The sequence below is a fragment of the Oncorhynchus mykiss genome, chromosome 17 (assembly GCF_057628025.1).
Source record: "Oncorhynchus mykiss isolate SJ-2025 chromosome 17, ASM5762802v1, whole genome shotgun sequence".
NCBI classification, from domain to species: Eukaryota; Metazoa; Chordata; class Actinopteri; order Salmoniformes; family Salmonidae; genus Oncorhynchus; species Oncorhynchus mykiss.
The window spans coordinates 65317936-65462114 of NC_143038.1; the positions used below are offsets into that span (position 1 = coordinate 65317936).

At 42.1% G+C, this 144179-nt stretch overlaps 5 protein-coding genes and 1 long non-coding RNA gene across 14 annotated transcripts; 3 read left to right on the plus strand and 3 right to left on the minus strand.

Annotated features, from left to right (window-relative positions):
* Positions 1-17371: 17371 nt before the first annotated feature.
* slc5a8l (solute carrier family 5 member 8, like) lies at positions 17372-32935 on the minus strand. Of its 2 annotated transcripts, none has more exons than XM_021569991.3 (15): positions 31656-32935; positions 30255-30320; positions 29945-29996; positions 28826-28893; positions 25166-25320; positions 24925-25065; positions 24688-24817; positions 24399-24487; positions 23966-24078; positions 23701-23768; positions 23519-23605; positions 23104-23297; positions 18892-19001; positions 18404-18489; positions 17372-18260 (listed from the first exon to the last, which is right to left on the minus strand). In XM_021569991.3, exons 1-15 carry the CDS (start codon positions 32010-32012, stop codon positions 18135-18137), a joined length of 1842 nt encoding a protein of 613 aa, XP_021425666.1. In that variant the 5' UTR covers positions 32013-32935; the 3' UTR covers positions 17372-18134. The 2 variants fall into 2 exon arrangements, with proteins under 2 accessions (XP_021425666.1, XP_090062440.1); XM_090206314.1 differs by lacking the exon at positions 31656-32935 and adding an exon at positions 31597-31619.
* Positions 32936-35718: 2783 nt separating this feature from the next.
* Positions 35719-37751, plus strand: LOC110494700 (thyrotropin subunit beta-like). The gene is made up of 2 exons (XM_090206315.1): positions 35719-36426; positions 36828-37751. The coding sequence occupies exons 1-2, from the start codon at positions 36265-36267 to the stop codon at positions 37107-37109; spliced, it is 444 nt and encodes a 147-aa protein (XP_090062441.1). The 5' UTR covers positions 35719-36264; the 3' UTR covers positions 37110-37751.
* A 12054-nt stretch (positions 37752-49805) lies between these two features.
* On the plus strand, positions 49806-56876 carry slc25a55a (solute carrier family 25 member 55a). 6 transcript variants are annotated; one of them, XM_090206318.1, is made up of 11 exons: positions 49810-49939; positions 51287-51420; positions 51648-51773; positions 52712-52767; positions 53377-53433; positions 54148-54238; positions 54388-54506; positions 54613-54805; positions 54886-55040; positions 55153-55228; positions 55365-56876. In XM_090206318.1, the coding sequence occupies exons 7-11, from the start codon at positions 54413-54415 to the stop codon at positions 55522-55524; spliced, it is 678 nt and encodes a 225-aa protein (XP_090062444.1). In that variant the 5' UTR covers positions 49810-49939; positions 51287-51420; positions 51648-51773; positions 52712-52767; positions 53377-53433; positions 54148-54238; positions 54388-54412; the 3' UTR covers positions 55525-56876. The 6 variants fall into 6 exon arrangements, with proteins under 6 accessions (XP_021425669.1, XP_090062444.1, XP_090062447.1 ...); XM_090206321.1 differs by having other exon boundaries at positions 49828-49939; positions 53377-53448; XM_021569994.3 differs by lacking the exon at positions 53377-53433 and having other exon boundaries at positions 49806-49939.
* On the minus strand, positions 56545-71692 carry LOC110494702 (CD9 antigen). The gene is made up of 8 exons (XM_021569995.3): positions 71122-71692; positions 66644-66746; positions 62197-62294; positions 61480-61554; positions 61278-61373; positions 61079-61144; positions 60643-60726; positions 56545-60491 (listed from the first exon to the last, which is right to left on the minus strand). Exons 1-8 carry the CDS (start codon positions 71188-71190, stop codon positions 60426-60428), a joined length of 657 nt encoding a protein of 218 aa, XP_021425670.1. The 5' UTR covers positions 71191-71692; the 3' UTR covers positions 56545-60425.
* Positions 71693-71813: 121 nt separating this feature from the next.
* LOC110495197 (uncharacterized) lies at positions 71814-75949 on the plus strand. Of its 3 annotated transcripts, XR_016488147.1 has the most exons (4): positions 71814-71990; positions 72384-72434; positions 72553-72628; positions 72715-75949. It is a non-coding gene; the product is annotated as an uncharacterized LOC110495197 (long non-coding RNA). The 3 variants fall into 3 exon arrangements; XR_002469402.3 differs by having other exon boundaries at positions 71814-72434; XR_016488146.1 differs by having other exon boundaries at positions 71814-72628.
* A 7044-nt stretch (positions 75950-82993) lies between these two features.
* ngfb (nerve growth factor b (beta polypeptide)) lies at positions 82994-117919 on the minus strand. Its single transcript, XM_036950752.2, has 3 exons — positions 117467-117919; positions 93251-93393; positions 82994-83764 (listed from the first exon to the last, which is right to left on the minus strand). Exon 3 carries the CDS (start codon positions 83752-83754, stop codon positions 83143-83145), a length of 612 nt encoding a protein of 203 aa, XP_036806647.1. The 5' UTR covers positions 83755-83764; positions 93251-93393; positions 117467-117919; the 3' UTR covers positions 82994-83142.
* Between the last annotated feature and the right edge of the window lie 26260 nt (positions 117920-144179).

Sequence of the window (144179 nt, forward strand, 5' to 3'; positions counted from 1 at the left end):
GCTACCATGTTGTTGTTATGTTGTGATCCTACCATTCTGTGTTGTAATGTGTTGCTGCGTTGCTATGTTGTTGTCTCAGGTTTCTCTTTATGTAGTGTTGTGTTGACTCTCTTTTTGTGATGTGTGTTTTTTGTCCTATATTTATATTGTATTTTAACAAGAAATTTGTGGAATGGTTGAAAAACTTGTTTTAATGACTCTAACCTAAGTGTATGTAAACTTTAGACTTCAACTGTAGATTTGGCCGTATTTTGTCGTTGTCTGAAAAACAGTTTGAAACAGTTGATTTGCTTAAACTTTTTCCAGGTTTCTTCTGCAGATTCTCAGTGTCTTCACCTTGCTCTTCAACTTTGTCATTTTAGGATTTCAAATCCTCTCTCTGGGAAAGAAAAGGTGAATGATTTTGAGAACAAATGTATCTTGCTGCATTGCAATTCTTATTTAGAATGACGGCCTACCAAAAGGAAAATGGCCTTTTTAAAAAAACTATAGTTTTGGCAAGTTGGTTAGGACATCTAAAATTACTTTGTGCATGACACAAGTAATTTTTTCAACAATTGTTTACAGACAGATTATTTCACTTATAATTCACTTTATCACAATTCCAGTGGTTCAGAAGTTCACATACACTAAGTTGACTGTGCCTTTAAACAGCTTGGTGTCACGTTCGTCTTATGAAGGAGACCCAAGCGCAGCGTGGTTATTATAAGAATGAACTCTGAACAAACTAACCGAAATAACAAAACGACACGTGAAGCTATACAAGTGAGTGCTGACAGGCAACTACACATAGACAAGAACCCACAAACACCAAAGGGAAATGGCTACCTAAATATGATCCCCAATCAGAGACAACGATAAACAGCTGCCTCTGATTGGGAACCATATCAGGTCACCATAAACATACAAATACCTAGACCTGCAAAACCCTAGACATACAAAAACCCTAGACAACTCAAAACCCCTAGACAATACAAAACCCCTAGACAATACAAAAACTAGCATATCCACCCTAGTCACACCCTGACCTAACCAAAATATAAAGAAAATAGAGATATCTCAGGTCAGAGTGTGACAGTACCCCCCAAAAGGTGCGGACTCCCGGCCGCAAACCTGAACCTATAGGGGAGGGTCTGGGTGGACATATTCCCTTGATGGCGGCTCTGGTTCTGGATGCCCCTTTACGCTGATCCCTCCGCTTTTGTAGAACCGGACCGTGGATCATGGACTGGGAACTGTCTCTGGAGACCCCGGACTGGGGACCGTTGCTGGAGACCCCGGACTGGGGACCGTCGCTCCAGACCCCGGACTGGGGACCGTCGCTGGAGGGGGGATCTTCGCTGGAGACCCCGGACTGGGGATTGTTGTGGGGGGCTCCGGACTGTGGATCGTCTCTGGAGGCTCCGGACTGTGGACCGTCGTTGGAGATTCCGGACTGTGGCCCGTCATTGGAGGTTCCGGACTGTGGTCCGTCGTTGGAGGTTCCGGACTGTGGCCCGACATTGGAGGTTCCGGACTGTGGCCCGTCGTTGGAGGTTCCGGACTGTGGCCCGTCGTTGGAGGTTCCGGACTGTGGTCCGTCATTGGAGGTTCCGGACTGTGGCCCGTCGTTGGATTTTCCGGACTGGGAACTGTCGCCAGAAGCTCTGGACTGGGAACTGTCGCCAGAAGCTCTGGACTGGGAACTGTCGCCGGAAGCTCTGGACTGTGGATGCGCCCTGGAGACCTCATGGCGAGTGCAGGGAGTAGGCACAGGACGTACTGGACTCCGGAGGTGCACTGGAGGCTTGGTGCGTGGGACCAGTACAGGTGGCACCGGGCTGAAGACATGCACCTCATGGCAAGTGCGGGGAGGAGGCACAGGATGTACTGGACTGTGGGGGCGCACTGGAGATCTGGAGCGTAGAGCTGGCACAATGCGTTCTGGCTGGATGCTCACTTGAGCCCGACAAGTGCGGAGCGCTAGAACAGGATGCACTGGGCTGTGCAGACGCACCGGAGACACAGTACACAGAGCCGCCGCAGGATATCCTGGTCCAAGGAGGTGTACATGGAGACGGCACCATCCGTCCTATCTGGATGCCCATTCTAGACCGGCAATTGCGAGGAGCTGGAAAAGAGCACACCGGGCTATGACACAACTACACATAGACAAGAACCCACAAACACCAAAGGGAAATGGCTACCTAAATATGATCCCCAATCAGAGACAATGATAAACAGCTGCCTCTGATTGGGAACCATATCAGGCCACCATAAAAATACAAATACCTAGACTTGCAAAACTCTAGACATACAAAAACCCTAGACAATGGAAAAACCCTGAGACATACAAAACCCCTAGACAATACAAAACCTAGCGTATCCACCCTAGTCACACCTTGACCTAACTATAATATAGAAAACAGAGATATCTCAGGTCAGGGCGTGACACTTGGAAAATTCCAGAAAATAATGTCATGGCTTTAGAAGCTTCTGATAGGCTAATTTATATAATTGAGTCAATTGGAGGTGTACCTGTGGATATATTTCAAGGCCTACAGACTTGAAAAATGGGAATATCAAGAGAAATCAGAAAAAAATTGTAGACCTCCACAAGTCTGGTTCATCCTTGGGAGCAATTTCAAAATGCCTAAAGGTACCATGTCCATCTGTACAAACAATAGTACGCAAGTATAAACACCATGGGACCACACAGCTGCCATACCGCTCAGGAAGGAGACGCGTTCTGTCTCCTAGAGATGAACATACTTTGGTGTGAAAAGTGCAAAGCAATCCCAGAACAACAGCAAAGGACCTTGTGAAGATGCTGGAGGAAGCAGGTACAAAGTATCTATATTCACAGTAAAACGAGTCCTATATCGACATAACCTGAAAGGCCGCTCAGCAAGGAAGAAGCCACTGCTCCAAAACAGACATAAAAAAGCCAAACTACAGTTTGCAACTGCACATGGGGACAAATATTGTACTTTTTGGAGAAATGTCCTCTGGTCTAATGAAACAAAAATAGAAATGTTTGGCCATAATAACCATCTTTATGTTTGGAGGAGAAAGAGGGAAGCTTGCGAGCCGAAGAACACCATCCCAACCGTGAAGCACGGAGGTGGCAGCATCATGTTGTGGGGTGCTTTGCTGCAGGAGGGACTGGTGCACTTCACAAAATAGATGGCATCATGAGGTAGGAAAATTTTGTGGATATATTGAAGCAACATCTCAAGACATAAGTCAGGAAGTTAAAGCTTGGCCGCAAATGGGTCTTCCAAATGGACAATGACTCCAAGCATACTTCCAAAGTTGTGGCAATATGGCTTAAGGACAACAAAGTCAAGGTATTGGAGTAGCCATCACAAAGCCCTGACCTCAATCCCATAGAAAACTTGTGGGAAGAACTGAAAAAGCGTGTGCGAGCAAACCGGACTCAGTTACAGCAGCTCTGTCAGGAGGAGTAGGCCAGAATTCACCCAACTTATTGTGGGAAGCTTGTGGGAGGCTACCTGAAATGTTTGACCCAAGTTAAACCACTTAAAGTTAATGCAAGCAAATACTAATTGAGTGTATGTAAACTTCTGATCCACTGGGAATGTGATGACTTGTGGAGGTCTACATTTTTTTTCTGAGGTCTTGGCTGATTTCTTTTGATTTTCCCATGATGTCAAGCAAAGATACACTGAGTTTGAAGGTAGACCCACTGGAATTGTGATACAGTGAATTATAAGTGAAATAATCTGTCTGTAACCAAATTGTTGGAAAAATTACTTCTGTCATGCACAAAGTAGATGTCCTAACCGACTTGCCAAAACTATAGTTTGTTAACAAGAAATTTGTGGAGTGGTTGAAACAACAGTTTTAATGACTCCAACCTAAGTGTATGTTAACTTCTGACTTCGACTGTAACCTGATCCCTGCAGGTACCGAAGCTACAGCTTTGAGCTACAGAGGCCGTCAAGAGTAAGGAAGATGCTGAAGTCAAACGTCAGAACAAGACAGCAGACATGGTTGCCGTGACGGAAAGCACAAGGTTAAGTTCTCTGTTGGCATCAGAACCACTATGACAAAATGGTTGACGAGAAAGATGCAGAACTTGATGATAAGAAGAGAAAAGACATGGAGGCAGCTGCTAATAGAACATCACTGGTATGATACATGATAGTACATTAATAAAAATGTCATTGTATTAACTGGGAGTATTTCAGTAGAGTGTTATATATCTGCTTCTTTTCTGATTTTTCCTCAGGAATTGGATCTGTCACAGCAGAACATGGAAAATGACCATTTGAAGGAACAACTGGAGAAAGAAATGAAGGAGAGGGTAAGTCCCCTGCCATCCACCATGCTGACAAAGCTGTGTCAAGTGACAAATGTTGTAAATTGACTCAGTCGTGATGTCATGTTGTGTTGTAGGAAAGCTGACTACAGGAGATTACAGTCCTGGAAAAAGAGACGGCATGTCAGAAAATGAGCAGACAACTGCAGACACAGGATAAACAGGTACATATTCAGATATCAGAGCATTACAACAACACTTAGTGTTGTTAAAAAGTGTCTGACAAAAACTATTGTTTTTCCCCAACAACAAAAACATTTGCAAATGAGCTAGCTGCCTTAGCCAAAGTCTGAAAGTTCTGAAACACTCAGCCACGATGCCTGAGGACAGTCACACAAAGCCTCTGTAACCCAATCCCAAACTCAGACAGAAGAGATGCTGTGAATCCAAACATTAATGTTATTGATCATTAACTGATATATTTTTGATGAGTTAAAGGAAATGGAAAGTAAAGCCCCAAGAACTCCATCTTGGAGCTCCATAACAACAGTGAGAGCAACACCGCAAATTAAGGTATTGGAATCGGTTGATTATTTTGTGTGGTGTTTTTATAATGTAGGCTATTCCATCATCAATGGATGTGGTGTTGGTATGTTGTATGATCACTGTAGAATGTATCAGATTAACTGGAGTGGTATGTTTGATGTGTCAAAGGAAAGCAAAGCTCTCAAACTCCATCTTGGTGTTCCCCCAGTACAGCTGGCGCAACACCACGGATTAAGGTGGGGATAGATTTTTATGTGTAATATTCACTGTGTTTTATTTGTTGACCGTGACACGTGTACCATTCCCCCAGAGGATTCTCTCCATCCTATTTCTATGTGATTGAGTGATTTTCTCCACAGTCTTACAGAAGCAGAACTCCTCCGTCCGTTGGGAAGTCTGTGCCCTGGGGGAAGAGCACACTGGTGCTTGACCTGGAGGAAGAGCACACTGGAGCTTGACCTGGGGGAAGAGCACACTGGAGCTTGACCTGGAGGAAGAGCACCCTGGAGCTTGACCTGGGGGAGGAGCACCCTGGAGCTTGACCTGGAGGAAGAGCACCCTGGAGCTTGACCTGGGGGAGGAGCACACTGGAGCTTGACCTGGAGGAAGAGCACCCTGGAGCTTGACCTGGAGGAAGAGCACCCTGGAGCTTGACCTGGGGGAGGAGCACACTGGAGCTGAGTAGTCTGTGCTGCATAACAAAGGAAACAAATAACATGTATCAAATCAAATTCCTAATCAAAGATCAAATCGTAACAATCATTCATTATTTACATAATTTGGTAATTCAGAAATTCAGTTCAATAAGAAGTCAATAGGAATCATCCTTGAGTCATTGCACCATTCTGAGATTAGGGGTCTCAGCGGTCCCCTCCAAGTTAAGATGACAGGCGGCAGTTGGGAGAATTATTGTTCTTTCAGACCCATCATCTAGAACTGTGAATGTATCCATGCTCCTCCCTTCACTTTGCAGAGTGACCTTTACGACCTTCAACATGACCCTCAGAGACCGGTTCTGCTGGTCAAGGTAGGGCTCCTTTGCAGCTCCTACCATGAGCATACTCTGCTCCTTCTGTGCTTTGGGAATTAGATCATGCAACACTGAGATGGACTTCCTTACAGCAATTGCAGGGTTTCCTCAATGTGCAGGTTTCCGCCTTATGGCTACGGGCACACTTGTAGCATCGCTCGCCTGAAGATATCCAGGCCTTCAAATGAGGTTGAGTGAGCTGTTTTTACCCTGGAGCATGAGCCAAGGAAGTGCCCCTTACTATTGCAATAGGGGCAGTAAGGCTGGAATTTGATGGTCTTGCTCTTGAGAGAGGTCTTCTTCCCGGGTTCCAGCCCGGCTTCACTATTTAAGTACATGGTAGTAGGATGTGGACTTTTATGTCCCTCCTGGCGTTCAAACTCCTTCCTTACCCCGGAGGCTGTGGCTGAAATTGTGGCCTGGTGAGCGATGCTCTTTGCCTTCGCCTTCACCTGCGACCATGCGGCCAGGTCTCTAAGGGCATAGGTGCCTCTCGAGCCCTCTTTCAGGATCCCTGTTAAAAAAATGTTCAATGAAACTCTGAGTTGTGCTGGAAGCTTGCTAAGAAGCCTGTCCACGTGGGAGCCACGTTTCAGCTCGTTCCCGTCTTCTCCTTCAACGGATTGGAGCATCAAGGTCAGGGATTGGACAGCGAGGGAGAACTCTTGGAAGACAGTGTCACAGTATAGCTTCAGTCCCTCTCCTCGCCACTACCTGGGCTCGAACCAGGGACCCTCTGCCCAGATCAACAACAGACACCCACAAAGCATCGGCTCGAAGGACCACTGAAAGATTAGTGGAATCTGTGTGGGTAGCTGGACAGGTAGGATGACTGACAGTGAAGATGAGCAGGAGGTCACGGGTCAGGAGGCAGAGGAATGGATGAGACTGAGGCAGGAATTCCTTTAACTTCTCTGGGATATGTGGGATGCTAGCGCCAGTGAAATTGCAGGGCGCCAAATAAAAATTCCTGAAACATAGAAGTATTATACACCATTTTAAAGATAAACCTCTCATTAATCCAGCCACAGTGTCTGATTTCAAAAAGGCTTTACGGCGAAAGCACACCTTGCGTTTATGTTAGGTCAGCGCCAAGTCACAGAAAAACATACAGCCATTTTCCAAAGAAGGAGAGGTGTCACAAAACTCAGAAATAGCTTTAAAATCAATCACTAACCTTTGATGATCTTAACCGGATGGCACTCCCAGGATTCCATGTTCGACAATAAATGTGTGTTTTGTTCGATAAAGTTCATCTTTATGTCCAAAAACCTAATTTGAAAATGGTGTGTTATGTTCAGAAATGCATTGTCTCAAACAAACATCCGGTGAAAGTGTAGCGAGCCACATCAAATTACAGAAATACTCATCATAAAAATTGATAAAAGATACAAGTGTTAATGCAACCGCTGTGTCAGATTTCAAAAAGGCTTTACGGCGAAAGCACACCTTGCGATTATGTTTGGTCAGCGCCAAGTCACAGAAAAACATACAGCCACTTTCCAAAGATTCACTTACCTTTGATGATCTTCATCGGAATGCACTCCCAGGAATCCCACTTCCACAATAAATGTTTGTTTTGTTCGATAAAGTCTATCATTTATGTCCAAATACCTCCTTTTTGTTCGCGCGTTTAGCCCAGTAATCCAAATGCTCAATTACAAAAGTCCAAAAAGTTATATTGCAGTTCGTAGAAACATGTCAAATGATGTATAGAATCAATCTTTAGGATGCTTTTATCCTAAATCTTCAATAATGTTTCAACCAAACAATTCCTTTGTCTGTAGAAATTAAAATGAACGTAGCTAACTCTCACGGCCACGCGCCTGACTGAGGTCCTGGCATTCTGCCAGACCCCTGACTCAAACAGCTCTTATTCGCTCCCCCTTCACAGTAGAAGCCTTAAACAAGGTTCTAAAGACTGTTGACATCTAGTGGAAGCCTTAGGAAGTACATTATGACCCCATAGACACTGTATATTGGACAGGCAATGACTTGAAAAACTACAAACCTCAGATTTCCCACTTCCTGGTTGGATTTTTTCTCAGGTTTTTGCCTGCCATATGTGTTCTGTTATACTCAGACATCATTCAAACAGTTTTAGAAACTTCAGAGTGTTTTCCATCCAAATTGACTAATTATATGCATATTCTAGCTTCTAGGCCTGAGTAGCAGGCATTTTACTCTGGGCACCTTATTCATCCAAGCTACTCAATACTGCCCCCCAGTCCCAAATACGTTTTAACCATAAAGTGTTATATTTACTGGGTAGTCTGTGCTGCATAGCAAAGTAAACAGAATAACATGTATCCGATCAAATTCATAACAAAGGAAACAGAATAACATGTATCCAATCAAATTCATAATCAAAGATCAAATCATAACAATCATTCATTATTTACTTTTTTTTCACCTTTATTTAACCAGGTAGGCTAGTTGAGAACAAGTTCTCATTTGCAACTGCGACCTGGCCAAGATAAACGCGTAGCAATTCGACACATACAACAACACAGAGTTACACATGGAATAAACAAAACAGACAGTCAATAATACAGTAGAACAAAATAAAATAAAAAATCTATATACAGTGAGTGCAAATGAGGTAAGTTAAGGAAATAAATAGGCCATGGTGGCGAAGTAATTACAATGTAGCAATTAAACACTGGAATTGTAGATCGGCAGAAGATGAATGTGCAGGTAGAGATACTGGGGTGCAAAGGAGCAAAATAAATAAATAAATACCAGTATGGGGATGAGGTAGGTAGATACATGGGCTGTTTACAGATGGGCTATGTACAGGTGCAGTGATCTGTAAGCTGCTCTGTCAGCTGGTGCTTAAAGCTATTGAGGGAGATGTGAGTCCCCAGCTTCAGAGATTTTTGCAATTCGTTCCAGTCATGGGCAGCAGAGAACTGGAAGGAAAGATGACCAAAGGAGGAATTGGCTTTGGGGGTGACCAGTGATATATACCTGCTGGAGCGTGTGCTACGAGTGGGTGCTGCTATGGTCATAATTAGGTCATTCAGAAATTCAGTTCAATAAGAAGTCAATAGGAATCATCCTTGAGTCATTTAGGCTCGTAACTATTCATCATAATCATGAGAAGAATAATACAAATAATTCAATCAGTGATAGGTTATTCAATCTATAATCCCCATTAATTTCATTCCATATTAACCATATAACGATGGCATAATTGTCCTGTGATGATCTGTAGGGCCGTGATAATTGACCATTTACAGTACATAATAGGTTTGAAGCGTGAGCTCCAAGCCGCGCTCTGCGGTAATAACTATAAACAATAACTGATGGCCCGCTCTCCCGATCACAACAGATAGTTCAGATGAAAGGTAACAGATTCGGTGGATTTACGTGGATTCATGGACACACAGAACTTCTGGATTAGACGGAGTTAATTAAGGAAGAGAAAGCAGCGAGATTGGGCGATGCCGATTTTCTCCTTTAAATGAGTTAAAATCTGTCGGACATTCCATCTGACCTGATTAAAGCGCCTCTGGCCCAGCTGAGCAAGTGTACATGAATGGGCCTTTTCTACAAGGCCCTTTTCCCTCAATTACTTTATTTGGCCAGGCTGCCAGCTCTACAAGGTCTTGGTGGTTCCAAACTTCTTCCATTTAAGGATGTTGGAGGCCACTGTGTTCTTCGAGACCTTCAATGTTGCTGCATTTTTTTGGTACCCTTCCCCAGATCAGTTCCTCGAAACAATCCTGTCTCGGAGCTCTAAGGACAATTCCTTTAACCTCGTGGCTTGTTTTTTTTCTCTGACATGCTGTCAAATGTGGGACCTAATGCAGACAAGTGTGTGCCTTTCCAAATCATGTACAATCAATTTAATTTACCACAAGTGGACTCCAAGTTGTAGAAAAATCTAGAGGATGATCAATGGAAACAGGATGCACCTGAGCTCAATTTCGAGTCTCATAACAAAGGTTCTGAATACTTACTTAGATAAGGTCATTGTGTTTTTTTATAAACGAGTGAAAAAATGCAAAAACCTGTTTTCACTTTGTCATTATGGCTGCCACGTTCGTTGTGCGGAGGAGACCAAGGCGCAGCGTGATATGAATACATGATTTTAATGAAGACGAAGAACACTTAATTAACAAACTATACAAAAACAACAAACCGAACGTGAAGCTATATAATACTAGTGCAACTAGACATAGAAATAGATAATAACCCACAAAATACCCAAAGCAGATGGCTGCCTAAATATGGTTCCATATCAGAGACAACGATAACCAGCTGCCTCTAATTGAGAACCAATCTAGGCAACCATAGACATACATAAACACCTAGATGGTAAACACCCCCATAAAAATACAAAACCCCTAGACAGTACAAAAACACATACATCACCCATGTCACACCCTGACCTAACCAAAATAATAAAGAAAACAAAGAATACTAAGGTCAGGGCGTGACAGTACCTCTAATTGAGAACCAATCTAGGCAACCATAGACATACATAAACACCTAGATGGTAAACACCCCCATACAAATACAAAACCCCTAGACAGTACAAAAACACATACATCACCCATGTCACACCCTGACCTAACCAAAATAATAAAGAAAACAAAGAATACTAAGGTCAGGGCGTGACAGTACCCCCCCCCCCCCCCCCCGCACACCTAAACATATATGGGAGGGTGTGGGTGGGCATGACTCCGAGGTGGCGGTTCTGGCTCGGGAAGTGGACCCCGCTCCACTTCACACTTACATAATGTCTCTGGAGCGGGAACCCTCACCGCCAACCACGGACTAGAGGACACCACTGGACTGATGGTCGAGTCTGGAGTGAGTGGCGCCTCTGGATTGGAGGGAGACTCTGGGGGATCCGGACTGGAGGCAGACTCTGGCGGATCCGGACTGGATGGAGACTCTGGCGAATCCGGACTGTGAACCGTCATGGTAGGTTCCTGACTGTGACCCGTTGAGGTAGGTTCCGGACTGCAACCCGTCGTAGGAGGTTCCGGTCTGCGGCCCGTCGTAGGAGGTTCCGGTCTGTAGACTGTTGCCGGACGCTCTGGACTGGGTACTGTTGCCGGACGCTCTGGACTGGGTACTGTAGCCAGACGCTCTGGACTGGGTACTGTTGCCGGACGCTCTGGGCTGTGTACTGTAGCCGGACACTCTGGACTGGGTACTGTTGCCGGGCGCTCTGGACTGGGTACTGTTGCCGGACGCTCTGGACTGGCGAGGATCACTGTAGGCCTGGTGCGTGGTGCCAGCACTGGTGGTACCAGGCTGGGGACACGCACCTCAGGGCGAGTGCGAGGAGCAGGAACAGGGAGTACTGGACCCTGGAGGCGCACTGGTGGCCTGGTGCGTGTTGCCGGCACTGGTGGTCCCGGGCTGGAGACACCCACCTCAGGGCGAATGCGGGGAGGAGGAACAGGGCGTACTGGGCTGTGGAGGCGTATTGGAGGTCTGGAGTGTAAAGCTGACACAACCCGTCCTGGCTGGATGCTCATTCTAGCCAGGCCAATCCAAGGAGCTGGAATATAGCGCACCGGGCTAGAAATGTGCACTGGAGACACCGTGCGCATCTCTGCATAACACGGTGCCTGACCAATTACACGCTCCCCACGGTAAGCACGAGGAGTTGGCTCAGGTCTCCTACCTGACTTAGCCAATCTCCTCGTGTGCCCCCCCAAAAAAAAATATTGGGGCTGCCTCTCGGGCTACCATGCTAGCCATGTACCCTTATATCTTTGTCGGTCCTCCATTCTCCTGTATCCCTCCTCGCACTGTTCCAAAGAATCCCATGCAGGCTCTGGCACTCTCCCTGGAACGATCGACCAACTCTCAATCTCCTCCCAGGTTGTTACCCATTCGTCCTTCTCCCGGGTCCATTTCTCCATTAAGCACTGTTCCTCCCAATCACGCTGCTTGGTCCTTTTATGGTGGGTTATTCTGTCACGTTCGTTGTACTGAGGAGACCACGGAGCAGTGTGATATGAATACATGATTTTAATGAAGACGAAGAACACTTAACAAACTATACAAAAACAACAAACCGAACGTGAAGCTATATAATATTAGTGCAGACACAGGCAACTATACATAGAAATAGATAATAACCCACAAAATACCCAAAGAAGATGGCTGCCTAAATATGGTTCCCAATCAGAGACAACGATAACCAGCTGCCTCTAATTGAGAACCAATCTAGGCAACCATAGGCATACATAAACACCTAGATCACATATGTCAGAGTCAAGGCCCGCGGGCCACATCCGGCCCGCAAGAAGGTTTTTTACGGCCCCTGGGATGATCTTGATTTATTATTAGAACCGGCCCGCAGCAAGCCGGCAGCCCGCAGATCTTTTACACGCACCAATACTACATTTCCCACAATGCAAAGGTGACGCACCGAGCAGTAGGCTGCTTCATTTCAATATTTATTGGCACAGCAGTCGTCAGCATCACAGTAAAATTAACTTTCAGATACCCATCAAAAATGGCAAAACGGAAGGTGGATACTGAGAACCGGGGGTTTCAAACAAGGTGGGAGTCGGAGTATATGTTCACGAAGGTAGCTGGAAAACCTGTGTGTCTTCTGTGTGGAGAAAGTGTGGCGGTACTGAAAGAGTATAATCTGAGACGACATTATGAAACGAAACACGCGGACAAAAACAAGAATATGGACATGGAACAAAGGCTACAAAAGGCAGAGGAATTAAAACGAGGCCTCAAATCTCGACAGGCTCTGTTCAAAAAAGCCAAATCACAAGGCCAGGCTGCTGTCAAGGCCAGTTTTATTTTGGCAGAAGAGATCGCTAAATCAGCCCGGCCATTTACGGAGGGGGATTTCATCAAAAACTGCATGATTAAAGTTTGTGACGAAGTTTGCCCAGAAAAAAGGCAACTCTTTTTAAATGTGAGTCTGAGCAGAAACACCATTGCCGAGAGATTAGACCAGTTGTCCATCAATCTAAAAGAGCAGCTTGTGAAAAAGGGAAAAGATTTTATTGCATATTCCTTGGCTGTGGATGAGAGCACCGACATTTCTGACATTGCCCAGTTGTCAATTTTCATCCGCGGAGTGGACTCCAACCTAAGCGTGACAGAGGAGTTTTTGGCTTTACGTCCTATGCATGGCACAACTACGGGGCATGATTTGTATGAAGAGGTGTCAAGATGTGTAAATGAGATGGAGCTGCCTTGGGAAAAACTCGTGGGTTTGACAACCGACGGAGCACCTGCGATGTGTGGACACAGGAGCGGACTGGTGGCGAAGATACGGGAAAAGATGCAAGAGGAAAACGCGACAGGTGAGCTGACAGCTTATCATTGTATCATACACCAGGAAGCGTTGTGCGGTAAAGCCTTGAAAATGGAGCATGTAATGAGCATCATCACGCGCACAGTTAACTTTATCAGAGCCAAAGGTTTGAATCACCGCCAGTTCAAGGCATTTCTGACGGAGTTAGAAACGGAGCATGGTGATTTGCCTTATCACACAGAGGTGCGATGGCTAAGCCAGGGAAAGGTGCTTCAAAGATGTTTCGAGCTTCGTGAGGAGATTTGTCTGTTCTTGGACAGCAAAGGGAAAGACACAACACAACTCCGAGACGAAATGTTTCTGTGTGAAATGGCTTTTCTGTGTGACATTACGAGTCATCTGAATGCAATAAACTTGCAGCTGCAGGGTCGGGATCGTGTCATCTCTGATATGTACAGTACAGTGAAGGCATTTAAAACCAAACTGACTCTGTGGGAGACGCAGATGCGGAAAGAAAATTTGAGCCACTTTCCCAGCTGCCAGACCATGAAAGAGAAGCTCTCTACCAGTGCGTTCCCGAGCACACAGTTGGCTGATAAAATAGGTATGCTTGCCGCTGACTTTCGACGCCGATTTGCTGACTTTGAAGCACAAAAAAGCAGGTTGGAACTGCTCGGTAACCCATTTGCTGTTGACGTGGAAAGCTCACCACCAAACCTCCAAATGGAGTTGATTGACCTCCAATGCAATGATGCACTGAGGGCAAAATATGCGGCAGTGGGTGCTGCGGAGTTCGCCCGTTTCCTCCCCGGCACAATGCCCCAGCTGCGCATCCAGGCTGCTCAAACGTTGTCTATGTTTGGCAGCACATACCTGTGTGAACAACTGTTTTCTTTGATGAACCTGAACAAAACATCACACAGAAGTCAACTTACTGCTGAACACCTCCACTCAATTCTGAGGATTTCTTCAGCTCAGAGCCTTACCCCGAACATTGATGAACTTGTGGAAAAGATGGGACACCACCAAGTATCACCCTCAACCTCAAACAAGTGAACATTACTGTGCAATCACATATTTAGAGTTTTTACTCAGTTCAAGTTTAAAAGTTAAAATTTAATATTTGTTTTCACTGCATGTTACTTCTCCTTAAACAAAGTGTTGTTTTTGATTAATAGATTTTTGCACTTTATTTTTTTGTATTTCAATCCAATTATATTTTAAAAATATTTCAGTTGAGTGGATGATAGAAAATTGCTATTATTGTTTTTTCTTTGAAGTAAATTTAGCCCACTTTTGCTAAAATAGAAAATATAGTCTACTGATGGTGCCTTGAATACCGGTTTCTTTCATTTAATGTTCATGTTATGGGGATATTTATATAAAGGAAATTTGTCTTTTGTGTCTGTTGAAAATTAAAGATTACTGACAGAGCCATAAGAAAATATTGCTTTATTTATCTGATCATATTGTAATATATTTGTTAGGTTTTCAGTAGGTTCAATTAGGTTCACTAGACTATATGCGTCATTTAAAAAATTTTCAATGAACATTCGAACAGTCCGGCCCTCGTCTTGTAGCTGATTTTTTTATTTGGCCCTCCGTCCATTTGACTTTGACACCCCTGACCTAGATGGTAAACACCCCCATAAACATCCTAGACAGTACAAAAACACATACAACACCCATGTCACACATAATAAAGAAAACAAAGAATACTAAGGTCAGGGCGTGACAATGGGGTATTGTGTGTAGATTGTAGATATTTACTTAATCCATTTTATAATAAGGTTGTAACGTGATAAAATGTGGAAAAAGTCAAGGGATCTGAAATCTTTCCGAATGCACTGAATGTTGACTATGATGTTACTTTAGCTGATATGGTGACAACAATGTAGGCTGTGTGTAGCGGTTATGATATTGGAAAGGTTTTTTGCCTGGTCACATACAGCTGATGTGTTGTGCATTGAAGTCCACAAGCGACGGAAAAATGTGAGATGAGGAGAGTGCAAAGATGCAAGAAGGAATACAGCGTGGCTGCTATGAAAGTGAACTGTGTTTTTGCGTGATTATGGGTGTATTCATTCCGCGATTCTGTTAAACAAAATTTTTTTTTAAATGGAAGCAAACGGAACAAAGCGTAGAATAAACATACCTGAATTTGTCCAATAGAAGCTCTCATTTGCAACTGTTGTACTAATGATTACACCCTAGAACAGCTAGATACAGGCAAGAGTGTGCAAGGCAATATTGATTGTGTCACTGTCTGTCCATGTGTCACTCACTGTCCCCTCAACATTTTCTCTCGACCAGTGTGAACCTACGTTGTAAACTTTCATTCATAGGTTAGGTTGTAGCAACCTCGTGGTGGCATAGGGAAAATTTGAGTATCATGTAGTAGCCAAACCTATCGCTGTTATATTGAACTGGTGAATGGAATATGAATGACAGTCATCCAATATGCTGTAATAGAAATAAGGCCATGCTCTCAAAACAAAATCGTCCTTTCTCATCTCAAATGGCACCGACCGCCGTTGATTCCCTACCATTTCATTTTCACAGTCAACATTCAGAAAATACATTTAACTCACCTCACACAGCCGGCACCCCTGAGAGTAAAACCAGGAACTTGGTCTATTGCTTTAGCAGTCATTTATTTTCCCATCCCATAGATCAAACTTCTTACTCTGTTCTCCACTCACTACCAGGGCCGGCTCCAGGCATAAACAACATAATCAATTGCTTAGGGCCCCAGGTCGCTAGGGGGCCCCTGACCCCAACCCCTCTCCCATTTTTTATTATATATTTTTTTCTTTACTCAGTAAGGTTCTCAACTTACTGTTGACAGTTAAAATAGTAGAATAAACAAGCTGTAACTTCAAAATTTGGTTGTGCACCAACATTGTTCTGTTATGTCAGTCTCTGACAGTCATCCCCTGACCTCCAAGGGGCCCCCATTGATTTTGTGAGTCACTCTCACTCGGATGTCATTAACATGGCAATAGTAACGGCAAATTGTGTGTGTAGAATTGCAGGATATTTGCTTTAAAAGTGATTAAAAAATGATCTCCACCCCATGGCAAAATTGGTAGAATTGCAAGAAATTAGCTGGAACAACAACAAAATCTCTGCCCCATGGCAAAATTTGTAGAATTAAATCAAATGTGTTATAAAATTGCAACATTTTCTCTCTGGCCCATGGCAAAAATGTGTAGAACTGCAGAAAACTTGCTTTAAAACTGAAACACTTTCTTTCACCCCATGGCAAAATGTGTAGAATTGCAGGAAATTGTTCTACGCCATCAAGTGGGGGGCCCCAAGCGAGATTTGGTTGGGGGCCTTGCTCCCTACAGAACACAGAGAGCAGTGAAGTGGGCGATCCTCTTCTGTGTTCACTTCCATAATTGTCTGTTGGTTGACAAGGAAACAAATGCTGCACAATTCAGCTGCTTACTCAAACCGTTTCAATACCGCATGCCTCTTTCCTGTGAACCGGAATTTGTTTCTGGCCCACCGGGTTATCAACTTTGTTGTGTTGTCATCAGACTCTATGGTCAAATAGACACTCTTTTTAGATAAAAGTCTGTCTACATAAATCGGGTTTAAAAGGATTAGCTGTCTTACGCATGTTAGGCCTAACGTTGAGTAATTAGATGCTCTCGTTGGACTTCGGCTGCATACTTTCCGCCATTTTCTTCCAATCTGTCCACTACTGTCAACTACTTTTATACTTTTTGGCGAATGTAGTACAACTTCCAGAAACTTTTGGCATACTAAATATATCCATACTATGCTTCAATTTACATCACAAATAGTACAGTTATTGAGGTTAGTATTCAAACACAGCTATGGTCATTGGTCAGATTAATTTAACTCTCTGTGTAGGCTTACAGTCAGCAAATCAGAACTTTTTGCAGAGCAGTTAAGTTATTATTTAAAATAACTGGTGAAATAACTGGTGGTTGGGAGAGGGGGGAAAAGATGTCTCTTTTTCTCTATGTTTTTTGGATGTTTGCGTATGGTAGGCTGAACCTGCATGTCCAAGTCAGCTGCCAACAAATGCCAGTAATACATGGTTGACCTAATTAATATTGTCACCTTTGTAAAGATGCATGTGAAGCATGCAAGATACAGTTGCATAACTGTTTCCCTCCAAACCCGTCTAGAAATAAGTGTGCACTTGCCTTGTCTAGCTCATTGCCTTGTTTATGAAAACTTGACAATATAAAAAAAAATCCCAAAAGAACAATAACAGATAAATCAAGCAAGCAAACAGGTACGCATTTCAGCACAATCTTTATATCCACAAAATTAATATTACATGCTGTAAAATGTCTCATATCAGCCTAAAGTGCTGTAAACACAAAATAAATATGATTACATATGAACTGCATATGCTTATTTCTACTGACAATTAAGTTAGATTTACATTGTTATATATTGTTTTATCTTAACATATGGTTGAAAAGTCCTACCTTACAACATGTGCTGTATACATTCAAATATTGCTTTACATTGCAGTACCCTTCCATGGCCTAGGTCAGGGATGCTCAACTACTATTTGAGAAGGTCTGGTCACACACATTTCCTAGGTGGCTGGATGGATGTGGTAATTTATTGGGATAGTAACAAACCACCTCACAACACATGGGATCCTAAACTATTCACACCACTCTTGTTGGTTTAGAGAACATTTTACAGTTTTAAAGCTCATTTCCTGCAATTCTACACATTTTGCCATGTCTTATGTGTGTTCATATGATACTTTAATGACTCTACAAAATCAATGGAGGCCCCCTGGGGGTCGAGGCACCTGGGCAAGTAATCTGGCTATGATAACTATAAGATTTAGATAGCTAGTTAGCCTAACATACATGAGCTAGCTAGTTGATCAACTGTATCAACCTACATTATTACACACTTGGGGTTCCTTCTCTTAGTAATGAATTTCATTACAATAAAAGTAGAATGGAAAGGTAAGAGGAAAAATTGTTCTCTTGGAGAACTCCAGTTGACAGAGTGCATTTAGCTTGGTGGCAGCATCACATTTTAGTGACCTTCTCCACATCCTTCTCCACAATGTTAAACTGAGTGTCTTGGAATCCAGCATTGTTTGATCCCTTCTTCAGCTCTGACCCAGCCTTTTCATTTATCTCAGGTTCTGATGCCTGCAGAAGACACACAAAGACCACACCAGGAGCCAGTTAACACAGGCACAAAACATTTAATACAGCTGTAGGCCTACGGTATGAGAGAGAGAGAGAGAGGTGGGGTGAGGTGAGGTGAAGTGGGGTGGGGGAAGAAGCTTTACCTCTGAGTCCTTGCCACAGCCAGCACAGAATAGATCACTTCTCCTTACAAAGAGATCTGAGCTTAGCTTTTCCTGCTTGCAGCCACCTGGACAGACAACACAGGGAGACGTCACGTTTAACTAACTGCATAAAATATCAATTTGAACCAGCCAAAGTCATTATGCCTAGTGCCAGGAATTTTCCCTTTAACAGCCCTGACCAGGAACAACTAGCCCCAGAGTTAAGAGCGTAGTGGTTAAGAGCTTTGGGCCAGTAACCAAAAGTTTGCTGGTTTGAATCCCGAGCTGACTAGGTGAAAAATCTATCTTTGCCCTTGAGCAAGGCACTTAACACGAATAGGTCATGTAAGTGGCTCTGGATAAGAGTGTTTGCTAAATGACGTAAATGTCAAATGTAAAGTTTGTCCTGGTCAGGTCATGCAGTCAAAAAAAAAAAATCATATCATGCACTATGCTGTTAGGGTTGGATCTAAAGGAGGTAGCCTCACCTGTGATAGCGCTTACCACCAAGCCCACGATCACAGTCACCAAAGTGCCCAGAAGACAGAAGTACAAGTAGGACAGGGAGTACCAAGAGTCTGCCAGAGCTGGACGGTCACTGTAACAATAAGATGAAGAGTCATACCTGAGCCCACACTAACACAGTAGCCTTGCGCTAACACATTAGCTTTGTTAAATCAAATCAAATCTTATTTGTCACTTACACGTTTAGCAGATGTTATTGCGGGTGTAGCAAAATGCTTGTGTTTCTAGCTCAAGGACTAAATAAATATTAGGATGAGCAATGTCAGAGTGGCAAAGACTAAAATACAGTAGAATAGAGTATACAGTATATAGATATGAGATGAGTAAAGCAAAAATATGTAAACATTATTAGAGTGACTAGTGTTCCATTATTAAAGAGGCCAGTGATTTCAAGTCTATGTATATAGGACAGCAGCGTCTAAGGTGCAGGGTTACGTAACCGGGTGGAAGACGCCTAGTGATGGCTAATTTAACAGTCTGATGGCTTTGAGATAGAAGCTGATTTTCAGTCTCTCGGTCCCAGCTTTGATGCACCTTTACTGACCTCGACTTCTGGATGAGAGCAGGGTTAACAGGCAGCGGCTTGGGTGGTTGTTGTCCTTGATTATCTTTTTGGCCTTCCTGTGACATCGGGTGCTGTAGGTATACTGGAGGGTAGGTAGTTGATAGGTAGTTAGTAGTCCACGGTGATGCATTGGGAAGACCGCACCCCCCTCTGGAGAGTCCTGCGGTTTCAGGTGGTGCAGTTGCCATACCAGGCGGTGATACAGCCGAACAGGATGCTCTCAATTGTGTATCTGTAAAAGTTTGTGAGGGTTTTAGGTGCCATGCAAAATGTCTTCAGCCTCCTGAGGATGAAGAGGCACTGTTGTGCCTTCTTCACCACACTGTCTGTGTGGGTGGACCATTTCAGATCGTCAGTGATGTGTACGCCGAGGGACTTGAAGCTTTTCACTTGCTCCACTGCAGTCCTGTTGATTTGTATAGGGGCGTGGCTCCCTCTGCTTTTTCCTGAAGTCCATGATCAGCTCCTTTGTTTTGTCAACCTTGAGTGAGAGGTTATTTTCCTGGTAATCAGGCCTACTATGGTTGTGTCGTCTGCAAACTTGATGATTGTGGCCACACAGTCATGGGTGAACAGGGAATACAGGAGGATGCTGTGCACGCACCCGTGTGGGGCCCCTGTGTAGAGGATCAGCGAAGAGGTGTCGTTTCCTACCTTCACCACCTGTGGGCGGCCCATCAGGAAGTCCAGGACCCAGTTGCAGAGTGTGGGGTTCAGACCCAGGGCCCCAAGCTTAATGATGAGCTTGGAGGGTACTATGGTGTTGAATGCTGAGATATAGTCAATGAACAGCATTCTTTCATAGGTATTTCTCTTGTCCAGATGGGATAGGGCAGTGTGCAGTGCAATGGCGATTGCATCATCTGTGGATCTATTGGGGTGATAAGCAAATTGAAGTGGGTCTACGGTGTCAGGTAAGGTAGAGGTGATATGATCCTTAACTAGCCTCTCAAAGCACTTCATGATGAGAGAAGTGAGTGCTACGGGGAGAAAGTCATTTATTTCAGTTACCTTAGCTTTTTTGGGAACAGGAACAATGGTGGACATCTTGAAGCAAGTGGGGACAGCAGACTGGGATAGGGAGAGATTAAATATGTCCTCAAACACTCAAGCCAGCTGGTCTAGGCTGGCAGCCTTGCAAAGGCTAACGCATAAATCTCTTACTCACTTCGGCCACAGAGAAGGAGAGCCCACAGTCCTTGATAGCAGTCCGTGTCGGTGGCACTGTGTTATCCTCAAAGCGGGCGAAGAAGGTGTTTAGCTTGTCCGGAAGCAAGACATCGGTGTCTGTGACGTGGCTGGTTTTCCCTTTGTAGTCTGTGGTTGTCTGTAGACCCTGCCACAGCCGTCTCATGTCTGAGCGCTTTCAGTTTAACTGCCATCTATGCACGGTTAATGTAGGTTGTAATAGTCACAGTGGGTACAACATCTCCTATTTACTTCCTGATAAACTAAGTCACCATATCAGTATATTCGTCAATGTTATTCTCAGAGGCTACCCGGAACATATCCCAGTCCAGGTGATCAAAGCAATCTTGAAACGTGGATTCCGATTTGTCAGACCAGTATTGAATAATCCTTAGCACGGATACTTCCTGTTTGAGTTTCTGCTGATAGGAAGGGAGGAGAAAAATGGAGTCGTGGTCAGAATTGCAGAAGGGAGGGCAGGGGAGGTCTTGTAGGCATCCCGGAAGTTGTAATAGCAGTGGCCGAGTACTACAGTCAATGTGTTGATAGAACTTCGGTAGTGTTTTCCTCAAATTTGCTTTGTTAAAATCCCCAGCTACAATAAATGCGGCCTCAGGTTATGTGGTTTCCAGTTTGCTTAAAGTCCAGTGTAGTTCTTTGAGGGCCGTCGTGGTATCAGCTTGAGGGGGAATATACACGGCTGTGACTATAACTGAAGAGAATTCTCTTGGGAGGTATTACGGTCGGCATTTGATTGTGAGGTATCCTAGGTTGGGTGAACGAAAGGACTTGAGTTTCTGTATGTTATCACAATCACACCATTAGTGGTTAATCATGAAACATACACCCCAGCCTTTCTTCTTCCCGGAGAGTTCTTTAATCCTGTCGATGCTATATACTGAGAACCCAGCTAGCTGAGAACCCTGAGCTCGTCTAATTTATTGTCCAGAGACTGAACATTAGCGAATAATATACTTGGATGCGGTGGATGGTGTGCGCCTCCTGAGTCGGACTAGAAGTCCACTCCGAATACCTCTTCTCGTCCAGCCTCTGGAATCCAATTCGGTAAAGTCGTATTCCCGGTCAAAATGCTGGTGAGTTACCGCCACTCTGATATTAAAAAGTTATTTCTGGGTGTATGTAATAACACAAAACATTTCCTGGAATAATAATGTAAGAAATAACTAACAAAAAAATGTATACTACAAAGTTGCTTTGTAGCTAGAAGTAAAGCTGCCCTATCTGTCGGCGCCATCTTGTGAAACCAGACTGACCGCTGCATTTGTCACGCCCTGACCTTAGAGAGCCTTTTTATGTCTCTATTTGGATGGGTCAGGGTGTGATTTGGGTGGGCATTCTATGTGTTGTATTTCTTTGTGTTTGGCCGAGTGTGGTTCCCAATCAGAGGCAGCTGTCTATCGTTGTCTCTGATTGGGAATCATACTTAGGTAGCCTTTTTTCCCACCTATGTTGTGGGATCTTGTTCTTGTATTGTTGCTGTTGAGCCCTACAAGGCTGTATGTTTCGTTGGTTCTCGCTTTCTTGTTTTTCCTGGTTATCATTAAAGAATATGAGTCCGGCGACGGTCGCCAGTCCGGAGCCTCCGGCGACGGTCGCCAGTCCGGAGCCTCCGGCGACGGTCCCCAGTCCGGAGCCTCCAGGGACGGTCCCCAGTCCGGGGCCTGCAGTGAGCGTCAACAGTCTGGGGCCTGCAGCGAAGGTCCCCAGCCCTGGGCCTACCACGAGGGTCCCCAGTCCGGGGTCTGCAAAGAGGGTCGCCAGTCCGGGGTTGGTGACGAGGGTCCCGCACCAGAGTCACCACCGAGGATAGATGCCCACCCGGATCCTCCCCTATAGGTTCAGGTTTTGCGGCCGGAGTCCGCAACTTTGGGGGGGTACTGTCATGCCCTGACCTTAGAGAGCCTTTTTATGTCTCTATTTGGTTTGGTCAGGGTGTGATTTGGGTGGGCATTCTATGTGTTGTATTTATTTGTGTTTGGCCGAGTGTGGTTCCCAATCAGACAGCTGTCTATCGTTGTCTCTGATTGGGAATCATACTTAGGTAGCCTTTTTCTCCACCTATGTTATAGGATCTTGTTCTTGTATTGTTGCTGTTGAGCCCTATAAGGCTGTACGTTTCGTTGGTTCTCTCTTTCTTGTTTTTCCTGGTTATCATTAAAGAATATGAGTAACCTACCTCATGCTGCATCTTCGGCTAATTCCACCAACAACGATCATCACAGCATTGACGTTTTCATTCAGTGAAACAGAATGTGAGCTCACAAGATCAGCCTGTTTCAACAAGGCTGCTAACCCATAGTTAGCTATAAGCAACATAGGACTCTGGAATAAAATTGTGCACTATATGTGGAATAGGGTGACTTTGAAGACAGTGATTATAGAGTGACCGTGAGTAACTCACTCAGGCAGAGGGGTCATTGTTACTGCACTGGTCCATGGGGCCAGGGTGGTGTAGTTCAGGTCCTGTGTGCGGTTACAGCCTGCCACACTGATTGGCAGGGGGTTGGTTTTATCAGCTAAGGGTGGGTATATCTGAGCTCCAATCCCCACCCACAGGGTAATAACAAGGCCCATAATCAGCCCTGTGAGTCCCCCCTGCAATGCACAAGGAAGCCGTCTCAGTCTCACCCATAAAGATATAATACATTTCTATGTCATTATATTGTCTAACATTGTTTTGTATTCAACAACCAAAATATTTGCATGTCAGAACATTTATAGTGTTACTGGTTAGTAATATATCTTTGAGTAAATTAGTATATCATTCTTTAAGTATGAATAATGAAAGTGATATGAATAAGATGTGGGATACCTACTGTTGAGTTTGCTGTGCGCCAGAACATGCCTAAGAGGTAAAGCCCAAGAAGAGGGCCACTGATCATTCCAAATATGGACAGGGCTGCCTGAAAAGAGACAACGTTAGAGACATAAAGTAGAAGTGACAACTACGAAACAGCAGGTGGCGATACGGAGTCACTTCTGATTATAGTTTTCCTACCTGCAGAATGCTCCCCATCAGTGAAGCTATTGCAGCCATCCCAATGCACAAAAATCCGAAGAAAACACCTGGAATAGGTGCAAAGGTAATTAAATATTCCATACACATTTCATGATTATAAATATATTTCAATGCAAAGTATTTTTCCATGCAAAGTATTGACATATAATGTACATACCTCGGCAAATGTCAAACTGACCTTTATTTGTGTGACATTACTATTTGAATGAACCCACATATACACAGTGTTTTGTGTGAAACTCACTGAGGCCCATGTTCATCCAGGTCACCTGTTTATCTGTCAGGTTTTTGTACATTGGCCTAATGAAGTCCTCCACAGTGACAGCCACCAGCGCATTGATGCTGGAGGACACAGTACTGAAACAGACGCAATGACAATAGATGAGGCAAAGAGAAAAAGGAGGAATTGCCCTTTGTCTGCAGGGAACTCATGGTTAAACACATTCATTGGTAGGTTAGTTGTAAAAGTAGTGGAAGTTTGCATGCATTTGTTAGTGTATACCTGCTATACACAATAGGCGGACCGCGGTCTGGTTCCAGATCCAGAACGGGGAGGGGTTGCGAGGTAGGGGTTTGTTACTATGCTGATAAGTGACTATATCTATCCAGATCTTTGCCACCTGGAAGATTTGTGTCAGCGGACCTTGTCTATTTGGGTTCCCCTGGAGAATACTCACCTCAGTGTACCACTGTATGCTGCCGCAACAAACAACCCAGGGACTCCAGGATAGGCTGCCAGGATGTCCATTACCAGGTATGGAAGCAGCTTGTTTACACACACACACAACACACACTATTAATCCCACACACAGTCCTGTCCAATTCACACATACATAATAATACACACGCGTGCATGTGTGAAATAGGACAAATATAAGCACCCACCCACTAGCTTTCAATAACACTGCCATAGTGCAGCACTGTCCATGCCTGTGTAAGAGCCATAGCTGTCTTACATTTACTGACCTGATCAAGTGCCCCTACATCACCATTGGTGAGTGGATCACAGTTCTTGTAAATGGAGTACATGGTGAGGCCGGAGAACACTGCTAAGCTCACAGTCACCCAGAGACCAATCATATTCACATACAGTGACCTGAGGGTTTAAAAAAAAGCCAACATGGAACAAACACTCATATTGCTATTCTTCATTCACAGCTGTTCCTGTATGTTATGACTGTGGAAGGTAGGAGTGCCACTCACAGTTTGGCTTGAGTTAGGGTTTTGCAGGAGATGTAACGCTGGACCTGTGACTGGTTGATGGAGTAGATGGACGCCCACATCACACTGCCACCAACCACGATCGTCCAGAACGTGTGACGCTTCAAAGGGTCTGGATCAAAACTGCATTAGAAGGTATTAAAGTCACAATTCTCAGATAACTATAGGGAGTCATACTGTGGTGGTAATTAAGCCCTGCATGACGTGTGGCTATTTTACTTACTCAAAAAGGTTGAGCCTGCCTCCTTGGTAACAGTCATCCCAGATCTTCCCCAGACCTCCCTGGATGACAGCCCCCCTGGCGATGACGGCCACGAAGCCTGCTAACATGATCACCATCTGGAACACGTCTGTCCATATGACCGCCTTCAGCCCTCCCTGAAAACCACAATGCAACATGGAGTCAGGGGAAGGAAGGTATGCTGCAACCTCATGTGCACCAAAGAGGTTTGTTCATGTGTAGGTTTAAGTGTGTTCCCTGACCCTGTGACCTGACCAGGAAAAAACTGGACCCTACAGTAGTAATTGCCCATAACTGGGGCTGAGACTTTTCCCTGCATGAACATGTCATGGGTTCAGGAAAAACATCTGGCCCTGGACAAAGATTCTTTCTGTAATGAGTCCGAAGCGAAGGATATACTGCTTTGTTGAGACAAGGCCCAAACACCTGTCATCTGCGTGAAGTAAAGACAGAGAAAATGGGGGGAGGAGGGCGGTTGCTTGTAAGAATTAGCCAACGAGTAGGTAAACCACCACTACCACCACTACCCTCCAAGTTATTGGCCAACGTGCAATCATTGGAAAACAAACTGGACGATCTACGATTAAGACTATCTTACCAACGGGACAATAAAAACCGTAATATCTTATGTTTCACAGAGACGTGGTTAAACGACGAAAAGGTTAATATAGAGTTGGCTGGCTTCTCCCTGTGTCACGTCTGCTCCTGCTCCTCCCCTCCGGCGTATGACGTCGCCAGAGTACTAACCACTGGTCCTGGGATTCATCATTACGCACAGCTGACATTCATTATTACGAACACCTATGAATCATTACACCCTGCATCAGCCGGACAGAGCAGATATGTCTGGTAAGACGCGGGGCGAGGGTGTGTGTCTATTTGTCAATAACTGCTGGTGCGCGATTTCTAATATTAAAGAAGTCTCGGGGTATTGTTCGCCTGAGGTAGAGTATCTCATGATAAACTGTAAACCACACTATCTACCAAGAGAGTTCTCATCTATATTATTCATAGCCGTCTATTTACCACAAACCGATGCTGGCACTAAGACCACGATCCGTATAAGGCCATAAGCAAACAAGAAAATGCTCATCCAGAAGTGGCGCTCCTAGTGGCAGGGGACTTTAATGCATGCAAACTAAAATCCGTTTTACCTCATTTTTACCAGCATGTCACATGTGATAGCATAGACTGGAAAATGTTCCAGGATTCATCCAATGACATTGAGGAGTATACCACCTCAGCTTCATCAATAAGTGCATCGACAACGTCGACCCCACAGTGACCGTACGTACATATCCCAACCAGAAGCCATGGATTACAGACAACATTCGCACAAAGCTAAAGGCTAGAGCTGCCACTTTCAAGGAGCGGGACACTAATCCGGATGCTTATAAGAAATCCTGCTATGCCCTCACACGAAAAATCTAACAGGCAAAGTGTCAATTCAGGACTAAGATTGAATCCTACTACACCGGCTCTGACGCTAGTAGGATGTGTCGAGGCTTGCAAACTATTACGGACTACAAAGGGAAACCCAGACGTGAGCTGCCCAGTGATGCGAGCCTACCAGATGAGATAAATGCCTTGTATGCTCGCTTCGAGGCATGCAACACTGAAGCATGTAAGAGAGCACCAGCTGTTCCGGACGACTGTGTGATCACACTCTCCGTAGCCAATGTGAGTAAGATCTTTAAACAGGTCAACATTCACAAAGCCATGGGGCCAGACGGATTACCAGGACAGGTACTCAAAGCATGTGCGGACCAACTGGCAAGTGTCTTCACTGACATTTTCAACCTCTCCCTGACCGAGTCTGTAACATCTACATGTTTCAAACAGACCACCATAGTCCCTGTTCACAAGATAGAGAAGCTAACCTGCCTAAATTATTACTGCCCCGTAGCACTCACGTTGGTAGCCATGAAGTGCTTTGAAAGGCTGGTCATGGCTCACATCAACACCCTAGACCCACTCCAAACAGATCCACATATGACGCAATCCCAATCACACTCCACACTGCCCTTCCCCATCTGGACAAAAGGACCACCTATGTGAGAATGCTGTTCCTTGACTACAGCTCAGTGTTCAACACCATCGTACCCTCAAAGCTCATCACTAAGCTAAGAACTCTGTTACTAAACACCTCCCTCTACAACTGGATCCTGGACTTCCTAACGGGCCACCCCCAGGTGGTAAGGGTAGACAACAGCACATCTGTCACACTGATCCTCAACACTGGGGTCCCTCAGGGTGCCTGCTTAGTCCCCTCCTGTACTCCCTGATCACCCACGACTGCGTGGACAAGCGCGACTCCAACACCATCATTAAGTTTGTTGACAACACAACAGTGGTAGGCCTGTTCACCGACAATGACGAGACAGCCTATTGGGAAGAGGTCAAAGACCTGGCATTGTGGTGCCAGGAAAACAACTTCTCCCTCAATGTGAGCAAGACAGAGGAGCTAATCGTGGACTATAGGAAAAGGAGGGCCAAACAGGCCCGCATTAACATCAATGGGGCTGTAATGTAGGGGGTTGAGCATTTCAAGTTCCTTGGTGTCCACATCAACAACAAACTTTCATGGTCCAAAGACACCTTTTCTCCCTCAGCACACTGAAATGATTTTGCATGGTTCCCCATATCCTGCACCATCGAGAGCATCCTGACCGGCTGCATCACCGCCTGGTATGGCCAAGCTTCCTGACGTCCGGGACCTATATACTATATATACTGTACCTATATACTAGGCGGTGTCAGAGGAAGGCCCAAAAAATTGTCAAGACTCCAGTCACCCAAGTCATAGACTGTTTTTTCTGCTACTGCACGGCAAACGGTACCAGAGCGCCAAGTCTAGGACCAAAGGCTCCTTAACAGCTTCTACCCCCAAGCCATAAGACTGCTAAACAATTAATCAAATGGCCACCTGGAATATTTACCCCTCCCTTTGTTTTTACACTGATGCTATTCACTGTTCATTATCTATGCATTATCTATGTCACTTTACAAATTACCTCGAATAACCTGTACCCCCGCGTATTGACTCGGTACCCCCTGTATACTGTATAGCCTCATTATTGTTATGAAATTTTATTTTGTTCCTTCTGGATTTATTTTTATATTTTTTACTTTAGTTTATTTAGTAGATATTTCTTAACTCTATTTCTTATTGGTTAAGGGCTTGTAAGTAAGCATAAGGTTGTATTCGGCGCATGTGACAATATAATTTGACAACCTTGGGTTGTGCCGTGGCGGAGATCTTTGTTGGCTATACTCGGCCTTGTCTCAGAATGGTAAGTTGGTGGTTGAAGATATCCCTCTAGTGGTGTGGGGGCTGTGCTTTGGCAAAGTGGGTGGGGTTATATCCTTCCTGTTTGGCCCTGTCCGAGTGTATCATCGGATGTGGCCACAGTGTCTCCTGACCCCTCCTGTCTCAGCCTACAGTATTTATGCTGCAGTAGTTGTGTCGTGTCGGGGGGCTAGAGTCAGTTTGTTATATCTGGAGTACTTCTCCTGTCCTATCAGGACATTATTGTGTCAGCTAATTGGGATCCTAATAAATATTCAATATTAAAATATGTATTGTCATAGTGTGAAGGAGTTGATTGCTGATTGGTGAGTGAGATCTGATGAACCACTGACCAGGGTGCAGTAGATGATGCACACCACCCCAGTGGCCACCAGCACTCCCCAGAGGTCCAGCCCTGTGACTGAAACACACACAAGTACAGACCCATTTACACAGCTTTTCCAAATAATACTAATAATACTGTTTCCATGACCTGAAACAAATAGATAAACGTAACATGTAAAGTCTTGGTCAGATCTTTCATGAGCTGAGATAAAAGCTCCCAAAAATGTTCAATATGCACGAAAAGCACTCCACAAATTAGTTTCCATCCCTGTTAGTGAGCATTTCTTCTTTTCCAAGATAATCCATATACCTGACAGGTGTAGCATATCAAGAAGCTGATTAAACAGCATGTTCCTTATACAGGTGCACCTTGTGCTCTGGACAATAAGATGCAGTTTTGTCACACAACACAATGCCACAGATCAGGGAGTGTGCAATTGGTATGGTGGCTGCAGGAATGTCCACCAGAGCTGTTGCCAGATAATTTTATGTTAATTTCTCTACCATAAGCCACCTTCAACATCATTTTAGCGAATTTGGCTTTACATCCAACCGGCCTCACAACCACAGACCACGTGTGTTGCGTTGTGTGGGCGAGCGGTTCGCTATTGTCAACATCATGAACAGTGTGCCACATGGTGGTGGGGTTATGGTATGGGCAGTCATAAGCTACGGACAACGAACACAATTGCATTTTATCGATGGGAGGCCCACTCTTTTTAAGGTATCTGTGACCAACAGATGCATATCAGTATTCTCAGTCATGTCAAATCAACAGATTAGGGCCTAATGAATTTATTTCAATTGACTGTTTTCCTTATGAACTGTAACTCAGTAAAATCTTTGAAATTGTTGCATGTTGCGTTTATATTTTTGTTCAGTATAGACACATTTGAATTCCCTGTGATATTATCACTTAGCCTATCGACATCTGCATATCCTCTTTCGTGCTGCATCAATTGGTAAGCAACTAGACAATACCTTTATTGGCAGGTCACAGTCCAATTTAATTAGATAAAGATGTATCATCAGTTTGGTCCAGAGATTGATCTTCTGTCAACAGTCAGATAATAATATTATTTTGATTCATTAAAGGACATTACAGAGATACTTTGCATATGACTTACTTTGATTGAGAGCAAGAGCTGGGGCGTAGATGACCATACCAGTGTACAGGGCCTGAAACAAAATCAGCCAATAGTTGATGGATGTAAACATATGCTTGATGCACATTCATAAAGCAGAATGTTTACCTTAGATGCCCAGATTCTCTTCCTGAAATCAGGCAATGGAAAAAAAGGACAAGGACAAATGTTGCCATTTTCTGTAGTTAATGCATTATTGAGATTTTTGTTTCCACCATATCCTTTGGAAAACATTAGCTTCATTAAGATCTACCCTTTTGCCCCATTTTCGTGATGTTAACTGAATGTTTACCGTTTGTATGATGTACATGGTGGTCCCGATCACCCGAATCAACTTGTTGAAACGCATCTCCAGATACTAGAGAAAAAATAAACATTTCAGTCAAACCTGGCCTGATTTCATTGGCTTTTTACACTTATAAATCTTTTTTCCTAGTCAGGAAGTGATGATGAAGAAAGATTCATAGACTTTTCAGTAGTCTGACTATCTGCAGGTCTACATCTGTTTTGTTCAAGTCATAAATGGGTGCAGGTTGATGTTTATTGGGATGAATCTGGTCCTGGAGGCAGATCTGAGCGATTTCCACTGGATGTGCCAGCTGCAGCCAAAATTGGCTATATATATTGTAAAAAATTCTGAAAACAAACATTTGCTTTTTTTCAAATATTAATTTAAGGTTAGCATTAGGCATAAGGTTAGCAGTGTGGTAAAGGTTATTTTTAGGTTTAAAATCTGATTTTATGACTTTGTGTCAATGCCAGCCAGTGATTACCCTGCAGAGCTGCCTCCAGTACATGACTCATCCCAATAAATGCCAACCTGCTAAATGGTTGCTTGGTGCACAAAACTAATTAAATACCTGTAATTACTTTTATAGCAACTAGTCACATATTTTTAGTAGGTAAAGTCCCCAGATGCTGAATGTAACAGATGTAACATCTTGGCACCCCTCCTGGATTAGATTGTTTTCACGGATCACTGATTAATTATTAGTTACATTACAACTGCTGGCGCAGCGGTCTAAGGCTGCATTACTACAGATCCTGGTTCGATACCGGGCTGTGTCGCAGCCGGCCGTGCCCGGGAGACCCATGAGGCGACACACAATTGCCCCAGTGTCGTCCGGGTTAAGGGAGGGTTTGGCTGGCCGGGATGTCCTTGTCCCATCGCGCTCTAGCGACTCTAGCGACTCCTGTGGCAGGCTGGACGCATGGACGCTGACACAGTCACCAGGTGTACGGTGTTTCCTCCGACACATTGGTGCGGCTGGCTTCCGGGTTAAGTATGCATTGTGTCAAGAAACAGCGGGGCTTGGCGGGGTTGTGTTTCGGAGGACGCACAGCTCTCGACCTTCGTCTCTGCCGAATCCGTATGGATGTTGCAGCGATGGGACAAGACCGTAACAACCAAATGGGGAGAAAAAGGGGTAAAATATTTTAGAGCAAACCCTCTCATCTTCACCCCCCTTGCTATCATCTTAATTCATACCCCTATAACTTTATCTCAATCCACCTTGCTTACACCGATAGGAATCATCAAGCTATTTCCACCTCAAATGTTGTAATGTATTTGACATACTGTGTATGTATTTGACCCAGGTGGGTCTGACCCAGCCTGGTATATCTTACAGTACCTCGTAGGTGCTGGTGATGCCCAGGCGGGTCTGACCCAGCTTGGTATATCTTACAGTACCTCGTAGGTGCTGGTGATGCCCAGGCGGTAGAAGAGAGGGACGAAGATTTCAGCGGTGATGATGGACATGATGGCATAGGAGATGCCAAATATCCAGAAGGCCGCCCCAAACCGATAGGCCTCTGCTGGAGTGCCGATCACGGTGATGCCAGACATGAAGCTGGCAGTGAGGGACATGGCGACGGGCACCGCTGTCATCTGACGACCCCCCAGCAGAAACTCATCGCTGCTGGTGTTCTTGCGGCCCCGGATGGCTTGGAACAGGCCGATGCCGGCCGCCCCCAGTACTGTCCCCACAAACACCACATAGTCCCACACAGAGAACGAGGCCACTGGGCCCCCTGTACCCGTCGTCATGGTTAATGAGTACAGAAGAGATCCCTCCGGCAGAGACCAACACTTATCTAATCTTCACTATCTAACCACTTTCACCCACTGGTCGCCACTTAGATCTTAGAGGTTGAATGTTAGGCAATGTTGCTAATGTTTAATTTCCTTTCTTTCCAATGCACACTATTTTTCCTATTTACAATTTAATCAGATAAATGGTATGTTAATTACAGAACAGGTGTAGCATTGATATTTAACGTTCACTAAGTAGAAAAGGAATGTTTGATTTGATCAAGAATGTCAAATAAATCAATTTTGTTCAAATTGAGTCCAACCTTTTTTCAGTATTCCAAGAAAACAAAACAATAGCAAATAAATTCTCAGTCAACTAGATAAGCACCTCAGAAATGTATTAATGCAGATAACATGTTTGGATTATTGCAGTTCTTTGACACTTACAATAGACATCCACAATTGAAAGAAACATCCTTATACAAACGTCTGAGAATTCCAAGAACAAATGTCCAATATTCCTATTTGTTAAGTCTTCCGTACTTGTTGAGGTTGAATAAAGTTGAGAATTACTAGAAATGCATCCTCCTGTTTAGCAAGACTTCCTTGTGTGGTCCCCTTATCCTAACAAAAGCATGGAAGAACACACTCTTGGTGTCGGCTAACCATAAACACACCTTTAGTTAATCATCACCCAAGGACAAAATATACAGAATTCACTGCACTGCCTACCAAGATTCTAAAACGGAATGATCATTATATCTGACTTGATGAAGTGTGTTTGGCCCGCCTTCCGATCTACCATTAAATAGAACGGTTGGTATAGTTCTAGAACACCATGTATGGTCAGCCTGACACAGTTGTGACTTTCAAAGCATGAAAGGGGTTCTGCAACAAGAAATCCTCCAGTACTTATGGACTCCAAGACCAGATTGCTCAACATTTGACTGATTAGATGTTCCAGAGAAGCAAAGTCAGCTTTGAGAAAAATGATGCAGTCATAAATCAGCCATAAAACATAGTCACAGATCAGCCATAAATAAGTCATTCCATTCCATTGCACGAGTCAGTAGGTTGGAAAAACAATTCTAGTACATGTAATACAATTATAATAGATATAAGCACTTGTAGAAAGAGAAGATAATGTCCAGTTTTTAGGAACATATGGATACTGAATCACTCAAGGACTCAAACTGTAACGCTCCAATCCACAGATTGCATTCATTTCAGTAACATTTGTTTTAGTGTGAAATGTTGGATAGGACACCATCAAAAAAAAGTCCTCTCAGTTATAACCTTACACAAATATGAGAGAGAGGGATAATCCTGTCTACAATCATTAACTTCAAATGAAAACACTTGGAGATAAGGGAGCATCCAGGATTGGTGTAAAACTGTTGGACGGATGGATATGTTCCCATCGATGCAGTAGATCATCACATGTTCTGGAAGGCAGCATAGAGGCCTTACTACATGCCAATCAAGCATGTAGATTTTACAGTTGGGTTACGTTTATTTAAGATTGTGTAAAAAGAAAACAAGGCGAAAGCCAACATGGCATTTGGACATTGGGACAGACAAGAAGACTTGGTATAATATGAAAGATTTCAGATGAAAATAAGCCTGATAGAACAGGGAGACTTGACATCTCAAAGCTACCCGCTGGGCAGATGTCAGTTCAACTTCAACTCTCTTAGAACCCTTTTGGAACGTTTTTTTCTTTGGCTGTCCCCATAGGATAACCATTTTTGTTCCAGGAAGAACCATTTTGGGTTCCATGTAGAACCCTCTGTGAAAAGGGTTCTACCTTGAACCAAAAGAGTTCTACCTGGAAACAAAAAGGGTTCTCCAAAGTTTTCTCCTCTGGAGACAGACGAATAACCCTTTTAGGTTCTAGATAGTGTCGTTTTGATTTACATTTGGTTGAGTTGTCAACTAACGTGAATTCAATGTGAAATCAACCAAAAATGTCACCCTGTCATTGGATTTAGGTTAAAGATTCATAGTTTTCCACATTGATTTGGTCGAAATGAGGTGGAAACAACATTGATTCAACCAGTTTTTGCCCAGTGGGTACTTCTGGCTACAAGATTTACTTTATTCAGTCATGACCAGGTGTTTTCAGATTAAGTTAGGAACAGAACATTCATTGGCTTTGAGTCTACTCCTGAGGAACACTGAACAATTTCTTCCATTTATTGTTTAATTGCCACTAGTCTTATAGTGTTTCAATTTGTTGAATGTCACGTTGCCTTTGTGCTCCCAGTCAGGCTGTGATAGCTCTACATGGTCTATATACACCATTCAAGCATCATGTAGACAAAGTAGGCACAAGTCAATACAGGATTTACAACACTATTTTACCAAAAAAGGCTGACTTTTCAGTTTCTACGTGGGCTGGCACCTGTGTCTCACTGGGACATGGCTCTGGCGGCAGTGTGGTTAAGGTTAGGTTTCAATTCAGATTTTATGACTTTGTGGCTGTACCAGCTAGTAACCACAATGCAGAGCTTCCTCCAGAACAAGATTCATTATGAAAACTTCCTAAATTTGAGTCTACACCAGACTTCATAACATATCATCACAGTTCATAGAACTTTACAAACGAAACGCTACCATTTTATCTCAACTTAGCAGGCCTACTAGTCTTAGGCTGAAGAAGCTGTTCGTTCCAGCACACATGGAGCAGTCCAAATGAAAAACATTGAAGGAATTGACAGTAGACTCTAAAATGGAAATAAATCAATCTAAACATCTTGCTCAAGTGTAGCATGTCTGTAGGCTCTGCAAAGAACTCAGAATGAGAACGGTAGCTAATTAAAATGTAGCATAATGAACCGAATTACCATAAGCAAACGTTCTAGATGAGGATAACGGGAAATGACATGATGAACGTTAAATTCACTACTGTGATATATTTATCTGGGAATTTACACAAATTTAACAAACAAAGGGCAAATAATTAACATAATGAAACAATGAATGTGCCCGAATTGGCAGGAAGCAGAAAGCACATGCATGGTAAGAGGAGCATAGCACTGCATGTGCTTTCTGCTTCATGCCAATTCGGACACATTCATTGTTTCATTATGTTAATTATTTGCCCTTTGTTTGGAGGAGAGGAAGAGGCGAAGCGAGAGGGTCATGGCTAGAAAGGAACAAGCGTCAGTTAACATGAACTTTATTGTCACGAATACCACCGAAGGTGGCTCCCCTTCCTGTTCGGGTGGCGCTCGGTGGTCGTCGTCGCCGGTCTACTAGCTGCCACCGATCCCTTTTTCCTTTTCGTTTGTTTTTGTCTAATTGTTTTCACCTGTTCCTTGTTGAGGTTTTGGGATGGGTGTTATTTAAGTTTGTTTAGCCCGCTGGTGTTTGTGCGGGCTTGTGGTTATTTTACATTCGTGGTGTTTTCAGTCATTTAGCAGACGCTCTTACCTAGGAGTTGGGTTTGGAGTTGTTTCTGGACCGGGCCAATCGGACTTCGCCACTTCGTTTTCTATTGTCACATACTGCAGTACAGTATGTGACTGCAAAAAATGTTTAACTTATTATGAGGTTATTACAGGTTAAACCCTCACCCCACACATTACTGTACTGGAAGTTTGTAGTTACGGAGGGTGCCTATTATATAAATATTTTTAAGTAGCCTTTTGTGAACTAACTTAACCCCCCCCCCCTTACCATCCCTGACTTTGCTGATATCTACTTTATTGAGGAAAATTGTACTTATTATGACTGTGATATGTGGTATCTTCAGATAGCTATCTTCAGATGAATGCACTAACTGTAAGTCGCTCTGGATAAGAACGTCTGTTAAATGACTCAAATGTAATTATGTATGTCAACCTGATAATGGACCTGGAGACTCCTGCTTCCACTCGGTCAGAGATTGGAGATAATGGTCCAGTAGGATCAAGGTGGATTAGAATGCCTGTATAAAGAGCATCAGGCAGCATCATCAGGCCTGCAGGTGCCCAGCTCTACCAGGTGAGTGAGCAGAGCTGATCTGACAGGAACACTGGTTTAGCTTCTTTTGTCCAGCTATTGGTGCAGCCTTGCTGAAGGACCAAATTTAGTTTTATTTACAGGGCTTATCATATGTACAAACATCCATTTTTTTGGATAGATTTACTAACTAATATATATATATATTTATATATTTGTTCATATTTCCGACTATAAAAATGTTCATATTTTTTTCTTGACTTTGACTTTAATTCCATGCAGGTTCTTGGTTGTATGACAGAAAGTTGTCGCTGCTTGCCAAATGGAATCGTCTGTGGCCATGTGTGGTCTCCTTTGCCTGCTGTTCAGCCAAGCTGTCCCCATGTGTGTGCCCACGGACTACACTCTGTATGAGGAGAGACATGAATGTGACTTCTGCGTGGCCATCAATACTACCATTTGCATGGGTTTCTGCTACTCAAGGGTAAGGACAAGCTGAACCTGACATTCTAAGTTTTCAACAAGAAAAAATCTGTAAAATCCACTCAGTTTAAAACGTTTATCCTCCCACAAAAACATATTTTGTTTTCCCTTTATTTGATCAGCATAGTCTCATTGAGATTAAGCATACTCTTTTACAAGACAGACCTGGCCATAATGGCAGGACACTAGTAGTTACAGACAAGGTCAATTATACAACATACCATGTGTGAATTATATCCTGTCACATGTTGTGGATTGGAGAAGCGATGATAAAATATATGTATTGAAACTTGAACTATGTAAGATTCCACTTGGCAGGCTTGACCGTGAGGCATATTTGACCTACATCGCATGCATTTAATGTATATATGTTTAGCATGTGTCTGTGTGTGTGATAATCAGGACAGTAATATGAAGGAGCTGGCCGGACCACGATTCCTGGTCCAGAGAGGCTGTACCTATGACCAGGTGGAGTACCGTACAGTGATACTGCCTGGTTGCCCGCTCCATGCCAACCCTCTCTTCACCTATCCCGTAGCCCTCAGCTGCCACTGTGGCACTTGCAACACAGACAGTGATGAGTGTGCCCACAAGGCCAGCAGTGGTGACGGCCCCAGATGTACCAAGCCACTCAGACACATCTACCCATACCCTGGCCTGAACAACTACATCCACCCCAACTAAATCCTCTCCCTTCCGTGGACAGATGTAGGATCTTAATTTGAGCCGTTTTCTACAGCAGGAAAATAATTATTTAACAACAGGAAATGCAAATTATTACATGGATTATAGTTCATGGTAATTTTTTGTAGGGTTGATACATTTTTCGTTAGGCTAAATCATGCCTGACATTTTAAAGTGGAAATTACAAACTTTAGAAGTCTTTTTGCTGAGCAGGAAAATGTTCAGCAACAAGAGTGATCAAATTAAGACCCTGCATCTGTACGATGGCTGTAATGACCATACTACCAACAGGGGAGGTAATGAGAATGATCAGTTCAAATAAAGTTTATGGTCAATAGCCTACTCATTATCAAAATAGAACATCATTGTGCTTAGCATTGTGTTTATGTGTTTGTGGTGGATACATACCAGTAGCTACAGGGTGGTGAACCCCATGTATTGTGATATGTATACTGTCTGTTTTGTATCTGGATGTGCTTTTTAGTTTATTGCTATACTTACAATGGAGGCTGACCCTGGTATTTTCGTCTGCTTCCTGGGTTTGTCCTTCTCTGTCTGTCCTGTCCATTGACTCACTGAGCTATTTTGTTTACGTTGAACCAATACCATGAATGCAACTAGATTAAAGCTGAAGTCTGTAAATAGTTGTCGGTAATCTTAATTAATCACATCCTGTGTAGGAACACAGCTTGCTGTCACACTCAAAACACAACACAGACACACTGACAGCAACAACATAGTGATTAACAAGACCTTGGCAATGACTCCCCGACTTTCCCTCCGTTGGCTTGATAATCTGATTGGAAATTATTTCTGTGTGAAATAATCATAGAGATATTAGCCGGTGCACTATTAAATTAAAAAAACATTCTAAATTCTAAAATGATTTAGTAGTAGTTTTGTCCAAAAAAATGAACACAAAATAGTATAATGAATTACTGTTTTATTTCACCAAGTGCACTTGCTGAACAGACATTACTAACACACATCATTGAATGGGATTTCATACATTATCCTATCCATTCCTATCCAAAGTGCATCTGGTTATAACTTTAGTCTCGTGGGAGTGTATCACAGGGGGCACGCGTGGTCAGAAATAAACAAAGGACATTTGGGGAGACAGCTGGTGGTCTATATATAAGTCACCAGCTCAGAGGGGGACATGTTATGTGCCTGTCATTTGGACTCCCTTTATCTCAATCAATGCTTAATCTGATATTATGAATTTGCCATACTTTATGTTGTAATCCAGTCAGTGTCAATGTGACAAGGGTCATGACATGATGATGACTCAAAGAGGGAAACCACAGGGCAGGGAGAGGTAAGGAGGCTTAGATGGAAATGCTGAGCGATTTGTGCTTTTGAGGTTAGTTCGGTTTGATTATCAAAACATGTACTGAGGTCATCGATTTCTGTTTCGATAAAACATGTTTTACATTAAATGCATTGTGCATTTTGTGGGTTGAATGCTAACACAGAATAAAAAAATGAATATAAGTCCCATGATTTATTCACATTACTTTAATAAAATACTTTAGTTGTGCATATTACATTTATTTTATTTGATGACTTTGTTATTTCATTCACAGTCATCATCTCTATAGAGCTGCTGCCTATGCTGTCTGACAAAAATCACTATTTTGTAGTTCTTCAAAGTAAATAAGGAATAAGTTTATGACTAGAGGTCGACCGGTTAATCCGAATGGCCGATTTCAAGTTGTCATAACAATCGTAATCCGCATTTTTAGACGCCGATTACATTGCAATCCACGAGGAGACTGCGTGGCAGGCTGACCACCTGTAACGTGAGTGCAGGCAGCAAGGAACCAAGGTAAGTTGCTAGCTAGCGTTAAACTTATCTTATAAAAACAATTCATCTTAACATAATTACTACTTAACTACACATGGTTGATGTTGTTACTAGTTTAACTAGCTTGTCCTGCGTTGCATATAATCAATGTGGTGCCTGAAATTGTGTCACTTCTCTTGCATTCAGTGTAAGCAGAGTCAGGGTATATGCAGCAGTTTGTGTCGCCTGGCTCGTTGCGAACTGTGTGAAGAATATTTCTTCCTAACAAAGACCGTAATTAATTTGCCAGAATTTTACATAATTATGACATAACATTAAAGGTTGTGCAATGTAACAGCAATATTTAGACTTAGGGTTGCCACCCATTTGATAAAATAGGGAACGGTTCCATATTTCACTGAAAGAAGAAATGTTTTGTTTTCGAAATGATAGTTTCCCGGATATGACCATATTATTGAGCTAAGGCTCATATTTCTGTGTGTTTATTATATTATAATTAAGTCTATGATTTGATAGAGCAGTCTGACTGAGCGGTGGTAGGCAGCAGCACGCTCGTAAGCATTCATTCAAACCGCACTTTCCTCCACAATGCTTGAAGCACAGCACTGTTTATGACTTCCAGCCTATCAACTCCCGAGATTAGGCTGGCAATACTATAGTGCCTATAAGAACATCTAATAGTCAAAGGTCTATGAAATACAAATGGTATAGAGAGAAATAGTCCTATAATAACCACAACTTAAAACTTCTTAACTGTGAATATTGAAGACTCATGTTAAAAGGAACCACCAAGGAACTTAAACGTTAGCTTTTTTACATGGTACATATTGCACTTTTACTTTCTTCTCCAACACTGTGTTTTTGCATTATTTAACCAAGTTGAACATGTTTCATTATTTATTTGAGACTAAATTGATTTTCTGTATTATATTAAGTTAAAATAAAAGTGTTCATTGTTCATTCAGTATTGTTGTAATTATAAATATTTATAAAAAGAGGCAGATTAATCTGTATCTGCTTTTTTTGGTCCTCCAATAATCGGCATCGGTGTTGAAAAACCATAATCGGTCGACCTCTATTTAAGACTGCTGAATACCAAATAATATTTCAACTTTATTTAACTAGGTAGGCTAGTTGAGAACAAGTTCTCATTTGCAACTGCGACCAGGCCAAGATAAACCATAGCAATTCGACACATACAACAACATGGAATAAACAATATATACAAGGGACACGACAGGACAAAAGACAAAGACGTCTGACTGCTACGCCATCTTGGAAGATCATGTAATATCAGGTAGAGAGATACCTTGGGAAGCAACAGCTGGTTTCTATTTGAGGGGTTCTTAAACATTTTCAGCCTGGGACCCAAATTAAGAAATTCTGTTTTAATGGGTTGCTTATAAAAACATGTAAATATGTGTACATTACATTGTCCTAATGCCTAAAACAAATGCAATATAGACAAAAACAAATAACAATTAAATGAAAACCATATAAATAGCTATCCATGTGTATTGTTCCCTATTAAAAACACTTTCATATCTGTCTAGGTTGGAACTGTTGCTGTTAAAATACAAGACATCACTTTCATTCTGAACTGGAATAAACAACAATAATTTATACAGTAAGATGTACAGTAGACTTGATTATTTTTCATCTGTACTGTTACTTAGGGTTGCAGTATCAGTAGCTAGCTAGCTTGCTTTGCCTAACGTTTACGTAAGCTAGCTAACTATTAGCTGTGTACAATGTTGTTTTTTAAGAGAAACTCACATCGACTACTATGAGAGATAGTAATCCCTTATTTCTGCTAACAGTGTCATCATTAACTGTTATAAAATTACAATAATGCCTTGCTAGCTGATTTACTCCACCACTGTCAAAGCACTGTTTCCTATAGTATTCTGCCCTGTTCTGAAAAAAGTCCCACGGTTTACCGTCATGCTGTGGATGTTTGGTCAGGACGTGTCGTTCTTTTGTTCGTTTTGAGACTCATTACTGAGCACTTCCCTTCACAAAATACATTGTGGCGCTCCTCGTTATTTCTCATAGTTTGCATGAAACCAAGAGAGAGAAACTCATAGCTGTATTGCATTTCATGACGATTGAGTTCAGTCAGACCTTGAGGCAAACTTGAGTCAATTAGATAACAGCGGTGAGTGACGGCAAGGGGAACGACAAGTCAGTGGCTGACAGCGCTTCATCTGCTGCAGAATGACAGCGCCGCAGCGTGTGTCGCGGAGTGATCTTCAAGAAAACTGCCAGAAAAAGATCAGGTATACCACGAGGCACACGCACGTGTTACTCTCACTCGCGCATCTGCCAAACTGAGCAGAGGCAACGCTGCTAAGCAGAGCGCACTGAACAGTGGGCGCAGCTGCACGTGGCCAAATCAATTGTTGTAATTCATGAAATAATTATACATTTACTCTGACACGTCGCGACCCACAATTACACGGAACCCAAACCGGTTGCGCGCGTGCGCTATCATGCATACATTTATTTTGCCTCCCCACACCAAACACGATCATGACACGCAGGTTAAAATATCAAAACAAACTCTGAACCAATGACATTAATTTGCAGACAGGTCGAAAAGCATTAAACAGGTATGGCGATTTAGATAGTTAGCTTGCACTTGCTAGCTAACGTTAATTTGTCATATTTAGCTAGTTTGCTGTTGCTAGCTAATTTGTCCTGGGATATAAACATTGAGTTGTTATTTTACCTGAAATGCACAAGGACCTCTACTCTAAAAATCAATCCACACATAAAACGGCCAACCGAATTGTTTCTAGTCATCTCTCGTCCTTCCAGGCTTTTTCCTCGTTTAATTTATATGGTGATCCATCTAAACTTTCATTGTATTACCATGACTACCAGCAAAACAGTTCGTCTTTCAATCACCCAAGTGGGTATAACCAATGAGGAGATGCACGTGGGTACCTGCTTCTATAAACCAATGAGGAGATGGGAGAGGTAGGACTTTCAGCGCGATCTGCGTCAGAAATAGGAATGCATTATATTTTTGCCCTTGGCGTCGCAGACGCTCGTTGGCGCGCGCGAGCAGTGTGGGTGCAATAATTGAATAACATGGATTTCTAAATGTATTTTGCGACGCTCGCGCACGCGACGTGTCCGGTCTGGTCAGCATGTTAACAGGTCCGCGACCCGAGGAAGTGTGCGATGTGCGCATTGAGCTCACAGAAAGAAAACAAACGAAATGGAATTAAAATAATTGAACCGACGTCGGCTAATTCATTAGTTGTTTAAAAACAAAAAATAACCGAAATGTTGGTTAATCGCTGAGTACTAATAGATGGAAAATGAACATATGTCAGATAGCATTCATCAGAATGATTTCAACATCACAAAATTGCTTATCGAGCATGGTTCACTCGGCCCCCCAATATACATTATTGTTATATTGTCCCCACACCCCAACTTTCTTGTCAATACTACATAACTAGAATTGACCTCATGAAAGACTCACTGCTTTAATCAGATTGGACAGTGATTATAAGTCTGTTGCTTTTCCATTTGTTTTAAATGCAATTGGTTAAAAATGAATAAACTACTGTTGGCCTGAATTTACTCTGAAACAATCAGACTAATCACATGACAATGGTGTGAATTGTCCAGCTGACATACCACATCAAGCTGTGTTTTGAAGAGAAAAGCCCTGATACTCTGATGAATAAAACAATCATCCAAACAGAATTTGACTCCTCAGCATTCTTTTACACAGAATTGAATTAGCTACTGTCTGTAGGGCACATGCCATTCACAGTTCCATTCAAACAAATCTGTGTAGTTTTGTTTTTGTTGTGTTCCCCTTTTTCAAATGGTAGGAAACAAATCACAACAGAGGATTACTTGTCTGAACATGAGGGGCCATATCACCAACATTAAGTTCAATGACTCTGTGTTGGAAATTATTTTTCCAACTAACCATTTGTCCTACGAACCATGGCAGAGTTAGTTAGTGCCTACAAAAGGACAGCATTACTATTTCTCTCTATTGGGCTCCTTGATAAAAATGGAGCAATGTTTGAATGCTACAGGATATCTGAACATCATTGCCAATCAAGTGCATCCCTTCATGGCATCAAATCAAATCACATTTTATTGGTCACATACACATGGTTAGAAGATGTTATTGCGAGTGTAGCGAAATGCTTGTGCTTCTAGTTCAGACAGTGCAGCAATATCTAACAAGTATTCTAACAATTCCACAACAACTACCTGATACACACTCATATAAGTAAAGGAATGGAATAAGAATATATACATATAAATATATGGATGAGCAATGACCGAGCGGCATAGGCAAGATGCAATAGATGGTATAAAATACAGTTCATACATATGAGATGAGTATTGCAAGATATGTTAACATTATTTAAGTGGCATTACTAAAGTGACTAGTGATCCATTTAATAACTTGGCCAATGATTTCAAGTCTGTATGTAGGCTACTGCCTCACTGTGTTAGTGATGGCTGTTTAACAGTCTGATGGCCTTGAGATAAGAGCTATTTTTCAGTCTCTCGGTCCCAGCTTTCCTGAGGTTGAAGCAGCGCATGCTATTGCGCCTTCTTCACCACACTGCCTGTGTGGGTGGACTATTTCAGTTTGTCGGTGATGTGTACGACGAGGAACTTAAAACTTTCCACCTTCTTCACTGCTGTCCCATCCATGTGGATAGGGGGATGCTCACTTTGCTGTTTCCTGAAGTCTGGTTTCCTTTGTTTGGTTGACGTTCAGTGAGAGGTTGTTTTCCTGACACCACACTCCAAGTGTCCTCCCCTCCTCCATATAGGCTGTCTCATCGGTGTTGGTACTCAAGCCTATTACTGTTGTGTCGTCTGCAAACTTGACGATTGAGTTGGAGGCGTGTGTGGCTACGCAGTCATGGGTGAACAGGGAGTACAGGAGGGGGCTGAGCATGTACCCTTGTGGGACACCCAGTGTTGAGGATCAGCAAAGTGGAGATGTTGTTTCCTACCTTCACCATCTGGGGGCTGCCCATCAGGAAGTCCAGGACCCAATTGCACAGGGCGGGGTTGAGACCCAGTACCTCAAACTTAATGATGAGCTTGGAAGGTACTATGGGGCGATAGTCATTTAGTTCAGTTACCTTTGCCTTTTTGGGTACAGGAACAATGGTGGCCATCTTGAATTATGTGGGGATAGCAGACTGGGACAGGGAGAGATTTAATATGTCCATCAACACACCAGCCAGCTGGTCTGCGCATGCTCTGAGGATGCGGCTAGGGATGTTGTTTGGGCCAGCAGCCTAGCGAGAATTAACACGTTTAAATGTCTTACTCACATCGGCCACGGAGAAGGAGAGCCCACAGTCCTTGGTAGCGGGCCACCACGGTGGCACTGTATTATCCTCAAAGTGGGAAAATAATGTGTTTAGTTTGTCTGGAAGCAAGACGTTGCTGTCCGTGACGTGGCTGGTTTTCTTTTTGTAGCCCGTGATTGTCTGGAGACCCTGATACACATGTCTCATGTCTGAGCCGTTGAATTGTGACTCCAATTTGTCTCTATACTGACATTTTGCTTGTTTGATTGCCTTGGGGAGGGAATATCTACACTGTTTGTATTCGGCCATATTCCCAGTCAACTGTCCATGGTTAAATGCAGTGGTTCACGCTTTCAGTTTTGTGCGAATGCTGCCATCTATCCACGGCTTCTGGTTAGGGTAGGTTTTAATAGTCACAGTGGGTACAACATCTCCTTCACACTTCCTTATAAACTCACTCACCGAATCAGCGTATAAAACAATATTATTCTCTGAGGCCACGGGTACGTCCTGATTGAGTTTATGCCTATAGGAAGGGAGGAGCAAAATGGAGTCGTGGTCAGATTTTCCAAAGGGAGGGCGGGTGAGGGCCTTGCAAGCATTGCGGAAGTTAGAGTAGCAGTGATCCAGTTTTGCCAGCATGAGTGCTACAATTAATATGCTGATAGAATTTAGGTAGCCTTCTTCTCAAATTTGCTTTGTTAAAATCCCCAGCTACAATAAATGCAGCCTCAGGATATGTGGTTTCCAGTTTACACAAAGTCCAGTGAGGTTCCTTGAGGGCCGTCGTGGTGTCGGCTTGAGGGGGGATATACACAGCTGTAACAATAACCAACGAGAATTCTCTTGGTAGACATTACGGTCGGCATTTGATTGTGAGGAATTCTACGTAAGGTGAACAAAAGGACTTGAGTTACTGTATGTTGTAACAATTACACCATGAGTCGTTAATCATGAAACATAAACCCCAGCCCTTCTTCTTTCCAGAGAGATGTTATTGATGATATGTTATTTCTGTCGGCGCAATCCTCTGTATCCATCTGCAATTTTTTTTTTTTTTTCAGCAGGATAATGCTCCATGCAACAAGGCTAGGATTGTCCAGGAATGGTTTCACAAACATGACAGTGAATTCAGCTTTCTGCAGTGGCCTGCCCAGTCATCAGATCTCAATCCAATTGAGCATCTTTGGGATGAGATGGAATGAGCTATTTGGATTAGAGATCCACTACCAGCCAACTTGACAACTGTGGGAAGCACTGGAGTGAACATGGGCCAGCAGCCCTGTGGAACGCTTTCGAAACCCTGTAGAGTTCATGCCCAGACGAAGTGAGACTGTTCTGATAGGTACAACTCAGTATTAGGTACAAAAATAGGTACAACTCAGTATTAGGAAGGTGTTCTTAATGTCATATACACTCAGTGTATATGCCATTTAGCAGCCATTTTTGTCCAAATCGAGTCATGACTTACAGTGGTGTGTGCATTCATTTGACATAACATCATGTTTTTATTGTGGAGAAAGAAACAATAAAACATTTTCAAACTTATTTGACATCTCATTGGTTTAAAGCAACATATTTATTTTTTTATTTACCTTTATTTAACTAGGAAAGTCAGCTAAGAACAAATTCTTATTTACAATGACAGCCTACACCGGCCAAACCCTAACCCGGACGACACTGTGCCAATTGTGCGCCACCCTATGGGACTCCCAATCACAGCCGGTTGTGATACAGCCCAGGGTCTGTAATGACGCCTCTGGCACTGAGATGCAGTGCCTTAGACTGCTGCGTCACTCAGAGCGCCCAAATATGACTGAAACCCATGACTGATTGTTTAGATATGTTAATAATGTAAACACATGTAACCTTGATGGGATGTTCATGTGACTTGCCTGAGATTCCTTCCATATACATTGCCTTGCGAAAGTATTCCGCCCCCTTGAACTTTGCGACCTTTTGCCACATTTCAGGCTTCAAACATAAAGATATAAAACTGTATTTTTTTGTGAAGAATCAACAACAAGTGGGACACAATCATGAAGTGGAACGACATTTATTGGATATTTCAAACTTTTTTAACAAATCAAAAACTGAAAAATTGGGCGTGCAAAATTATTCAGCCCCTTTACTTTCAGTGCAGCAAACTCTCTCCAGAAGTTCAGTGAGGATCTCTGAATGATCCAATGTTGACCTAAATGACTAATGATGATAAATACAATCCACCTGTGTGTAATCAAGTCTCCGTATAAATGCACTTGCACTGTAATAGTCTCAGAGGTCCGTTAAAAGCACAGAGGGCATCATGAAGAACAAGGAACACACCAGGCAGGTCCGAGATACTGTTGTGAAGAAGTTTAAAGCCGGATTTGGATACAAAAAGATTTCCCAAGCTTTAAACATCCCAAGGAGCACTGTGCAAGCGATAATATTGAAATGGAAGGAGTATCAGACCACTGCAAATCTACCAAGACCTGGCCGTCCCTCTAAACTTTCAGCTCATACAAGGAGAAGACTGATCAGAGATGCAGCCAAGAGGCCCATGATCACTCTGGATGAACTGCAGAGATCTACAGCTGAGGTGGGAGACTCTGTCCATAGGGCAACAATCAGTCGTATATTGCACAAATCTGGCCTTTATGGAAGAGTGGCAAGAAGAAAGCCATTTCTTAAAGATATCCACAAAAAGTGTTGGTTAAAGTTTGCCACAAGCCACCTGGGAGACACACCAAACATGTGGAAGAAGGTGCTCTGGTCAGATGAAACCAAAATTGAACTTTTTTGGCAACAATGCAAAATGTTATGTTTGGCGTAAAAGCAACACCCTGAACACACCATCCCCACCGTCAAACATGGTGGTGGCAGCATCATGGTTTGGGCCTGCTTTTCTTCAGCAGGGACAGGGAAGATGGTTAAAATTGATGGGAAGATGGATGGAGCCAAATACAGGACCATTCTGGAAGAAAACCTGATGGAGTCTGCAAAAGACCTGAGACTGGGATGGAGATTTGTCTTCCAACAAGACAATGATCCAAAACATAAAGCAAAATCTACAATGGAATGGTTCAAAAATAAACATATCCAGGTGTTAGAATGGCCAAGTCAAAGTCCAGACCTGAATCCAATCGAGAATCTGTGGAAAGAACTGAAAACTGCTGTTCACAAATGCTCTCCATCCAACCTCACTGAGCTCGAGCTGTTTTGCAAGGAGGAATGGGAAAAAATTTCAGTCTCTCGATGTGCAAAACTGATAGAGACATACCCCAAGCGACTTACAGCTGTAATCGCAGCAAAAGGTGGCGCTACAAAGTATTAACTTAAAGGGGCTGAATAATTTTGCACGACCAATTTTTCAGTTTTTGCTTTGTTAAAAAAGTTTGAAATATCCAATAAATGTCGTTCCACTTCATGATTGTGTCCCACTTGTTGTTGATTCTTCACAAAAAAATACAGTTTTATATCTTTATGTTTGAAGCCTGAAATGTGGCAAAAGGTCGCAAAGTTCAAGGGGGCCGAATACTTTCGCAAGGCACTGTATGTATTTCAGAGAACATGCAATGAATCTCACTTACAGCAGTGATACTAAATAAAATATTTGATTCAATATTTATCTTTTAAAGATGTTTTGTGATTTATGGACTTTATGACTTGTTTTAAAAATAAAAAGCATTAGTAATTGAACATTATACATCTATTATAACATCCCTTACTTACCCAGCTCATCTTTGACCCTTGACCCTGTGTGTTGGCTCCTGTACTGTGGTGGCTAATGATTGGAATATAAATTCATGAACAGTTAAGCATTATTGTCTGTGTTTGCTTTCCCATGTTAAGAATTATACATTGACATTATGTTAGGGATTATAGCACTGCAAACATCCAACTCTCTGTAATTGTTTTATTTGGCACAAGGACATTCAGAAAATTCAAGTCTCATTCACTCTCATTCACTCAGTTATGGTTAGCATTATTTTGGATAGCTTAATGTAAACCATTTTATATAATCCCCCTTTCATGCTTTTGTAAAAAAATCCCTACATGCAGTGCAGTTCAATTTCAATGAACCTGTCCTAGTTAATGTGTAGGCCTATTAAAAAGCAGTTGAAGAGTCTACCCATAGTAATGAATAAGATAAGGATCTCTGTGATCCTACCCATCTGATATATTTGACTCCTCATGCCATGTAGGATTTGGCCTTTGTCTATGTAGCCGATGTGAAATGGCTAGCTAATTAGCGGGGGTGCGCGCTAATGGCGTTTCAATCGGTGACATCACTTGCTCTGGGACCTTGAAGTAGTGGTTCCCCTTGCTCTGCAAGGGCTGTGGCTTTTGTGGAGCGATGGGTAACGATGCTTCGAGGGTGACTGTTGACGTGTGCAGAGTGTCCCTGGTTCGCGCCCAGGTCGGGGCGAGGGGACGGGCCTAAAGTCTATACTGTTACATCTATATTAAGAACACTACTATACCAATAACACACTAAGTTTAACGTTTTATTAGTCCTATCTTATGTGGAGAAAGTCTGTGCAATGTCCAATCATAGGTCTCTACCCAGTGGTGTAAAGTACTTAAGTAAAAATGCTCAGTATTTTTTACTTTTACTCCTCTACATTCATCAAGAAAATAATGTCGTTTTTACTCCATACATTTTCCCGGACACCAAAAAGTATTCGTTCTGTTTTGAAAGCTTAGCATGACAGGAAAATGGTCAATTTATCAAGAGAATATCCCTGGTCATCCCTACTGCCTCACAGACTCACAAAACATACATACTTCATTTGTAAATTATGTCTGAGTGTTGGAGTGGGCCTCTGGTTATCGCTGAATTTAAAAAAAACAAGAAAATGGTACCTTCTGGTTTGCTTAATTTGAAATAATTCATACATTTACTTTTGATACTTAAGTATATTTTAGCAATTACATTTACTTTTAATACTTAAGTATATATGAAACCAAAAACATTTTGTACTCAAGTAGTTTTCTATCTGGGTGACTTTCACTTTTACTTGAGTCCTTTTAAGTTATCTTTACATTTATGCAAGTATGACACTTTGGTACTTTTTTAACCACTGCCTATACCAAAGATACTTTTAACTAACCCTCTGTGCATCTACTCTCTGGCTCTGGGAAGATGTAAGTAGGAACTGATCTTGGATGAATAATCTTGTTGATGTTACCATCCCCAAATCTTCACGAAAATTCCAAACTGACCTTAGATCAGCACCGAGGGACAACTTCAGCCTTTAATCCCAGCCACTTCTTACAATTTCAATTTAATACGGGGATTTATTGGCATGGGCCAAAGCACGTGAAATAGTTCATGAACAAAAGTGAAATAAACAATAACAAATGTACAGTAAACATTACACTCACAAAAGTTTCTGAAAAATAAAGACATTTCAAATGTCATATTAGGTCGATATAAAGTGTTGTAAGGATGTGCAAATAGTTAAAGTACAAAAGGGAAAATAAATAAACATTGGTTGTATTTACAACTAACGAAATAAAAGGACAAATGAACCGTCAATATGTACATTTGAAAACGACGATTGGATAAATTTGAACTCTCGTTGCGACTAGTTGGCCCCGCCTTCATATTTAATCAAGTAATGGAATTTTCCAGTATGTCATTCAGCAAGTTTCACAACTAACGACAAGACAGACGATACTTTTACGTACTAGAACGACATATCTCATCTCAATTTCAGGTGAGTGTCTTTCGCGTTATCAAATATAACTATTGGCTAATGTATCACTGGATTGACACTTTCTATGTCATCGTTGCTCAATTTCTTATAATGCATTATTGAAAGAGGAACTGCCGCGGCTAGCTAGTTAAAGTTAGGTAGCAAGTTAACACTAGCTTGCTCTGAGTGCAATTAAACAACCTATTCGAATTTTAAGTATTATTATTATTATGTTTATACATAGAGAAACTTGATTAATAATTTTACAGCAACGTTATATATCTACGGAAGATACTGAATTAACTAACGTTGGCAAACGCCATTTCCGCATAAATAACAGCTAACTAATTTAGCTAGATTTCGTAACTTAATTAGCTAAGTAAATAAGGCGCAATCGTAATGAAACATATTCTTGCTATTATTGAATAAGATTACGTAGGGAAAATTATAATATAATAGTAGCTAGTTAGTTAAGTTAATGGATGGGGCCGGCAAAAATGTAGCTAACTAAAGCTAACCACTAATTTGACATTTTATGCATTTAGCGGACACTCTTATCCAGAGCTATTTACAGTAGTGAGTGCATTCATTTTTATACTTGTTCTTAATGGTCCCCCGTGGGAATCAAACCCACAACCCTGGCTTTGCAAGGTCCATGCTCTACTAAATGATCTAGTATGTGGTGCAATGATTCACCATACGCTATAGTTTAAACCATGTTTTGAGGCTATACTGTGCAGCGTTGCTTAATATTTAAGTTCTTTGCAAACATTAGAGTAAAACAAGCTTATATTTTGGATTCTGATGGGGTATGACAATTGAACTAAGCTCATAAGTAATATTCTTCAACAACCAATGGCGATGTGTGTGTGAATATATATTGTGTAGTGAATATAGTGTATGTGTGTCTGAAAATTAATGTAGCAAATAAGGATTCTAGCTTTAAATGAAAGCGAAATAGCTAACTAAAGTTCATTATTAAACTGGTTTGGGGTGTAGTAAAGTTACAAGTTAGACTCAAGTTGAATCTTGTTCACGTCCTGACCTGGAATGTCTTTTACCCTAGCAACTGTGCCAAAGATACTGGAGTTGATGCCTCAGGGTCATGCAAACTGATGCCCAAATATAGACTTCCTGTTACTGAGCGTGTATTGAGATTCACTTTTCACTTCCAGTAAGAGGCAGGTTGTAAACCCTCGTGATCCTTTGAGGTGTGAGTGGGTGGAGATTATCCAAGGGGCATGTTGCTGTTTGTGTGTGGGATAGGCTTTGTGTGTATTAGGTTTAATTTTGCGTGTGTGTACTCGCGCTCAGGACTCTGACAGGCTTGTCTATATATAAATAATCTCCCTGGCTCTTCCTCTCCAGAACTCTAGCAGCAGCTCATCAGCACTTGATCTACTGACCACTACGATCGACTTACGACTAGCTAAGATATCACGGTTCCGTTCTACATCTGTTACCTATCTGAAAGTTACCATGGCTCACCAGCAGCAGATCAGGTACTGTAACTGTGGCTTTCTCTCATCTGTCTTGAGCGTCTTTCACTTTTTTACTCAATATATGTAATATCTAGAGAGTTGCTTAGTTTTTTTTCAGTGTTAGTAACCCAGGAAAATGTTTTCATAAATGTATCCTTCCTTTATGTTTTATCTATTTCAAGTGCCTTGAAGGTGTGTGTGTGTAATGCCAATCTGAACCTAATCTCAAACGGTTTTATTTTTTCCAGCCTTCCCGCTAAACTGATCAATGGTGGTATTGCTGGCATTGTTGGGGTCACCTGTGTGTTTCCCATCGACCTTGTAAAGACCAGGTTACAGAACCAGAGGCAAGGTCATCAGATCTACAAGAACATGTGAGTCTGTCCTCCCTTTTCATGTCATGCTGTGTGGCTGATGAAAATAAAACCTAATATAACTCAAACGGAAAGCATTTGCATTTTTGCGCAGTCCAGGCAGTGCTGAGAGGGATAGTTTGGTCTGCTATTTGTTCTGGTTCTGCATAGCTAAATCTTGATAGTTACATTCATTTGACCGTTTTTAAAAACACCACAAAGGACATGGAATTACACTAATATAGGATGGGATATCTTGATGTGCGGCTGCTGTCGTGAGAGCATATACTTGTGCCCGGCTTTGGGTCCCATGTCTGTGACGACCGACTGCCGTCATTGGCTCATTCTTCCTGTTGAGTAATCCTGAGGAATGTGTGAGGGGAGTGGAAATTTCCCTTTGCTCTGTGCACCCATTTAGTTGGCATCTCCACCCTAAACCCATTGATGTTACTTAGTTCTGACTGTCTGTTTTATCTATAGATAGGCCTGGTGCAGTTATTGTATAATTGTGTAACTACCGATTATGGATTGTCCATCATGAAAAATAGTTGACAATTTACCTGATAGCAGCAAATGGATATAAGCCTGGTTTACATCAAACAGCTTATATAAGCAGAGACGAGGGGAGGCAAAACTAGGCAGTTCTAGAATTTTGTGGAACAGACATCTGACTGAAGGCGGGACGTCTAGGCATTAAAAAAGATTGACACTTGTGGTCGAGTCCGCTTCCGCCATAACATGGACTCTTTACAACGTGATGAGACTTTTGTTGCTATTGTAACAGTTCTAAACGGTGACTGTAGTCCTTTGCCTGACAAATAACCTTCACCAAAAATTCCATTACCGTCACAGCCCCACCTACACGAACGAGTAGGTGGATCTGCTCCCTCGTGAGCCCGAAGGAAGAAGACGTTGTGATAAATTTCCCTCATTCTGACATGTTGTGTTTTCTCTCTTAGGCTGGACTGCCTCGTTAAGACTGTTCGATCAGAAGGATACTTTGGCATGTATAGAGGTAAGTCATTACATGTTTTGTCCTAGTTTTATAGTACGGGTTCTATATTTAGTCAACAAGGGGGTTATTAGTGAAATTGTGACCAATTTGTAAGAAAATTATTTTAAGCTATAACTGATCTGGATTTAATTATTTGCTTAAAGTGAAAGCAGTCAAGTTGCTGTTCAATCACAATCAATGCAGTAGTTTCTCATGATTGATATCCGTAATTATATTCTGATGTGATCTCAAAAGTTGATTAATTGTCACTGCATTGTACTTATGTAGTAATGTTTAAATGCATCATTAGAAATTGGCTTGTTTCTTTCTACTCATTTATTTAGATTTGAATGAATGACAAATGGTAGAATATTCTCCAAACCTTTTAAAAGCGAACGGTCTAATTTTCAATTGATGACATGATTGATGCAATGTTCACAGTGAAATGCATTACTTTAGCAGTACTAAAACTACATACTGTATGAAACACATTTGTGTTGGGCAACATCATGTACATAGATAGCCTAGTGTCTTTTGTGGACAGGCAGTTGGAGTTAATTTTATGGGACTCCATTTGTGTGAGGAATGCTATTTTTTTTTTTTTTTGCATCTGTTTTCTCCATGTTACAGACCTGGGTCCCCCTGGGAAATTGAACGGCTAGCCGATATGGCACAGCCACACTGAAGGCAAATCATTTAATGGTTCTTACAATAATACTTTATTTCAACGAGGCAACCATTTCCCATTTGTTCAAAATTTTGCTCCTTCATGTGTTCATATCAGTGAACCTGTTCTTTCTGCTTTCGACTCCTTTCGCTTACTGACTTTTCACCAACACTTGTGACCATTGCCAAACAATGCTCTTGTGAAAATGTATGTCGTAGTAATGGCGGCTAAGGTGACTTTCATTCTCGTCTATCCATTTCCCACTGGCATGTAGGCTAGCCTATGTCTTTATGTAAAGTCTTCTTCCCACATTTCTTTTCTAAAGAGAAGTTGGTCTTCCGGTAGATTAGCCTAAGCTTTTTTCATTTTCTCCGGGAACTTACTGTCTTCTTTGCATCCCCTTCTCTAGTGTTGTCTGATCTCTGTTCGCATTCCTGTTCTGCTTGCTTCTCATCATGTTTCTCATGTTTTAATGTAACTCATTAGGTTGACTTATCCATTGAAATAATCCCCCTCCATGATCATGCCAGAGCAGCCATCCTGTGTGCTTCTTGTCTATTTAATTTAGAAACGTGTGTATTAGTTTGAAAGCTATTACTGTACAGTCAATGGCATTGCATACTTAAATGGATCGATGGTGGCGGGGAATGTTTTTATTTGTAACATTTCCTTGTAAACACATTTTGATGTATGATTTTTAAGGTTTGACTAATGTTCAATTGTTTTGTCTTCAGGTGCTGCTGTGAATCTGACCTTGGTCACTCCTGAGAAGGCCATCAAACTAGCTGCAAATGACTTCTTCCGCCAGCATCTTAGCAAAAATGGGTAAATTACAGTTTGCATTTTGGACAGTGAAGACGGTAGATTTAAGAGTACAGTGTAGTTAATAGATATATAATGAAGTGTCCAACTAGTCATTGAAGAGACCAATCCTATCCCGTGGATGCTTTCTAACCTCTGACTCCTTGTTGCAGGAAAGGCTTGACGGTGTTTAAGGAGATGTTGGCAGGTTGTGGTGCAGGCATATGCCAAGTTGTCATTACGACTCCTATGGAAATGCTTAAGATTCAACTTCAGGACGCAGGGAGGCTAGGTAAGCAAGTACACCGTATTGATTGATGGTAGTTATGTTAAATGTGATTCCAACAGCGGTAAATATATTTTGTGCAAGTATATTCATGTCTTTTTGTTCCTCCCAGCGGCTCAGCAGAGAATGCCAGCCATGATGTCTCCTACTAAGCTGGCTGCCACTAACACAGTGCTGAGCAGGTCCTACAACGTGGGGCCCAGTCCTGCAGCCAGGGCAGTGTCTGCTACCCAGATTGCCCGGGACCTTCTGCACACACAAGGCATCCAGGGCCTCTACAAAGGCCTCGGGGCCACCCTCATGAGGTAAGGGCTAAGTCAAAGAAAAATTGAAATAGCTTTAGAAAACAGATTTACAAACCAGTAAAATACTTATTGTCTTTCAGAGATGTTCCCTTCTCCATGGTCTACTTCCCACTGTTTGCCCACCTTAACCGGCTGGGCCAGCCATCTCGAGATGAATCCGCACCCTTCTACTGGGCTTTCTTGTCTGGCTGTCTGGCTGGCTCCACTGCAGCTGTGGCAGTCAATCCTTGTGATGGTGAGTCTGGAATCTCTCCATTTGTGACCCACTTCTATTAAGCTAGCGGATGGGTATTTTTTTTTTTTCTTCTTTTTTTTCTGGTCTAACAAGTTTCCGCTCTTTCTTTCAGTTGTAAAAACGAGATTGCAGTCTCTGAGCAAAGGGGCCAACGAGGAGAGCTACAACGGTGTGGTTGACTGCGTCAGGTAGAGAGTCACTCTTTAATCATTCTATTCCCTGACTTTGAACTCGTTGCAACTTTACAACCAGTGTGCTCTAAAAATGTATTTACCCACATTCCTGAAATTCAAGCAGTGTTTTATTTCCTTTCTCTCCCTGCAGTAAGATCATGCGTAAGGAGGGTCCCTTTGCCTTTCTGAAGGGAGCAGGATGCAGGGCGCTGGTCATCGCTCCTCTCTTCGGCATTGCACAGGTCATGTACTTTATTGGCATCGGAGAGTTCATCTTGGACCAGTCACCTTTCAACTACTTGTCTGCATGAGACAAGACCAGCTTTACCTGGCTGTGCATGGGACTAAAAATACTGGCAGCTATATTCCATCAGTATTTGGTACAGAAAAAATAAACTACGTAAGACTGAGGTGTCTGTCAGAGCTTTGGATCCTAGAAAAGAGAAAATAAAAAAAACATTCTATAGTACTTGACTTCCTGTATGGTCTAACAGCTATACTGCACTTCCTCCAAATATTTTCCTGGCTTATTTAATGGGCTGTGAACAACGATTGCACTTGAAGGTGTCAGTTTGCTGAACTGCGGACCATGAAGTGCAGCAGTGGCACTGGCTGGGGAGTCTCCCTGGTTCCTCTCCCTCTGTGAGGGGCCATTTCAACACAAACAACAACTGAAAGTTTTTTTCATTGTTTTTTGTTTTCTTTATCCATTGTTTATGTAAAAAATATTTGATAATTTATTCCACTTTTGTGCTGTTGGTTGAATGCCATAGTGTGGTGTAAAGATTTGTATAGGTCACAGGAGGTTGGTGGCACCTTAATTGGGGAGGACGGGCTCGTGGTAATGGCTGGAGTGGTGTCAAATACACACTTGGTTTCCATGTGTTTAATTCCATTTGTTCCATTCCAGACATTATGAGCCGTCCTCCCCTCAGCCTCCATTTGTGAAGGTATTTCATAGCCTCTGTCATGTTTTTGCAGTCATGTGATTTCAAGCTATCAATCTGATTGACACATTTGAATTGTTAATTTAACTGTGGTCGATTTGAGAAGGCTAAAGAAACACGTTAGAATTAGCTTTTTAACGTTTTTTTTCAAAAGAAACCTCTTCAACTTGCATTTCACTGAGGTTTAGTTTGAGACAGAGGGACCAAGCACCTAGGGGTTATTCCACAGCTACACCTCATGGTTCGCTGCCACAGACACTCGCATCTTAGTTTATTTTTTACATTTTAAATACTTGAATCATTTATATTATGCATATTTATACATACATATACAGTAAGGTTGTGAAGTGGTCTGTTACTTCAGGGCTATAGACAAAAGTTCAATTATTTTATTTTATTAATGACATGCCCCTAAATGTAATGCACATGGTTTTGTATTTGCCTTAGCTGAGTGGATTGGCATTTTTCTCAGACTGACTGATCCTGCCAAATAGCATCACCGACGCTATCTGCACCAGGTCATCTAACAAAGGAAATTACTGTTACATCACTTTATGTTGTATGTCTAATTTTGATTTGTATGTATTTAAGTGATGCCCAGGTTGACACAACCTGCAGTCCTGACTGTTATATCCACGGGACAGGCAGGTTTAGGTTCATGCAATGTGTGGATGAAGGGTGGGTTGAATAAAGAGAACAATGTATTTAAAAAAAAATCCATACATGTATACTTCTTGTGCAGTTAATCTAGTTTACATTGAGGTTTAACGCACTTGACTTAACATGCAGCGCCATAACATTATGACACTATCATAACCATGTCATAATACACATACATATGCACAAAAGTATGTGGACACCCCTTCAAATTAGTGGATTTGGCTATTTTGGCCACAGCTGTTGCTGACCGGTGTATAAAATCGAGCACACAGCCATGCAATCTCCATAGACAAACATTGGCAGTAGAATGGCCTCACTGAAGAGCTCAGTGACTTTCAACGTGGCACCGTCATAGGATGCCTCCTTTCCAACAAGTCAGTTGGTCAAATGTCTGCCCTGCTAGAGCTGCACCGGTCAACTGTAAGTGCTGTTAGTGTGAAGTGGAAATGCCTAGGAGCAACAACGGCTCAGCCGTGAAGTGGTATGCCACACAAGCGCACAGAACAGGACCGCGGAGGGCTGAAGCGCAAAAATGTATCTGTCCTCAGTTGCAACACTCGCTACCAAGTTCCAAACTACCTCCGGAGCAACGTCAGCACAAGAACTGTTCGTTGGGAGCTTCATGAAATTTGTTTCCATGGCCGAGCAGCCGCACACATGCCTAAGATTCCCATGCTCAATGCCAAGCGTCAGCTGGAGTGGTGTAAGCTCGCCACCATTGGACTCTGGAGCAGTGGAAACCCGTTCTCTGGATTGATGAGTCACTACACCATCTGGAAATCGACGGTCTAATCTGGGTTTGGCGAATGCCAGGAGAATGCTACCTGCCCCAATGCAGTGCCAACTGTAAAGTTTGGTGTAGGAGGAATAATGGTCTGGGGCTGTTTTTCATAGATCGGGCTTGTCCCCTTAGTTCCAGTGAAGGGAAATCTTAATGCTACAGCATACAATTACATTCTAGACGATTCTCTGCTTCCAACTTTGTGGCAACATTTTGGGGAAGGCCCTTTCCTGTTTCAGCATGACAAGACCCCGTGCACAACGCAAGATCCATACAGAAGTGGTTTGTCGAGATCGGTGTGGAAGAACTTGACTGGCTTGCACAGAGCCCTGACCTCAACCCCATCGAACACCATTGGGATGAATTGGAACGCCGACTGCAAGCCATACCTAATCTCCCTACATCAGTGCCCGACCACATTAATGCTCTTGTTAATGGAAGCAAGTCCCTGCAGCAATGTTCCAACATCTAGTATAAAGCCTTCCCAGAAGAGTGGCGGCTGTTATAGCAGCAAAGGGGGTACCAACTCCATATTAATGCCCATGATTTTGGAATGAGATGTTCGACGAGCAGGTGTCCACATACTTTTGGTTTTGGTCATGTAGTTTATGTCATAACAGCTGACCTAATATGGTCATAACACCTGTTGTGACATATGTGTTATTTTATGGCTGGTTATGACACCTACATAAGTGTCAAAACCCATATTTATTCAAATGTTTTTTTCCCTGCCAAGAAGTTTCCTTTCGTTTGAAAGTTTGTTTCTTTAAGTCCTTTGTTGTTGTGATGAATTATTTACAGTCATGTTTTTTTTCATCACATTTTAACTAACTTGTAAAAAATATACTTAATGACACTCAAGAAGCATTATGACCATCATAATCATATAAACCAGATAGGCCTGTCATGTGCATGCCCTTATGTCAGTCATCAGTCAAAAAGAGGGTGTCTTGTCCTGCTCCTGAAATCTGTTCCTGCGTTCATCCCTGTCATCAGAAAGAGAGCATTGGGGTAGGTGCAAGTCTGACAGCAATGTGTGCCCAATTACAACAATATTTTAATATGGTCAATTTCAGAAAATGTTATATAACATAAACATGCTGTTGAAGAGTAGGCTATGGTGTAATGGAATGTTTTGCGTTGTGTGGTAGGTTTTGACACTCTTATGTAGGTGTCATAACCAGCCATAAAATAACACAATATATGTCACAACAGGTTCAAATAGATGTGTCATGACAAGTTATGTCAGCTGTTATGACATTATGACATGGTTATTATGACCGTTTCATAATGTGTTATGATGCTGGGTGTCCGGTAGTGTTACCGGTTTTTCATTATTTTTTATCTGGCATTAGTGCGTAAACCTAAGCTTTGGGGTCACCTGTATGTTAAAACTTCATTTGTCAATAAATACATGTTCAAGACAAAAATGGGAACTGTACAGTGCATTTTCTATATTTGCTGGTTGGGGTCGGGCATCAGATTCGACCATTATCACATATAGTCAGGCGGTTGCGGATGGGTGAACAATCAACTGAACCCCACATCCCTAATGTTTGTCAAATACAGCTAATAGCTTTCTGCTATTAACTAGGTTAATTAGTCTAATTTCTTTTAGCTTTCTCACGGGAGATCCATGAACATTTAAATAGGATAAAAACATCTCATTTGACCAAATGGACATGCTGATAAAATAAAAGCATTCAATGTCTTTTTTGTTTGACATTATTAGCATACATAACCTGGATCTACAACAGTGTGGGCCAACTGTGTGCAAACAATATTAACACCCACTAGATTCATTCAAAAATATACACTAACTCACTGGAACAGTTCACACGTGTTCTCTGAGGCCTCGCCCAGGACAATGCAAAAAGGCTTGAACATCCAGACTTCAGGTTGGACATTCAAATAATGACAGGACAGTGCTTCATAAAATGTAGCTGCTTCCTGACACAGAATATTAATGACAAAAGTTCTTCAGAATGTTGGTCAAGTTGAAATCAGCTCTTTTTCAAAACAAGGTGCAGGGTATGCTTGTAGCAGAGCAACACTATGCTGATGGGCCAAGCAAAGGAAAACAACATACCGTTTGTTAAAGTAGAATATGCAGCTGTGGTAGGAATAGATTGCTTGGGCTTGTCTATACAAAGATACACATTTGAGACATTTAGTGAGTAATGAAATGTATGATGCATACAGTAGGTGCAAGTCCCAACAACAGTTATGTAAAACTTAAGTTAAGTTAAGATTACTGACCTAAATACAACTTTACAAGCAGACAACGTACGACTACAGTAGCTCTGTACACAAAATTAACCCTTGAACTGAGGTTACAAGACATTGAATAAATAACGTTAAAAACAGCACACAAAGGAGTTTGTATACAGCAATGCTCCTCAGCCATCACATTCCTGTGTCAAAGAGGAAGACGGTACATGAACATGGCAGTGTTAGAGGATGAGAAACATGGGGGATGTCTCAGAGTAGTGCCAGATGCTGAGCCACGTTGTGCTTGGAGAGGAGTGCAGTAAGAGGCCAGTTATTCAGGTCACCGAGATGCCAGAGGAGAGAGAGGGGTTCTGGTCTAACTGCCTCTGTCCAGGGGATGGTGAAATCCCTGCCAACATTTGAGTGTGTGATATCACACCCGCACCACTAAATTGACCCCCGGACTTGAATGTTTGTGTTAAAAAAGGCTCCCCTGTCCTCCATCCCAGATGTGATGTACCTTCCTTGTTCAGGCATTGTGATTATAAAGAGCTGGTGAGTCGGTATTAAGTCTGCAGGGTGGGAGGGGTAAGGCTGGAGCTACTGGGTCTTTCTAGATCACCTCCCTGTTGTTCCGAATTGCACAGCAGAGGACCATACTGAAGATCATACCAATGACCTGAGGAGAGAACAAAAAACTATATTAGTCGACTATAAGCTTGTAATACAGTTTTCTGCAGATTTCTGGTAATATTTTGTAAATAATTATATAATGAGTTACCATATGTAACATAATGTAATTTGTGCCTGAGTGTCAGTAAGACTCTTACCATTACTCCTGCAACACCAATCCCCACATATCCGATAATGTAGAGCTTTTCATTGAAAAAGTCCGTTATTGCATTCAGACAGTTCTGGAAACACACATAGAATAATGTCACTTACAATACCTTAATTCACTTAATAAGAGAACATTAGGGTATCTTCATTAGCCTCTATAGAGCACACAATATCTCTGAAACCCATGATCTAAGCACAGCTATAGGTACTACTGTACTATAACTAGCCTATAAAACTAGATATTAATAATCTAATTTGAAATGAGGTAAAATAGATAACTGCCGGCCTAAAGTAATGGCTATCAGACAGTAAAGGAGACAAGAAGTGGAACTACGGTAAACCATGTTGTTTTCAATGGTGTTATACTGCCACCTAGAGGAATATATGATACTGCAGCAGGAGAGCGCAAAGAATGGTTGTTTGTACCTTTAGGTCTTCATCACCAGGAAGACACAGAGACGGGTTAGTCACGGAGTCCCCACAGCAATTCAGCTACAAATGGAAATAAAACAGAATATAACAAATACATATAGCATATCAAAACATAGAAATGGACAACATTGACAATGTGACATGATCAATAAGTACTTAATGAGAGCATAAAGAAAACAGTAGTTTAACTCACAACAGTGTGGTAAATTGCTGCTATTGCCGTCCGGTTGGCATTTTCAGAACCTTCTGAAATAGATTCACTGTAGAACTTTTGAACATCTTCAATGATCTAAAACATAGATTAAGGATGAATTAAAATTAGTCAGAGATTGTAGTATCAATAAATTGTCTTTCATTTAAGTTTAATATCAGAACATTGATTGGAGTGGATATACCTTGTCTTTGCTCATGAATCCAAACACACCTGCAGCAACCTCTGCACCAACGATTACAAGAAGGCAGGCAAAGAACTGCAAAACAGAGAGGGCAATGACATATTAAGCCAATAAGGCCTGAGGGGGTGTGGTATATCACCAATATACCACGACTAAGAGCTGTACAACACACCACACCATGCACAACACAATGCGGAGTGCCTGGATACAGCCCTTAGTCGTGGTATATTGGCCATATACCACAAACCCCTGAGAAGCCTTATTGCTGTTATAAACTGGTTACCAACATAACTAAAGCAGTAGAAAGAAATGTTGTCATACCCATGGTATACCGTCTGATATACCACGGCTGTCAGCCAATCAGCTTTTCAGGGCTCGAACCACCCAGTTCATTTTAATGCATAGCCTACCATACAGTATCCTGTACATATGGCCAGGAGTTTTCCCAGATCAGGACATATGGTTAGTAAAAACTCAGGGCCTGCTGACAGTATACTCATAAGATAAGCCCACCAGGCACACACTGGTGGAACCAATGTTGTTTTCACATCAGTTCAATGAAATTATGATGACCCAACGTGGAATAGACATTGCATTGACGTCTGTGCCCAGTGGGAGGCTTGTGTTGACTCAAAATGGTTGGGTAGAGCTAAGATAAAATTGCATTCCACTGAACAGAGACAGGTGCCTAAGGTAAAACTCCCACCAATTACCCACCGAAGCAAGGAGACACTGTGACTCCTTCACAGCTCCACAGCAACCAAAGAATCCCACCAGCGTCATTCCCCCACCTGCACCAATCAGTATGTACACGGCTGAGGAGAGATAGACAGAGAGTGAGCGGGGGGAGGTTCAGTGAATCAACAGATGGTGACAGCATTAACAAAGATTGTTGCACACGGACCAAACCATGCAGCAACACAATCTAGATAACTGCAAACTGAAGTGAAGGAATATCCCGTATATAATACAGCTAACATGTTAACATTCTGAAGTGTTCGATGTGGAAAATACAGGAGCTGAAAGGAGATGCAAAATCCTGACAGTTGTGAAAAGTGTCATTAAAACAAGGTACTTTTCCACTTCAAAGTGCTAATTGTACATTATTCAAAGTGCCTCTCGGTTGATTGAATATATTTTGCATACCCTGAATATCTTGGTGTTGCTTAAGTAATCCAACGCACATCTTTGCTGAACGTGCAGCAGTACATTTCTCTACAATGTCTCTCATCAACACAACACTCATTTTCAGAGGCAATGTGGATGTCGTTAGCTGCTTCATCCCTGCTTGAGCAACATTACCACTCTCAACACAAGGAAATATAATCACCTCCCCTCACTACCAGCCCTGTGATGACCACCCTCCCTCACTACCAGCACTGTGATGTCCTCTTCACAACACGCCCTGTTGGTGCCCCCCCCCCCCCACACACACACCTCAATACCAGTCCTGTGATGCCCCCCCACACAACTCACTACCAGCCCTGTGGTGCGCACCCATACCCTTCACTACCAGCCCTGTGGTGCCCCCCACCCCTCACTACCAGCCCTGTGGTGCCCCCCCACACCCCTCACTACCATCCCTGTGGTGCCCCCCCAACACCCTTCACTACCAGCCCTGTGTTGCCCTCTCACACCCCTCACTACCAGCCCTGTGGTGCACCCCCACACCCTTCACTACCAGCCCTGTGGTGCCCTCTCACACCCCTCACTACCAGCCCTGTGGTATCCCCACCACACCCCTCACTACCAGCCCTGTGATGCCCCCCCATACCCATTACTACCAGCCCTGTGGTGCCCCCCCCACCCCTCACTACCAGCCCGGTGGTGCCGCCCTCCATAACCCTCACTACTAGCCCTGAGGTTCCCCCCCATACTCCTAACTTCCAGCCCTGTGTTGCTTTCCTACACCTCTTATTACCAGCCCTGTGATAGGGTAGTAATGGTACACCAGGGCAGTCCCCATGCTTCGTGTTCAGGGCTTAATCAATGACACAGGCAGGAACTGCTATGGCTGCCTAATTAAACCACATTGGGGTCGTGGTGCGCTAAGGTTGTTTTCGTTGCTTAAGAACAATAGACAGAAGGTGTGGCGAAACGGTCCGCTGTGGCTGCGCTGTGGCTGCGCTGTGGCTGCGCTGTGGTTGGGGGAGGAAACTGGGAACAAGAGGGCTGGCTGAGCTCAAAGCTTATCTCCTGCTTAGCAATGGAAAACACCATGAGACAAGACAGGTGCCTTGCTTTACACAAACAAAGCTAGCGACGTTGATAAGAGAGGCCTTCCCAACACATGTACAGCACTCATGCTTATCGATATCTGCCATATCTAAGCATTTGCACTTCTGTGTTGGCCCAGTATTGGTGGAGGATAGCAATGGGCAATGCAAATCTTTGAGAGTTCAGTGTGCAAATCTACTGTGGCTGCTCCCCATAGGCTTGTCTCAGCTTAGACAGACACAGAAGTGACAGAATGGAAAGTGAATCATCTGTAGAGAATGCTGCATATTGCCCCTCTATGGTATCTCTGTCTGTTCAGTCTGGTCTTGTCTCGTAGGGACATCTGCAATAAGGCCTTTCTCTCTCCTATGGTTCTTATGCAGCCCAAGATAATATGCGTCTTGTGTTGCCAAGGCAATATGATAAAAGAATGATCAATCGTAGTGATTTTTGTTGTTGTCGTTGCAACGTCTCCACATTAAATGTGAAGTGAAATGGATAAGAACACATGGTTATGCATGTATTGTTGGCTACAACCAATACACTCTTAGAATAAAATAAAGTGCTATCTAGAACCTAAAAGGGTTCTTCGACTGTCTCCCTAAGAGAATGCTTTTTGGTTTCAGGTAGAAGCCAAAAGGGTTCTGTTCTACCTGGAACCAAAAAGGGTGTTCCTATGGGGATAGCCGAAGAACCCTTTTGGAACCCTTTTTTCTAAGAGCGTATTACCAAACTCAGAAGTCACCATGTTGGGTAAGAAGCTCTCTTTGTGCCACATGGTTTGGATGCCCAGGAAAGCGCTGGTATGACATTTGCATTGAAAGCCTAAATTAACTTGATAGTGTTATCATAACCAGCTACATTGCATACATCATCCCAAAGCTTGGGCATCTATCCAGATCTTCTTTTACTGCATTTAACTAGGATTAAATCAAGAAGTTGGCACCAGATGTCAATATCACAATGTGCAATGAATGACGCAATGTTTGATGATATCATGACTTTCTGGCTGATGGGAGTGGCGGTCACTAGGAGACTGTAGCCTCAGAGCACCCTGAGGACAGCAGCCAACTGGGTGAAGGCATGGTGAAGAGCTGATGAAGTGAAGTCACCATTTTAGGTCATGCTCTAAGTGGGAGTAACAAGAATAGGCTGCATTCTACTAATTTCCATGGTGGAGACCCATTGAGAGAGATGCTATTGTATGGAACACTGAACTGAAGTGTACTTAATACTGAACGTTGAGAGGCATTGTGTGAATGTTATTGTTATCGTCTTCATATAATTGGACGCTCAGGAAAATGCCCCTCCAAGCACTTTCTCTTCAAAGAGCTCATGTGGGAAATATGTTTGTTGTTGCAAGAATAAACCTGTGATTATGTCCTAAAAGGGGATGATGACCCACAGGCAATTGAGTGCTGACTCTAATAGAATAAGCCATTAAAAAGTTAAGATTCCTGTCATAGCATATACACCGAGTGACATAGACTGACCAGGTGAATCCAGGTAAACGCTGATGTCACTTGTTAAGTCCACTTCAATCAGTGTAGATGAAGGGGAGAAGACAGGTTAAAGGAGGATTTTTAAACATTGAGACATGGATTGTGTACACCAACATTCAAAGGTTTGGGGTCACTTAGAAATGTCCTTGTTTTTCTTTAAAGAAAAGCACATTTCTTGTCCATTAAAATAACATCAAATTGATCAGAAATACAGTGTAGACATTGTTAATGTTGTAAATGACTATTGTAGCTGGAAATGGGATGCTGGCCTTCTAGGCAGAGTTCCTCTGTCCAGTGTCTGTGTTCTTTTGCCCATCTTAATCTTTTCCTTTTAATGGCCAGTCTGAGATACGACTTTTTCTTTGCAGAGTCGCCTCTTCACTGTTGACGTTGAGACTGGTGTTTTGAGCCTGTAATAGAACCCACAAATGTTGACGCTCCAGATACTCAACTAGTCTAAAGAAGGACAGTTTTATTGCTTCTTTAATCAGCAAAACAGTTTTCAGCTGTGCTAATGTAATTGCAAAAGGGTTTTCTAATGATTAATTAGCCTTTCCATATTATAAACTTAGATTAGCTAACACAACGTGCCATTGGAAAACAGGAGTGATGGTTGCTCATAATGGGCCTCTGTAGATATTCCATACAAAATCTGCCGTTTCCAGCTACAATAGTAATTTACAACATTAACTATGTCTCCACTGTATTTCTGATCAATTTGATGTTATTTTAATGGACAAAAAATATATTTTCTTTAAAAACAAGGACATTTCTAAGTGACCCCAAACTTTTGAACGGTAGTGTATGTGTGCCATTCAGAGGGTGAATGGGCAAGACAAACGATTTAAGTGCCTTTGAACGGGGTATGTTAGTAGGTGCCAGGCGTACTGGTTTGAGTGTGTCAAGAATCACAAAGCTGCTGGGTTTTTTACACAACAGTTTCCCATGTGTATCAAGAATGGCCCACCACCCAAAGGACATCCAGCCAACTTGACAACTGTGGGAAGCATCCCTGTGAAACGCTTGACACCTTGTCGAGTCCATGCCGACGAACACAGGCTGTTCTGAGGGCAAAAGGGGGTGCAACTTTATATCAGGAAGGTGTTCTTAATGTTTTATACACTCAGTGTATGTTCCTGTGAGATTAAAACAGGACCAGGTTGATGGGAAATGCTTCAACAAACACAAAGATAGCCACGCATTAAATACTGTACTTCAAACATATTCCTACCCTCGTGAACATTGTGGGTAGCTGGGCTGTGTTCCGTACAAGGAAATGTAAGGACATTTTTTGAAAACCTTTTTTGAAACAGAGGAGATGTTAGCATTTTGCTATGGTTATGTTATGCCATACTAAACACGAGACTGGTAACTAATTCCAGTAGAACAGTTGGGAGGGTGTTCAGCTGATCTGGGCTCCTGGTCTCACTGTGAACTGGACTCACCTATGAAGAAGGTCTCAGGGGCTTCCTCTCCAGTCAGGAGCTGGACTGTCTCTGGGTCAAACCTCAGCCATAATCCCACTGCCAACACAAATGAGCCACACAGCTGGGGTGCAGAAAAGGAGAGATCAAGCTTAAACATACACCAATATTCACTGTATAACATTTAGTGGAAATAAATAAATAAATGTATTCATTAATCATCAACATTGTTATACAGATATTCACTGTTTAACAATGCAACACGTTGACAATCAATTAACCCATTCTGCACATTATGGTACACATTCCTTTTTTTATGTCATCATGGACCTTAACCTTTATTAGAGCATGATGTTGCATACTATAGATGAGATTCAGACTGACTGGTGTCTATTAATTAACATGGTCTCGAGTTGACCTTGAGAACAGATCAGGACAGCACTGATCCCCATGACAGCCTTACCAGATACACGGTGGTATTCCATCCATGTTGTGCCTGACCTTACATAGAGGCTGAGCAGATGCTCTTGGGCAGACTCTTCAATAAAACATTGTACTCAGAAAAAAAACAACTGTCAAAAATGGCTGTTTTCATTAAAAGGAACAGCCAGTACGAAAATAATTGACTTCACAACTAACCACAGCCCTTGTGTGTCCTCTGTGTCCCATTAAAAATACATACACCATAACCAGTTGTTTTCAACCGTTACTGCACATAGTGGAAATCTAATGGTATTATGTTGTAATAAAAAAGTAGCACATGCTAACTAGTCCGCTTTTAACCTCTGGGGCCTTTGGCCTTCAGAGCACCATGTAGAGGGGCAGCCAAAGCAGACACGGCCCCAAGACCGTGTTACATTTTAAACCCCTAATGGGGATGCATAAGCAGAGGGATAGGCAGAGGGTAAACTAATCCTACATCTGTGCCTACAGCTAAAACCTAGACAGGGCAGCCCGTGGTGTCTCAGCCTCAAGCTGTGTCCACTACCACCCTGTTCTCTTTGGCTTTCTCCTCACCACTATGACCCTGCCCTCTTTGGCTTTCTCCTCACCACTATGACCCTGCCCTCATTGGCTTTCTCCTCACCACTATGACCCTGCCCTCATTGGCTTTCTCCTCACCACTATGACCCTGCCCTCTTTGGCTTTCTCCTCACCACTATGACCCTGCCCTCTTTGGCTTTCTCCTCACCACTATGACCCTGCCCTCATTGGCTTTCTCCTCACCACTATGACCCTGCCCTCATTGGCTTTCTCCTCACCACTATGACCCTGCCCTCATTGGCTTTCTCCTCACCACTATGACCCTGCCCTCATTGGCTTTCTCCTCACCACTATGACCCTGCCCTCATTGGCTTTCTCCTCACCACTATGACCCTGCCCTCTTTGGCTTTCTCCTCACCACTATGACCCTGCCCTCATTGGCTTTCTCCTCACCACTATGACCCTGCCCTCATTGGCTTTCTCCTCACCACTATGACCCTGCCCTCATTGGCTTTCTCCTCACCACTATGACCCTGCCCTCATTGGCTTTCTCCTCACCACTATGACCCTGCCCTCATTGGCTTTCTCCTCACCACTATGACCCTGCCCTCATTGGCTTTCTCCTCACCACTATGACCCTGCCCTCTTTGGCTTTCTCCTCACCACTATGACCCTGCCCTCATTGGCTTTCTCCTCACCACTATGACCCTGCCCTCTTTGGCTTTCTCCTCGCCACTATGACCCTGCCCTCATTGGCTCAGCTCACAACACTGCTGCTTTTGTCTCATAACTGGGCACAAAGGGCTGCTGTCTGACGAAGTGACACCACTCTGGGGACGACCAATTGTCTTACCGTGGGCAGAGAGCTCTAGATCGTAAAGTCGGGAATAGAGATACTCTAATATCCATAATATTACGTATATCATCAAGAACAATGTATTTGTATTTCAGTTTCAGTTTCAGAAATGTGACACATTGGTCAAAATGTTTACTTTTAGAAAACAATATGAAAACAGGTTAAAAACTTCATATATGAAAATTGAGGGGGGAAAAAAAGAATTCCCATTGACCCCCAGTGTAAAAGAGACAACTTCATAGCTAATTTTCTGTTATACAGAAATAACAAAACGTGCCGAAAAGCTGCTGTTCAACCAGGTCAAAAATCCCGACATGCGGTTCACAATGCTCCTACATAGGGAAATAAGGGCCTGCGGTTCACAATGCTCCTACATAGGGAAATAAGGGCCTGCGGTTCACAATGCTCCTACATAGGGAAATAAGGGCCTGCGGTTCACAATGCTCCTACATAGGGAAATAAGGCCTGCGAGAAGAGCCGTGGGGCTTCAGGCTATTCAGAGTGGGATAGTGGGAAATGTGGTGACCCGGTGTCCAAGTAGGACACACGTAGCTATGAGTGTGGAAAACATTTCACCACAAGTAAGACATTTAACTTGTTTAGTATTGTCCATTTGTAAATCCACTCACTACTTGTAGCTGAATAGTCCATTTGCTTGTGTTAATGGTCTTGACTAGCTTAATGTTCCGGTCGATAGCTAGCTAACACTCACTCACGTAACTGCTAGCACCATCATGAAAAGGGGCATGAGGGAAGCCCTATCGTATTACGTTTAAGTAGAGAGAACGCCTGAGAACAGGCACTGTTGATAGTTATTTTTAGACATGTTGGACTTTACTTGAATGTAGTTTTGTAATTGACAAGAAAGCAGACAACAAGAAAATTGTGTTTGAAAAAGGTCATGTTTTTGGTGTGAGCCAATGGGGTAACCTAGGTAAGCACTGGTTGTTTCCCCACTGGCGGGTAGGGCCGCAACGTTCTATCTAATACCGACTGGGACTACAGTGGTTGTGTCGTACTGCAGCACAGCTTGCGGGCAGCCGCAGAATTCTATGGCATGTTATTTTAGTGTCAGCCATTGTTGCCATTAATGCTAGTTAGTGCGAGTTTGACCACCAGAGGGCATCTTTGAGAAGAATTTGACTGTTTTTAATATTGCTGAACTAGAGAATGTAAAACCTTTGTTTTGTGAGATCATAGTATATGGGATTGATTTTAAGAAGTTTATCCCAACATTCCATTCAAAAAATGCAGTCCATCCACAGCCATACACTGGCTGAAATCAGTTGATGATAGGACTTAGACAAGTTGTAAATGCAACAAGTACTGATATTGTAATATATAATTGCACTCACAGCTTGCCAATGAAACAAAACATGGAGACATGTATGGTCTGTTTACATATTTTAGGCTATTTATCGGGAAATTGGTATAAAACCCGTGGAAACTATTTTACTATTGTAGGTTGACAATAATTATATTACACAATTTCTGATATCACATGCCTTACTTTTATTTTCCTACATAAGAAAAATCAAGATTATGTCTCTACTGCCATTCATTCCAATTAGACAGGTTTGGATGTCTCCCTGACCAATATGGCTGCCTTTTCCACACCCTTCTGGAACTCTAAGGTTATATGACATATCCCATCTAGTTATTTAATAGGATCTCTATTATCATAGATGTTGGAAATATAGAAACAAACTGCAGTTCTGCAACAAATTCATAGGCCTATGCTATGTTTGACTCACATCAGGGAATAACAGTGTCTACTACAGCAACATAGTGAGACTGTATAAAGCCTCATTATTGTTATGTAATTTTCTTGTCACTTTTTGATACACACACATACATACACACATATATATATATATATATATATATATATATATATATATATATATATATATATATATATATATATATATATATATACGTATATATATATATACATACATATATATATATATATATATATATATATATATATATATATATATATATATATATATATATATATATATATATATATATATATAAAAAAAACATTTTTTTACTTTAGTTTATTTAGTAAATATTTTCTCAACTCTATTTCTTGAACGTCATTGTTGGTTAAGGGCTTGTTAAGTAAGCATTTCACGGTGAAGTTTACACCTGTTGTATTCGGCGCATGTGACAAATACGATTTGATTTGAAAATGTAATTTGAACATACTTTTTGCAGACATATAATAGTTGTTAACATAGTTAATTCACGCATTTTGTTGACATTATACATGAAATTCAGATGGTACATTGTGCCACATCATGGTTAAAGAAGGATGAGAATAGAGAGTGTGTGTTCAGTACTTGTGTGTATGTGTGAGGAAGTCCTATCTCATCCGTCAGAATAAGACTACTATTGGTAACAACATACGTGGGAAAAAGAAACGAGTTATATTGATAAAAATCAGATAACATTGCAGAGATAGATCTAAAACGAAATGAAGTTTCCCCCCAGACCTAGATAAGAATATAAATGAATCGGCTTCAACCAGCGTGAGAGATTCACTTGCTGCAAAATGCATCCGCAATCACGATCAATTATGCACACATGCAACCTTGTTTATGATTGAATAACTGTATATTAATTTATCGATAGTAGGACCAACACTTACCCATAATATGAAGTTGAAAACGAAAAGGAGATATTTCACGCATTTCATCCCACCTTGCACTTTACTCATGATTCCAAAGGCTTTTTTTTTTGTCCTAGATCCTAATACAAGATCAAGAAGAGAGTGAGACTTTGTTAAAAAATGTGGGTTGGAAATAACTGGACATCAACCATACAAACCGCGCTGCAGTCTCAAAATGATTGCAGGAGCCAAAGATTTTTAAGGAAACCAAGATAGACCAGAACTTGTCATTTCCAATAACAACAAATGAGTCAGAGTGGGCAGAACAAGCAAGGAGGTGGGCAGAGCCAAGCACGCGCTAGCAATATCCTATTGGCGCGTTCTAGTTAACATCTGCATATTTCCTTTACGGAACGCCTAAACAACTCGATTTTTACAAACTTTTGCAAATGGTGAAGTCTACAAAACTTAGTCCGTTCCGTTCATGACAGATTCTAGGTTTGGGAACAGAAATTGTATTGAGATTAAATGTTTAATTGATGAAAAGATTTGCAAAATGTCGGCCAAAATCCATATCGTTCCAACTTCTCCCACAGCCCGCCAGTATGCTTCCCCGCACTACCATATTTGGTAGTGAGTGGAAGCGCACACCGGATGCTTCACATTTATACATCCAGTGAAATATCTGTCTCATTGTTTTATCTGTAGAGGAATTTTACGCTATTTGTCGGACTGCCCATTTTCTGTCATTGACTCGTGAGTGTAGAGATGAATCAGATAGCTGGGTTAGTTGACAACGTCACGAAAAGGATATGGACACTTTAATGGGGTAATAATCTCTTGTTGTGATTGTGGATGACCAGGTAGCTAGCTATCAACAATGACACGAAACTGCCATGTGGGGAATCGTAAGTGACTCGTCTCAGCTAGTTTCATCTTGTTATTTAAACAATGTCTTGTTTTGAGGTGTTTTGACAGATTTTTATGGCAAAAAAATCTGTAGCTAGCTACCAACAACTGCAAGCTGTATTTGAGCGACAACAAGTGCTCATTGTGTAAATGTATATATGTTTCCAATAAACATTGGAGAAAAAATATAGTTTATATTTTGTCAACAATCGAAACCGGTTTTGTTGCTAAACAACCAATCCCACTACTTCACAACAGTGGACGTGTCATAATACCCATAAAACCTAGCGACAAACACAGAAATGGTTCCAATCGTTTTTTTTTTTTTCACCATTCATTTTTCCATTAGGGATTTTAGAGCCACTTCAAACAAGGCTTGTGTTTCATTGTAGGCTTTCCCCGGCGTGACGTTTTGATAACTGTGTGAATCTCTCCTGGACAAGGTGACTTTTATCAATATATTCGGCTCTATTTACTCTAATTCGAAAATGCTAATTAGCATAAATGTAGACATGCAAGATCCCTGCATGTCATCTCTAGTTGACACCTTTGTTTTATCAGATCCTCTGCTCCTTCAGCCGGTGGAGGTCTATAATCCCTTTAATCCCTTAGAACTACTGCCAACTATATGAACAAGGTGATATATATTTCAATTCTTGGTATCAGAATGCCCTGCTTTATTAAAGAAATTCAGAACTAACTTGTTGACATGTTCTGTTGCAGATTCAAAGCCAGATCAACTCTTTGCAGAATGTATCCATAATCATGCATTAATAAGCCTATTTATTTGACAAGAATGCACCTAATCACCCATCAATCACGTCAAACGCTTGAACTCCAACAATTACATTGTTTTAAAGAAATCACAACAGTAACCAATACAATACATACTGTATGTCTTTTATACATCAAATATAAACATCTAATTTGAAGTAAACAAATTATTTATTCATCAATGCCACAAACATGGGACATTGAAGAGCACCATATTAACTATTATTACTATCTGAGAGCGCAGAGATTTGTCTACTTTTCCTTTTTAGGAATTAGACCAGCAGAAATAACACAATGTAAAACAGCATGTAGTGATTTTTGGTGGGTGAGTTACAAAAGGAGAAACTACTGGATGTGTGAAGTAGATTTAATATAAAATGCTAGGTCAACTCCTGCAGAATGAGAAACAACAGACTCAAAACAAGGAAGCCATGCCAGAACACAGCTATATCAACAGTCTTCTGGTCAATGTAACAGGTCCATGTTGCTGATGTCAATTGTGAGCAGCACCTTTACCACTGCATTCAGTCTGAACCCCAGAATAAGAGGAGTACGGCATTACACAGGTGAAAAAAGGTAGCAAAAACAGTACACCACAACACTTTTAAATGTGTTGCTAGATGTTATATCAGGAGAAGAACAAGTGAAGGTAGCTGGATTTGGAAAATGGGTGAAGGTGTCAAGTTGAGGGTTCATGGAGCATAAAAGGCAAAGTGTGGAATGAGGGGTAACTAGAGGGATGGTTAGCCACGGAATGAACATTAAAAGGTGTGCTGGTGTGCTTCTGCATCCATTTTTAAGTCATCACAAATACCCTAGCCCATGTCCAGTCATACTCAGGGTCTCAGCGTGTGTCCCTCCATGTCATTCCATCTCGGTTGCAGCGTTCAAATTGTGGTCATCGTGTGTCTGTGAATGACAACATTAAAGATGAGTGATCACAGTATTTCCACAAATTGAGCCATAGACAATACAACTTAAGCAATGAGGACAGCATTTGGTTGATAACATGGTGGTTTAATTAATCTGTGTCTACTGTGTGTGAATGATGGAAGAATCTTACCCCAGCTGTAGGTCCATTTGAGTGTGTGTGGTCACTTAGGCCTGCAGTACACCAGTACACCACAGTACTGGGACAGATGGAGACTTGGTTTGTCTTCGGGTCTGCATCTGTAAATTCAAAGTTGACACAAATGATGAACTAAGCAATACGATGCAACAAACTACAACACATATGAACCACACAGGCCAGAACAATAGCATACAGCACCAGTCAAAAGTTTGTACACACCTACTCATTCAAGGATTTTTCTTTAAAAAACAAAACAATTTTCTACATTGTAGAATAGTATTGAAGACATCAAAACTATTAAATATCATTCATGGAATCATTTTATAACCAAAGAAGTGTTAAATCCAAATATATTTTATATTTGAGATTCTTCAAAGTAGCCACCCTTTGCCTTGATGACAGATTTGCACACTCTTGGAATTCTCTCAACCAGCTTCCTGGAATGCATTTAATTTAACAGGTGTGCCTTGTTAATATGTGGAATTTCTTTCCTTAATGCGTTTGAGCCAATCAGTTGTGTTGTCACAAGGTAGGGTTTGGTATACAGAAGTTAGCCCTATTTGGTAAAATTCTAAGTCCGTATTATGGCAAGAACAGCTCAAATAAGCAAAGAGAAATGACAGTCCATCATTACCTTAAGACATGAAGGTCAGGTAATCCAAAAAATTGCACGAACTTTGAAAGTTTCTTCAAATGCAGTCGCAAAAACCATCAAGCGCTATGATGAAACTGGCTCTCATGAGGACCTCCACAGAAAAGGAAGACCCGGAGTTACCGGGATACATTTATTAGAGTTACAAGCCTCAGAAATTGCAGCCCAAATAAATTCTTCAGAGTTCAAGTAACAGACACATCTCAACATCCACTGTTTAGAGGAGACTGCTTGAATCAGACCTTCATGGTCAAATTGCTGTAAAAAAAAAAAAAACACTAGTAAAGGTGTGTTTACAAGTTTATCAACATTCAAAGCAGAATTACTTTCCCATTGTTCCTCAAATACAGTGTATGGTTTTGTCTCAACTTTTATCCAAAAAACTGAAATTCAAATTTTGCTACATAAGACCAAATGCAGGTGGTGAGTCATATTTACCATCTCTTGGCTTCCACACATTGCCTACAATCATTTTTTTTTAAGTATAATAAATCCATGTAATATAGGCTACACCTTCACAATAAATCCATTATTTATTTTAGACGGGTCTAAAGAACCTTTCTTTTCAGAAGAAAAGAATAGTATAATCTTAGTTGTCCTGATGTGGCTACACTAGTTTAGTTAGCAGACAAGACTTGCTTATAATTCCGTGGCACTTTTTTATAGTATGAAGAATGCAACTGAACGAAGCTGAATAAAATATACATATTTTTGCCAAATTATTTGAGGGAGTGCGCACATGCAGCTATTGTGTGTGTTGGGAAGTTAACAAAGAAATAGGCACTCCTTAATTTAGTTATTAATGTAACTTTAGTTGTTCTACAAACGTTTGGCTATATGTTTTTATTTTGAATACATTATAAGGCTGCATGATGAGTCTCTAATTTGAAAGTCTTTGCTTTGAAAAATGTCACTTGAAAGACATGAGCTCTGCTTTGTTTTTTTGCACAGGCTGTACACACTCCAATAGTCTCTCATTCACAATTTGACAAGCACTTGATAATGCCTCGAATTTCACGGCGGCATCCCCTTTGTGGCCGTAATGCCCCCTAAAAAAATTCATGCCTTTTGCTGCCCAGGGTGCTGCTTTGTGCCCTTCTCCCTGAGTGTGCTGGGCAATCCGAAACGCCTCACTCACATGGCTCTCCGTCACGTGATCGGGTCTTTCACAGGCTACAAGTGAAGACAGACACATCGGGGACGCAACTGCGAGCGTCCTTATCCAATTCCGAGGTGCAGATTGAAGATATTGGAAGAACTGTCCATATTTACTTTTTGTCAGCCAACAAGTTGAGTAGGCCTAACAAACAGCAAAAGCACTAGCCTATGTCAATCTACTATCCCCCCATAGTACAAAAGTCAACCTATTATGTGCAATAAATGAATATTCCAAACATGGTCTGGGACAGTTGTGGGGTGCAATAAATCCTAAATTAATACAACCACTAGCATCACAAAAATATTTTTACGCAATGTGGCTGATCAGAACCTTTAGCTTAAAATGTTTATAAACTAGTAGGCTATTTCTTCACATTTATAAGCACAGCAGTGCACACATGGCTGTCGGCTATAAGGGTGAATGTTCCATTAGCGGGAAAACACCATTGTCAAAAGTGACTGCAAATGCGATTATGCATGTAATGCTTTTTATTATAAAGGTGCATTTTTATTGTGAAAATTGTCATCCCCAAACTCTGGCTCTAACCAGAACAGAAAGAGTGGGAGGCACCGGTGCACAACTGAGCAAGAGGACAAGTACATTTAGTGTCTAGTTTGATAAACAGACACCTCAAGTCCTCAACTGACAACTTCGGGATGCTGGCCTTCTAGGCAGAGTTACAAAGAAAAAGTAATATCCCAGACTGGCCAATAAAAATAAAAGATTAAGATGGGCAAAAGGACACAGACACTGGACAGAGGAACTCCATAATACTTTTTTCCAATCTTCCTTTGTCCTGTGTCTGTGTTCTTTTGCCCATCTTAAACTTTTATTTTTATTGGCCAGTCTGAGATACGTCTTTTTCTTTGCAACTCAGGCTAGAAGGCCAGCATCCCATAGTCGCCTCTTCACTGTTGACGTTGAGACTGGTGTTTTGCAGGTTTCGAGCCTGTAATCGAACCCACAGATGTTGACGCTCCAGATACTCAACTAGTCTAAAGAAGGACAGTTGTATTGCTTCTTTAATCAGAACAACAGTTTTCAGTTGTGCTAACATAATTGCGAAAGGGTTTTCTAATGATCAATTAGCCTTTTAAAATGATAAACTTGGATTAGCTAACACAACGTGCCATTGGAAAACAGGAGTGATGGTTGCTGATAATGGGCCTCTGTACACCTATGTAGGTATTCCATACAAAATCTGCCGTTTCCAGCTACAATAGTCATTTACAACATTAACTATGTCTACACTGTATTTCTGATCAATTTGATGTTATTTTAACGGACAAAAAATGTGCTTTTCTTTCAAAAACAAGGACATTTCTAAGTGACCCCAAACTTTTGAACGGTAGTGTAAGCTGAGCACTTGTTGGCTAAATATCAAAGTATGTTTATTATGAAAATAGTCCTGTGGGATCTTTGTTATGCCCAAAACACCATCATAACCACGCCTTGTAAGTCACTCAGGATTCCACTATGACGTTGCTCATCAATCATTTCATGAGAAAAATATTTGTACACAAGTCTGTTGAAAAAGTTCAGATACATCAGATAACATTATATTGGTGGTATTGAATTTCCAGCAAATATATGTTTGTAAAATACACTATGCTAGCACATGATTCAGAGACGATAGTTGAAAAGCGAATATCATTGTTTCATTGAGCCAAATGAAAGGAATATTAGTTTGATTCAGTTCATTTTTACAGTTTTCTTTTCATTGTTAGAGTAGCAGAGCACCTTTAAAAAAAAACTTGTATTACTCTTGTCCATTGGCAGGGAAGGAGGTAGGGCATTAGTTGTGGCAGTGAAGGTCACAGCGATCTCTGCTCATTTTGTTTTGACTCAATTGGCTGTTTATTGGCTGAGGAGAGAAACAGCGATCTCTGCTGGCTCTCGGTCTGAATGGCTTCTCTATCCAAATACATCCTGTGGATCAAACAACTTAAACATTTTATTTCTCTCTGGTTAAGGATATGACAATAACTGAATTATTTATATTGGGTCGTCAGCCTACATCAGGGTAAAATCACTGTTTTACTAAATGTTTTTGAATTAGTTTTTGTTTTGTTTCCCAGCTAGGAATAGTAAATCAAAGGAAATCATGGCATAGAGATTGTTGGGTTTAACATTACTACTCTTAGAGGAGTTTGTCGTTGTATTTTACATGTCCTTTCTCCATGACCAGAATGGTACTGCTGTCTAAGTATAGGCACTGTAACCCAAACAGACTGTTTTCTCCTGTCCTCTACCACCCGCCCTCTTTGGCTTGTTTCACAACACCACTGCTTTTTGTCTCTTAACTAGGCACAAAGGGCTGCTGTCTGACAAAGTGACACCACTCTGGGGACGACCAATTGTCTTAGAGGGCAGAGGGAGAGTTCTAGAGTTCTACACTCGGGAACAGAGCTAAAGTACTGTAACATCCATCACATTTATATATATTGGTTTATGTTTTATTGTATAATCAAGAACAATGTGTTTCAGAAATGTGACACATTTGTAAACAATTATTAGAAAACATTATGAAACCAGGTCAAAAATAAATGAAATGAACACATTTCTTAGCAATGTGACAACAATTGTTAGTAGACTGCTGACAGCCTTGTGCCCTTAATCTGTGGGTAAAAGCCCTAAATGTGTGCTGAGTCTGACAACATGTCTATAAGCAAATGTAACCTTGATATTACCAAGAATGAGCAGAGCCTATTCCCATCCATTCTAAAATAACAATAAACAGCTTTAAGATGTGGCCAAAACAGACCCCCCAAATCCCTCCCAGACAAAACTCAAGACACATTTCCAGAAAAAAAAGTCACAATTCCAAATAGTTTGAGGGAGGGGGATTGGAAATGTAGTGGGACATCATAGCTACAGTACATGACCAAAAGTATGTGGACTGCTAGTCAAACATCTCATTCCAAAATCATGGGCATTTAATATTGAGTCGGTCCCCCCGCTTTATGCTATAACAGCCTCCACTCTTCTGGGAATGCTTTCCACTAGATGTTGGAACGTTGCTTGGGCACTTGCTTCCATTTAGCCACGAGCATTAGTGAGGTCGGGCACTGATGTTTGAAGATTTCCCTTCACTGAAACTAAGGGGCCTAGCTCGAACCATGAAAAACAGCCCCAGACCATTATTCCTCCTTCACCAAACTTTAGAGTTGGCACTATGCATTGGGGTGGGTAGCATTGTCCTGGCATCCGCCAAACCCAGATTAGTCCGTCAGACTGCCAGATGGTGAAGCATGATTCATCACTCCAGAGAACGCATTTCCACTGCTCCAGAATCCAATGACGGTGAGCTTTACACCACTCCAGCTGACGCTTAGCATTGCGCTTGTTGATCTTAGGCTTGTGTGCGGCTATTCGCCCATGGAATAATCTGTTTATTATGGAAATAGTCCTGTGGGATCTTTGTTATGCCCAGAACACCATCATGACCACGCCTTGTAAGTCACTCAGGATTCCACTGTTGTACACAAGTTTGTTGACCAAGTTCTGAAACATCGGACAGCGTTATATTGGTAGTATTGAATTTCCACTAAATATATGATTTTAAAGCACAGTAGCCTATGCTAGCACTTGATTGGAGAAAATAGGTGAAAATGACATATAGTTTCACTCATCCAAATGAAGGTATTAACTTATTTTATTTATTTTTTACCTCTGATTTTCGTTTCATTGTTAGAATAGCAGAGGACCTTTTTTAATCTCGTATTACTCTTGTCCATTGGCAGGGAAGGAGGTAGGGCATTAGTTGTGGCAGCGACGGTCACAGCGATAGACTCATTTTGCATTTTATTAGCTGAGGAAAGGTAAACAGCGACCCCTGCTGGCTCTCTTTCAGAATGGCTTTTCTATCCAAATACAGCCTGTGGATCAAACAACTTCAACAGTTTATTTCTCTCTGGTTAAGGACATGACAAAGAACTGAAGCATTTATATTGGGTCATCAGTCTACATCATACATATGGTTTTGTTTTCCAGCTAGGAATAGTAAATGGTTATCAAGTGTAACTAGCTGGCAAAGAAATCATGACATAGAGATTGTTGGTTTAACATTACTACTCTGAGAGGAGCTTGTTGATCATCATGAAGAACACTAGAGGGCAGTATTGATCTGTGGTCTACGCTCCACTATTGAATGTTGGCAAACCTTGTTTCAGGGGTTTACTCTTCTTCAGCTTTAAAACATCCCTTAAAAGATCAGCCTTCTAAATATCAGAGTGAAATGGAAATGCATTTGAGTGTGTATTTGAAATTAAGCACTGTAAATCTGAATTTCCACAAAGTGGATTGAATAGAGCCCATTTGTCTGCATTCTTCACCAGCATGTCACTTAGGTTTGGTCAACAAAAACGCCACCTCTATTTCCTTTTTTTTAATTTACCTTTATTTAACCAGGCAAGTCAGTTAAGAACAAATTCTTATTTTCAATGACGGCCTGGGTTGTGGGTTAACTGCCTGTTCAGGGGCAGAACGACAGATTTGTACCTTGAGGGGTTTGAACTCGCAACCTTCCGGTTACTAGTCCAACGCTCTAACCACTAGGCTACCCTGCCGCCCCACCTCTATTTCCTCTGGAATTAACAGAACAAGCGCTCACTGAAAATGACAGAGAAACAGTTGTGTAACAGTAATGAGACACAAATGCTGGCCTGCTCTTACATTTCTGCCTTTAGGACTGAAAGTATTCTGTTTAATGTTACTGTGACTTCTGTAAACTCTCAGACTGTAGATCAGTGTTATTCTGTCCGGGTCCCAGAGACCCACATGGTATGCATGTGTTTGTTTCAGCCAAGAATTACACCTGATTCAACTAATCAATGGCTTCATTATAAGTTGAATACATTAAACCAGTTGTTCTAGCACATGGGGCAGAACGACAGATTTGTACCTTGAGGGGTTTGAACTCGCAACCTTCCGGTTACTAGTCCAACGCTCTAACCACTAGGCTACCCTGCCGCCCCACCTCTATTTCCTCTGGAATTAACAGAACAAGCGCTCACTGAAAATGACAGAGAAACAGTTGTGTAACAGTAATGAGACACAAATGCTGGCCTGCTCTTACATTTCTGCCTTTAGGACTGAAAGTATTCTGTTTAATGTTACTGTGACTTCTGTAAACTCTCAGACTGTAGATCAGTGTTATTCTGTCCGGGTCCCAGAGACCCACATGGTATGCATGTGTTTGTTTCAGCCAAGAATTACACCTGATTCAACTAATCAATGGCTTCATTATAAGTTGAATACATTAAACCAGTTGTTCTAGCACATGGGCTGGAACAAAAGTGCAATTTCAAGTTGAATTTTCCAACAGAAAGATTTGAAAATATGTACAGATGTAGGATCTTAATCTATTCAGTCTTTTATTGCTGAGAATTTTCCTGCGCTGCAGGAAATGCAAACTTGTAGTTCATTTGAGGGTTAAAAAGGTTTCTAACGTTTGTAATTTCCACTTGATTTGCCCTAATGAAAAATGTATCAACACCTGCAAAAATGTTCATTGTTTATAATCCACATAACAATTTACATTTATTTTCCGTGTGTAGGAAACTTGCTCAAATTAAGATCCTACATTTGTATACACGCTGAAGTATCTTTTTTAAACTTTAATTTACAAGACCTACATTACAACAAGTCACACCATGTTAGTCTTTTTAGGTTTAGGGTTGAAGACAAGTGCTGTAGCTCCACAGATCTCATTACCCTGTGGTTACCCTGACCTGCTCATCCCTTGGGTCACAGCCAGGAGGTGGATGCATTGCTGGCTGTCCAGCTCAGTGTTTGGGCTGTGGAGATGCTCCATTCAGCCAGGAGGATATTCCAATCCCTTGATTTATCCCAGATGTAGCCAGGACTGCTGGACCACGTTAAAAGGTGTCTGAGGGACAGTAGAGTTGTTTGGGTTGAGTTTCCCGAACGCATCGGTCTGTTTCAGTTATGGGTGAAATAAGATAAATAGATTGTCATGGCCATGGGAGAAAAATGCTACGGAGCTTTCGGGAAACTTTTCAATGAACATGAACATGGCACATCTTCTAAAATAAAAATTGAAATAGACCAAAAAGTGGAAAAACTGTGTTCTGGAGTAAATTTCCCGAAAGCCTCGTATCCAACATGGCACTTTAGGTATTCTCTTCAAGTTATTTCTCTCCATGACGCAAACAGACTGAGGCTTTCGGGAAAGTCAGCCCATGGAGAGAAATAAAGCATCACGTTAGCTACGAAGCTTTCGGGAAACCTACTCTAGGACACATTTTTTCCACAGGGACTTTTTATTTTAGATATGCCTGGTTCATCCAAGTTGAAATGGAGATTCTTGGGAAAAAATGGAAATATTTTTTTTTCCTGAAATAACAAAGTGAAATCTCAGTAGGCATGAGCCAAAGGCTGACCAAAGCACATCAAAATAATGCCATATGTTTCTATTCATCCACGTTCTCATGGAGCAGGATTTTGTGTCGTTTAGAAAACCTCTAAGTATAGCGACTTGTATTGACGTTACAATACTGTCTCCTAGCCTACCTGTTATTTGTCCTTCTGTCGTTCTGACTGTTGCTCATTAGTCCCTGTGACGGACACCACACCCACCACCCAGACAACAACGCCACACAGATGCAGTGCATGTACTGAGGTGTTTAATAAATAACAACAACAACTAATAAACAAATGGTTGGTTTATATACATGCAGTCCTCAATCAATAATTAACTGTGAGCTGAGGGCTGGGGTGGGGCAGAGAGTGTCAGAGTCCTCCGGTGGGGGGGTTTGAACTGCAGTACTCCAGTTGGGTGGGGGGTGGGGTGGGGGGGGGGTTGAACTGCAGTACTCCAGTGGGGGGGGGGGGGGGGGGGTTTGAACTGCAGTACTCCAGTGGGGGGGGGGGGGGGGGGGGGGGTTTGAACTGCAGTACTCCAGTGGGGGGGGGGGGGTTGAACTGCAGTACTCCAGTGGGGGGGGGGGGGGGGGGGGTTGAACTGCAGTACTCCAGTGGGGGGGGGGGGGGGGGGGGGGGTTGAACTGCAGTACTCCAGTGGGGGGGGGGGGGGGGGGGGTTTGAACTGCAGTACTCCAGTGGGGGGGGGGGGGGGGGGGGGTTGAACTGCAGTACTCCAGTGGGGGGGGGGGGGGGGGTTGAACTGCAGTACTCCAGTGGGGGGGGGGGGGGGGGTTGAACTGCAGTACTCCAGTGGGGGGGGGGGGGGGTTGAACTGCAGTACTCCAGTGGGGGGGGGGGGGGGGGGGGGGGGTTGAACTGCAGTACTCCAGTGGGGGGGGGGGGGGGGGGTTGAACTGCAGTACTCCAGTGGGGGGGGGGGGGGGTTAAACTGCAGTACTCCAGTGGGGGGGGGGGGGGGGGTTGAACTGCAGTACTCCAGTGGGGTGGGGGGTTGGAAATGCAGTATTGCAGTGACTTCATAACAGTAACCATGTGGTCCTGTCGGTCAGTACTGCAGTGACTACAGGACTAGTGATTACAGTACGGTCACTGTCGCCAGGACTTTCGGCTGAGCACACACACACAGGCCACGTCGATGCGGATCAGTCTCCAGGCCACCAGGTCCTTAAAGGAAGTCAGCGCCCGCACGAAGGTGTGCGAGTTGGTGCAGTAGGAGTTCCAGTGTCGCCCGTCGATGCCCAGGCAGCCAGAGCTGCCCGCCCGGGCGCCACGGCATGTGGTCTCAAAGAAGTACTGCTTTTTCTTGACGTTGTTAATGTTGACGTCAGGGAGCACCTCCACCTCATTGCCAGATATATCTGTGGCCTTGGTCTTGTTGCCCACCCAGTTGCTGACACTCTCACACACAGAGTACACCCCCCGGTGCTGTGGCTGACCTACCATGCGCCTTGCCCTGCTGGCCCCGGACCCCTGGCGTCCTGTGGGCTCTTTGTCGGGCGGCTGTGCACTGAAGAGAACGCGGGGCGAGCGGTAGCGTCGCTTGGTGAAGAGTTTGGGGTCCACGGTGGGGGCAGAGTTAGGGGTCCTGTTAGGGGTAGGGTGCTGTTGAGCGGAGACCGGGGGGCAGAAGTCCCCTCCCATGGTGCACACGGCCTGGGCACTGACCACGAGGATCAAGACCAGCATGGACGACCTCATGGACACACACCTGGCGGGATCAAACACACACACACACACCAACATTAGGGATCAAACACACAGAGACGTCAACATTAGGCATCAAACACAGACGCCAACATTAGGGATCACACACACACACACACACACACGTCAACGTTAAGGATCAAATACACACACAGATGTCAACATTAGGGATCAAATGCACACACACACACGTCTACATTAGGGATCACACACACACACACACACACACACACACACACACACGTCAACGTTAAGGATCAAATACACACGTCAACATTTGGGATCACATACACACACACACGTCAACATTAGGGATCACACACACACACACGTCAACATTAAGGATCAAATACACACACTGACACAAACACACAGATGTCAACATTAGGGATCAAATACACACACATACGTCAAGATTAAGAATCAAAAACACACACGCACAGACGTCAACATTACGATCAAATACACACACACACACACACACACACACACACGTCAGCATTAGTGATCAAATACACACACACACACACGTCAGCATTAGTGATCAAATACACACACACATACGTCAGCATTAGTGATCAAATACACACACACACACACACACACACGTCAGCATTAGTGATCAAATACTGTTGTAACTTTAATGTGTTACAGAGTTAATGTTTAAGTTTATTCTTTGAGCTGTATCTAAAGATATTTCTTTATATTTATTTGCATATGTAATTGTATTGGGTTGTGTTGAATTACGCTTTTTGACTGCAAGTTCCAGAATGCCTTGCGAGAGGAATGAGAGAGAACGCGCCAATTATGTGCAGGTGCAGTGATTGTGTTCTGACTTTCGAGGCGCAACAACACGGATTTTGAATCAGATTGACGTGGAAATATCCCAGTCAAATCCTAATACCGATCACTTGAGTACATTGTTGGAATTGTTATCAGCTAAGGAGGACAGTTTGTTTGAACTCGATCGTGGAATTGAACAGTTAACGCCATTGGACGGATTGGAGGCAGAGATTGCATGCACGGAGGATTATAAAGAGCGCATTATCATGCTGAAGAGTCGTGCACAAAGAGTGATAACGAAGAAACAGGAAGTCAATCCACTACCAGCCCGGGTGAGTGACGCTAACTCAGTAAGGCTACCGAAGTTGATTATTGAGAAATTCTATGGAGATGTCAATATGTGGCAGGAGTTTTGGAGCCAATATGAGACTGCTATTCACAACAATGATTCACTGTGTAATAAGGAGAAGTTTATCTATCTGAAAACATATCTCACTGGACCAGCTGCAAAGGCAGTAGCAGGACTGATGTTAACAGACAGTAACTATGATAATGCAATCACTCTACTCAAGAGCAGATTTGGAAGGAAAGACCTTGTGATTAGTGCTCATATGTCAAAGCTGCTGAATCTCACACCTGTGAAGAAATCCTCGGATCTAAATGCATTGAGGCAGCTATATGATGAATGTGAAATTCAGATTAGGAGCTTTGAATCACTGGGTGTAGTGCCAGAAACCTATGGAAGCCTACTATTCCCAATCTTACTGCAGATGATTCCAGAGGACATAGCTCTTGACTATAGTCATCAGAGGGGAGTAGATGATGAATGGAAAGTGTCTGAGATTATCAGTTTCCTACAGAAAGAAGTTCAGAGCAGGGAGCGAGTGCTACAAATGACAAGATCATACAACCAATAGAAAAAGAGCAAACCATGGAACAAGTCATGCTTCTCCAATGAAATGAAACCAAAAAGACCCAACATGCCCTCTGCTGCAGCACTGCACACATCCAGCCAGAAGGAACAAAACTGTCTATTCTGTGACAGTGCAGACCACAAATCAGAAAACTGCCCTGCCTACAATATTGCTACACGCAAAGAGAAACTAAAGAACATGGGAAGATGCTTTGTATGTTTAGGACAGAGACACATAGCAAAATTCTGTAAAGTCAAAGATGTGTCATGTGCAACATGTGGAAGCAGACATCACATTGCGGTGTGTACCAGTAAGAGGAGTGAGGTGCAACCCCCTACTGTTTCTGTAGATGCTGTTGTTTCCTCAGTTATTCCCCATTCAGTGAGGATGAAACCAGATGGACAGAACACTGTGTTGCTACAAACGGCAAAGGCATGGGTAGAAAGCCCATCGGGCAGGAAGATAGCTCGTTGTTTACTAGATGGAGGCAGTCAGGAAGCTTCATACATGAAAACCTTGTGAAGAGCTTGAAGCTACCAGTAATCAGACAAGAGGCACTCACTCTTCACACGTTTGGCTCCTCTGCCCCAGCAACATCCCAACGCAACACAGTGAAAGTCATCTTGGAGAATGTCTGGGACAAACAGCAGAGAATAGAGAGAGGCAATTGAAACCCCTCAAGTGTGCACAGCTGTGATGAAGGTTCCTGGTGAACGGATTCAGTATGAGCTCAGTAAAAGGGGACTGCAGCTCGCAGACTTTCCAGGAGATGACAATGATCCTGAACTCTCTGTCCTGATAGGAGCAGACTACTACTGGCAGATAGTATCAGGCAGAGTGGAGCGACTGCTGCTTTAGAGAGCACCTTTGGATGGTCAGTGCAGGGACCCTGCACGTATCTTCGACCCTCTTGATTTTTTAACTCCCTTCACCATCAGGATCAAGTGCATGTTCCAGGAAATGTGGGAGAGGGGACTCAGCTGGGACGAAGAATTACCACCTGATCTGACACGAGAATGGCAACAGTGGTGTTCAGAACTACCCCAGTTACACCAGCTCATCATACCAAGGTGGTACAGAACAGACATGCGGCCACAGAATAACCACACCCTGAAACTACACGTGTTCTGTGATGCAAGTGAAAGGGCTTACAGTGCAGTAGCTTACTTGCAAGGTGAGTCACAAGATAGGGAAACAACAAGTCTAGTCGCATCCAAGTCCAGGGTAGCCCCACTTAAGAAAATGACGCTGCCACGCCTGGAGCTCATGGGAGCTGTGATTGGAGCGAGACTAGCAAACAACTTGATGACCACACTGAAAATGGAAGAAAAACAGATCAAAATGTGGACAGACTCGATGATCGTGCTGCATTGGATTTGCAGCTCAGCTCAGAAATGGAAACAGTTTGTTGCGAACAGAGTGACGGAGATCCAGTCCTTGACCAATCCAGAGTCATGGTCACATATTGAAGGGAAAACTAATCCAGCTGACCTCCCTGCAAGAGGACAAACTGTTCGAAACTTGACACAGAGCGAGCTATGGTGGAATGGACCCAGAATTCTGACATCACCCAATCAGTCCGAAGAGACTGATGATAACAAGGTTCCGGAAGAGGTGAATATAGAACTCAAGTCCAGTTGCCAGGTTACTGTACAACTCGCAGCAAACAGCACAGACAGCACTGAACCTGTGTTGGAGCTTGAAAGGTACAGCAAACTGAAAAGAGTGTTCAGAGTCACCGCCTGGATAAAGAGATTCATAGCCAATGCTCGCACAACCATAAAGATGCAAGGTGAACTGACTGCTGACGAACTGTTCGATGCAGAAAAGTACTGGATTAAGGTAACACAACAACCGAGTTTTGGACAGGAGATCAAACTACTGACAGCAGGAAAAAGCCTAAACAATGACTGTAAAATCAGAGAACAGAAACCTTTCCTGGACGAACACAAACTACTCAGTGTAGGAGGAAGACTGCAACAGTCCAACTTCACATTCAGAGAGCAGCACCCATGGGTTCTGCCCAATAAGTACAGATGCTCAGAAATGCTGATACAGTACCACCATGAGAAGGTGATGCATTCTGGAGCAAGTGACACTCAGCACCCAACGTTACACAAGCGGGAAATGACACGCAGATGGAAGTACAGGCAGAGACAGTTGGCGAAGAGACTACTTGCTGGATCTAAAGTCAGCACACCGCTGTGACACACCACAGCCCACCCCACTGAAGGCGGGTGACGTTGTACTCATTGGAGAAGATAACACACCCAGACAAACCTGGAAACTAGGAAAGATTGAAGAACTCTTTCCAGGCCGAGATGGCCTAGTTAGATCATGTTCAGTTCGTACTTCTTCAGGGACTTTGTTGAGGAGACCTATTCAGTTGATATACTGCCTAGATATCTAGATGAACAATTGTGTTCATCGGGGGGGAGGATGTTGTAACTTTAATGTGTTACAGAGTTAATGTTTAAGTTTATTCTTTGAGCTGTATCTAAAGATATTTCTTTATATTTATTTGCATATGTAATTGTATTGGGTTGTGTTGAATTACGCTTTTTGACTGCAAGTTCCAGAATGCCTTGCGACAGGAATGAGAGAGAACGCGCCAATTATGTGCAGGTGCAGTGATTGTTCTGACTTTCCGATAGCATCTTACCTGCATTGCTCTGTACCAAAACAAAGTTGTTAAATGTAACGTGAACAAGTATTATTACTAAAATAAGCTTTCGTATCAAACCCGACGTCTCGAGTCATTATTTGAAGTTAGTTAATCTAAATACACACGCACACACATCAGCATTAGTGATCAAATACACACACACATACATACGTCAACATTAGGGAACAAATATACACACACACACACACACACGTCACACATACACACACCAACATTAGGGAACAAATACACACACGCAACACACACACACACACACACCAACATTAGGGATCAAATGCACACACACACTCAAACACGTCAACATTGTAGATCAAAATCACACAAACACACATACGTCAACATTAAATAAAACACACACACACACACACACACACACAAACAACATTAGGGATCAAATACACACACACACACACACACACACAAACAGACGTCAACATTAATGATCAAATACACACACACACACGTCAACATTAGGGATCAAACACACACACACACACACACACACACTCGCAGATGTCAACAATATGGATCAAATGCACACACAGAGACGTCAACATTTTGGATTATACACACACACACACACACACACACACAGAGACGTCAACATTAATTAGCAAATACACACACACACACACACACACAAACAGACGTCAATATGAATGATCAAATACACACACACACACTCACACATGTCAACATTTTGGATCAAATACTAACACACACTCACACAGAGACATCAACATTATGGATCAAATATAGACACACACACACACACACACACACACACACACACACAGATGTCAACATTATTGATAAAATACACACAGAAACACACGTAAACATCAGGGGTCAAATACACACACACACAGAGACGTCAACATTTTGTATCACACACACACACACACAAACAGACGTCAACATTAATGATCAAATACACACACACACACACAAACGTCAACATTAGGGAACAAATACACACACACACAGACGTGACAATTTGGGTTCAAATACACACACACACACACACACACACACACACACGCGCGCACACGTCAACATTAGGGATCAAACACACACACACACACAAACTGTCAACATTAATGATCAAATTCACACAAACACACACACAGACGTCAACATTAGGGAACAAATACACACACGTTAACATTAGGGATCAAATACACACACACACACACACAGACACACACACACACACACACACACAGATGTCAACATTACTGATCAAATACACACAGAAACACACACGTAAACATCAGGGGTCAAGTACACACACACACACACACACACACAGACGTCAACATTACTGATCAAATACACAGAAACACACACGTAAACATCAGGGATCAAATACACACACACACTCACACATGTCAACATTTTGGATCAAATACTAACAAACACTCACACAGAGACGTCAACATTTTGTATCAAATACACACACACACACACACATACACACACGTCAACAAAAGGGATCAAATTCACAAATACACACACAGACGTCAACATTAATGATCAAATACACACAGATACACACAGACATCAACATTAGGGAACAAATTCACACACACACACCAACATTAGGGATCAAATACACACACACACACAGAGACGTCAACATTAGAGATCAATCACACACACACATACGTGAAAATTAGGGTTCAAAAACACACACAAGCAGATGTCAACAATGTGGATTAAATGCACACACTCACACCAACGTCAACATTAGGGATCAAATGCGCACACACACACACACACACGTCAACATTAGGGAACAAAACACACACACACACACACACACACACGTCAACATTAGGGATCAAAAACACACACACACACGTCAACATTAGGGATCAAATACACACCCACACACACACGTCAACATTAAGGAACAATTACACACACACACACACACGTCAACATTAAGGAACAAATACACACACACACACACACACACACGTCAACATTAGGGATCAAATACACACACACACACACACATACAGACACACACACAAACATGTCAACATTAGGGATCAAATACACAAACAAATGTCAACATTAGGGTTCAAATACACACACACACACACACTCACGTCAACATTATAGATCAATTACACAAACACACTCCAAGATTAGGGATTAAATACACACATACACACCCACCCACACACACACACACAAACAGACTTCAACATTAATGACCAAATTCACACACAGACGTCAACATTGGGGATCAAATACACACACACACACACACGTCAACATTAGGGAACAAATACGCACAATACACAACACAGATTTCAACATTAGGTATCAAATACACACACACACAGATGTGAAAATTGGGGTTCAAATATACACACATGTCAACATTAGGAATCAAACACACACACACACACACACACACATACACACACAGATGACAATATTAGGGATCAAATGAGCACACACACACACAAACACAAAGTCAACATTAGTGATCAATAATACACACACAACAACATTAGGTTTCAATTACACACCCACACACCAACATTAGGGATCAAATGCACACACACACAGACGTCAACTTTAGGGGTCAAATTCACACAAACACACACACACACACACACACACACACAGGCGTCAACATTAGTGATCAAATACACACACACACAGACGTCAACATCAGGGATCAAATAAATATACACACACACAAGCTCACAAACAGACATCAACATTAGTGATCAAATACACACACACACACAAACACACACTCACAAACATACACACTCACGAACACACACGTCAACATTAGGGATCAAATACACACACACAGACGTCAACATTAGGGATCAAACACACACACACACACACAGATGTCAACATTAGGGATCAAATTCAAACACACACACACACAGATGTCAACATTAGGGATCAAATTCAAACACACACACACACACATGCACAATTGGTGGCTGACTAAATACTTTTTTGCCCCACTGTATACACACACACACACGCTCACACACAGACATCAACATTAGCGATCAAATACACACACACGCAGACGTCAACATTAGGTTTCAAGTGCACACACACACACACACACGCTCACACACAGACATCAACATTAGTGATCAAATATACACACACGTGTACACACAAACACACACACTGACGAACACACACGCACACAGACGTCAAAGCCCCATATACTACCCACCATTGCGACCTGTACGCTCTCGTTGGCTGGCCCTCGCTTCATACTCGTCGCCAAACCCACTGGCTCCATGTCATCTACAAGACCCTGCTAGGTGAAGTCCCCCCTTATCTCAGCTCGCTGGTCACCATAGCATCTCCCACCTGTAGCACACGCTCCAGCAGGTATATCTCTCTAGTCACCCCCAAAACCAATTCTTTCTTTGGCCGCCTCTCTTTCCAGTTCTCTGCTGCCAGTGACTGGAACAAACTACAAAAATCTCTGAAACTGGAAACACTTATCTCCCTCACTAGCTTTAAGCACCAACTGTCAGAGCAGCTCACAGATTACTGCACCTGTACATAGCCCACCTATAATTTAGCCCAAACAACTACCTCTTTCCCAACTGTATTTTATTTATGTATTTATTTTGCTCCTTTGCACCCCATTATTTTTATTTCTACTTTGCACATTCTTCCATTGCAAAACTACCATTCCAGTGTTGTACTTGCTATATTGTATTTACCTTGCCACCATGGCCTTTTTTGCCTTTACCTCCCTTCTCACCTCATTTGCTCACATTGTATATAGACTTGTTTATACTGTATTATTGACTGTATGTTTGTTTTACTCCATGTGTAACTCTGTGTCGTTGTATCTGTCGAACTGCTTTGCTTTATCTTGGCCAGGTCGCAATTGTAAATGAGAACTTGTTCTCAACTTGCCTACCTGGTTAAATAAAGGTAAAATAAAAAATAAAATAAACATTATAGATCAAATACACACGCTCACACACAGACATCAACATTAGTGATCAAATATACACACACGTGTACACACAAACACACACACTGACGAACACACACGCACACAGACGTCAACGTTAGAGATCAAATACACACAAGCTCACACACAGACATCAACATTAGTGATCAAATATATACACACACACACACAGACGTCAACAATAGGGATCAAATATATACACAGACGTCAACATTAGTGATCAAATACACACACACACACACGTGTACTCACACACACACAAACACACACGCACACAGACGTCAACATTAGGGATCAAATTCACACACACAGACGTCAACATTAGTGATCAAATACACACACACACACACGCACGTGTACACACACAAACACACACACTGACAAACACACACGCACACAGACGTCAACATTAGGGATCTAATACACACACACACACACACTGACAAACACACATGCACACAGACGTCAACATTAGGGATCTAATACACACACACACACACTGACAAACATACACGCACACAGACGTCAACATTTGGGATCAAATCCGGTTCAAGTCCTCTCGACACTTACTGACATCTGAGAACCTAAAGGCTGGAAACTTGGATTTTACTTCTTTGGATCTTAGAATATAGCAGACTGGTTTCAAAATAGGAGAGAAACTCTGTCCTATTCATCCATGGAGAAAGGTAGCTTGAGGAATATGATGTGGGCTCAGTGTGATTGCTCAGGCTGTGTGATGGCTGTATCATACATTGTTTCAGAGATACAACAGCTGTGTGGTTGTCTGCTTACTGGTAATCACAGCTCACTCCCTGTGTTTTCCCCGTACTGTGCAGATAGAAAACATGTTTACTCTTGCGGCGGCATTGAACGTGTCATTAGTGTGTTGTACTTCATCTCTAACTCTACACCAGGAGGTTTTATAGTGACCAACAGACCAGGGAAAATACTCTGACATGGGAAAATACTCTGACCAGGTGAAATTGTTTTGAGATTGTCACTCAGCACAGAGATCTTAATTGAGTTTTTCATGTCACTTCTCTCATGAGAAGTATTTTGAAAAATAAAGTTTGAATTGGTTTGAAGATACGAGAACACCCATCTTGCTTTGCTCACCTGTGCCGTGTTTCTTCCCCAGGAATTGTGGCCCCAGGCGGGGCGGGCTCCTAGAGCACGTGTTCAGAGCGGACTGCCTTCCAGGCTCCTGCCATCAGGCCTGTCTTTCTAGCTCTCTGTGGCCCCCAGCTCGGCCCTGGCCCCTGCAGAGGGAGGGAGAGATGAAGGCAAAGCACATCATTTGACAAACTCACTTCGATAGTCCTACCAAAACTAGGTGAATATTAGTTTTAATCCTCAGCTTCATCTTTCACTGTTCATGCACCTTGGTTGGAAAGCGAGGTAGAGATTTAGTATTATTTTCCTTCTGCGCTGTAGTGTCATACGCAGGGTTTGTAAAGCAGTCCAGCAAGCCACTCTAAACACAGGAAAGGCCAGTGTGTTATAATGACACCGTTACATACATACACCTGATACACAGGATGGGCTACGTGTTGGGTTTTATGGTACGGTGTTGGACCTGTGGGTTTTATGGTACGGTGTTAGACCTGTGGGTTTTATTGTACGGTGTTGGACCTGTGGGTTTTATGGTACGGTGCTGGACCTGTGGGTTTTATGGTACGGTGTTTGACCTGTGGGTTTTATTGTACGGTGTTGGACCTATGGGTTTTATGGTACGGTGTTGGACCTGTGGGTTTTATTGTACGGTGTTGGACCTGTGGGTTTTATGGTACGGTGCTGGACCTGTGGGTTTTATGGTACGGTGCTGGACCTGTGGGTTTTATGGTACGGTGCTGGACCTGTGGGTTTTATGGTACGGTGTTGGACCTGTGGGTTTTATGGTACGGTGCTGGACCTGTGGGTTTTATGGTACGGTGCTGGACCTGTGGGTTTTATGGTACGGTGTTGGACCTGTGGGTTTTATTGTACGGTGTTGGACCTGTGGGTTTTATGGTACGGTGCTGGACCTGTGGGTTTTATGGTACGGTGTTGGACCTGTGGGTTTTATGGTACGGTGTTGGACCTGTGGGTTTTATGGTACAGTGTGGAATCCACAGGTTTATAGAAAACAGTAAATAGGTTTCGTTGGAACCACAGTGAGACATAACAGCACATATTCCCTACATGCTGAGGTGGTATACTGTCTGTATTAGGGTTTCCCATCTGAAAACTGTGAACTAGATTTGGGTCTTTGAGTATTAAACTCAATGACTATGCCACAGCCATTTTCCCAGATCTGTGAACATAACACTCAACCCTCTCTCGGTATTGCTCCCATAGGACTCCCAAAAACATTCCAGGGCTCATCTAAATGAGACCTTTGTCTCGGTAGGACTGGTAAAATAAATACATTGCAGTGTAATCCCTCTACCCCCCCCCCCTTTCCTAGAGGCAGTATTGTAAGGATGGTGCAGAGCCATGTGGGCAGAGAGAGAGAGAGAGCTAGTTACACACCACACAGCTCCTCTCCAACAACACCTTGTTACTGTCACACAGTCTAACTGCCACTAGAAATCAACCATACAGAACACATACTCATCCCTATAGAACACACATACTCATCCCTATAGAACACACATGCTCATCCCTATAGAACACACATGCTCATCCCTATAGAACACACATGCTCATCCCTATAGAACACACATGCTCATCCCTATAGAACACACATGCTCATCCCTATAGAACACACATGCTCATCCCTATAGAACACACATGCTCATCCCGATAGAACACACATGCTCATCCCTATAGAACACACATGCTCATCCCTATAGAACACACATGCTCATCCCTATAGAACACACATGCTCATCCCTATAGAACACACATGCTCATCCCTATAGAACACACATGCTCATCCCTATAGAACACACATGCTCATCCCTATAGAACACACATGCTCATCCCTATAGAACACACATGCTCATCCCTATAGAACACACATGCTCATCCCTATAGAACACACATGCTCATCCCTATAGAACACACATGCTCATCCCTATAGAACACACATACTCATCCCTATAGAACACACATACTCATCCCTATAGAACACACATGCTCATCCCTATAGAACACACATGCTCATCCCTATAGAACACACATGCTCATCCCTATAGAACACACATGCTCATCCCTATAGAACACACATACTCATCCCTATAGAACACACATACTCATCCCTATAGAACACACATACTCATCCCTATAGAACACACATGCTCATCCCTATAGAACACATAACACACATACTCATCCCTATAGAACACACATACTCATCCCTATAGAACACACATACTCATCCCTATAGAACACACATACTCATCCCTATAGAACACATACTCATCCCTATAGAACACATAACACACATACTCATCCCTATAGAACACACATACTCATCCCTATAGAACACACATGCTCATCCCTATAGAACACACATGCTCATCCCTATAGAACACACATGCTCATCCCTATAGAACACACATGCTCATCCCTATAGAACACACATACTCATCCCTATAGAACACAGAACACACATACTCATCCCTATAGAACACACAGGCACACAATGGCTACAACAGCTACAGTAGACACACCTCACCAGACAGTAGTTCTCCTGAGGTTAGACACATGTATGGATGAAGAGGCAAAGAATTTAGCAGAGATGGTTGTAATATCTTCCCAGAGAATAGCTTTGTGCTTTGTGCTGCGAGTTCATCAGCATAGTCACAGTCAGAAAGGAGACACAAGTAATGCAGATTGTCAGTGCAGCATCAGCTCAATAGCCTTGAACCTTGAAAGATTTCTATCCTACTTTACTGTATACACTGAGTGGACAAAACATTAAACACAACTTCCTGATACACCCCCTTCTGCCCTCAGAACAGCCTCTGTACGTCGGGCATGGACTCTACAAGGTGTCGGAAGCATTCCATAGGGATGCTGGCCTTTGTTGACTCCAATGCTTCCCACAGTTGTGTCAAGTTGGCTGGATGTCCTTTGGGTGGTGGACCATTCTTGATACACACGGGAAACTTTTGAGCCTGAAAAACCCAGCAGCGTTGTGATTCATGCCACTAACTGGTGCGCATGGCAGCTACTACCATACCCCGTTCAAAGGCACTTAAATCTTTTGTCTTGCCCAGTTCAATGACACACATACACAATCCATGTCGCAATTGTCTTGAGGCTTAAAAATCCTTCTTTATCCCGTGTTCTCCCCTTCATCTACATTGATTTGAAATGAATTTAACAAGTGACATCAATAAGGAATCATAGCTTTCACCTGGATTCACCTGGTCAGTCTATGTCATGGAAAGAGCAGGTGTTCTTAATGTTTTGTACACTCAGTGTATAATAGCCATGTTTGTCTTTCTCACAGGGGAAGACACATTTTGCCAAACTAATATGGAAATCTTAATGAAAGATTCTGCTACACCTTTCTTGTTTTCAGTTGCATACCATTCCCTGAATCTTTGAGACCATGTAGTAAAGTTACACCATGACCAGAATGCTGTTTAAGACTGTGGAAGGCACCATAGTTCTTCATCTGTATGCTGAATATGCATGCATGCAACGATAAACATGCGTTTTTTTGCTGTGTCACTGTAGAGGAATTACACCCAGTCATTGATGTGGTTTGTTAGTTCAGAATAGCACGGCCCACCCACAACCACTGACCTACAACTCATTAGCTCTAATGGAGTCAGTCAATTTAATGAATTCTGTCTGGCATGACTGACAACCAGACCCTGGTGACAAAGACAATCCACCATCTGCAGCTCGGGAAACAACCCCCCCCCCCCCCCCTCCCCCTTCCCTGAAAACGTTTGCTTCATTCATATGGTAAAAGTCACCCCTTGCCTCTGGTAACCTGAGCCTGTCAGCCCAGCTCCCATTCAGAGCCGTCGGGAGTAGAGTGAGCTGTGGCCCCGATGTCTTTATCTGAGGGCCACCTCTGGGCTTTGAATGACGTGCTGCTCAGTGCGTTGCTGAGGGCATTCTTGCGGAACTGCTCACAGCAGAGCCTGACATACGTACACTCTTAGAAAAAAAATATCATATCTAGAACCTAAAAGGGTTCTTCGGCTGTCCCCATAGGAGAATCATTTGAAGAACCCTTTTTGGTTCCAGTTAGAACCCCTTAAAAAGTGTTTTACCTCCTACGGGGATAGCCGACTAACCCTTTTTTCTGAGATTGTAGCAGGGCTGTTTGGGGACGAGCACGAAGAACCATATGGATACTGGGAATAGTCTTTACCCTGATGACCCAGAGTAAGTTTCACGTTTTAAAGTACGTGAGCATAATATATTGAGGGTCAGTCAGTTCTAGTACCATATTTACAATGTGCAGAGATACTGGCTCGATGTAGATGTAGGTACTGTATTTATAGGGGTAAGGTGACTAGTATTAGGATATATGATAAAACTAGTAGCAGCAGTGTATATGATGATTGTACGTGAGTGGGTGTGTGTGGAGTCAGTATAAATGTATGTGAGTGTCGGTGTGCGAGTGAGCGTGTAGGGCCCTGTGAGTGAGCGTGTAGGGCCCTGTGAGTGCGTGTGTAGGGCCCTGTGAGTGTGCACAGAGTGTAAAAATAAAATACAAGGGTAGCTAAGATTGGCTACACAGACTTTCTGTTAGCTATTTACTGTAGTTATCATAGTTAGGGGCTCCAGAGTGGCACCGCGGTCTAAGGCACTGCTAGAGGCGTCATTACAGACCCTGATTCGATTCGAGGCTGTATCACAACCGGCCGTGATTGGGAGTCCCATAGGGTGGCGCACAATTGGCCCAGCATCATTCAGGTTTGGGTTTGGCCCGGGGTAGGCCATCATTGTAAATAAGAATTTGTTCCTAACTGACTTGCCTAGTTAAATAAAGGTGAAATAGTTTCATGCTGTTTGAGACTGATGACTGTTCTCTTCTTTTATCAGATTTTTTCCCCAAAGTGACTGACCAAGAGATACTGTATATTGCAATGCTTCATAAAGGTTTGGCAGATGCTAGACAAAATATTTTTTATCCTAATCAGTGAATCCGTCTGTGATAATGGTTTCAACATAACATTCCTGGGGTGTGATCATTCATTTCTGATTTCTCCCCTCCTGATACTCCCATTGGGAAACTAGACTTTCCTGGAGAACTGAACCTACTATAAAGTATGTTACACCCTGCTTGAAAGATGTCTGTCTCAGTGACAACAAAGCCAGTGTCAGACAAAATACACACACACACACACACACACAGGGCCGGCACTCGTCTTTTGGGGGCCTTAGGTGAGAATTGCACCCATTTTGCCGTGGGGTGAAGTGTTTTTAAAGTACATTTCCTGCAATTCTATACATTTTACCATGACTTATGCCATGTGAAGGATTGAGTGAGATTGACTAACTAAATCGATGCCCTGCGTGCCCGGTCGGTATTCGGCCATGATTACTACATGTTTAGATAGCTGGCAAGACTAATTTACCAATCCAAAAAATTGTTAGGTGACATGGCTAATTTAGTGACTGACATAACAAGAGAAACTGCTGATTCGCAACCAAATTTCAAACATGCATCTTGTGTATTCTATTATAACTCTCAACTAGCAGCCTGGGGTCCTAAGCGACCGCTTATGCCTGGAGCTGGCACTACACACACACACACACACACGTCACACATATACACACACACACATACAAAACACCAAGTGACACTGTAGGAGGGGAGATTATGAGTTGGTGTGAGAGAATGATCGCTGTAACCTCATCAGTCTTCACTGGTGGGTCAAATATTCCATTGGCCAATGCCCCTTAATGCAATAACTGTGTCAGGTCTTTTCTCACCACACTACCTGACCAGGAATGAAGCTGGGTCGTAGTGATACACTTCAACTAGGATTCTAACAAAATGCCTGGCCCTAGTCGAGATTCAATTGTCTACTCATAGGCTTAATCAGCTGGTGTACGGGACTGACCATGCTCAGACAGCAGTGCCAGGTTCAAAACAGGACTGGATAAGAAATAACCATGTTATACCAGGTCAAAATCTTTGTTGAATGGATCAACTCTACTGTGGTAGCACTCATTCCTTTGAATATAAATTATTTATTTTTACCTTTATTTAACTAGGCAAGTCAGTTAAGAAGAAATTCTTATTTACAATGACAGCCTACCGGGGAACAGTGGGTTAACTGCCTTGTTCAGGGGCAGAACGATAGGTTTTTACCTTGACAGCTTGGGGATTCGAACTTGCAACTTTTCGGTTACAACGCTCTAACCACTAGGCTACCCTGCCTCCCCAGTAAATCTCAATTAGGTGTCCGCTCTGAAGATGGTTTGGTGGGATGACACTGTGGTCTGTTAGAACCTGAGATACATTTGCATGTCTTTAAGGCCCAGTGCAGTCAAAAACATGATTTTCCTGTGTTTTCAGGCCATGCTAGAGCTGCCCAGTCAACTGTAAGTGCTGTTATTGTGAAGTGGAAACGTCTGGAGCAACAACAGCTAGGCGCGAAGTGTTAGGCCACACAAGCTCAACGAACGGGAGAGTGCTGAAGTGCGTAAAAAATCATCTGTCCTCGATTGGCTGGAGTGGTGTAGAGCTCGCCGCCATTGGACTCTGGAGCAGTTGAAATGCGTTCTCTGGAGTGATGAATCACGCTTCACAATCTGGCAGTCCAAGGGACGACTCTGTATACATACTTTTGGTCATGTAGTGTATATTTCCACACTGAGGTTGGAATAATACTGTGAAAATTATGACAATGCCTGTTGGAAAAGAGCTGTTTGAAAAGACCACGTAAAATTTCAGCCTGTTTTGATAGGATGGAGTTTTGGCCTGCCTGGTGACCTCAAACAGGCGGTAAATTAGTTAATAAACCAACAAGAGAGTTCCAAACCTCTGCCAATAACAGCTATTTTTCTGTTTTTTCTTTTTGACAATTTGAATTGTTAACCATCACAGTAAGGTATTCAATTGTTACCCAGAAATTATTTGATATTGAGAAAGAAACGGCTACATTGAAAGTTTTTAAGGCCTGCCAGGCTTGGCTTTAGACGCAGACAGGGACTTAGTCATCTGAGTTACTGTCATTACATCATTACAATACGTTTTGGCACATTACTTTAACTTGACCCTGATTATAAAAGGAGAAGTTAACAAATACTTTTACTGAATCAAGAGAAAGGAATAATGAGGAATTATCATTGGCACAACCAAACACAAAACTAAAGCTGTTTTGAAATTGTAGGATGACGAATCGAGACACCTACCTGTGTATTTCTCAATGTGTGTAAAAGTCATAATTATTTCAGCCTTACAGATTTAGGAGATTAATTGAAGACAGTTTGCTACAGCAGGAAATGTATCCTACAGCAACAGGAAATGTGAATGATTTTTTTTGTAGGGGTTGATTTTAAATTTTGTATTTATTTCATCTTTATTTAACCAGGTAGGCTAGTTGAGAACAAGTTCTCATTTGCAACTGTGACCTGGCCAAGATAAAGCATAGCAATTTGACGCATACAACAACACAGAGTTAGACATGAAATAAACAAAACATACAGTCAATAATACAGTAGAAAAAAAGTATATATACAGTGACTGCAAATGAGGTAAGGGAGTTAGGGCAATAAACAGGCCATGGTGGCGAAGTAAATACAATACAGCAATTAAACACTGGAATGGTAGATGTGCAGAAGATTAATGTGCAAGTAGAGATACTGGGGTGCAAAGGAGCAAGATAAATAAGTAAATACAGTATGGGGATGAGGTAGATAGATGGGCTGTTTACAGGTGCAGTAATCTGTGAGCTGCTCTCACAGCTGGTGCTTAAAGCTAGTGAGGGAGATATGAGTCTCCAGCTTCAGTGATTTTTGCAGTTCGTTCCAGTCATTGGCAGCAGAGAACTGGAAGGAAAGGCGACCAAAGGAGGAATTGGCTTTGGGGGTGACCAGTGAGATATACCTGCTGGAGCGTGTGCTACGAGTGGGTGCTGCTATGGTGACCAGTGAGCTGAGATAAGGCGGGGCTTTACCTAGCAGAGACAACCTGTAGCCAGTGGGTTTGGTGACAAGTATGAAGCGAGGCCCAACCAACAAGAGCGTACAGGTCGCAGTGGTGGGTAGTGTATGGGGATTTGGTGACAAAATGGATGGCACAGTGGTAGACTGCATCCAGTTTGTTGAGTAGAGTGTTGGAGGCTATTTTATAGATTTGATCGATTGAATAGCATGCATTTAGTTTTACTTGCATTTAAGAGCAGTTGGAGGCCACTGAAGGAGAGTTGTATGGCATTGAAGCTCGTCTGGAGGTTTGTTAAGACAGTCTCCAAAGAGGGGCCAGAAGTATACAGAATGGTGTCGTCTGCGTAGAGGTGGATCAGAGAATCACCAGCAGCAAAAGCGACATCATTGATGTATACAGAGAAGAGTCGGCCCGAGAATTGAACCCTGAGGCACACCCATAGAGACTGCCAGAGGTCCGGACAACAGGCGCTGATACGTTTTAAAGTGAGAATTCCAAACTTTAGAAGACTTTTAGAAACCTTGAATACATTACAAGTCAGAATTTCCTACCGTGCAGAAAAATTCTCAGCAAAAAAAGAGTGCTCAAATTAAGATTGTACATCTGTATGACTAAACGGGATTCTGTTTTCTCCATTGTGAAGCCAAACCCTGGACAAGAACGCAGGAGAACTGACTGCATCAGGCAGGAGAACAAAATGAAAGTCCTGGGGAGAATCTCAATTTGATTTTCTTGATTCCTGGCGTCCTCCCCTCTGTCCTCTCCTTGCTCTTTTCGAAAAAGTCAAAGGTAATTGAGGAGAGGAAACGTGGGAACAAATGCTCTTGTATGAAATGACTCTCCTTCTCTAGTGTGTCATATGACAACCGCAAATTACGTTTACAGAGGTGGAATCCCAAAATACATGTGCTTAGTGGTAAAAAAAATTAATGTAGCTAGTTGTGCAAGACATTTTACAGAGAAAAGAAGCATATGGTTTTTAATAAATGTTTGCATGGGAGATTTTAAAACTCTTCCAAGATCGGATACACCTGAGCAATCGGGGATAGGAGCAAACTCCTCCATTCACCTATTTAACGAATTGACACTCCAGTTGGTGACCAGTTATTGGTTTCCGAGTCATGGAGGAGAGGGGGATGGAGGAGACTAAGACAGGACAGACGTTTGCCCTATTGAGAATTTACCCAGATCTCACCAACAAGTAGAGCATGCTCCTTGATCATTATTCTTTTGTTGTCTGTGGCTCAACAATCAATCAACCATTCAGACAATAGTTTATCATGTGACATTAACATCCTGGACTTCCTGACAGGCTGCCTCCAGGTGGTGAGGGTAGGCAACAACACATCTGCCACATTGGGGCGGCAGGTAGCCTAGTGGTCAGAGCATTGGACTAGTAACCGAAAGGGATCGAATCCCTGAGCTGACAAGGTAAAAAAAATCTGTCGTTCTGCCCCTGAACAAGGCAGTTAACCCACTGTTCCTAGGACATCATTGAAAATAAGAATTTGTTCTTAACTGATTTGCCTAGTTAAATAAAAGGTATAAAATAAAATTGACCTTCAACACAGGGGCGCCTCAGGGGACTGTGCTTAGTCCCCCCTGTACTCCCTGTATACCCACAACAGTGTGGCCATGCAGGACTCCAACACCATCATTCAGTTTGCGGATGACACAACTGTAGTAGGCCTGATCACCAACCGTCAGAGACCTGTCAATCCCAGGACGACAACCTCTTCCCTCAATGTCAGCAAGACAATGGAGCTGATCGTGGACTGCAGGAAACGGAGGGGCGAGCACCCTGCATTTACATTGACGGGGCTGGGGTGGAGTAGGTTGAGAGCTTCAAAGTTCCTCAGTGTCCACATAACTAAGGATCTATTATGGTCTATTATGGTCCACACACACCAACACAGTTTTGAAGAGGGCACAGCAATGCCTCTTTCTTCTGGAAAAGGCTGAAAAGATTTGGCGTGGGCCCTCAGATCCTCAAAGTTCTATAGCTGCACCATTGAGAGCATCTTGACTGGCTGCATCCCTGCTTGGTATGGTAACTGCTTAGCATCTGGCCGCAAAGTGCTACAGATGGTAGTGCAGTACAACAGTGCAACACTGGGTCCAAGCTCCCTGCTATCCAGGACCTCTATACCAGCAGATGTCAGAGGAAGGCCATAAACATTTTCAAAGACTCCAGCCACCCTAGTCACAGACTGTTCTCTCTGCTACCGCACAGCAAGCGGTACTGATGCACCAAGTCTGGAACCAACAGGACCCTGAACAGCTTCTAACCCCCAAACCATAAGACTGCTAAATAGTTAGTACAGGTTAGTACATGGTTAACTTTTTAACTATCTGCATTGACCCTTTTTGCACTAACTTTTTTGACTCACGGCTGCTACTCTTTATTACCCCGTACCCCTGCACATCGACTCGGTTCTGGTACCCTGTGTTTATATAGCCAAGCTATCGTTACTCATTGTGTATTTATTATTACTTTTATTATTACATTTCTCTATTTTCACTATTTTCTTTCTCTCTGCATTGTTGGGAAGGGCCCTTAAGTGAACATTTCACTGTTAGTCTACACCTGTTTATGAAGCAAGTGACGAATACAATTAGATTTTATTTGACATGTGGAAGAGAATTCTAAATTCCTATTGTTGTGGGTGTGCTGCTGCTCCTACTGTGCTGCTTTTAAAACAAGGTAATACATTTTGTTTACATTTTTATTTATCCTACCATAACTCACATGAGCAATAAGACAGAAACATAAGTACGACGTACAATTTAAATACAATGATGTTTGCTTGGCGTTTATTCTAGACAAATACATTTACACGAGCAATGGTATGGATGAATTTCAACCAAGAATGGTATGTTATCATAAACGGCTTCATCTTTTAACAAGGACTGAAGCAAAACGGCTCATCTCAACTGAAGCCCTGATTTGGAAAACTGTTTTTCTACCTGCTCCAGCTTGTCCAGGAGTTGGGAAATTGAGTTGACTTTCCTTTGCCCTCTGGTGATTTATTGAGTTTGAACATTCTAAGAACCATAATAGCAGGCAATTGAAGCATACCCTTCACCATTTTCTTGACAACCGTCTTGTTTTATCTAGTTGGGGCGAAAGGCACGATAACTCTGTGGGAAATCATCTTAAATATGACAATTCCAGAGAGGGAAATTGGCAGGATGTTTTGATTCAGTGCAGATGTGTGAGAGTGGAGGAAGGAGAATGGCGTCTGGGCCTGCTGCAGGCCAAAGAGGACCTGTAGTAATCAGCTGCAGGACAGCTCTGTGTTCCAGCACACTGGCTCTGGCTGTTGTCTTGTGGAAGTGGGCTGTAGTCCAATGCATCTGCTGATCTCACAGATTGAGCCATTATTTACTATTCCATTCAGAACACCAAGAAACCAAAATCAACAAATGGGACTGTGAAGACCTGAAGATCATGTGCAAAGTGTCTGTTTAGAAATGTCTCTGCAAAGAGCAAGTTTAGAACTGTCTCATACAGTAAAACAGGCCTGCATTTTGCTGTCTACTGCAAGACAGTTGTGATGTCTGCAATAAAATAAAAGTTTGATGAAATCTATAATTTGGTAGACCTAAGAAAACAGGCATCAGAATAAACACCTGTATCTTTCCTTCTGCCATTTGTCCTTAGATGTTTTCGTGATGAAAACACAATTCAGCAATAAAGAAACATGAAAGTTCAAGCTGGAGTGTACCAGAAACTTGTATGGAGCTGGTGTTTGACTAGGACAGTTTCATTAGTCACTGATGGCTGTGTTTGGTCTCTGTGCCGGGACGGAACACAGCTGACCCCTGTCTCCGTACACACTGTCACTTTATACACATTAGCCTCCCTGGAACACAGCTGTCAACAAGAAGATGACCAATAACTACAACCATAATAATACTTAGCAAAACACATGCAAGGCTTTGTTTTTCTGCTGTAAGTTATATGTTTACATCAGTAACTAGATGGTTAAGATTTAAAGATTAGTACAGATTTTTCCATCCCCCTGGCATCATCATGTCTTCCTCTCCTGTCCCTATGCCTAGGTAGGAAAGGCAACTCTCTAGCACATTGCTCAACTAAAACAAATAGTAACACACATTTTGTCAACATGAATTTAGTTGGTAGATGTGCTCCAGTTTAACCAAATGGAAAGAGTCTTCGCATAAATAAAGTCTCTCATATCATTCCACTGAATGATGTCAATGAAGTAAATAAGGCAGAGAGCATCCTGTATCTCACAGCCAATACTCTAGTGTATTTTAAAGTGTATATCTTGGACCATGGCAGCCATGAGGCCACTTTAGGCCCATTCAAGTCCAACTAGGTCACAATGTTTTGCTTTGAAATTATGGAGGTTCCATCTGTTTACACCTTTTTTTCCTCTGTGGCTTGAATTGGCAGTCAGTCGGCGGCTTCAAAGAGTCTGTCCCAGATTGCATGTTGCTTTATGACTGCGAGCCGTGTCGGGAGGAAAGCATTGTTTGTTATGGTCTCCCTCTCGCTCCCAGAGTTGCAGAATGTGTTCAAAGGTATTGCTCTAGTTTAAAGGTAAGTCGTGAGTGGCTACAGTACCTACAAGCTGCCTCCAAGTGGCCTTCACATGTTTCCGGTTCTCGGGAAAAGATCACTTTAGTGAGGTGCAATGGACCGAGCAATCCAGGCCCTGTTGTTTCTTTCAGATCATCTGAGCAGATGTTCAGATTTACATTATGTCCCACTGTATACAACTGTCTGCGGTTCCTCTAAATATTGAAATTAGATCCGACGTTTAGATGGCATACATAAATCTAGTTGTGCGGAACATCAGAGATGATTGCCCCTCTGCAAGTAAAATAAACGTAAAGCTTGTGATGTAAAACATTTGGACTGGTGTGTGCTATTTTACATGCACTGATGCTCTTGTTCTCAAGCCTGGGCTCATGGTTCCACGTAAAAGTGTTACCTGCAGTTGCTGTTTTTACTAAAATGTAAAGCGTATCCATGAGTCTGACAAGTATGGGAAAAGCTGCTAACAGACTATAAGAAACTTCTTCCCCTCCAACTGCCATGATATTGGCCGTGTCAGAAATCTGTCTTGCCTACTACTTACTAAAACTGAATACTGTGTACTAATTGTACTGCATACTATATAGAACGTACTGTTTAGTAAAAATGTATGGACTAAGCCACACATAACATACCAGGCTCACTGATACTGAGAATGCATGATCTCATGTGCCATTGCCTTGTTCCTGCCATTCATTCATTCATTTGGCAGGGCGCTTCCCCTTATCTGATTATCAGTTGACAAACATACACGGACCTGAAAAGACTATGCTCTTCCTCATTAGCATGCAGCAAATTCGTAATATTATGAAATTGCACATACAATAAATCACTCTATTTTTGCATACTCAAACGTCCTACTACTTAAGACCCACGGGTATTTGGACACGGACAATAATCTTGACACGTTCAACCAAAAATGCACAAATTTGTCATAAGAAATGTTTGCCTTGGGACAGAGCAACAAAATACTGACTACCTGAGACATTAAATATACATTTAGAGTGTAAGTAGAGAACCATGTAATTGTGGTATAATCAGCTTTGAATTCATGTGCAGCAGTGGGAGTTCAACAAATCATTGCTTTCCCATCTACCATTTGTTGATCGTTATTAAATGAGCTATTCCATCAAGTGTGTCTTATCGCCTATAAAAACACTAGATTTTCAATTTTACAGGTCATAGCCAGTCCAGGAGAGAGTGTAGAGGTTAGGTACATAGTCTAAGCCTCAAATCACTCTGCACTACCTCAAGGGGCATAACCATTTAGAGTGATATTATCCAATGAGTTATATCATCTGTCCACTTCCATTTGAAGTGGAAAGTTGGACTGTGTTTATCCCCTGGCTGACCTCCATTTTGCCTATTAACTTGTCCAATGTTATTGTACTGTTACAATCCAATGTTATTTCTTCCATGAGGATTTCAAAAATGTGGTCTACACAAATTGCACAGTAGACCTATTGGTAACTGCCAAAATAAAGGAAAACCCAACATAAAATGTATTTTAATAGGGCGTTGTGCCACCACGAGTCACCAAAACAGCTTCAATGCGCCTTGGCATAGATTCTACAATTGTCTGGAACTATATTGGATGGATGCGATAAATTCCATAATTTTTTGGTTTCGTTGACAGTGGTGGAAAACGCTGTCTCAGGCGCAGCTCCAGAATCTCCCATAAGTGTTCAATTGGATTGAGATCTGATGACTGAGGCACACATACACACACCCTTTAAACCCCTTACATGCTGACCAGACCGGACATGTCGCGTGTTATTCAAGTATTGCACCCACACTGCTCGCGCGCCAACGAGCGTCTGCGACGCCAAGGACTAAAATAGAAGTCGTTCCTATTTCTGACGCAGATCGCGCTGAAAGTCATCTCCTCATTGGTTATACCCATGTGGGTGATTGAAAGACGAACTTTGTTGCCGGTTGTCGTGTTAATACAATGAATAAGTTTAGATGCGATCACCATATAAGTTCAAAAATGAAAAAGCCTGGAAGGAGGAGAGATGACTAGAAACGATTCGGTTGGCCGTTTTATGTGTGGATTAATGGTCAGAGTAGAGGTCCTTGTGCATTTCAGGTAAAATAACAACTCAATGTTTATATCCCAGGACAAATTAGCTAGCAACAGCAAGCTAGCTAAATAGCAGCCGGTTTGGGTTCCGTGTTATGCTCATTTGAGACCCCTCTTTCAAAGTCACTGAGATCTCTACTTCTAGACGTGGTAGCCAAAATAACTGGCCAGTGGGCATTTTTATACATGACGCTAAGCATGATGGTGTTAATTACTTAACTCGGTAACCACACCTGTGTGGAAGTACCTGCTTTCGATATACCTTGTATCGCTCATTTACTCGTGTTTCCTTTATTTTGGTTGTTACCTGTATATGTATGACTATATCCATTTATGTCTAAGTATATTCATTTGTAGATCTATCTTACCTATTCATGTGGGATTGAGGCCTATAGCAGTAAGCAGGACATGGCTTGACTTTTGAGGTATGAAAATGTCTGAAAAACATATTATTATTTTTTTGTGAACTAACAGGTTATTTCTAGGGTATCCTGCCTTGTTTGAACTATCTGTTAAGTTGGAATGGGCTAAACTGCTCTGGCACATAATATGTGAAAGCAAACTAATACAGACAGTATGTGTTTATGGCTCTCATCAACCCAAATGCAACACATATTGGGTCCTGCTACAAACCTCTTTCCTGTCTTGTTCTTGACTTAGACTGTCTTTCTCTTTTTTATTTCCATAATTACAAATGTTGGTGCTTCTATAACTGCACGTAGTGGCTCTATACAGGGTCATAACACAAGTTATCCCAGTGATTTACTCTGCTAGAAGATCTGTGTAAAGTAGGCTTTAGTGTGGCCAGGCATTCCAGTGTATTAGATATTTTTATTTGAAGGTGGTCTTTGAGGGGTGAAATTAAATGTGTTTTTCATAATATGGTTTAATCAGTTCATTCTTGTTCGGCAGCAATGACTTCAATTCAACCTAAACTAAAGTTAAACAAATGTGACATTTGCCATCTGTGAACTATTCTACGGGTGTTATTAAACATCCAATTGAATCACCTCTCCATAAGGAGTGAATTTGCTATATAAATACGATCTTATATTCACTTTTGACCCTCCCTGGACCATAGATATGTATAGATGTGTAGCTCTGTCTAGATGTGTAGCTCTGTATAGATGTGTAGCTCTTTATAGATTAGAGGTCAACCGATTATGATTTTTCAACGCCGATACCGATACTGATAATTGGAGGACCAAAAAAGCCGATACCGATTAATCGGCCAAATTAAAATAAATAAATGTGCAATAATGACAATTACAACAATACTGAATTAACACTTATTTTAACTTAATATAATACATCAATAAAATAAAGTTATCCTCAAGTAGATAATGAAACATGTTCAATTTGGTTTAAATAATGCAAAAACAAAGTGTCGGAGGAGAACGTACAAGTGCAATATGTGCTATGTAAGAAAGCTAACGTTTCAGTTCCTTGCTCAGAACATGAGAACATATGAAAGCTCGTGGTTCCTTTTAACATGAGTCTTCAATATTCCCAGATAAGAAGTTTTAGGTTGTAGTTACTATAGGACTATTTCCCTCTATACCATTTGTATTTCATTAACCTTTGACTATTGGATGTTCTTATAGGCACTTTAGTATTGCCAGCGTAACAGTATAGCTTCCGTCCCTCTCCTCGCTCCTCCCTGGGCTTGAACCAGCAACACAATGACAACAGCCACCACATCGAAGCAGCGTTATCCACGCAGAGCAAGGGAAACAACCACCCCAAGGTTCTGAGCGAGTGAAGTTTGAAACGCTATTAGCGCGCGCTAACAAGCCAGACATTTCACTTCGGTCACACCAGCCTCATCTCGGGAGTTGATAGGTTTGAAGTCATAAACAGCGCAATGCTTGACACACAAGGAAGAGCTGCTGGCAAAACGCACGAAAGTGCTGTTTGAATTCATGTTTACGCGCCTGCTTTTGCCTACCACAGTCAGATACTTATGCAACACAGGACATGCTAGATAATATCTAGTAATATCATCAACCATGTGTAGTTAACGAGTGATTATGATTGATTGTTTTTTATAAGATAAGTTTAATGCTAGCTAGCAACTTACTTACTTACTTAATGCTTACTGCATTTGCGTAACAGGCAGTCTCCTTGTGGAGACTGCGTTGGACTAGTTAACTGTAAATTGAGAACACATGATTGGATCCCCTGAGCTGACAAGGTGAAAATTTGTCTTTCTGCCCCTGAACAATTTTGTATTTTTTTTTATTTTAAACTGACTAGGCAAGTCAGTTTAAGAACAAATTCTTATTTTCAATGATGGCCTAGGAACAGTGGTTAACTGCCTGTTCAGGGGCAGAAGGACACATTTGCAAAAAATGATTTAGTCAGCCACCAATTGTGCAAGTTCTCCCACTTAAAAAAATGAGAGATGCCTGTAATTTTCATCATAGGTACACTTCAACTATGACAGACAAAATTAGAGAAAAAAATCCAGAAAATCACAATGTAGGATCTTTAATGAAAATAAGTATTTGGTCACCTACAAACAAGCAAGATTTCTGGCTCTCACAGACTTGTAACTTCTTCTTTAAGAGGCTCCTCTGTCCTCCACTCGTTACCTGTATTAATGGCACCTGTTTGAACTTGTTATCAGTATAAAAGACACCTGTCCACAACAAACAGTCACACTCCAAACTCCACTATGGCCAAGACCAAAGAGCTGTCAAAGGACACCAGAAACAAAATTGTAGACCTGCACCAGGCTGGGAAGACTGAATCTGCAATAGGTAAGCAGCTTGGTTTGAAGAAATCAACTGTGGAAGCAATTATTAGGAAATGGAAGACATACAAGACCACTGATAATCTCCCTCGATCTGGGGCTCCACGCAAGATCTCACCCTGTGGAGTCAAAATGATCACAAGAACGGTGAGCAAAAATCCCAGAACCACACGGGGGGACCTAGTGAATGACCTGCAGAGAGCTGGGACCAAAGTAACAAAGCCTACCATCAGTAACACACTACGGCCCCAGGGACTCAAATCCTGCAGTGCCAGACGTATCCTCCTGCTTAAGCCAGTACATGTCCAGGCCCGTCTGAAGTTTGCTAGAGAGCATTTGGATGATCCAGAAGAAGATTGGGAGAATGTCATATGGTCAGATGAAACCAAAATATAACTTTTTGGTTAAAACTCAACTCGTCGTGTTTGGAGGACAAAGAATGCTGAGTTGCATCCAAAGAACACCATACCTACTGTGAAGCATGGGGGTGGAAACATCATGCTTTGGGGCTGTTTTTCTGCAAAGGGACCAGGACGACTGATCCGTGTAAAGGAAAGAATGAATGGGGCCATGTATCGTGAGATTTTGAGTGAAAACCTCCTTCCATCAGCAAGGGCATTGAAGATGAAATGTGGCTGGGTCTTTCAGTATGACAATGATCCCAAACACACCGCCTGGGTAACGAAGGAGTGGCTTCGTAAGAAGCATTTCAAGGTCCTGGAGTGGCCTAGCCAGTCTCCAGATCTCAACCCCATAGAAAATCTTTGGAGGGAGTTGAAAGTCCGTGTTGCCCAGCAACATCCCCAAAACATCACTGCTCTAGAGGAGATCTGCATGGAGGAATGGGCCAAAATACCAGCAACAGTGTGTGAAAACCTTGTGACTTACAGAAAACGTTTGACCTCCGTCATTGCCAACAAAGGGTATATAACAAAGTATTGAGGTAAATTTTTCTTATTGACCAAATACTTATTTTCCACCATAATTTGCAAATAAATTCATAAAAAATCCTACAATGTGATTTTCTGGATTTCTTTTTCTAATTTTGTCTGTCATAGTTGAAGTGTACCTATGATGAAAATTACAGGCCTCTCATCTTTTTAAGTGGGAGAACTTGCACAATTGGTGGCTGACTAAATACTTTTTTGCCCCACTTTAGCTCTGTGTAGCTTGGAAAAGATGTGTAGCTCTGTATAGATGTGTAGCTCTGTATAAATATGTTACTCTGTATAGATGTGTAGCTCTGTATAGATGTGTAGCTCTGTATAAATATGTTACTCTGTATAGATATGTAGCTCTGTATCGATGTATAGATATGTAGCTCTGTGTAGAAATGCAGCTCTGTGTAGCTCTGTATAAATATGTTGCCATGTATAGATGCATAGCTCTGTATAGATGTGTAGTGCTGTGTAGATATGTAGCTCTGTATAGATATGTAGCTCTGTGTCGATGTGTAGCTCTTTAGCTCTGCATACCAGATAAGGAATGACAGAAGAGGAGTAAAGATGTCAGGCTAGCATTAAGGCCATCTTCAGCAAAATAAATTGCTTATGTTTCAATTTGTAGATAACATCTCCAAATACATCTCAGGCGAATCATAACAGGATAGACGCACAATATCACCAAACTGAAATAGAACACACGTCACCTCATCGCAGATATGTACCTGGATGTAAATATTGTGAGAAGAATTTTACAGGTATAATATAACATAATACAGTTTTCACTATAACACATTGTGTTTTCTAGGATTTTCACTTCCTGGTCCCATTGTGCTTTCTAGGATTTTTACTTCCTGGTTCCATTGTGCTTTCTAGGAATAAGGATCACAGAGCATTTAGACACCACTGTACCTGTTTGTATGCATTAGGTTAAGGTGTTTCCTTAAAAGAGTTACAACTCAAGGAAACCATTAGGATGTCATAAATCCAGTCGTTAATTTATATTTATTATTGGTTAGAAAAAATCAATGCTCAGTCCCAGGAATGCGAATTTCATTTTTGTTGGGCTGCTCTAAGGCCACATACGTCTCCCCTGTGCACTCTCCTGTCTGTTCTTCTACTAGTAATCCTGGGGATCAACCAGAGAAAAGCCCGGGGGCTTTGGTCTGAACCATGAAACCCCTCCAGCAGGCAGGGAAGGATTATCTTTCCCTAGGGACCTGTTTTCATCCCTTCAAACTGCCAACTCTGAGAGACATGTCAGGTGGAGTTAAGCACTGTAAAACACCTTCTCTAAGAACAAACCACACACAATATCTCAGGATCAGAGACTCAGAAAGGAGTGGATGAATGGCAGTTGGTCTGGAAAACGGTTGTGCTTAAGCCACATAAGAACTTGTTTGTGCAGGTCAGATTTGGGAGTACGATTTATGCAGACCCCAAGAGCGGACTTTTAGGGAGTATTTTTCCATTATTAGCACAAGTTCTGTGTTAGCAGAGATGATGATGAGTATTATTTGAAGTAAAGCATGTCTGGTGTGATGCACTGCACACAGTTCTTCTAGCTCTGGTAAAATGAAGTGTGTTGCCTGCTGCATAGTTAAGGCCCACCCATAACAAATATCCAGAAATGTATCTCTGTTTATTTGGAATGCAGTAAACACCAGGTGGAAAGAGGTCAAAATCATTAGCAAAACATTTATACTGCTTGGTATCCTAAAGCCATTAGCCAAAGCCCCAAGTGTTTCCCAGGAAGTTTGAGTACTGTGGAGATGAACATTTTAGTGCAGCTGCTCTCTTGCTTCCTGCAGCATCACAGTCTTCACCAATAAGGAAGCACAATTCCCCTTTCAAAACACAGGAGAATGCCCCTCACATTTATCTCAAACTGTGTTTTTAATTCACAATGAAATTAAACACAGGCTGCGTCTTGCTAGTCAAGAGACTGAGGTATGTTGTGGTAAACTGTCATTACAATTGAATTGTGGGAACCTGTTCTAATTAAGTATGCAGTGTGGCTATCCACTGGATGGCTCTGAATGCACTGTCATGCAGTCAAAGCTAATAACCACTTTTGTTTTATCAGGCAGTCATAAGTGTATATTTTATCAGGAAACAGGAAACAGGTTGGCGGCTGTTCAGTATTTCATGTTTCACCCCTGGTGTTATGTTAAATTATTTTGCTATTTGAACAATTTATTTTTGGATAGAAACTCTGAAACATGACCTTGTCTGAGGTCTCGGACTCGACAATAGTTGCTATCCATCGGAGTGCTGCGATTGGTTGGCCAAAATTCTGGGGTGGGGCTTAGCGAAGGGTAAATTCCATTTGTAGTTTAGCTCCCTCTCACTCATAGACAACTAACTTGACAGCTCTTTGAAGGGGAGCGAACATGGGCCTTGGGGACATACCTCAGTGTATCCGGAGAGGAAGAGGCAAAGCAAGAGTGCTTACTCCGCCCAAAATCTGTCCACCAAAATAAGACTATGGAGGTCAATGAGAGTCAAAAAATGTAATTTCTAATTTGCTACGTGAGGCTTATTTGATCAAATACAAGTTTCGTAATGGTTAGGTTGTTATGAATGCGATTGTATGTGGATGCACGTGGCATTTCGGCAATTTTTTATTTATTTTTTAAACTTAATATCGGAGTTGTGACTGTTGTTCAAGCAGGTTGATATTTATTGTCATGGAGGCAGAACTGAGCGGTTTCTGCTAGATGGGCCAGCTGCAAAGTCAAAATTGGCTATATCGTAAAAATTATGGAAACAAAAATGTAATTTTTGCTCTTAAATTAAGGTTAGGCATTAGGGTTAGCAGTGTCGTGTCTTTACTATCATTAACTGAATACTTTTTATCAAAGATTCTCTGTAATTAAGTATTACGCGATTAGACTGATTAATCAAGTAACCGTAATTACTAGGAAGTCGGGGCACCAAGGAAAAATATTCAGATTACAAAGTTTATAATTTCCTAAAATAACTTTTCCGATATTTTATCTGATCAATTAGTCTTAGAATTAATTAATTATTTACTTTACCTCACGTTGGTCTCATTCCAAACTGCACGAACCCAGTCTTCACTATGAGTCATCCATACATCAATTGTCTTAAATCATTTATTTATTACTAACTAAGTAATTCACAGAAATGCATAAACAAACAAACAAGGTAAATGTGGTTACATGAAATGATAGGAGAATGTGCCCTAGTGGGCTAAACCGGCATGGCGGCTTGTTAGACAAAAGGGGGAGTGGGGGTCTACTAAGAAGTCACTACAGAGTGATAATGATAACAATTGAAATGCTAATCCTTTGCACATGAACGCTCACTCATTCGGGAACAATTGCAATCATTATATATATTTACGCTCAGTGTGCCGTCTTAATCGCTGGTGAAAAGTTCATTTATTTTGTAGAATTGTCCGTCTCTCTCCCTCTCTCTCTAGGTTGTGGTTAGAGGGGATTGTTCAGTGACATTCGTTATAGAATGGATGTTTCGGCGGTTGTCGTTCTTCGCGTTCAATGATACCGAATTCCTAGCTGCAGACTAGTAATTAATATCAAAGACTTGTTCTTATTCTGTCGGTATCGAGTTTAACCACGTGGTATGGTTAAAAGATTCAGCAATGGTCTACAACCTTTGTCCTCCTAATGGAGAAAAACATGGTCTGCAACCTTTAGCCATCTCGTAATTGAGGTAAGCTCGGTCTGCTGATAATTTCTCAAAGTTGGGTTTTATTCGGAATGGCAGAAAAGGGGCTGTTCCAGGAGGCCTGACCCTAACTGGGCTCAGGGGCGACCCTCTGATTTAGTGCAAATCAAAAGGGAATTGTATTTTTCTTCATTAAACAGTCCAAAGTCATATTACACAATTATACAAACAGTATCATACTCACTCATTCATCTTATACAACAATTAGATGTAAACCTCATATCTGAGGCTATTATATAAACAGCGTTATGGTAATGTGGCCGCACCGTCTCCCATGAGCTTCCCCAAGTTGTGACAAACGGACCAGTTCGTAGCTGGATTATTCACCGATCTTTTATACTTTCTCCGGAACATGAAATTTGTTCGTACCTCAAGTTCTGTGAGGTGGAAGGAATTCCTTTGTTCTCCATGAAAAACTACTCTCTCTATACTGTGTGTCCATGAGGAGATTCTCAGGAATTTACGACATCTCTCTGACCACAGCAACCTAGTTGAAGGAGGAAAGGGGGAGGCAGGGAGAGGGGGATGGGCTTGCCATACCCAAAGAGGCCAACGTCATGACAGCAGCGTGGTTAGGGTTAGGCATGATGGTTAGCAGCATGGTTAAGGTTAGGTTTAAATCAGATTTTATGACTTTGCGGCTGTGCCAGCTAGTGACCATTCTGCAGAGCTGTCTCCAGGGCAACAGATGCCAACTTAGATTGTTCACTTAACTGCCCTCTCATTAAATGGTCACACCTGATTTCTCCTCCCGCTTGCCTTCAATCTTTGAGGACATGTATTTGCATTGTTAGAGCGGTTACTCAACTATTGTGTGTGTATATACAGTGCATTCGGAAAGTATTCAGACCCTTTGACTTTTTCCACATTTTGTTGTGTTACAGCCTTGGATTACATTTTTTCCCCTCATCAATCAACACACAATACCCCATAATGACAAAGCATTTTTGCAAATGTATACAATATTTTTGGGGGAATTATCACATTTACACAAGTACTCTTTCTTTACTCAGTACTTGTCAGCGATTACTGCCTTGAGTCTTCTTGGGTTTGATGCTACAACCTTGGCACACCTGTATTTGGGGAGTTTCTCCCATTCTTCTTTGCAGATCCTGAGCGCTATGGAGCAGGTTTCATCAAGGATCTCTCTGTACTTTGCTCCGTTAATCTTTCCCTCGATCCTGACTAGTCTCCCAGTCCCTGCCGCTGAAAAACATCCCCACAGCATGATGCTGCCACCACCATGCTTCACCATAAGGATGGTGCCAGGTTTCCTCCACTGACAATTCCTTCAACCTCATGGCTTGTTTTTTTGCTCTGACATTTACTGTCAACTGTGGGACCTTAGAGGCAGATGTGTGCCTTTCCAAATCATGTCCAATCAATTGAATTTATAACAGGTGGACTCCAAGTTGTAGAAACATCTCAAGGATGATCAATGGAAACAGGATGCACCTGAGCTCTATTTCACGTCTCATAGTAAAGGGTCTGTATACTTACATAAATAAGATGGTTTTTAAAATTGTGTTATATGTAAATGTGAAAACATTTGTTATTATGGAATTTTGTGTGGAGAGAGAGAGAGAGAGAAGGAGAGAGAGAGAGAGAGAAGGAGAGAGAGAGAGAAGGAGAGAGAGAGAGAGAGGTAACCTGAGGCTAGGCTATGAGCTAATACTCTCCCTGAGGAAACAGATCAGATGGAAGCTGCCCATTCAACCATGGGCTTCCATCTCTACCTCCTGTCTACTGAGCCCTCAACCAGGCACCCTGGTCAAAGCCAGTTTGGGATTGAAATGCCGAAGTGGCTAGGTGGAAAACATGTATTTAAACATAACATTTTTTTAATGGTATCCTCAACCAGTCACTTCAGAGAGACCAGACCACTGAGATGGAATGTTAAAGCTTCCACGCAAGTACCATAATAAATGTCATAAATTGATATGGAATGAATTTAGAGCCTTTAGTACACAGTTGGCGAAGAAGGTATTTGACTAATACCAATAACTATATCAATATTTTAAAGAGTTCAACAGTATACTCTTCTGTTCAGCAATGTTGTTTTTCTATACAGTATATAAAGCTTAGTCATATCATTTCCTACCCTTTCTTTTGACACAAGGGATGAGTAAGTATGTTTCCCAATGTGGCTTCACAAAACAACAGCAGAGTGGGTGAACTTAAGAGTGTAAAGTCTCCTACCTCTGCAACGGCTCCTCTCCCCTCTTCACAAATGGATGTCGCAACCAGTACTAAGCTATATTCCAGTGTGTGAGTTATTCCACAGGTTTGTCTTCATAAGTCAGGTCTCCTTCTCATTGAGGGAAGACAATCCACTCAGGCTCTTGCACTTGTTTGAAAATCGATTGTTCTGAAAAGTCAGTGGAGTCCTAGTGCCTAGAGCTCCTTTCAGCTGGGCAGAATGCTACAGGTCCTAGTGCCTGGAGCTCCTTTCAGCTGGGGTGAATGCTACAGGTCCTAGTGCTTAGAGCTCCGTTCAGCTGGGGAGAATGCTACAGGTCCTAGTGCCTAGAGTTCCTTTCAGCTGGGGAGAATGCTACAGGTCCTAGTGCCTAGAGCTCCTTTCAGCTGGGGAGAATGCTACAGGTCCTAGTGCCTAGAGCTCCTTTCAGCTGGGGAGAATGCACAGGTCCTAGTGCCTGGAGCTCCTTTCAGCTGGGTAGAATGCTACAGGTCCTAGTGCCTGGAGCTCCTTTCAGCTGGGCAGAATGCTACAGGTCCTAGTGCCTGGAGCTCCTTTCAGCTGGGGAGAATGCTACAGGTCCTAGTGCCTGGAGCTCCTTTCAGCTGGGGAGAATACTACAGGTCCTAGTGCCTGGAGCTCCTTTCAGCTGGGGAGAATGCTGCAGGTCCTAGTGCCTGGATCTCCTTTCAGCTGGGGAGAATGCTGCAGGTCTTAGTGCCTGCTCTTGTCCCGTCACTGTATCTGTTTTATGATCAATGCTGTGTAGGCAATCACCTGTAAACTTTCTGACAAGACAGCATTCACTGAACAGAACGATCCAATGTTTTGCAAGGAATAGTAATATTAGTGTGTACATGCTAATCTACAGTACCTTGCTTAGCTCCCTGTACCTTCCTAGAGGTTAAAGAGGCTGGAATTGAAAGGGGACCATTTGACAAGTCAAGTAATTGGGTTAAGATTTGATGAATTGCTATTACGCCCGGTCACCTCAAGCAACCAGCAGCCTCTCTGGCTCTTTGTCTGTTTTTATTTTCATCCAATGGGTTTTGAGAAAGCGGTGAGGACGCGAAGATTCCAAGGAATTGATTGCATTTGAGATTCTTCCATTTTGAAAGGTTTAGAAATAACCATGGAAGTTAATTGAGCAAAGACGGGGACAACAGCAATTACTGGCATTCCACACGTGCCTCCACTAGCCAGCCACAAAGCCTATGCAGCAGAAGGCTCTTCACTCTGTCCCATTCCAGTATGGTAGTCATATTAATAATGAATATCATGGGTTGGCAAGTTGCGTAATTAGGTATTTTCTTCCTAATTGTGTAATTTGGTTTAGGAATGTATCCTCTTTTCGTGTTTGTCAGTGGTAAGCAATTAGCAGCAAGCCAGAAAATGTGTCAAACTATTTACATTGGATGGCCTCTAGATGTAACTGTAATTCAGTGGAGGCTGCTGAGGGGAGGACGGCTCATAATAATGGCTTGAACGGAATGGCGTCAAACACATGGAAATCATGTGTCTGATGTATTTGATACCATTCCACTTATTCTGCTCCAGCCGTTACCATGAGCCTGTCCTCCCCATTGAAGGTGCCACCAACTTCCTGGAAAAGGTATACATATGATTGTTTTCAGTCAATGTTGAAGAAACCATCAAAGATCATGTTTTGACCTGCACTCACGTACAATAACCAGCCAAGTTCAGACTTTGTACATTTATATGTCAAACTTCATAAACTGTTATTTGGGTTTCTGTGCCATTTCATGGTCATCATACATCACAGCATTCTATTTCCACAACAGATTATTATTAGATCATCTTTACAGAGTTATTTGTATAATCCAGCTTGTTTCCAAGGGTTTATGGGTAACTTGAACACTTTCCTGTAGAACAACTAATACCTACAGGGCAAACGGAATGCTGTAACTGTCAGACATTCAGTGTCTCTGCCTTATCCAGTTACCACAATACTTTCTATCGTTCCATGGCTTTGGATTGGTGGTCGAGGAGGAGCAACCTGTTTTTAATCACTGTCAAACAACCTGTAGAGAATGTATTATGTACATTTGCAACAGGTTTCCTCAAAATTATGCAGGTGTTTGTATTATCACCCTAAAGTAATAACTAGTTCCCAAGGCCTGAAATTGCTTTGCGGTGACATAGTTGTCAGCAGTCCTACTTATCGAGGGATATTGTTACTGTGGTGAAGTAGTGGGATAAGCACTTCAATATGAGGTGGGCAAGTCAACGTGGTGTTAATGGCAATTTAATAGATTGCAAATGTAGTTTGGAGGAGAAGAGTGAATACTTAAAACAATCCAGGTGGTAGAAAAATATTTCTCTCTCTGTCTCTCTGTCTCTGTCTCGCTGTCTCTCTCTCTGTCTCTCTCTGTCTCTCTCTCTGTCTCTCTGTCTCTGTCTCTCTCTCTCTCTCTGTCAATTAAATTAAATTAAATTCAAGGGCTTTATTGGCATGGGAAACATGTGTTAACATTGCCAAAGCAAGTGAGGTAGATAATATATAAAGTGAATATATAAAGTGAAATAAACAATAAAAATTAAAAGTAAACATTACACATACAGAAATTTCAAAACAATAAAGACAAATGTCATATTATACATATATATATATATATATATATATATATATATATTATATACAGTGTTGTAACGATGTACAAATGGTTAAAGAACACAAGGGAAAATAAAAAAGCATAAATATGAGTTGTAATTACAATGGTGTTTGTTCTTCACTGGTTGCCCTTTTCTTGTGGCAACAGGTCACAAATCTTGCTGCTGTGATGGCACACTGTGGAATTTTCCCCAGTAGATATGGGAGTTTATCAAAATTGGATTTGTTTTTGAATTCTTTGTGGATCTGTGTAATCTGAGGGAAATATGTATCTCTAATATGGTCATACGTTGGACAGGAGGTTAGGAAGTTTCCACCTCATTTTGTGGGCAGTGTGCACAAAGCCTGTCTTCTCTTGAGAGCCAGGTCTGTCTACGGTGGCCTTTCTCAATAGCAAGGCTATGCTCACTAAGTCTGTACATAGTCAAAGCTTTCCTTAATTTTAGGTCAGTCACAGTGGACAGGTATTCTGCCGCTGTGTACTCTCTGTTTAGGGCCAAATAGCATTCTAGTTTGCTCTGTTTTTTTGTTAATTCTTTCCAATGTGTCAAGTAATGATCTTTTTGTTTTCTCATGATTTGGTTGGGTCTAATTGTGCTGCTGTCCTGGGGCTCTGTGGGGTGTGTTTGTGTTTGTGAACAGAGCCCCAGGACCAGCTTGCTTAGGGGACTCTTCTCCAGGTTCATCTCTCTGTAGGTGATGGCTTTGTTATGTAAGGTTTGTGAATCACTTCCTTTTAGGTGGTTGTAGAATTTAACGGCTCTTTTCTGGATTTTGATAATTAGTGGGTATCGGCCTAATTCTGCTCTGCATGCATTATTTGGTGTTCTACGTTGTACACGGAGGATATTTTTGCAGAATTCTGCGTGCAGAGTCTCAATTTGGTGTTTGTCCCATTTTGTGAAGTCTTGGTTGGTGAGCGGACCCCAGACCTCACAACCATAAAGGGCAATGGGCTCTATGACTGATTCAAGTATTTTTAGCCAAATCCTAATTGGTATGTTGAAATGTATGTTTCTTTTGATGGCATAGAATGCCCTTCTTGCCTTGTCTCTCAGATCGTTCACAGCTTTGTGGAAGTTACCTGTGGCGCTGATGTTTAGGCCTGTCTCTCTCTCTCTCTGTCTCTCTCTCTCTGTCTCTCTGTCTCTCTCTCTGTCTCTCTGTCTCTCTCTCTCTGTCTCTCTCTCTGTCTCTCTCTCTGTCTGTCTCTGTCTCTCTCTCTTTCTCTCTCTCTCTGTCTCTCTTTCTCTGTCTCTATCTCTGTCTCTCTGTCTCTCTCTCTCTGTCTGTCTCTCTGTCTCTCTCTCTTTCTCTCTGTCTCTCTCTCTGTCTCTCTGTCTCTCTCTCTCTCTGTCTCTCTCTCTCTGTCTCTCTGTCTCTCTCTCTCTCTCTGTCTGTCTCTCTGTCTCTCTCTCTGTCTGTCTCTGTCTCTCTCTTTCTCTCTCTGTCTCTCTCTTTCTCTCTCTTTCTCTCCGTGTGTTTCTACATGTTTTGGACATTGTCTTTCTCCTGACCCTTGATAATGTAATAATCACAGAGGGTTCTCCCGTAACTCTAAATTTTGCAATTGAATTAGCTCAAAAATGTCCGGAATCAAACGATGCGGTTACTGGAGTCTCTAAAAACCCTTTCATCCTTTTGTGGTTACCATTCTGAACTTTTCCTTCTGACATTGACAGCTGTTTCTTCTCTTGCCATCTCTGCCCAGCTTAAAAGAGCTGAATCTACATCAACTACAGTAGTAATAATCAGAATCACATGACAGGAAGAAAAGTTACAGCATGTTTACATGTTACCATCCAAATACTGCATTGTGGCTTGGATTGAACGGAGCCCCTGTAAGCCAGTGTAAACTGCAGTCCTGAGGCTGAGGCCAGTCTCCATGGCACCAGTGGTGTCTGCCACTCCAGTACTCTATGTGAGGGATCTGACCCCCCTTTCTGTACAGACAGCAGACACTACTTCCTGCTTTAACAATGGGGGGCTTTGGACCTCCTGCTGTTCTCCTGTAAAACACATTTAAAGGAACTCAGCCATGCAGCTTACATTTTCATGCTGTTCATCACATGGCCCTTGAACACCTTTAGACACGGTAAGGTGATGACAGTAACCGGAAAGGAAACATAACTCACACTACAGCGGATTCTGAGGACAGCCTGGTTTTCATCAATGTCAGATCAGTCCAAGTGGGATCAATGTATCCTGCCTACTACAGTACAGATAAGGGTACTTTCCTGACTGTTGTCATGTATTATGTAAAGTTATACTAGACGCAATAAGTTTGAAGTTACTATTGGAGTTGGCATTAATTAAGAGTCACTGTTTGCCATGTGGGGTGTCTCTCTGTATTCTACTGTACATGTAATAAGATACCACTCCGCTTACACCGTGGTGAGTGCCTTGATTTGCTTGTCTGGCAAGAATAAGTACAACCAGACCAAGGATACGATGGAAAAGATCTGTTTACATTCTGTTAAGGAGTCTAACGGACTATCATACCTAACAAATTGATGTGCTCATTTCAGGGACTAGAGGATAACAACATATTTATATATATGTTTATTATATGACATAACATATTATTTATATAATGTGAGAGTTAGATGATCTGCTCTTGGAAGAAAATGTGTCATATCAGTTTAATTACTGTTATACTTTTTTTTTTTTTTTTGGTGGATCAGCTTAATATTTATTGCGGAAAGAATGTTGTTTCCAATGTAATTGTCTGAATCATTTCCAATCCCCCATATTTTTTGGGTAAATACGTATATATACACGCATGCATACATGCATGCATACATACAGTGGGGCAAAAAAGTATTTAGTCAGCCACCAATTGTGCAAGTTCTCCCACTTAAAAAGATGAGAGAGGCCTGTAATTTTCGTCATAGGTACACTTCAACTATGACAGACAAAATAAGAAAAAAAATGCAGAAAATCACATTGTAGGATTTTTAATGAATTTATTTGCAAAGGATGGTGGAAAATAAGCATTTGGTCAATAACAAAAGTTTATCTCAATACTTCATTATGTACCCTTTGTTGGCAATGACAGAGGTCAAACGTTTTCTGTAAGTCTTCACAAGGTTTTCTTCTCTAGAGCAGTGATGTTTCGGGGCTGTTGCTGGGCAACACAGACTTTCAACTCCCTCCAAAGATTTTCTATGGGGTTGAGATCTAGAGACTGGCTAGGCCACTCCAGGACCTTGAAATGCTTCTTACGAAGCCACTCCTTCGTTGCCCGGGCCGTGCGTTTGGGATCATTGTCATGCTGAAAGACCCAGCCACGTTTCATCTTCAATGCCCTTGCTGATGGAAGGAGGTTTTCACTCAAAATCTCACGATACATGGCCCCATTCATTCTTTCCTTTACACGGATCAGTCGTCCTGGTCCCTTTGCAGAAAAACAGCCCCAATGCATGATGTTTCCACCCCCATGCTTCACAGTAGGTATGGTGTTCTTTGGATGCAACTCAGCATTCTTTGTCCTCCAAACACGACGAATTGAGTTTTTACCAAAAAGTTATATTTTGGTTTCATCTGACCATATGACATTCTCCCAATCTTCTTCTGGATCATCCAAATGCTCTCTAGCAAACTTCAGACGGGCCTGGACATGTACTGGCTTAAGCAGGGGGATACGTCTGGCACGGCAGGATTTGAGTCCCTGGTGGCGTAGTGTGTTACTGATGGTAGGCTTTGTTAGTTTGGTCCCAGCTCTCTGCGGGTCATTCACTAGGTCCCCCCGTGTGATTCTGGGATTTTTGCTCACCGCTCACTTGTGATAATTTTGACCCCACGGGGTGAGATCTTGCGTGGAGCCCCAGATCGAGGGAGATTACCAGTGGTCTTGTATGTCTTCCATTTCCTAATATTTACTCACACAGTTGATTTCTTCAAACCAAGCTGCTTACCTATTGCAGATTCTGTCTTCCCAGCCTGGTGCAGGTCTACAATTAGTTTCTGGTGTCCTTTGACAGCTCTTTGGTCTTGGCCATAATGGAGTTTGGAGTGTGACTGTTTAAGGTTGTGGACAGGTGTCTTTTATGCTGATAACAAGTTCAAACAGGTGCCATTAATACAGGTAACGAGTGGAGGACAGAGGAGCCTCTTAAAGAAGAAGTTACAAGTCTGTGAGAGCCAGAAATCTTGGTTGTTTGTAGGTGACCAAATAGTTATTTTCCACCATAATTTCCAAATAAATTCATAAAAAATCCTACAATGTGATTTTTTTCTCATTCTGTGTGTCATAGTTGAAGTGTACCTATGATGAAAATTACAGGCCTCTCTCATCTTTTTAAGAGGGAGAACTTGCACAATTGGTGGCTGACTAAATACTTTTTTGCCCCACTGTATACACATATATATATACACATACCTATATAGACATACATACTTTTTTAAAAGCATATACCTTTATTATTATTCCCCGCAAACCCTACCACCGATCCCCCAATTGGAGTAAACTAATAAACACTTCTGCTTTTACCTTCAATTTATACATCTTATACACATTTTACAGACACAGTCTACTTTACAATAGTTATTTTTTGTTTGTTTTTAGTCCTTCCTCTATTTCCGATGTCCATTCAGTTTGATTTCTATTTGTAACTGTGCTATTTCACAAAATATCTGAACCTAAATACATTTTACAGATCCCGTATGTTTTACATTGTTTATCTTGTCATTAGTCCCACCCTTCAGCTCCATTCAACCCCTCCCATCTATCTCAACACCATCCATTTTGGATTTCTATTTGCCATATATTTTTCAACTGTGCTGTGACGCTTCACAAAAATACTGAACCTCTCTATTCTCATAGCTTCTACAGATTGTAAATTAAAAATAAACATTTTTGCTCAAATAATTATTATATTATTGATTGATTGACTATGGCTTTTCAAATCACCTAGTATTGCTATCTGTAGCGTTAGTTCTAGGCAAATGTTGCAGTTCTTCAGCCAAATACTTCTATACTTGATATACAGTAAGTTGTACAACCATAACCCAAGTGTAATAGTGAAATGTGAACTAAAGGAAGAGAGAGATATCACAGCCTCTGTGGTATTTATTATACAGTAGCTTCCAGTGGGGATGTGTGCAGGGGAGATAGGGAAGGCTGTGTGGGGGAGTTAGGGAAGGCTGTGTGGGGGAGTTAGGGAAGGCTGTGTGGGGGAGTTAGGGAAGGCTGTGTAGGGGAGTTAGGGAAGGCAGTGTGGAGGAGTTAGGGAAGGCTGTGTAGGGGAGTTAGGGAAGGCTGTGTGGGGGAGTTAGGGAAGGCTGTGTGGGGGAGTTAGGGAAGGCTGTGTGGGGGAGTTAGGGAAGGCTGTGTAGGGGAGTTAGGGAAGGCAGTGTGGAGGAGTTAGGGAAGGCTGTGTGGGGGAGTTAGGGAAGGCTGTGTAGGGGAGTTAGGGAAGGCTGTGTGGTGGAGTTAGGGAAGGCTGTGTAGGGGAGTTAGGGAAGGCTGTGTAGGGGAGTTAGGGAAGGCTGTGTAGGGGAGTTAGGGAAGGCTGTGTGGTGGAGTTAGGGAAGGCTGTGTGGTGGAGTTAGGGGAGGTTGTGTGGTGGAGTTAGGGGAGACTGTGTGGTGGAGTTAGGGAAGGCTGTGTATGGGAGTTAGGGAAGGCTGTGTATGGGAGTTAGGGAAGGCTGTGTGGGGTAGTTATGGAAGGCTCTGTAGAGGAGTTAGGGAAGGCTGTGTGGTGGAGTTAGGGGAAGCTGTGCAGGGGAGTTAGGGAAGGCTGTGTGGTGGAGTTAGGGAAGACTGTGTGGGGTAGTTAGGGAAGGCTGTGTATGGGAGTTAGGGAAGGCTGTGTATGGGAGTTAGGGAAGGCTGTGTATGGGAGTTAGGGAAGGCTGTGTGAGGTAGTTGGGGAAGGCTCTGTAGAGGAGTTAGGGAAGGCTGTGTGGTGGAGTTAGGGGAAGGCTGTGTAGGGGAGTTAGGGAAGGCTGTGTGGTGGAGTTAGGGGAGGCTGTGTGTGGGGAGTTAGGGGAAGCTGTGTGAGGGAGATGGGGGAGGCTGTGTGGGGAGATGGGGGAGGCTGTGTGGGGGAGTCTGGAAGAAGAGGAAGCGGTCTTTCTCCGTTTGCAACCACCAGTCAGAGGGTAAGAAGGGGGAGTCTTTGGGAGCAAAAAGCAGATACATCCAGGATGTTTAAAAAATGATAATTCCTCTGTGGGGAGTTGGGGTAAGGGTTGGACCCTCCAGGCCTCCTCTCCTCTGGCTGTGTGGAGTCAGGCTTAGACCCTCAAAACCTCCTCTCTGGCAGTAGAGAGTCAGAATTGCACCAGGTCTTTTCTCCTCTGGCTGTGGGAAGTCAGGGTTAGGGATGGGCCCTCCAGGCTTTCTCTCCTCTGGCTGTGGGGGGTTAGGGATGGGCCCTCCAGGCTTCCTCTCCTCTGTCTGTGGGGAGTCAGGCTTGCACACTCCAGGCCTCCTCTCCACTGGCTGTGGGGTGTCAGGCTTGGACCCTCCAGGCCTCCTCTCGTCTGGCTTTGGGGAGTTAGAATTGGACCCTCCAGGCCTCCATATCTCTGAATGTGGGGAGTAAGGCTTGCACCATCCAGGCCTCCTCTCCTCTGGCTGTTGGGAGTCAAGCTTTCACCCTCCAGGCCTCCTCTCCTCTGGCTTTGGGGAGTCAGACTTAAACCCTACAGGCCTTCACTCCTCTGGCTGTGGGGAGTCAGGCTTGGACCCTCCAGGCCTCCTCTACCCTGGCTGTGGGGAGTCAGGCTTGCACCCTCCAGGTGTCCTCTCCTCTGAACGTAGGGATTTAGGCTTGCACCTTCCAGGTGTCCTCTCCTCTGGCTTTGGGGAGTTAGGCTTGAACCCTCCTGGCCTCCTTTCCTCTGGCTGTAGGGAGTCAGGCTTGTACCCCCCAGGCCGCCTCTCCTCTGACTGTGGTGAGTCAGGCTTGGACCCTCCAGTCCTCCTCTGCTTTGGCTGTAGCGAGTCAGGCTTGAACCCTCCAGGCGTATTCTCTGACTGTGGGGAGTTAGGCTGTGGTGAGTCAGGCTTGGACCCTCCAGGCGTCTTCTCTGACTGTGGGGAGTTAGGCTGTGGTGAGTCAGGCTTGGACCCGCCAGGCGTCTTCTCTGACTGTGGGGAGTTAGGCTGTGGTGAGTCAGGCTTGGACCCTCCAGGTGTCTTCTCTGACTGTGGGGAGTTAGGCTGTGGTGAGTCAGGCTTGGACCCTCCAGGCGTCTTCTCTGACTGTGGGGAGTTAGGCTGTGGTGAGTCAGGCTTGGACCCTCCAGGCGTCTTCTCTGACTGTGGGGAGTTAGGCTGTGGTGAATCAGGCTTGCACCCTCCAGGCGTCTTCTCTGACTGTGGGGAGTTAGGCTGTGGTGAGTCAGGACTTTAGACCCTCCAGGCCTCCTCTCCCCTGGCTTTGGGAAGTTAGGGGTAAAGTTTTACCCTCAAGGCCTCCTCTCCTTTAGCTGTGGGGAGTTTGGCCAGGCATGCCCACATCTGGGCCCCATTAGTCACATCAGATCAGAACTGGTGCTGGAAAAGACACCTGACTGGACCTGAACAGGACATTTGAGTTTACATTAATTCTATAAAACATTACACTTTAATTACCCGAGAAATAAAGAAGAAAAATAAATGAATGCAGTGAGATGAAGACAGAGGAGAGGAGGCCTGGAGGCTCTTGATTTTCCTGATCAACAACCGGCACCATGACAACCCTTCCTTGGTGTTGGATATGGGGGTTCTGGAATTGGTCCCCTGTGAGTTGAACCCTGACCCCACACTTACGTCAACTCACTCAGCAGCCAGTCCTATAAAACCAGGGATGGAGATGAAGGCAATGGTGGATGCTGATTGGAACATGTTCAGGCCTAGTCTATAGAGCATTGCACAGACGCAAGCACCCGCCCACACACACACACACACACACACACACACACACACACACACACACACACACACACACACACACACACACACACACACACACACACACACACACACACACACACACACACACACACACACACACACACACACTAATACACACCACCTATACCCAGAGATGAGCCTTGGGTTTTGTTGGATAGATAGCCTTTCAGTGTGGATGCTGGGGCCCAGAGTACAATGCTGGTATTGTCTGACAAAAGGAAGGAACAGTGGGTTAACTGCCTTGTTCAGGGGCAGAATGACAGACTTTTACCTCAGCTCGGTGACTCAATCTTGTAACCATTCGGTTACTAGTCCAACGCTCTAACCTCCTGCAGCCCCCTTTAAAGAGTTGAATTTCCAAAATCTCACCACTCTACGCAAATGTTTATTACACAACCGCCTGGTTTAAATTTTGGACTTCAAGCAGGTTTCACAGATCCCGATGAACTTCAATTCAATTAGTCAATTAGCACCAGACAAACGGCCAAAGATTCTGGTCTATTGACCCCACTGCTCGTCGTCCAATCTATGGAGAGAAATGTTGGATAATTGTTTGGAGATTGCTTCAACTGATTATTACCGCTCACTAATAAGTATTTTGTCCAAGCCTATTATGTTTTGATGAGTATTCAGTGCAGTGTGGTGAAAGAGTAATGTATGTTCAGTCAACATCATTCAAAACAGCATCCTGTTCAACGTCCACCTTCACTGTACATCTAATATATCTAAGTACACACTGCAGCTAAGTGTATCAGACGATTGAAATATCCATTGTGTCTTCTTCTAGAGGGTTGTTTGTAGAAGATCTTGTTCCTGTTTGGTCTATGGAAGGTTATGCTCCGTTCTCTTTGGAGCCTGCAGTGTGTTGACAGATGAGGTCACATGAGGCACGGTTGTCAAAAGACTAGACTGTGCTAATTATGATGACAACTGTTATCCAGACAAATGTATCCGCTTTGTAAATATTTATCATCATGTTTCCTTTATGTAAGCAGTGGTTGAAAACATAGGATCTTATCTTGTTGGAAACCGTATTCCTTATATTGATATCACAATATATAATGTTGATGGAATTTATTTACGGTAGTAAAAGCCAATGGGGCAGCAGGGTAGCCTAGTGATTAGAGCGTTGGATTAGTAACCGGAAGGTTGCAAGTTCAAATCCCAGAGCGGACAAGGTACAAATCTGTTGTTCTGCCCCTGAACAGGCAGTTAATCCACTGTTCCTAGGCTGTCATTGAAAATAACAATTTGTTCTTAACTGACTTGCCTAGTAAAATAAAGGTTAAAAAAAAATTACAAAAAAATGCATTAAGTATGATCCCATAGTCAAATGACGCAAATTTTCAACCATTCTTCGAAACACTTAGTGATATGCCCGCCAAGGATTCACTGCTACAATACGACATTGTAAGACGGAGTGACACACACTATGTCACTGGGGGTTTGGCTGGACTCCCGCTACCTCTTCCCTGAGTGGCTTAGTCTTTGCCAGGGTACTTCTCCAAGTGCTAGTGTATATTAATACATCCACTGTTCTATACTACTGAAATACCACACAGTATAGGCCTGATACATTAATTACTGTATACAACTTAAAATACCATGCATTATACTAATTACTGTATGCTACTGAAATACTACACAGTATACTATTACATTCACTACTGTATATAGCTGAAATACCATACATTATATTAATACATTAATTTTAATTTTAGTCATTTTTTAGCAGACACCCTTATCAATTAGTGCATTCATCTTAAGATAACTTGGTGGGACAACCACATATCACAGTCATAGGAAGTACATTGGGCTAATTAAGAACTGTCCTCCCGAAGGAGTGGGAAGGCCAAATGACCAGAGGTGGCAGAACGGCGTGTTAGGGTTAGGGTGTAGGGTTTGAGCATAGTCTGAAGGTAGGGAGGAGCAGTTCCTCTTGATGCTCCGTAAGCAAACACCATGGTCTTATAGTGGAAGCGAGCTTCAACTGGACGCCAGTAGAGTATGCAGAGGAGTGGGGATGTTTGAAGAGCAGGTCGCCTGCAACAATCTGGATGAATTGCATAAATTGGATACGTCTTTACTGTATACTAATGACGTACCATGCATTATACTAATACATTCATTACTGTATACTACTGAAGTACCATGCATTATACTAATACATTCATTACTGCATACTTCTGAAATACTATACATTATACTAATACATTCATTACTTTATACTACTGAAATACTATACATTATACTAATACATTCATTACTGTATACTACTGAAATACCATACATTATACTAATACATTCATTATTCTATACTACTTAAATAATATACATTCTACTAATACATTCATTACTGTATACTACTGAAATACCATACAGTATACTAATACATTCATTACTGTATACTTCTGAAATACTATACATTATACTAATAGATGCATTACTGTATACTACTGAAATACTACATATTATAGTAATAAATGCATTACTGTATACTACTGAAATACCATAAAGTATTCTAATACATTCACTACTTTATATTACTGAAATACACACCCCTCAAAGCTCACTTATGCCTAAACTAGCTTACCTCAGTTGTCTTATCTAATCACAACCAAGCTGGAAACCATTTGTAAACTAGCTCACCTCAGTTGTCTTATCTAATCACAACCAAGCTGGAAACCATTCTAAAATAGCTTACCTCAGGTGTCTTATCTAATCACAACCAAGCTGGAAACCATTTGTAAACTAGCTTACCTCAGTTGTCTTATCTAATCACAACCAAGCTGGAAACCATTCTAAAATAGCTTACCTCAGGTGTCTTATCTAATCACAACCAAGCTGGAAAACATTCTAAAATAGCTTACCTCAGTTGTCTTATCTAATCACAACCAAGCTGGAAACCATTCTTTACATGGAGGAGAGAGTTTGGGCATAAGAGAAAGGAAAAGAGGCAGTCTAAAGAACAAAGCCCAAAGTCTTCTCTTTTCAAAGGACTAAACTCCCTATCCTGCACCCATCAATCGATAAATTGGGCCTTGAAATGGGATCTGTGTGAAAGGCGAAACGGGCCACCCTGTCTAGGGGCCTGAGAGGGCTGGCCCCTGGGGTGGGTACCTATTGTACCCCCGGCATGGGGCATTGAGGCTCACGCAGCCCCCCATCCTCCCCTACCAAGAGGATCAGGTGACCCTCCAGCACCTTTGAAATCGGGTACGTGATCAAACACCCCGCCATCACAAACTCCACCACAGCCCCCTCCAGTGAAATCCAGGCCAGTTTACTGACATTGATGGGTTGGTTGCTTGGATCATTGGAGGGAATTTCCTTTCTTATCCAAAATTACTGTCTATAGGAAAAGCATACTAAGTTTGAGTCCATTTTGAAAAATTAAAAAAAGTTTTACTTGTAAATGAATGAAAGTATTCAGGTAACTGTGTTTTCCTGAAGTGGTTTAACTCCCATTACATAAAGAACAAAGTGTCATGGGGCGGTGGGAAGGAGATGAGTGTTTTCTCCTAACCATATGTATGGTATAGGTTCCTGATGTTATCTCTAGAGTACCGTCCTTTCTCTCTTGCTATCTGTCTTCTTACACCCCCATTAGTTTTCCGCTCCTCTTCTTGTTCATTGTTCTGTCGTGCCTGTTGGGAGATTGGAAGGGAAAATTCTTCATTCCTCTGTAATTAGTCCTTTTCTTCCAACACTGCCAGGGGTCAGCAAGCTCCAAGCACAGGGACATAACGTTGTTTAGATATCTGAGCCAAAATATGGTCTCTCTCTCTCTCTCTCTCTCTCTCTCTCTTTCTCTCTCTCTCTCTCTCGCTGTCTCTCGCACTCTCTCTCGCTCTCTCATCCAATCAGCCAGTGGGTGCTAAGAAGACATTCTTGCAACATGCTTCATTGAGCACTTCAGATTCACAGACAAGCCATTACTTTTCCATTACCCGTTTACATTCCAACACTGTTTTCATCTTTATGCTCTGAGTGACAAATTGCACAATTTATAAATCCAACAGTACTGAATATCTCAGTGTCTCAGGACTGCCCTGGGATACATACTGTATATGGGATCTAAGGAATGGCCCCAGCTCAACCTGATCTTTGAAAGAGAACTCTGCTAAAACCAAAATTGCTTACTTTGCTTTCACTAATCCTGTTCATGTCAATGCCTTGCCAGGGCCCGTTCCTACGACCGTCATTGTATTTTGTGTTTCTAGGTTTCTAGGTGTTTTCAAATGAACACATTCCACAGATTATCATTATTTTGAAAGGTTTTGTGCTAGTTTGTGTAATTGTAGGTTATGGTGACACAATCTAAGACAATAAAATGGATAATAATTATGTATGGAGTTGCCTTTCCGTAGCTTATTTACACATATCAACATGATTAGAGAGGTTTCCTGCAGAGGAATTTGGAATTATAATATAATTTCAAGCTGTGTAAATCAGAAATAACTAAATAAAGACAAACAAGTGCAGTATGTCTTTTCTCTACAGTAACAATGCATGAACAAACTAACACTATGGTCCTTATACAACATCTCCAACTGTGTGACATATAATTGTGCTTTATTGTAACGACTGTTGGTGGAAGACTGTGAGGACCAAGGTGCAGCGTGGTAAGTGTTCATCTTGTATATTTAACTGAACACTGAATAACCAATACAACCGAAACAGTTCTGTCTGGTGCAGACACAAAAACAGAAAGCAACTACCCACAAAACACAGGTGGGGAAAGGCTACCTCAGTATGGTTCTCAATCAGAGACAAAGATAGACAGCTGCCTCTGATCGAGAACCACACGGCCAAACAACAAAGAAATCCAAAACATAGAAAATTAACATAGAATGCCCACCCTAGTCACACCCTGGCCTAACCAAAATAGAGAATAAAAGCCTCTCTATGGCCAGGGCGTGACATTTATATATAAGTTAACTTTTGTTTCATCTGTCCACAGAATATTTAGCCAGTAACGTTGTGGAACATCTATGTGCTCTTTTGCAAATTTCTGTCATGCAGAAATTGTTTTTTTGGACAGCAGTGGCTTCTTCCGTGGTGTCCTCCCATGAACAACATTCTTGTTTAGTGTTTGACGTATCGTAGACTCGTCAACAGAGATGCTATCGTGTTCCAGAGATTTCTATAAGTCTATAGCTGACACTCTAGGATTCTTCTTAACCTCATTGAGCATTCTGCGCTCTGCTCTTGCAGTCATCTTTGCAGGAGGGCCACTCCTAGGATGAGTAGCAACAGTGCTGAACTTTCTCTATTTATAGACAATTTCTCTTACCGTGGACTGATGAATGTCAAGGCTTTTAGAGATACTTTTGTAACCCTTTCCAGCTTTATGCAAGTCAGCAATTCTTAATCGTAGGTCTTCTGAGATCTCTTTTGTTCGAGGCATGGTCCACATCAGGCAATGCTTCTTGTGAATAGTAAACTCAAATTTTCTTAGAGTTTTTTTATAGGGCAGGAAATCTCTAACCAAAATTGGACTCCAGGTTAGCTGACTCCTAACTCCAATTAGCTTTAGGAGAAGTCATTAGCCTAGGGGTTCACATACTTTTCCCAACCAACACTGTGAATGTTTCAATTATGTATTCAATATAGACAAGAAACATACACTAATTTGTGTGTTATTAGTTTATTTCTTCGGGATTGGTGTCCCTTCCACGGGATGGTTGAGCTAACGTAGGCTAATGCGAATAGCATAAGGTTGTAAGTAACAAGAACATTTCCCAAGACATAGACATATCTGATATTGGCAGAAAGCTTAAATTATTGTTAATCTAACTGCACTGTCCAATTTACAGTAGCTATTACAGTGAAAGATTACAATCCTATTGTTTGAGGAGAGTGCACACTTTTGAACATGATTAGTTATTAATAAACAAATGAGGCACATTTGGGCAGTCTTGACACAACATTTTGAACAGAAATGCAATGGTTCATTGGATCAGTCTAACACTTTGCCCATACACTGATTCCATCTAGTGGCCAAAATCTAAATTGGTCCTGGGCTGGAATAATACATTATGGCCTTTCTCTTGCATTTCAAAGATGATGATACAAAAAAATACAAAATAACGGTTGTTTTTTTCTTTGTATTATCTTTAACCATTGTGTTATATTCTACTACATTCCTTTCACATTTCCATAAACTTCAAAGTGTTTCCTTTCAAATGGTTCCAAGAATATCCATATCCTTGCTTCAGGGCCTGAGCTACAGGCAGTTAGATTTGGATATGTCATTTTAGGCGAAATTTGAAAAAAAGGGGCTAATCCTTAATTCAGCACAGTTTGTGTGTCTATTATTAGATGAAGATCTGATCGAATTTGATGACCAATTTATGCAGAAATCCAGGTAATTCCAAAGGGTTCACATACTTTGTCTTGCCACTGTACATATAACTGTGTGACATACATTTCACTCTGAATGGGTAAAAGTAGACCCTCATAGATCACCCCTAACCTCACCTTTAGTTTAAACTGTTACATGTGTCCTGTCGCCCAAGGCTAACTCCTCCGGTTGCTCAGTTCTAAGGTTACAGTGTTGACCTCCATAATCTACGCACTAGTTGTTAGGGCAACCTGAAAAAAAACTGTCAAATAAGCAATGATAACAAATCCAATATTAGTATGCTCTTAGCTGTCATATTCAATAAATCTCAATTTAAATATCTATTTCAGTCAAGCAGTGCTGCAATTTAATGTTTTTCGAATTGCCACAAGCTGGTTTATTGTCAGGTTGTTCTTGGATTTGGATGACCCTGGATGGATGAGTTTGGTAACATGTTGGCCCTGGATGGGTGAGTAACCCTTGGCAGAATACTTCCCTTTGCTGCCTCCTTGTGGTGTACACGGGAATAGACTTTGGAATAAGCCAAGTCAAGTACAGGGAGGTTGCCATCATGTTTATAATCTTCTCTAAACAGACTTTCCGTCAGATTTGGTCATGGGTTATCAAGTCATTATTTACGTAAAACATGTCTACCAAGAGCCACCCCTCTTCTTAAGTACCATGCATGTAAACTTTGATATCTACCATAACAAATTAAATGGAAAAGATCGGTACGTCAATGATTTGGAATTGATCATTTGTAGCCTAATGGTGAGTTTAAACTTGCCACATGGAGGCAGTCAAAGCACTATTAGATCATATCCCTCTGGCACAGCACATCATAAATACTGAACCGTAATGATTTCAGTTGAAGGGAAAATGACCACTGCTGCTTTCTGACAGTGTATTCCGTTTAGGTTATTATGTGTTTGCTAACATACAGTAGAGTATACTATCAAGTCATGTTGCATCGCATCACAAGGTTGTAGCAAAGCTACTGGTAATTTACTGAAGTTACTGGAATCTTCGGCAATTTATGGTAACGTCAGTAACTTATACTTATATTTTCATAGTATACATTTTTTATATCTGTGTCCAAAAAAAAAACAGCATCTAATTAACAATGGCATTATTTTCAATTAACTACGCAAATCGTATCCAATTATCAACTTTTTTTTACAACTGTCACCGATTTGGTGCCAAAACATTTACAACAAAGACATTGACATAGTAAAATAAATAAAATTGTGATTTAAAAAAAATAAAATGTAACTATGGTATTCACTAAGTTGATGGTTTATATTTAGGATAATGTTTACAGATTGGTAATTCTATTTTAAATCATGTTATTTTGATTATTGTATATATTTGATTATTTTATATATTTCACATGTGAAAAGGCCAAACAGATGGACAGAGACAATTACAGGCACCTGTGATAATCTGAAGTACCCCAAAAGGCCACGAGATGTCATCTGATTACAAAAAAATATATCTTGAAAGTTACCAAAATGTTAGCTTGCTTGTAAAATTCACAACTTTCCAGTAATATACCCTCTGCTCCTAAAGAGGATCGAGGGAATGTTAACGAAATATTTCGGACAAAAAGTGCTCATTGTTTTTTATTTATAGAAAAATAAGAAAACTATTCCATAAAAAATATCAACAATGTATTCTCATTTAATGTATTTCTTATAAGGGGATTTGGATAGTAACATCATGCTTTTGCTAAATATTCTCTAAGGGCAGTGAAAGGGCAGGTTGCCTTTCTGAAGGCTTGTTAAAGGGATACTTTCGGATTTTGTCAATGAGACCATTTATCTACTTCCCCAGAGTCAGATGAACTCATGGATACCATTTTTATGTGTCTGTGTCCAGTATGAAGGAAGTTAAAGGTAGTTTTGCGAGCCATTGCTCTCCAAAAGATTGACAAACAACTGACAAAATGAAACAAATAGTTTGCACGAATTGGCTGGAGTCAGTGGTAATAGTAGAGAGAGACGTTCCTATAGCATGTCTTCACCACACACCCCTCCCCGTATTATTCTAGTCTCTACATTTTAAATTATGCTTGAGACACATTTCCTCACACATACACAGTAACCTCAAACATTCTCAGGAAGTAGCAGTGGTCATTTTCCCTTCAACTGAAATCGTTACGGTTCAGTATTTCTAACCACCACCTTTAAACGCACACACTACCCAAACTAAAGGACATGTGACAGCAAGGCAGAATGTCACATTCCAAATCAGCACTGATACATACTGACATGATACACATTGACCAACATAGTATGTCCATTGGGTGAATGTAGATTGGAGGAGAAAATAAACAATGAACATCATAGCACTTGCTCCGAGGCAGATGAACACTTTGCCCAGGCCCTAAACACTGTCCACTAACCTTTTGATGACACAGGGGCACAAACTTCCCCGCATGGGCCTTTGTTGAAGCAGGTAAGGGGACATTTTCTCCTGAACAGTGGACACTGTGGTTGTCTCCATACCCCTAGTAGTGACACAACTTCCATGCCCCACCGAGGAACATTTTGCGGTGCAGCCCGGGGAACGGGTCAGAGCACACCCTCTCCTCTCCTGGCTCCATGGAGAGGTCATAATCAGTATCGGTCAATGTTGGGATGAAAACCTCACACACCCCATCACAGGGTGCCCCCCATAGGAACAGCAGAGGAGCAAGAAGGAGACAGTTTGGCCTCCAACACAGCATCCGCACCAGAGCCGCACTGGTAAACTTGAGTTTGAACACAAGTTTGAACCTAAACCAATCAGTGTTGATAACTAGCGCTAGCCCCCTCGTGGAGCCGGGTATGGCTAGTGCTAATTATCAACTTATTTCAAAATGCACGCAGAGACCTAAAATTCAGTGCTGTCGGTGAAGTTTAATTTAACATGTTTTTTTTGTGAGGATGGCCTTGTTTTTATTACAGCATATTGAATGACAGCCATTCATAATCCATTCACCCAGCTCAGTGTAACATTGATAGGTTTAGGCTGCTACAGTGCCTTGCGAAAGTATTCGGCCCCCTTGAACTTTGCGACCTTTTTCCACATTTCAGGCTTCAAACATAAAGATATAAAACTGTATTTTTTTGTGAAGAATCAACAACAAGTGGGACACAATCATGAAGTGGAACGACATTTATTGGATATTTCAAACTTTTTTAACAAATCAAAAACTGAAAAATTGGGCGTGCAAAATTATTTAGCCCCTTTACTTTCAGTGCAGCAAACTCTCTCCAGAAGTTCAGTGAGGATCTCTGAATGATCCAATGTTGACCTAAATGACTAATGATGATAAATACAATCTACCTGTGTGTAATCAAGTCTCCGTATAAATGCACCTGCACTGTGATAGTTTCAGAGGTCCGTTAAAAGCGCAGAGAGCATCATGAAGAACAAGGAACACACCAGGCAGGTCCGAGATACTGTTGTGAAGAAGTTTAAAGCCAGATTTGGATACAAAAAGATTTCCCAAGCTTTAAACATCCCAAGGAGCACTGTGCAAGCGATAATTGAAATGGAAGGAGTATCAGACCACTGCAAATCTACCAAGACCTGGCCGTCCCTCTAAACTTTCAGGTCATACAAGGAGAAGACTGATCAGAGATGCAGCCAAGAGGCCCATGATCACTCTGGATGAACTGCAGAGATCTACAGCTGAGGTGGGAGACTCTGTCCATAGGACAACAAACAGTCGTATATTGCACAAATCTGGCCTTTATGGAAGAGTGGCAAGAAGAAAGCCATTTCTTAATAAAGATATCCATAAAAAGTGTTGTTTAAAGTTTCCCACAAGCCACCTGGGAGACACACCAAACATGTGGAAGAAGGTGCTCTGGTCAGATGAAACCAAAATTGAACTTTTTGGCAACAATGCAAAACGTTATGTTTGGCGTAAAAGCAACACAGCTGAACACACCATCCCCACTGTCAAACATGGTGGTGGCAGCATCATGGTTTGGGCCTGCTTTTCTTCAGCAGGGACAGGGAAGATGGTTAAAATTGATGGGAAGATGGATGGAGCCAAATACAGGACCATTCTGGAAGAAAACCTGATGGAGTCTGCAAAAGACCTGAGACTGGGATGGAGATTTGTCTTCCAACAAGACAATGATCCAAAACATAAAGCAAAATCTACAATGGAATGGTTCAAAAATAAACATATCCAGGTGTTAGAATGGCCAAGTCAAAGTCCAGACCTGAATCCAATCGAATCTGTGGAAAGAACTGAAAACTGCTGTTCACAAATGCTCTCCATCCAACCTCACTGAGCTCGAGCTGTTTTGCAAGGAGGAATGGGAAAACATTTCAGTCTCTCGATGTGCAAAACTGATAGAGACATACCCCAAGCGACTTACAGCTGTAATCGCAGCAAAAGGTGGCGCTACAAAGTATTAACTTAAGGGGGCTGAATAATTTTGCACGCCCAATTTTTCAGTTTTTGATTTGTTAAAAAAGTTTGAAATATCCAATAAATGTCGTTCCACTTCATGATTGTGTCCCACTTGTTGTTGATTATACACAAAAAAATACAGTTTTATATCTTTATGTTTGAAGCATGAAATGTGGCAAAAGGTTGCAAAGTTCAAGGGGGCCGAATACTTTCGCAAGGCACTGTACATGATCCTCTAATTTTCCATATCCCCATCATGAGGTTGCTACAACCTAGCCTATGAATGAAAGTTTTAACAATGTAGGTGCATAGGTTGAGATACATTTTAGTAATCAAGGTGACAGACATTGACACATTTAATACTTTCTTGCTTAATCTTGCCTGCATCTAGCTGATCTAGGGTGTAATCAGTAGTCTAACAGTTGCAAGTGATAGTTTCTATTGGACAAATTCAGGTATGTTTATCCCCGTTTTGTTACGTCTGTTTCTGTTTAAGAAACGTTTTTCAACAGAATCGGCGGAATGAGTACACCCCAGATCACACGCAAACACAATTCACTTTCAAAGCATCCATATACAAACAGCATGATCCTTTTGATCGTTGGATAATTCCTTCTCGCATCTGAACGCTCACCTCAGCTCAACTTTGCCCTTCTCTTGTGGACTTCAGTGCACAACACATCAGCTGTCTGTGAACAGGCGAATAAACCCTATCCAAGCTAATCCTTCATATCATAACCGCTAAATGCTACACACAGCCTACATCATTGTCACCATATTAACTAACGTCAAGTCAACATAGCTACTAAAACTAGCAAACCCATTACAATCATGCAGTACAGTGTACAGTTAGCAAGCATTTTAGCAGTTACACCAGCAGGCCCAGGGGCAATAAGTATATTAAACCAAAAGCTTACCTTGACTTGAAAGAGTTCCAGTGTTGGATAGCCATAGCCAGCTAGCTAACATAGCATCCATCTCTGTTTGAGCTGGGTGTTTGAGTAGGCTAAACTAGCTAGCTGCATTTGCTAGCTAAGTAAGTGAAAGTTTAAAAAATGAAATATAGCTATCTCTCGCTATCCTGCTTCTTATTCATTTTTGAAGAAATGAATTTGTTCAAAACTGTTCAACTGTTGTCTTTGTCTCTCTTTGAGTCAACTACTCACCACATTTCTGCAGCGCCAGCTAGCTGTAGCTTATGCGTTCAGTACTAGATTAATTCTCTGATCTTTTGAATGGGTGGACAACATGTCAGTTCTTGCTGCAAAAGCTCTGATAGGTTGGAGGACGTCCTCCAGACGTTGTCATAATTACTGTGTAAGTCTATGGAAGGGGGTAAGAACCCTGATTCTCCTAGGTTTTGTATTGAAGTCAGTGTACCCAGAGGAGGACAGAAACTAGCCGGCTACGCCATGGTGCTACCCTACAGAGTGCTGTTTCGTTTAGTTTATTTGCACAAATAGAAAGACAGTTTGCAACAGTAAATTAACAATATGTGCAGGAGGGGAAAAAGCCCAAAAAGTAATAAATGGTCATACATCACACAGATTTAGCAGTGTTGACAAACAAACAAAGGATCAAATAAAAACTCAAAAGGGATAAAGGAATAGAACATCTAACCAGAAAGTTAAGCTACTGGTGTAGAACTGTGATGGACAGTACGTGCCTTTCAAAAACTAAAATCAACAATGACAGGAGTAGCTTCGCAAAACCAGGCGGGAATGATTTCCAGATAATAGGGCCTCTATAGGTCATTGAGAATTGAGAATAGGTTGTTCTTGAGTATGGGTGACGAAGCTGTTTCTTGTTGTGTAGTTATGGAATTTATATGTGGCTGTAAAAAAGTTTTTGAATAAAGAGGGTAATAACTGATTTAAAGTGCGGTAAATTAATTGAGCAACTTGAAAATAATGTGTTTGATAAATATTCAGGAGTCGTACTTTTTTGAAAGTGGTGCTGAATGGTCTCTACAAACGGCAGGTGATATTGTTCTTACAGGGCGTTTCTGCAGATAGATTGATAGTAGTTTGGTGTGTGCTGGTCCATATAATGTTACAGTAATGGATGAATGGGAAGATCATTGTCTAATAGAGTACAAAAGTACTTTTGTTTAAGGGATATCTAATTTTGTATCCCCGTATTTTATGGCGATCTTAGAGGTTGTCTTTATGTGTGCTTTCCATGACAATGCATCGTCAATCAGAACACCAAGAAAGTGGGTTGCACAGGCATGATCAACAGCAACAGTGCATTCAGAAAGTATTCAGACCCCCTCACTTTTTCCACATTTTGTTACGTTACAGCCTTTTCCTAAAATGTATTACATACATATTTTTTTCATCAATCTACACACCAATACCCCATAATGAAAAAGTGGAAACAGGTTTTTAGAAATGAAAAATAAAGAACAGAAATACTTTTTTAACGTAATTATTAGACCGTTTGCTATGAGACTCGAAAATTGAGCTCAACTGCATCCTGTTTCCATTGATCAACCCAGAGATGTTTCTTAAACTTGATTGGAGTCCACCTGTGGTAAATTCAATTGCTTGGACATGATTTGGAAATGCACACATCTGTCTATATAAGGTCTCACAGTTGACAGTGCATATCAGAGCAAAAACCATGCCATGAGGTCAAAGGAATTTCAAATTTGCTAGATTGGGACAGATTCATGAATTAGAGTGGACTTTCATCAGCCACAGGAATTTTGTCTGCTAAAGTAGGCACTATTTCTGTGAAAACAGATTAAACTTGTCCGCAATTTTTTTGGGTTCAGAAGTACGTGATCTGTCAACTCGGACTTCATTGGGGAGGGATTTGTGTTTCATCCTTTTATTGAGGATTTCATTGATCGTGTCACATAGTGCTCTCATTTTGTTCTTATGATTTGAGAGTTCACGGTCATAGTATACTTTTTTTGGTTGTTTTAATAATTTGATTGAGTTTGTTTTTTACATGTTTTGAATCTTACATGGTTCTATGAAATGAAATAATTTTTGTATAATTAGTTCTTAAAATAAATGGATTCAATAATACCATTGGTCAGCCAGGGTTTCCCGATTTTAGTCTGTACTTCAGTAAAAAACAAAAAAAAAAGATTGTAAGGTGAATATTTTATTCAAAAAATTGGCATGTGAGGATCATCATCCTTTAAAGCATAATTCTTAGAAGGTTTCTGTATCTGATTCTTAAAATGATTGATTATATGCTGGTTGATTATCCAATAACTTTGTTGATTGATGAGATGAACCTGTCTCCTCACTGACGTCGATGACATTAGGAATATGGGGAAAATGATCAGAAATATGTGAATAAACGATGTGAATTAATGGTGTCCAAAAATACTTTAGTAAGATCATGAGTGTCAGAGTTTATAATATGAATGTTGAAGTCTCCCATAATACACCTGTAGACATGATTATAGTTGTCAGTATGGTAAAGCTCTACATTCTCTATGCAACCATGTCTCTGTATCTCCAAGAAAGTCTACTATAGACTGAAAACAGTGTGTTTTAGTCAATGTTTTGGTGATGAGAATATATTTAGTATAGTTTAATCTAAAAAGTTTAGCTTTTTAAGTGTTTCACTATTTTTTATGGAATTCACTGAGGTGGGATGGTCCTTCCCTTCCTCCTCTGAGGAGCCTCCACTGATAAAAATGACATCCACAAGTTGGCTCTTGGGAAGTAGATAAAGCCTCATTGCAAAAATCCCGAAGTATCCCTTTAATGGGGAAGCTAGCTAACAAATCATCCCATGATCTTTACACTACTGGATGCCAACAACAACAACAGATGCACACACCGGATGCTGGAAGCTCACATTCATGTGTTAACTATGATGAACTTTGTGATGGAGTGCTTGACCAAAAAAGGCATGATATGGCGGACTCCCACAATGCAGACAATGGAATTTATGGTCTGTGTGCCAGTCTATTTCTGCTAGTTCTCTTGCCAACTCCTTGACTGGCAAACATGACTGGCACCCAGGCTAGTGAATATACAGTATACTGCAGAAGTACAGCAGCTGTAGCACACCATGCACTGAAAGCCCTGAGGTAGGACTATAATCATCTGTCGTTAACAGCTTGTTACAATTTAACATTATGTCCTGTTAGAAAAGAAAGGAAGGTGGGTTGGGAATCCTGTTTGACAGACACTGAACTGTCAGAATCTGTAGTTAGTGTAACGGATGTGAAACGGCTAGCTAGTTAGCGGTGGTGCGCTCTAAATAGAGTTTCAATCGGTGACGTCACTCGCTCTGAGACCTTGAAGTAGTGGTTCCCCTTGCTCTGCAAGGGCCGCGGCTTTTGTGGAGCGATGGGTAACAATGCGTCGTGGGTGACTGTTGTTGATGTGTGCAGAGGGTCGCTGGTTCGCGCCCGGGATTGGGCGAGGGGACGGTCTAAAGTTATACTGTTACATTAGGATGGCAGAGAAATAAATATATTTTTTAAAGGGATCCAAATTGAAGATGTATTTAAAATGCACTGGTGAAAACACTGAGATGTGAAGGACATTCTACCGACTACGTTGCAGCTTATGTTTCATGCATAATCTCCCATGAGATACATGCATGATACTCACGGTACAAAACATTTAGGACACCTTCCTAATATTGAGTTGCACCACCTTTTCCCCTCAGAATTTGCCTCAATTCGTGGACTCTACAATGTGTCGAAAGCGTACCACAGGGACGCTGGCCAGTGTTGACTCCAATGCTTCTCACAGTTGTGTCAAGTTGGCTGGATGTCCTTTCGGTGGTGGGACAATTCTTGATTCACATGGGAAACTTGAGCGTGAAACCCCACTAGCCATTCAGTTCTAGACACCAACCGGTGCGCCTTGCACCTACTACCATACCTCGTTCAAAGGCACGTTTATCTTTTGTCTTGCCCATTCACCCTCTGAATGGCAAACATACACAATCCATGTCTCAATTGTCTCAAGGCTTAAAAATCCCCCATACCTTCATTTCATTTGTAAAGTTTCTTTACTCATGTGGCCATCTTTTTTAGCCTCCTCATCAATTCAACAATCGCTCCATTCATCTTCATAGGACAGTGCAGGTAGGTAGTGATCTCTGTTTTTCTTCATGAGAAAGAAAGAAGAAAAGCGTGAGAAAAAAGGTGTGTGAAGACATCTGTACTAATGGAACTGTTTTCTCTGTCACGTGTCACGGAAGGTTTTCTTCGGTCCTCCTGAGACACAGCTAAGTATCTGGGGTGTTTTCGCTAGGAACCAAACTGAACCAAATGGCCGAACCAGGGAGGGACCAACCTGAATTTGTCCAATAAGACACGCTTGTTTTTGTAGCAAAATATTTTCAGATGCAAAAACGTGTTGCTATGGTGTTCACCAATGAATACACCCTATGGCTGCACCCATGTGCTGCATTTAGCTTAATAAT

Bases quoted from the DNA above. Each gene is read 5' to 3' on its own strand.
- slc5a8l (XM_021569991.3), bottom strand. From the start codon at position 32,012: ATGACGACGGGTACAGGGGGCCCAGTGGCCTCGTTCTCTGTGTGGGAC. The intron at 25,066-25,165 runs GTAAGTAAAATA...CTTCTAATGCAG, and splicing joins GGCAGGCTCAACCTTTTTGA to TTTTGATCCAGACCCTTTGA. The intron at 23,298-23,518 runs GTAGGTATCCCA...TGTGCATTGCAG, and splicing joins GGCGCACAGCAAACTCAACA to GGGGGACTCACAGGGCTGAT.
- LOC110494700 (XM_090206315.1), top strand. From the start codon at position 36,265: ATGGAATCGTCTGTGGCCATGTGTGGTCTCCTTTGCCTGCTGTTCAGC. The intron at 36,427-36,827 runs GTAAGGACAAGC...TGTGATAATCAG, and splicing joins TGGGTTTCTGCTACTCAAGG to GACAGTAATATGAAGGAGCT.
- slc25a55a (XM_021569994.3), top strand. From the start codon at position 51,398: ATGGCTCACCAGCAGCAGATCAG. The intron at 52,768-54,147 runs GTAAGTCATTAC...TTTTGTCTTCAG, and splicing joins ATACTTTGGCATGTATAGAG to GTGCTGCTGTGAATCTGACC. The intron at 54,239-54,387 runs GTAAATTACAGT...TCCTTGTTGCAG, and splicing joins CAGCATCTTAGCAAAAATGG to GAAAGGCTTGACGGTGTTTA.
- LOC110494702 (XM_021569995.3), bottom strand. From the start codon at position 71,190: ATGAGTAAAGTGCAAGGTGGGATGAAATGCGTGAAATATCTCCTTTTC. The intron at 66,747-71,121 runs GTAAGTGTTGGT...TCTGCACCCCAG, and splicing joins TTTTCAACTTCATATTATGG to CTGTGTGGCTCATTTGTGTT. The intron at 61,555-62,196 runs GTGGGTAATTGG...TCTGTTTTGCAG, and splicing joins CACAGTGTCTCCTTGCTTCG to TTCTTTGCCTGCCTTCTTGT.
- ngfb (XM_036950752.2), bottom strand. From the start codon at position 83,754: ATGAGGTCGTCCATGCTGGTCTTGATCCTCGTGGTCAGTGCCCAGGCC.